This window comes from Cheilinus undulatus, linkage group 4 (assembly GCF_018320785.1).
Source record: "Cheilinus undulatus linkage group 4, ASM1832078v1, whole genome shotgun sequence".
NCBI lineage: Eukaryota > Metazoa > Chordata > Actinopteri > Labriformes > Labridae > Cheilinus > Cheilinus undulatus.
In genome coordinates, this window is record NC_054868.1 from 10,279,164 (window position 1) to 10,408,864 (window position 129,701).

Consider the following 129,701-nt stretch of genomic DNA (forward strand, 5'->3'; position numbering starts at 1 on the left):
CTGGATGGTCCTCTCTTCTTTAATCTGCAGGACATGGTGTCAGTGGTTTCCAAAAAGAATTTCAAATTTTGATTTATCTGACCACAGAACAGTTTTCTATGTTGTCTTAGTCCATTTCAAATGAGCTTTGGCATATCTGGATTGTGTTCAATAATGTCTTCTTCTTTGCATGATACAGCTTTAACTTGCATTTGTGGATGGTACGGTGAAATGTGCTGCCAGACTCTGCCTCTCTAAAATGCTCCTTTTATACCCAGTCATGTTACTGATTTGTTGCTCCTACAACCCTTTTTTTCATTGGTATAACTTTTGATGCCCTGTCCCTACTTTTTTGAGATGATCTGCTGCTATCAAATTCAAAATAAGGTGTTATTTTTGATGAAATGATAAATGTCTCCATTTCAACATGTGGTATGTTGTTTTTATTCTATTGTGACTAAAATATGGGTTTATGAGACTTAGACAATCATTGCATTCTGTTTGTATTTACATTTAACACAGTGGCCCGACTTTTTTGGAATTGGGGTTGTAAAAGCCAAAGTTAAGGACTTGGCGGCTTGTAGTAAGTAAAAATATCTGCCTGTGCAAACTAATTTTGCTTTACTGTCTTAAAATGATATGAATTAACTTACTTGATGTAAACATTTTATTTCAAGATACTCATCAAGTAGTATTTGCTTGCTCTGAGGCGGCTGTGGATCAGTGTAGAGTCTGTCATCTCATCTCCCCAGCTCCTGCAGTCACTCTCAGGTGTGCTTGGGTGCAACACTGAATCCCAAATGTCTTCTGCTGCTGCATCAATTAGATGTGGATGTGTATGAATAGGATTTGTTAATACTGATGGTTACTTTGCATAGCTGTTTCTGAAATCAGTGTGTGAATATGAAGTTAATGGGTGTAAATGGGTAAGTGTGACCTTTGGTGTTAAAAGCACTTTCATTATTCTGAAGTCCAGAAAAGTGCTAGGCAGGCTCAAGTCCATTTACCATTCCTAAGTCAGCAGATTTTTTTCACACAGCACAATTAACTTAGGGTTTATTTCTGACCTTAGATGTTTATCTGGACTTGTTAGGAGAATTTTTCTTTTTTTGACTAGAAATTAGACAACTACGCTTTCTAGGATTTGTGTTTTAACAGTGTACAATCAACATTGAACTGGGATCAAATAAGGCTCAGGCTTTTGCAACAGACTGGTCCTATTTTTCAAACATCAGTGGAACTGTTGACATGAAAAACTTAAGTTAAAACGCACCTAGATTGAAAAGTGGCTTGTGGCCTGCCACCAGGGGAGCAGCACCTGGTGGCAGAAAACTTTGTCATGGCTGATAGCATGCTACTACGGGGTCAACCATCTGTCAAACCAGCACCGCCCTACCCTCCACCACCATGAGGCTTATGCAAATTAATGCCAGTGATCCTACTTTACAGCTTGTACAATGACAAAAATGAAATGTGTACCTTTTTTTTCAACAAGAGTGAATCATGATGGTTGAAATAAAATAAGTATTATTTCACCTGTCTGGTAGGTGTTCTGAAAGTTTTTATTTTTATTTTTTTGGGCATATTTGTGGATAAAGTAATTATCATATGCATCCTGGCTGGTATTGATGGCATACTTGTAGCAATCCTCCCCACAGCTTGTACAGTTGGCCTTGTCATTTTGGCCAGTCACAGTAATCAGTGGCAGAAAAAGTGATCTCAAATAATATGGACCCCTCCGCCCTCAGGGAATACTTTAGGTCAGTGTTTCCCAACAATTTTTCTTTGTAGCCCCCCCACATGTACCTAAGAAAAGCAGAGCCCACCAGGACCTAAGAGAGAAGAAAAAGTGACACTTTGCCACCCAAAAACAACATAGGTTTTAATTGTTTCACTGGTAAGCCCTAAAAAAGTCCTATGCATGCTATTCTTATCACAAAACCTTTGTATAAACTACTTAATAACTGCTTTATCTTGGTTTTAGTCAATAATTGCACATCTAATTTTGGTAGCCTAAGAAAAGACAAAGCCTTGCTACCCCCCCAAGATCTTTGGCGCCCCCCTTGGGAGGTTGGAATCCAATGCTTTAAGTGATATGATATGTTTGGACAACTGATCTGTTACTTTTGCAGATTTCTCATGCTCAACCAACAGAGCTTTCTTCATTTTTTCCTCGGCCCTTCACTTTATAGCTCATAAACATAAACTTAAGCCCACCACAAATTAGGGCTAGGCAATTAAGCAAAAAATAATCAAAACCAACGTTTGGAGCTGCTAACCGAAAGAAACCTGCCCCTGTAAATTATTTCAATTTTTTCCTAGTAATTCTCTCTCTACTAAGGCACGGTCCCATTAAAAACACACTATGTGTAGTCAAGTGATAGGCGGCCAGGTGTCACGAGCCATGTATGTAGCCATGACACCCAAAAGGAGAAGTAGGAGTCACATGATGCCATGTGAGCAGCAAAGTTACTTTCTACTTTTTATACAGTAGTATAAAATAATTTTTTAGCAAGTCATACCAGTTGTTTATTTTTTACTTTTCAAGGAAATGTGACTACAGGGGATTCATGGGATAGTTGTACATAAATTTAAAAAGTTCAGTTAATTGTGATTTTGATTTTTGCCATAATCTCCCAGCCCTATCACAAATGCTTTTTTGCATTAGCAATATCCTTTAAAAAAAATCAAGGCCAAAATAAGTACTAACTTTTTTCAGTGAGATTATGAATAACTCTGAGTGGCCCAAATGGCCCATATTTTGGTGGCCCTTCTGGCATTTTCCCAATTTCCAGATGGCCAGTCCATCACCGTGTACAGTTAAGGTTTTGGTGAGCCGACACTTCTGTGAGAGTCTTTCATTCTTTGATTTTCTGCTGTACTCTTAGTATGCTGTTTCTGTTTGACCTCAGTCATTATGCCTCAGCTGCGCTAAACCCCAGACTTTTACACATCCTACTAACACTATTATTGCAAACACTGGATATTGTGTCTCACATGAACAACTTCATAGTAGTTTAGTTTGAGACCAGAGCATCAGAAGTCAATGAAATGTAGATATTTACTCACTTACCTCAGTGGCTTTTCCTCTTTTGCTGGTCAGACTTCAGAGTTGTGGTTGTGAACTCACAGGGCCACAGGATAAACGTGATGTGGAATTTGACCCTGTGTCCATGCTGGAATGTTTACAAGCTAGCATTTTCAGCTTAATATTGATTGTTTTAACTAAGGCTGATGCTGATGGGGGCAACGGGGAGAATCTAAGGTTTTCAGTTAATGCAAAAGTGCAGCTTGCTTTAAACTTCCAGCAACATGTAGAGGTTTACAAGACGAAACAGAAAAGCTAAGCAAGAATACAGCCATACATTTGATTTAACTCAGTTTTCCTATTATGACAAGTAGATTTCAATTGTTTTTAGCTTGTAATCTCAGAATAAAAACGCTGGTTTTCCCATGATGATTATTCAGTTTGTGGAGATCTAGAGGAGACATCCGGAATGCATAGATTATAATGTGTAAGGATGAATTTCTTCTAAGGCTTCTGCAAAATGTATTATTTCATTTATCAATTTTTTTCCACTTGTAAAACACGACTTTCCTGATCATTTCTTGCTCACTTTGTGCCCCACTTAAGGGTGTGGTGGCCAGCAGCACATACTCTCTATGCAGAGGGAAGTTGTTGCAACATAAACCACAGTGCAAAAGAGTAAAAACAACTTAACCCGATGCAGCAGATGAGATTATCACCAACAATGTGGGTTTTTTTGCTATCACAAACTTTTTCAACACCTGTGCTAACTTGATGAGCAGCAGTTTTCTCAGCCTGAGGCGAGCCGCCATTGTAAAGCAGCCAGCTCATCAGGATGAGCAGTGCTGGATGGAGACAGGCCCAGAGTGGTTAGACTTGCTCCGCACTTACTGCCTGGAGGCCAAAATAAGCAAATATTCTCTTCAAAGAAGGTGATGTAAAGTGCTTGTGACTTACTGTCCTCTCTGCCTGGCCCATACATGGGGGAGGAAGTTTGCAAATTAGCTGTAGACGATGCGTAGGCCTGTATGTTGTGTTTTGATGCCATTATGTAACTGTTTTCTCATTTGATCACAATCAGTGCTTGAGGCATAGTTTTAACCTCTATTTGAATGTTTTATTTTAACACATTTGTATTTTTTATGTCCTTTTCTGCTTCATATCACACTCTTACTGAGTATTCTCATGTTCCTAATGTTCTGTTTTAATTCTGCAAAACACTTTGATTGCTCTATGTATAAATGTTGAAAAAGTTTTTAACTGGTAGCTTGCTCAATTCTTTCTACTGAATTGTTGTGAAATTTTTCACTGCTTTAAAAATCAGTTGAAGGCCTTTAATGGCCTTCAGCAGAACAGTGATTTTTGTGAGTACATTCCAGAGTTGCCCTGCTTTGATAAGCAGGGGATGTTTTGTTTGTAAAATACCAAAATGATTAAGGATTAATCAATACAGAATTGCAATGCTATACTAAAATGTATGTTCACATTCATCATCTGCTTAAGTAAAGAATTTGGGACCACTGTGCCATTATTTAGACTCTTACAAATGTCCTTTGGTAGCACCAAGTAAAGCTCAAAAAACATGAGTGCTGCATGTAGCATACAGTTTGGGATTAAAGAAGACTACAATGGATGATTTGACCTCCAATCTCAACTACTTTGAAAAGCTGCAGAGTATCAATATTGCAACTGTGGAAGCCTAAGAGGAAATGCAGCAATACTTAAATGCATTTTACTCAGGCAGCAACCTCCAGTGTTGAAAAATGTATGTGCTGGATTTTTTAGGGTAACAAGTTGGTGCCTGTCATTTTCTCAGGATCTCAAGAAATTAACTTGTAATCAAGCAGTCTTTTCAGACCTCCAGTTAAAAAAAACTGTTCCAAATGGAAAGAGATTACATTCATGAAATAACCATACTGAAAACATTAAAGACTAAGCAACCATATATAAAGCAGAATCAAGATAAGAGGGCTAATCGCAGATTCAATTATAGACCCATTTTAGAAGTAGTTACACAAATAGTTTCTCGCTTTGTCAGCTTCAGCTAAAGCTAATATAGCTAGTACATTAATGTTACTACAAAGCAACATGAGCTTTAGCAAATGTAGCTAAAGCTAACATAGTTATAATGTAGCATTGTAGCTTTCATAGCTGCTTTGTAAGCTTAGCTTTAGCTACGTAGCTGGGTTATCTACATAGCTTATGCAGCTATCAGAGCTACCTAAACTACATTTCCTGCATCAGAATGTTTTCATGGAGGACGAGCTTTTTGTCCTGTAAGTAGACTGTTTACTCAGCTCCATTAAATGTTTTATAATTGTTTTTTGAAGGTCAGGATTTTTTCTTTTAACTTTTGGTATCTTAACTCTTACCTTAACCGTGAACAGAAATTTAATCCAGTTTAATTTCAAAAGTTGTTGTGTGTATTTCTGTTCTGACAGAGACAGCATCTCACAAGAACGGTCTGCGAGAAGGGCTGTCAGAGATGTATGGTCTGCAGCCAGACCCCTCTCAAAGACGTGGCCCAGGAAGAGTTGTAGAAAAGTCAGGATTTAAAAATCTCACAAAGACACTTCGGCGCCAATTTCTTTTGCTGAAAACTCCCTTCCAGAGTTGTACATGTCAGTAAGCAAAAAAGAGGCACACTTTTCCACAACTACGGGTCTATTGTCCAGTAGAACCTGTGATCCTTATGTTAGCCTAACAATACATTACATAAACAAATGGGAGTTAAAACTTTTGTGCCTCAAAACAAGCTTTTTCCCCATGGTCACACAGGAGGGCTTCTTGCACAAGGTCTGACAGATGCTCTCATGTCATGGAACTTGTATCAGCACAGATAACAGACTAATGTAATCAAAGCTGTGAGCCTGAATGGGAGACAAGACTGCAGTTTTATGGCCATAGGCTGCAACCTGCGGTTGGTGATTTTTTGTGTGTTTTAAACAATACTAAACATGACAGAGAAAACATTTTATCACCCAAATTCACAATAAAGATTGCATATAAGATATAGAGTGGTCTAAAATATTGTGTTATTAGTTTTAGGCCACATCGCCCAGCCCTAGTCACAGAAGTCCATATTGTGGGCTTGTGGTTGATTTTCAAGGCATCAAGACACCACAGTGGTATTTAGCCTAGTTTAGAAATTGTGACTATTCTTTCAAGGATCTGTTTTTAAGGGTTCTATATTTGTGTACTTAAAGTTTACCCAAGTCTCAAAGGAAGCAATAACAGGAAGTGTGCTGGTTACTGTCTCTGCACAATGCCCAGGCATGGCGCTGCTTTAGCATTTCCCCCTCTGGGCTCTCTGTGGCTGAACGTGGTGACGTCACACGAACAAGCCTGAGCAGCTTTGCGCGCGCTCCCGACGCCACCGAGCAGAAGCGGAGGAAACTTCCTCCACATCCAGAGCAACAGCAAGAACCAGGAAGTGAAAGTGTACACATGGAGGGTGTGTCTTTCCCTGCCAGCGAATGTTTTATTTTTAAATTCCCCGTCCTCCTTGGATAAATCATGGGGGACTCGGCGAGGAGCAAGCGGCGGGAGCAGCTGGAGCGCTGGGCCGAGTCCTGTACCAACAAAGCGTCGGCCGTGCCCAGGCGGAGGTGGAGGGGCGATGCCGAGAACGGAGCAGGGGATTCAGAGGACGCCGAGCTCAGTGACCCGCCCAGGGACCAGCCAGTGTCCGTGGACAGAGATGAATCCAGCCCCCTCCTCAAACGACGGTGAGGAAACGTCTCCTGTCACAGTTTTACACGGATGGTCGGCTTGCTGCTAGTTAGCCTAGCCTAGACATGTAAAGAAATGCTAAAGGAGGAATGTCTGTGCGTAGGTGGACGGATGATGGACAGAAGGACACAAACATACAGCAAAAAACAAACCCTCCATCTGTTAGACAGCGCTCACCGTTGAATAAAGCTCCTACACACTAGATTTTTTCAACTGTCACGGCAAAATAGTCAAGTATTTGGCTAATATTTGTAGTTTAATGCTGTTTTGTGTTAGCTGTCTAGCTAGCTTGAAAATGTCCTACAAGGGTTTGTTTTTCAACATTATCACCCATTCATATATCCTGCTTTTCAAGCCAAAGTCTTGAAACACACCACATACATACCAATAACAAATAGCTTCTTTTAAACATGTTACAGTAACTTAAGCTTTTGTATAGTGTTAATAATAATGTGTGGTTTTACAAATTCCCATGGCACACCAGGGCTCTGTTTTGCCACACTATTTGAGATGCATTAACATAGAGTTGACATCATACCAGAGTTTTCAACTCCGATGATACTAAACTTAGCAAAACAGTATGGGATTTGTATTTGGTAGAATGCTCCTGTGTTGTAAAGATGCTTCTTGGCAATGCATCTGTTGAAAAGCCTGTTTATTTACCTTTCAAATGGAGCCACATTTGTAAGGAACGTGCATTTGTGGGATGAGCAGCAGAGCTGAGTAAGTGGGTTGCGTCCATGAAAAATTTTCCAGGGTTTTCCCTGCTAATGCCAAACAGCTTATTTTGCTGTTGCTATTGCCTCTTGTTTCGAGCTTCTGGTGCCACCATGTGCTGACAATCAGGTGCTTGATTGGCACCTGTTATATCAAGCAAGGGGTCCAGATCCTGCCTATGGCAGTTTGATTGTAGGGTCAAAGTGTGGCGAAAACGTGACAAACACTATGGTGATTGCTGCACCAATAGAGTAACATCTTTGGATGTAGGCAGTGTGATGCTAGGAGGCGGCATTCTCTAACCAGGGGCAATCCCATAGCTCCACATTCTGGGACCGATTTCTGTCCTCCAAGATGGCAACACTTGCCCCCCACAGAGTGGGGTTTATCAGAGACTGCCTCCAGAATTTGGGAGTGGAGAAGATAAAATGTTAGATTGTTGCTGATTTCCGATATGCCGATATTTACAAATTCGGTTTAGCCTATAATGACACGTATATTTATGTTGTTCAGACCTAAAAACTTAAATCCCTAAAACAGACTTTGAAGTCTGAAGAATGGTAATGAGCAATGACAAATACTTAAGTTGATGTAGGTTTGTTGGTCATGCTTGAATTTCCTTCGGGATCAATAAAGTATCTATTTATCTATCTGAAACTTAAACTTATTAATACATACAGTCATTATTAACAATCAATATAGGCAAATATTTATAGTTGATATTAACAGCAGATATAGGCAGATATTTAAAGCAGTTGTAGGCCAATATTCACAGCAGAGGTAGGCAGATATTAACAGTAGATGTAGGCTGATGTGTAGAGTAGATTTAGGCCAATGTGGCTAATGCATAGGCCCATATTTTCAGCCAGTGAAGATAGATATGTACATCAAATTCAGGCTCATATTTACTGCGAATATAAGCTGATATTTACTGCAAATGTAGGTTAATATTTACAGCCAGAATAGGCTGATATGTACAGCTAATGTAGACAGATTTTTACCACCAATATAGGATGATATTTACAGCTGGTGTTAGCTGATTATGACAGCCAGTGTAGACTGATATTAAGAGCAGATTTAGGCCAATACTTACAGCCTGTATAGGCTGATATTTAAAGCAAATATAGACTGACATTTACTGCTGATACAAAGTGATATTTACGGCCAATATAGGATGATTTTTACAATTGCAAACCATCACAAACCAGTGGCAAACCATCCATAGCTAAAGCTATTTTTGATGAAAAGTCAGAAGCAGTGATGATTACATAACCTGTGCTTGACTACTGTGATCACAAATAGACCCTTACCAACACTGACTGAAAGATACTTCATGGGATATCTACTGTGTGAGACTACACTAAAATACAAATCACTCAAGGAGACCTTAAAAGACCAAATTAATCTATGAACTGTACCTATGAGGAGTGTTATGATACCACAAATTAAACTTTAAGTACCATATGAACAAAAATCAAACTACATTGAACCTGTGATGACTCCACAGCAGGAAAAAATAAAGTCCCAGGCACCTGCTGTTGGGTAATTTCTTGTTTTATTAACTAACGAAAGTGCCAGAACTGTCATGCACACAGTATTGCTCAAATACATTGGCTACATTTCGTATTTGTGCTCAGTTTTGCCCCCACAGTTGCTTTTGATCAGTAATATGACTGAAAATCTGTAGAACTTGTTTAGCTTCACTACTAAACATAACAGAACATAAACATAAGATATAAAGTGCTAAAGTATCAAAAATTTTGACAACTATAGTTCCTACTGCAAGAAATGCCTGTGAAAATAAATCATTGATTCATGCTCTGTTGCTGTGGAGGATGCGTTCCTCCAGCAACGTGAATACTGGTTTATTTTAAGCTGTTCCCACACACTCTGTCCTGCTGCCCTAAATAATCACTACTCCCTAAATCCTGTGCAACACTTAACCAAGCACATTTTCTTTATAGATTGGCAAACGGCTCACCACTGAGGTAATTTAGCTCTTTGTGTCATCTGTCTTTAGAAAAAGGGTGAGGTTCGACAGTGCTGCTGAGTTCCTGGCTGCTTGTGCCAGTGGGGACACTGAGGAGGCCCAGGTGATGCTGAAGGAGGCCAATGACACCAAAGTGAGGAACGGAGAAGATGTGGTAGCAGAAATTATCAACTGTTCTAATGCAGATGGAATCACTGCCCTCCACCAGGTGAGGGAACTTCTCCATCTGAGGTTTGATTAAATTTGTTTGTTACTGCTTCAGTGAATCATGTTAATGTCTGTTTTCCTTTCTTCTATGAAGGCCTGCATAGATGGCAGCTTGGAGATGGTGACCTTCCTGGTAGAGCATGGTGCCGATGTGAACCAGGTTGACAGTGAGGGATGGACGCCGCTGCACGTTGCTGCTTCCTGCGGCTACCCTGACATTGCAGAGTGAGTATTAAATCTCTCCACAATAAACAACAGAATTACAGCTGCATTATACAGAACTTGTTGCTGTTCTGAGGACGTCAGAATGCAGAGTGGATGCCAGAGTATTTCTGTATTTAACAATACGAATATTGTTTTTGTGTTTGGCAGGGCAATGCCACAGCTAAAGCATGAGAGGGCTTGCCAGTCACTCAAACAGTAGGAGGTCTCAGGATTTAAGAATTGATGTAACTCTTGCAGGAGTCTCTTGTTCCTTTTCTGTCATAAATATCTTTTACGTAATCTAATGTTAGATATTGAGTGTACTGTCACCAGTGTTATCAAAGTGATCTAAAACTAATAAATAATTGAAACTAAAAATTAAAAAAATTTTTAGTTAAGTAAATCTAAAATAAAGTTAGAATTTTCAGAAAAAGACATAATTGTAGTGTTTCTCACAAGTCTGAACTTTGACTCAAATCTGGCTTTACTTGCAAGGAAAAAAAGTTCACTTGTATTAAACAGTCTATCAATAATACTCGATATTTATCTCAACTATTTGATATATTTCAAAAATTTCATACATATATTTGAGGGATGCTTGATATTGGATTTTTGCCAATATCTACAGATTCATTTTAGCTGATACAGATATTTTAATATGCTTTTCAGACAAAATATATCGGACCTTTTAGACACACTTTAAGGTTTGAGGATTACTAAGTAAACAAACTTTAGTCCTTAAAAAATACTTCAAAGTTTAAAGAATGAGGATAAATAAAGAAAAAGACCTTAACTGACATAGGTCTGTTGGTTCAGCCTAAAACTCCACTAATTTATGAGTGTATATGGACAAAATTTACAGTCGATATATGCTAAAATACACAGGCAAAATATCAGATGTGAGTATCAAATAGTGTTTAAAATGCAGGCGCTGCAGCATTTTAAACAAACGTGCATCACTGACACCATGCACATTTCTGTTTTATATTCTCTTGTCTTTCTGCATGTGCAATATTTAGCACAGAAATTTTGATTTCTGTCCATACCCATATTTGCCTTTTTAAGCTATATGCCGATACTAGACCAATAATATCGTGCATCCCTAATATATTTCTCCAGTCCAAGGATTTACTCATATGGTGTGAGTGAAATAATGACAAAGCATTATGTTTACAGGGGTAATCAAATCTAACCACAAATGAAAGTTTCTGACTTACTTTAAGTTTGGTATAACCAGTCTGTTTGACCTCCACGTGTTTTTCTCTAGCATCATAAGCTGGGTTTGCAATACAGTTTTTAGAAAAATAAAAGTTATATTTCTTAAATTTCAACTAAGTACAATTGCATTTTGAATGTGTCTCCATTAAAGGGAGTTTTGATCATAAACCTGTCAATTGTCGTAAAATTTCATCTCACAAGATTCCACTGCAAGAAGGCTGGACATTCAAAACCTGTGGCGTGTTGGTACGGTTATGATTACATCTACAGTTGTTGCCTTGATAATTCTGAACAAAAGACAAGGCAAAGATGATAGTGCAGAGGCCAATGCCACGTATAAGGGTATAAGTGTGATTCTAAGAGAGGTCTTGTCTCCTCTCTCCTCTTCTGTCCACACGTACCGCACCATGTTGTCTCGGAGTAAACTGGTCATGTGATACCGTACGTCACGTCCTGTGACTTGTAAATGCAGAAAAAGTGATTCCATTGCACTTTTGTGATATATTTCTTTATCAAAACGCCTAAAAAACCTCCTCATGAGAGCGTTAAAACTTTTTTGCGATATTTGAGAGGTTTTTTCGAAATTCAGGTGTTTCCATTACCAGTATTTTATTGCACGATTTAGATTTTGCGCATTTCTAAGGGTAATGGACACACAGCTATAGATTAGACTGAAACAATCATCTCTGATAAGCCTGATACTGTGTTTCACTGCTTAGTTTCAGTGTTATGTCTGGTAGACATTGATTGGCATTATTATCAATAGTATGATTAGGAATTATATTGTGTCTTATTGTATTGCACATAAATAATAAGTTTAAAGTTGATATTTTTTTCTATATCAGCCTTTTCCAGAACAACCAACGTAACCATTCAACACATAAGGTAGTGTAGGAGCACTCATCTAAGAAATAAGCTTCATCCCCATATTTAAGAATAGATAAGATTATTTTACAGAATTACATCATAACATTATTTCTTCAGGAATTTCATTCTCTAATTTTTTATCAATTTTTCCTTATTCCTTAACATATTTAGGGGTTTGATCTCAACTGCTCACTATCAGGTCTATTATCCTCACACATTGAGTCATAGCATCTACTTTAGTTTATACCTCCTCCCCTTCTCTTTCTACACCTGTGTGTGTGATCTGAAACCATTCTCAGCAGCTTGTTTAATTTTTTTCTTTTAAAGATTTATTTTTGGGCATTTTTGTGCCTTTATTAGATAGAGGAGGTCAGTGGATAGAGTCGGAAACAGGGTCAAGAGTGGGGGAGAGACTGGGCCTCAGGCCGGATTTGAACCCAGGCCGTCCGCGTACATGGGGAGCGCCTTTAACCAATAGGCCACCTGCTCCCCAGCATGTTTAATTTTTAACAACTCATGAAATGTTTCTTGCTTGCTTGTAGTAATCCAGCCATCCAGACATTGCTGGACAACAAGTGCACTAGATGCTTTAACATGCACGCTAAGCATGCTGTGAAAAGGGAGATTACGCACGAGTTTATCCATCATAGAAGGTGTCTATGTTGGCACCTACACCTGGATGGGCCATGGCCCAGCTCACTTGCGCAGATATAATATTTTGTGTGATTCCCGTGCAGAAATTTAGGCCCTCGCTGGAAAAACAAACCTTATATGTGCTCCTAAAAACTAAACTAAAATGGAGCAATTTTGCAACATGAAAACTAAACTGTACTAACAAATCAGCTGTCAAAATTAATACAACTGTAGCTGAATTTGAGAACAAAAAGTTAAAAAAAGAAAAAACTAAGGAAAATGTCAAACAGTTATAACCTTGGCTGGCACCCCAAAAAACATGGTACAACATCAAAGAATATTCACAGGTTCTGGACACCTCTGTTTTGACTCTGTAAGCATTTCTGCAGCTATGTGGGTTTTCTGATTTCTTACGCTGTCTTTGCCAGATTTCTCCTGCAGCAAGGTGCGTCTCTTTCTGCTGTGAACTGTGATGGTGATGTGCCTCTGGACATTGCTCTGGATGAGACCACCGAGTCCCTCATTCAAGATTATACTTTGAGACAGGGTGAGTGCCGTCCTGTAAACACAATATTACTCCCAGTAAAGCTGTGTTAAGTGTCTGTTAATTAGGACTGGCAGCCATCTATCCCTTGTATCTATGTTTACATAGGAGCTGCTCAGTGTTAACTGTGAAGTGTCTTAAATGCTTTTAAAAATTCTTAAAGCTAAGGCCAGGCAGGGGTCAGCTAAGGCTTGGCTGGCTCCGACTCTTGAAGTGGACTGGCCAGGACTCTGCACAGTCCTTTTAAAAAGGATTTTCATCACTTGTTTTGGCTTAATCTAGGATGAAATGTGTTTGTTTCAAAGCAAATTCTGTTGAATTAACGCTACATGTTTTGCATATTTTAACTGAGCTGCATTGAAACAACCGGATGGAGCTATTAATGGTCCTTGATGGTTTTTATTTGTGGTTCAAAGAATAAAAGGCAGAATTGTTTAAAGTAATGTGTTTTTCCCAGGCTGTCACATTTATAGGCATTCCTTATAAACCCTAAGAAAAGACATTTATATGTTTAAATAATAATGCTGGGATAATGCTGCTGAATATTTCCATGTTTCCACAACCTTTCCATAAAGACATTTCTATCCTGGTACCAAATTGTAATACATTGTACAATAAGTGACAAAAAAAAACTTTGCCTTTATAGAAAAAACACCTTTTGCAGCAATTATAGCCATGCAGACCTTAGGAACTCTAGCTGTCAGTTTTTCATGGTAATCTGATGAGATTTCACCTCATGCTTCCTGGAGAATCTCCCACAAGAATGATTGGCTTGATGGAGTCTTCCTTTGTACCATACAGTTAAGCTGCTCCCACAACAGCTCAATAGGGTTCAGATCTGAAGACTGTGCTGGCCACTCCATTTCAGTCAGAATTCTGGCTGACTGCGTATTCTTTAAATATGTTGTAGACATTTTGGAGGTGTGTTTTGGGTCATTATCCTGTTGTAGGATGAAATTGGCCCCAAGCAAGTGCTGTCTACAGGAAATGGCATGGTATTGCAAAATCTTGTGATAGCTTTCCTTCCTCAAGGTCCCTTCCACTCTTGACAAATCTCCTATTCTACCACCTCAGAGAGGACTGACAGTTGCTGATAACTGTTTGTGAACTGCATGAAAATGTTTTTCTTTGAAAAACAAAGAAATTTGCAAGTGATCTCAAACTTTTGAGCAGAAGTGTATGTATACATCCCAACTGTTGCTATTATCATACAGGTCAGGCTCAGACCCATTTTAACTTTTACCCCTATTCTTTTCCAGTTTCCAGTGCCCCCCTTGCCGCTTGAACCAAAATTGTCAAGGGGTTATGGTGAAATGTTCCCCTACGAAATGGGGCACCCTACCTCTAGATGTGAACACGTAAAATGTAGGGGTAGAGCTAAGGGGTAGGGGGTCTAGTAGGGGTTTCTTGAGGACAAGAGGACAAAAAAAAAACATTAGCAATGATAGAAGACAGAATCATCATATCAGCATATGAGGCTGCCATTTCTAAGATGCTATTTCCATGTCAGATCACACTGGGACCACCTCTGCTATTTGAAAGTTTTTCCGTAGGAGGTGCATACTGTATGTAAGCAGCCTATCCTAGAGATTTAACAAATACTGTGCGACATACTGTTATACTTGCATATGATTTATGTTTCAGTGTTTGTTGTGATATTTTGGCCATTAAAGTAATTATCTTTTCTGTCCACCCTGCCTCATTCTGTATATTGCACTTCATTTCAGTTTTTCGTTTCTTCTTTTTTGACAGTATTCATCAGCAGTATGTTATATGACATCACTCACCTTTTGAAATGTTTCACTCATTATTCTGTAGTCATAGCAGGTTGAGTTGCATGCATGAAGGCTTATTGTTGGTGAGGTAGCATATCACAATCATCATCCTTGAATGCAGGAGTACAGGATAATATTAGTATTAATATTAGCTGCGGAAAAATGTTTGATTGACCGCCAGAGAAGCTTTATTTTTAACATAAGACATCACACCTCAGTCGGTCAATCGTGCATTCGCAGTTGGGATGTGTTAGTGGATGTCGTGTGCAGACTGTGATTAAATAATAATCTTTGTCTGTGTGTTGGGAACACTTGTCTATATTATCTTTCATTGCTTTCAGTGATAAGTCAGTGGATGAAATACATTTTAAAAAAGGTGACAAGTATTACAAATAATTTTCCGAAAGCCATCTCTACTTATATAAACCATCGATTTACCGTGTTGTTTATCTTTGGTTATTCCCTAACATGTTGAGTAGTTAATGCCAAACTTAATCTTCTCTTCTGCAAAGCATTTAATGGATACAAAAACCACTAGATTATAATTTCTCCAAGATAAATTGATGTTTTACTGATGCTGGCTTTAAGATCTGTGGCATAGTTGATCCTCTTGTCTATCCACCTACCCCCTACTGCTGCTGTTTGCGATGACACTTGAGAAGCTGGTGGCCTCAAACTTAAAAAAAAAAACTTATTTTGATTAAAGGCGCTCTCAGACAGAAAGGGGTTGACACAGAAAGCAACACAATACCTTTTAAAACGTTCTTGTTCCTTGACCAAACTGATTTAGCAATCAGTAAAATCTGCAATAATAATTTCAGTCAATACCCTTCATGTGTGCCTTACTCTGTGGACAAAGATCAAACAAGGGAAGATTAAATGAAATATTTTTTGGGGGGGCACAGGTGTGGACTTGGAGGCAGCCAAGCGGCTTGAGGAGGAACAGATCATGACGGATGCCCGTACCTGGCTCAATGACGGTCCACCCACTGACATAAAGCACCCAAGGACCGGGGCCACACCCCTGCACGTGGCTGCTGCCAAAGGGTACTTAGAGGCCCTCAAGTAAGCATCTCCTCATGTTTTTCACAATGGAGTTACTGTAGAATATCTGCAGCTTATATTCTCTTTGAGGATGCCAGCACGTGTTAGCTTGCCATTCTCACCTTGCTGTTGTGTTGTTTAGGATATTATGTCAGTGTGGGCTGGATGTGTCGGCTGAGGACTTTGATGGCTGGACACCTCTCCATGCAGCAGCACACTGGGGACAGGGGGAGGCCTGTCGGGTTTTGGCTGAACATCTGTGCAACATGGAGGCCCGCAGCAATGCAGTGAGTACAAATAAATTATAAATACACCCCTAACAATAGTTTAACTTCTGTGTTCTTGCTGTTTTTGTATTTACAGGAGAGCATTTTCCTTGACAGTTAGACTGAATTGTTTTTTTAATCAAGGTTCAATGACAAATATCTTTAATTTAATCCTTTGTAGCATAGTACATTAACAGAACAGTTGGAGAAACAAGAAAAAGTATTAACCTTATTTTGTCCTTAACCATGTAAATTCACCTTCTTTTGTTTAATTTTCCATGTTGTTTCTGCTCTTTGAATGAATTTTGCAGGGTCAGACGCCCTTTGATGTAGCCGATGAAAGTGTTGAAGAGCTCCTGGAGGAATTATCCCAGAAGCAGGCCAATGTGAGAGATATTTCTCTTGTTCCTTAGGAATTTTCTGCTTATGATTTTGAAGCAAACTGACAGCTGCCTTATCTGTCTCTCAGTGGCGGAATGAGCAGTCCATATCCGAGAGGCAAAACCCCCCAGGTTCAAACCCTGCAAATCCTCAAAAACGGCGGAGGTTAGTATCTATCTCTAACTTATTCTGAGTTTAATGCATTCATCTCACGTAAGAATGCTCTGGGGGCTCCGTCTTATGACATACAATGGCAATTTGCCTCAAAGCAAATTCAGTAAATGAAACTTGTTTAACAGAAATGTCTAATGGAACATGTCTTATTCCCAGTAACTCTTCCATGTGCTTCCTAAATGAACTACACTGTATGGATTAAAGTATTTGGCCGCACTTGTTAATTATTGAATTAAGGTGTTTTAATCCGACCTGTTGCCACAGGTGTGTAAAATCAAGCACACAGCCATGGTTCTGAAGAGCTCAGTGACTTTAAGCATGGTACTGTAATTGATGCTACCTTTGCAATAAGGCGGTTTGTGATATTTCATCCTAGCTGGTTATTCCACGATCAACTTTGAGTGATATTATAAGAAACTGGAAGCAACAACAGCAACTCAGCTAGGAAGTGGAAGACCACGTAAAATCACAGAGCAGAATCAATGACTGCTAAGGCGCATGGTGCGTAACAGTCGCCAATGCTTTACTGATTCCACAGCTGAAGAGTTCTGAACTTCCACTGGCATTAATATAAGCACAATGTCTCTGCGCTTTGTGTGCTCTGTGGACCCATGGAATGGGTTTCCATTGGCTTAGCAGCTGCATGTAAGTCTCATGTCACCAAGTTGTAGATAGAGTGGTCTAAAGCTCACTGGCACTAGACTGTGGGGCAGTGGTAACATGTTCTGTGGAGTGATGAATCACCCTTCTTTGTTTGGTAGTCAGGATGCTGGGAGGACATTACTCACCTGGCTGCACTGTGCCATCTGGGAGGTTTGGTGGAGGAAGGGTTGATGGTGTGGGGCTGTTTTCAGGGTTTGGCCTTGGCCCCTTGTCACCATTGAAAGCCAATCTTAATGCTTCAGCATAACAAGACATTTTAGACAATGCTACGCTTCAAACTTTGTGGCAACAGTTTGGGGAAGGCCCTTCTCTATTCCAACATGACTGTGACCCCGTGCACAAAGCAAGGCCTGCAGAGACATAATCTGATGAGATCAATGTGGAAGAACTTGACTGGCCTGCACAGAACCCTGACCTCAACCCTATGAAGCACATTTGGGATGAACTGGAACGCAGTTTGTGAGCCAGGTCTTCAATCAATCAATGCCTGACCTCACTCATAAATGCTCTATAGAATGAATGGGCACAAATTCCCACAGAAACACTCCAAAACCTTGTGGAAAGCCTTCCGAGAAGAGAGGGGCTGTTAAAGCTGCAGAAGGGGGGCCGACTTCATATAAAAGTACATATTTTTGAATAAACTGTCATCACAGTCTCTGTTGGTGTAATGGTCAGGCAGCCAAATACTTTTGTCCATATAGTTTATGTAATGGCATTTTTACCCTCAAAGCTTACAAAAACAAAACTCAAAATCAAACTGGCACAGGGAGCATGAATCATGCACAGGATCCAAATAAATCACCACTGTCCAGGCAAAAATTACGGGGTGTTTCCGTGTTTTTCATGTATTTTGGCTTACTATGGATGATCATTGGCTTCCTCATGTTTTTGTGGTGTATCTATAAAAGCTATGCACCCTTCCTGTTCCCATCACTCTTATTTTACCTTATTATTATACCTTATTTATATGCATACCGCCTTAGTGCGAAACTACCAATTCTGTCAAGTCAAACCACTGATAAACACTCAAATACATTAAATATTAGCACCAACAATATCACACTTAATCCTGTATCTTTCAAAAACAAAATACCAACCTGTAAGTTACAAAAAAAACGTGCATAAGACACTTTAAACCTACTTTTTCATCAGAAAATTACCAGTATAAAATTTTGAAAAAACACACCGTCTTTCAACAAGAGCAGCTGTCACCATTGCCCATTACAGGGACCTGATGTGACTGAAAATGCCCACTATTCATTGAGTACTGCAAGAGGCTGCTCCACTACTGAAAGCGTGCTGCCATACATAACAATGAGACTAGACTGGTGGTGGCACTCCTTAGTGGATTTTGTTCCTCGTTCATTTATAATTGTGCAGTGGCTGGCAGCGTAGCGAGTATACTTCTTAACTGTCACCGTAGGATGAGAGTGCAACCTGTAACTAACAGGACCTCAAACTTCACATGGGGAAACATTTGATACTACAGGAGCTACAAAGCTTTACAGAAACTTTACGTCATAGACTTAGCCAAATGCAGGAGGAAATTTTCACTCATGAAGACAGTTTAAATCTTTTAAGAAATACAAAACCTAAATCTTCTTTTTTTTGTTCTTTGAGACCCCCAACACAGACTGCATCTTACATGCTGATGTGATATATTACAATGTGGATTTTATGGTAAACAACAGAGCAAAATGATCAGACTATACAAAACGACGTTAATGTCTCCAACAAACAGATTGTAATAAACCAACTTGCACTGAGACGGAATAAAATCAAGGTGCTTAGAGACTGTCCTTAAGAGATGTCAGCCTATAAAATTGCTCATTTCCTTTATCTTTCTGTACTTTATGTCCTCCAGGAGCTCAGTCTGCAGGATGAGCAGTAAAGAAAAGATGAATGTGCAGGACCAGTCTAAAGAGAGGGGAGTTTCCGGAGGCCTTGAGCTGAATGAGGAGAAAGACAGCAGTCCAGGTAAACCAGTCTTAATGTTTTAAAGAAAGCAGTACTTACTCTTTACCTATTTCTAGTTTTACTGATTTCAAAAGATGCTGGTTTTGTTTCTACAGAAAGCTCCACTGTGTCCAGTCCAGACACTGAGAGTGTGACGACATCTACAGTCAGCCCTGCTGACAAGGTACAGATCACACAGAAGTTTTTTTCAGGGAAATTATGGCAGAATGCACATGATGAAGTGAAATGTTGACAAAGAATGAAATGAAACATACCCAAAGAGGCAGGAAGTTTCATGCTCACTGACAGTTTTTGCTCTTAAACATTTTTTCTCCATAAGATAGTTATGATGGTACAAAAAGCAACCTGCACGATTCATTAGCCCCTGTCTTCAACATTAACATGTTTTCTGTAAGGCTTAGAAAGCGGAAATGATTGACTGATTCTCAACATTCTAGTGCATCACTAGCTTTTACCTGGTTTTCAGTATAGCCTGGTGTGTTCGCTCAAGTATAGTTTATTTCATCTCATGTGATCATGATACCAGAACTTCTTTGTAAGGATAGTGGTAAAAATCTAAAGCTTGTTTTTTTTACACTGCAGCCTACACTGTAGTTCCATGTTGCCCTGAACCCTACATAAAGGCCAGTTTAATTGCTGACATTCACATCCTTAAAATGTAGCTTTGAATCAAAACAACACATCCCGCATACCCTGTGATTAGCCTGCTTGTTTGCACTGGGGACTGTCAGCCTCTCAGTATGTCTAAAAAATAAATGGCTGCAGACGCCAATAAAACTAGTGAAATCTAGTTGCCAACATCCAAAAATACCAGACATGCATTTCCATGCTTCTTGCAGCTGAATAATGTGAAATGTTCCCAGTCCTCTGCCTGAGCTGATTAGTTAGTTAGTTTCCATCTTCTCTGATGCTTCCTCCTCGTCTTCTAACTGCACTATTATAAACTGCTGCTCAATATCTGTCTGCTCCAACATTATATAATATGTGCACTTTCTATTGCCATATTTTCCTGTATACAAACAAGCAGGAAATGTGATGACAGGACCAGGAAATGGCATAATACCACACTGCTGATAGGTGTTTAGGCGGAGTATCGCAAAGCAATGTGGCCACACCAATGCACAAGCGTATGGTTCTCACAACAGGGCAGGCCACTGTGGCTTAGCTAAGAAGTTGACTCAACACACCAGGCCTCAAGATAGCAATATACCACTGAAACAGAAGTAGAGGTTTTTGGCACACAGTTTTGTGAAATTTTGGTTTTTGATTACCAAAAAATGTATGCTGACTCCTTGCACATTGGCTTAGTAGAAGTACACAAAATTTTGACATTGGATTTGTACAATTTAAAATGTTTTTCAGTAGGACTGAAGGATTTGGAAAAATAATGTAATTGCATTTTCCCCCCAATATTGCAATCGCAATTTAATATATCATTATTGTTATGTTCCTCATCTGATGTATTTTTCAGCAAACACAACTAAAACATCATTCTACACAGGGCTGAACGATTTAGAAATAATATCTCATTGCAGTTATTTTGGCTCATCTTAAAATGCAATATTAATTGTTGTGTTGGTGTCATTTTTATACATTTTCATTTTAAATAAAAAGACATGCAAAAATAAGGAAAGTAAGATTTTTTTTGCAAACTATTCTAGAAAAAATTAACACTTGAGTGTTTGCATGATGTGTATAGAAGCATCTATGCTGCAAAACAGTTGTGCTAAACTGGCGTTTTGAGGCATATTGCAGGATAAAGAAACATTTTACCATCTGTGGTCTGAAAATTGCAGAATGACATTTTGCTGTTTAATCTAAATTTCCATTAATTGCCTAGCACTAGTTTGCAGTAGCGTAATCTTACTACACTGCTAGGCTGTGCCATAATCTAATCCAATTAAAGGCTAAAATTATTTTTGTATTTAGTCGTACCTGAAAGGTTTACAAAAATGCCCACAGAAAGGCCTTGAAGTTGAGATTAGTGTCATCATTGCACTTTGTAGAAGTACTTTTATTGTCAAAAAACAGAAGAACTTGTGTTTTGGTAAATAATAAGTTATTTTAAAAGCAGTACTGTACATACTACAGGTTTTATATTTCTTATGCTGCTAGTAGTTGTACATCTTGAGTTGAGAAATACACACATCGGAACTATCGTTATTCTCTGCGTTTTCCATGATAACCAAGCAAGTAGACTCATGATACCATATATGTATTATATAGTAATCATAGTATTTTCAGCATAATCACAATTGCCCATTATAACCCAATCGTGCAGCACTAGTCTGAAGGAGGTTGCCTGCAGTTTTTGATAGATTCATTCAGTACCCTTGCATTACAGAGTAGTCAGCTCTGTTTAAAGCGGTGAAACTTTTCAGTACCATTGATCATAAAGAATAAAGCAGATTATTGCATTTTTAAACAAGTTGTGTCAAAAAAATATTGATGCACTTAATATATACACATATTTTTGAAGATATATTTTGGGGCTTTTTATGCCTTTGTTGAACGACGAAAGAAGGACAGTGGATAGAGTCAGAAACATGCAGGGAAAGGACCCACAGGGGTGCGACCTAACTACTAGGCCATCTGCGCCCCATGCAGTTAATATTTTAATTAGCCATAAAAAATATAAACCTTAGTTTGAATGGACTAAAATGTATTCTGTAATTTCTATTAACCCATGAAAACTTTAATTTTCTCACAAGTATGGTCTAAAGAAAATGTATTACTGAAAGCAACATTGTCACTGACAAGCCACATGAAAAGCTAGAATGTGGTCATTTGTAATGTATGTACAAGTTCAAAACAGCCGTTATGATTACTTTTCCTCCGAAGAAAAGGTGTTTTCTGTTTAACAGGTTTCTAATGAGCTCATTTCATCTGAGTTTTAGCCCACAGGACTGATTACAGATACAGTACATGGATATGTGTTGAGGTTCACATGTGATGGCTTTTTGCTGTGATTAAAACATGTCAACAAAAGAGAGAATAATTGAATTTATCTTTCATCAGTTATATTTCTTAATCGGCCACCATTGATCACTGTACAGTTTTGGGGTTTCTCTCTTGTGACTTCAGACACCAGAGGAGAAAGATGAGGTGGAGAAGGAGCAGGACAAAGCGAACCGTACAGCCAGAGTCCAACCCACTCCACAGACGAGGGATGGTGTGGCTGAGAGCCCAAATACCCCAAACACAGACAGGCGCAAGTAAGGAGACTTTACTTAACTCACTTTTACTTTGTAATGTACCAAATGTTCTCCTCAGTTTAATTTTTTTTTTCCTCCTGATGTTACATTATACAAATGCACAGCTGTATGTTTTACTTATGCAATCAAGAGATTAATGTGAGGATGTTTGTGTGTTCAGATTCCAGGCTCCAGTCAGAGATGAAGAGTCTGAGTCTCAGAGGAAAGCTCGCTCTCGCATGATGCGCCAGTCTCGACGCTCCACTCAGGTACTGTTTACCAGGAAGAGTAACGTTAAGTTAATGTGTCATGACAGTAGCTTCATTTTCATTACAGTTTTTTCACAAAATAAAAGCAATGTTTCTTCGACTAGGTACAATTGCACTTTGAATGTGTCTCCATTAAAGGGAGTTTTGGGCATGAGCCTCTAACCTGACACACCAGATGGATTTGTTTCACACATCATTTGGTAAACCTTCCATATACAGCGTTTGGGAAAGGGCAGAGCCTTTGGGAAAAAAAAAAAAAAAACTTGGAAGGTAATTGGATGAATGTTCTGTGTGTCACATCTTTACGGGCCAATCAGAGCAACAAAACACGTGATGTTGTAGCCCCAAACCGAGGTGCGCCGCTACAGAGCCATGGCGACTGTAGACATGTCAGTACATGACTTTTGTCGTTTTTGAAAAGAAAACAGCTCAATGCTGTTCTTTGTTATTCTTTTAGCGAAGAAATATCGTCAAGTTCTGATAAAAGTTACGCTTTAGCAGCATCCATGCTAATCTTTCCCGCCATAATTGCACCAGCCTCTTCTCACTACTTGCATACATCTTGACTCTGCCGTGCCCTAAAGCACTGCCCCTCGACGCTGATTGGTCCAGTCACTTTCTAACCGGGCCCAGATGGTTCAGATGGGAGCTTTGCAAGATGGATTTGCCAGTAAGAGACAGAAACGGGGGAATCCATCTGCTTTGCAAGGTTAATAAGCCTCATCATTCTCGTAAAATTTCATCTCACGAGACCCCGCTGCAAGGAAGCTGGATACTGAAAACCTGTTGCATGTTGATACAGTTATGATTACGTCTACAGCGGTTGTCTTAATAATTTTGAACAAAAGACAAATGCAAGGGATGATAGTTCAGAGGCAAATTCCGTATGTAAGGCAAAAGCCACATCTAAGGGTGTAAGTAGGATGTTAAGAAAAGTCTCTGTCTCCTCTTCTGTCCACACGTACCACGCCATGTTGTCTTAGAGTTACTGGTCATGTGACACCATATGTTACATCCTGTGACGTGTAAATGCGGAAAAAGTGTTTCCATTGCACTTGTGCGATATATTTCTATAATGAAATGTCTGAAAAACCTCCTAATGAGAGCGCTAAAACTTTTTAGTGATATTTGAGAGGTTTTTTCAAAATTCAGGTGTTTTCATTTTCAGTTTTTTGTTGCACTATTTAGATTTTGCACTTTTATAAGGGTAATGGAAATGCAGCTAGTGTTAGTACAACTCATGCTGTTGTTGCAATGCTGTAATTTCTGTGTAAAGAAAAACAGTGTTCCATAGAGTAGGGCTGTCATGATACCCAAATGCCAAACTTTGATAAAATACTAGTGAGAATCAGTTACTATGAATACCTGTTTCAATACAGCAATGGAAATAAACGTTGTCCTCTCTCTAATAAAGGCACGAAAAAGCCCAAAAATAAATCTTTAAAAAAACAAACAAACAAAAAAATGGTATCAAAGAGTATTAAAAACTCATTATCCAGACTGCAGATGTTTGTTGCTTGTTCATTGTTCTTATCAAAAAGACTGATCAGTATTTAGGCTAAAAAAAAAATCATATTTGCTCTACTCTTAATAAATCAATCAATTTTTTATTTTTATGGTGTAATTTAATAACCAACATTATTTCAAGACACAAAGAAGGTAGGTCTAGACCATACTCAAGAGAATTCTTTATTGAATGTACACGAGATGCAATAAAATCAACTCAACTCATCACTCCTTAGTGTCTTAAAATTTTGTTGAAAATCCTTTAGGCCCAACTGAATTCAAAGAGTACAGACTAAAGAAGAGGCTCCCTACCTTTTTTTTCTCAGGGTCCCCCTTGCTCGTACCAATTAAAATGTAAGCCCCAATGGAACCCTCTTAAAAATTTCTTTGAGAAAATCCCTATAAGTATCTATTATTTTGACGGTGTATCACGGCCACTCTAACAAATAAAGAGGATCTTTTGATTTTTGAGAAAGATAAAGTTTTAAAGGGCGCTAATAGAAAAAAAAAAACACAAAAAAACAATGCACCATAATTTTTTTACTGTAGAAGTTGTGAATTGTTTAGAACCAAAATGTAGATTTTTTTTTTTTAGATTAATTCAAAATCTCCTATTAGCTGGAAGAATATCCTACCTGATTAAGCTGATCTCCTTGTACAGGTACTTCAGCTGAGAGCCTTATTAAAGTGGTACTTCTTCCTGGGACTGATCAATAAGAAAGTATTTGTGATAATAGCCCAGAATCAACACATTATCATTGTCATCTGGACTTAGAGGAGATATTACTGTAAACTTTTAATGTGTCAAATTCACAACTTTCTAAACCTTTTTTCTCTTAAATTTACAGATTAATAAACCCAGTAATCATCAATTTTGTTTCTTGTAAATATACAACTTTACAATCTCAATTTTTTTTTTTTTCTCAAAAATTTCAACTTTTTTTCTCAGTGACGAACAGAACCTCTTAATTTTTTAATCTTTCAGGGTGGCCTTGAAATGCCATAATGCACATTTTCTTTCTAATGATAATGTTTTTTAAAAGAAATATATGAACATCTAACTTTATGAATGTCAGAGCACACCACCGCCCCCCCAGCACCAGACCTGGGGTCAGACCCCACATCAGGAACCACTGGTCTAAAGCCTGCTTCAGCTCACAAGTCTCCTTGTGAAGCTTTCATGTATCTGTATAAAGAAGTCTGAAACCAGAATTAGGAAATACTGTAGTTGTTCTGATGTTTATCTTTGTTCAAGGAGATTTTCTTGTGATACAGTCTGGTGAACTTTATATTTCTGTGATCAGCAGAAAAAAATGTAATGCAGCCTGCCTTACAACCCAAAATCTATATTGGCACAAAAGTCTCCTTATCTTACACATGCACATGTGGAAGAGAACTGTCTGAAGTGGAGTGACTGTTAGCTCATTATCATTCTGCACAATGCAAAATGGCAGATAATCTATCACGTCAACATCTTTTAATTCTCGAGGGAGTGCAGAAAGTGTGTAACAGGGTGTTTTTGTTTTTGTGTTGTGCTCACAGGGTGTGACTCTGACAGATCTGAAAGAAGCAGAAAAGACTGTGACTAAAGCTGCAGACCATCGCAACATCCAACCTGTCAGCCCCATTGTTACTGTGACTCCTGCTGAAAGGGGTAAGTGGGGTAAAACTTCATCAGACACTTCTGCTTCTCTGTATTAGCAAAGTTAGCTGTGACCATGTGAGTGACCATGTTCACAAAAAAATGCAAAAATGACATAAATGACAAAATTTGGAACAGTCAATTTACACAGGAATAAAACCTCAGATGTTCTCCATAGTCAGAAAGGGTTGGAAGAATCTAGACTACTGTCCTTATCCTTCCTCGTTTCAAAGCATAAAAGTGCTGAACTTCTACAATGGCATGCCAACCATTTTATCTTTTACTACAGAGCCATGCTGTGAACTATGTGCAGAATGGTTTGTCATTATCTTGATGAAAAAGAAAAGTCTTCACAGAGAAAGATGTCTATCTGGCAGCATGTGTTGCCACTAAAACAGTATCAGCATTAACATGATGGTTTGTTCAGGGTCTGTGTCCATTGTGTTGCGCGAAAAGGGATGGGATTTTACAGTAGTTTGAGAGCTCGAGCATCTGCACAGCCTTGTAAACCAGTGACTCGCTAATTCTAATTGGTGGCCGCAAAGTTTTCTGTGGTGTGCTGCTCATATGCAGAGCAGCAGCTGCTATGAAGTAGTCCAGTTGAAGGAGAAAGCGCCCTGTTAATGCTCCTGACACTTTAAAACCATTTGTATGGCGGCTAGTAAAGAAATGGTTGACAACCCCCACCACCAGTGATCATTTGAGCCACACATTACCTGCAGACTAAGGAAAATAAATCATTTGTGATATAAATCCTCTGCTGCTAAATACTAGTTCATTGTCACAGTAAGAAGAATAGTGTTTAATTAGTGCTTGCAAAGCAATGATGTGCGTCAACTTTCCCTCCTCTCCTTAACCTTGCAAAGCAGATGGATTGGCCCATTTCTGTGTTTCTCACTGGCGAATCCATCTTGCAAAGCTCCCATCTGAACAGATTGGGTACGGTTAGACAGTGACAGGACCAATCAGGAGTAAAAGGCAGTACTTTTGGGCATAGTGGATCGTAACGTAAGGAAGCAGTGGCAAGAGGCCGGTGCAATTATGGCGGAAGAGATTAGCGTGGATGTTGCTAAAGTGCCAGTGTCAGAACGTGCTGACATTTCTTTGTTAAAAGAAGAACAAAGTACAGTAGTGAGCTGTTTTCTTTTCAAAGACAACAAAAGTCGTGTACCCCTACAGTCGCCATTGTTCCCGTTATGCAGTTCTCTATGGCATTTACTCCTCCGTAGCGACGCACACATATGGTGTCATTTGTTTTGTTGCTCTGATTGGCCTCTAAAAATGTGACAGACAGAACAATCATCCAATCACCTTCCTTTTTTTCAAAGGCTCTGCCCTTTCCCAAACGCTGTCTATGGGAGGTTTACCAGATGGATGTGTGAAACAAATCCATCTGGCATGTCAGGTTATCCTCTCCTCTCCTCAATGCCTCTGTTTATCTCGCATTGTCGCTCGTCTATCAGATGTTGACTGCATGTCACATCAATCAGAAACTAACTGTGAGTAAGCTGTACACTGCTGTGATAAACTTAGTAGAATAAACTCAGCCACAGAATGCTTTAAATGTTCCAAACAGTGGAGATAAAGTTGCTAAAAGGCATCCCTTACATGCTCTAGGCTAAGTGAAAGAGATGTGTGTTATGTATCCAACACTGTCAGCCCACATAAAAAAAAACCATGACAAAATGATTTCACACAAAAATATCCTGCAGATTATAGCAAATATGTTATTGACAAGCAGACATGTATGTGTTTGAAATGGTGATTATCCCTAATAGATGATGAGAAATAGTTTATTTAAAGTGATGCAGCCTTTTAAATGTTAGTCTGTTTTACTCACATTTTAAAACTATTTTTCAAAAAAGATGGTTCAGGCTTATCGGATTACTTGATTTTTTTTTTTTCATTGGAATTATAGCAATAGGAGGTGAGGTAATGAGGATGTTACACACCATTAACATGAATGAATATTTGGTTTGAAGTGCTGTTAAATGCATGTTGAGTCTTGGCAGGACAAGACAAACTATATGTTTGCAGTGATATTCAGTGCAAGGGTATTAATAGTTAAAACTGCTCAAAAGGGACCTGCATTCTTTGCATTTTATGTCTTTCACTTGAATTCGCTTGAACATGGCCCATGTCCCCAGTGAAGCCAAAACTACAAGAAGTGGTTTGCTGACCATGGTGTTACTGTGTTTGATTGGCCCTGACCTGACCCCCACAGGGGTTTCTCTGGGTAAATGTCAAGAGGAAGATGAGAGACACCAGACTCTACAATACAGACGAGCAGAAGCAACCTGGGCTTCATAACATACCAGCAGTGCCACAGACTGGTTGCCTCCATGTCATGTTGCATTGGCGCAGTAATTTGTGCAGAAGAAGCTCCAACACATTGCACAGTGCATAAATAAGCGTGATTTTCCAGAAGGTCAACATTTCTGTATTATAAATCCTTTTTGGGACTGATGCTTTGTGATATTTGTGGTAGATCTTTTTGAGCATCAACATTAAAATTAAAAAGACTTCAACTTCTTCACTTCTTAATGACGAATCTAGAATATATGGAAATTTCACTTCTTGAATTCAATCACAGGAGAAATAAACTTTTACATGCACCTGTATATACATGTAATCCCATCTACTGAATTATTGTGGCTTAACACAGACTGCTAAAGGTCTCATATTTAAACCATTTTTTCCTATATATTTTGGGCTTACACAGTTTAGTCACCACATTTAAATGATTTTTTTATAAAGAAGTGATAAATTGGTTGTTGAACTCTTAAAGTGTGGTAAGCAGCAGTTTATCAGTCACATCCTGTGACCAGAAATCCCTCCTCTGTTTACTGAAATACAAGACTGCTAAATAAAAACAGATTGTAGTTTTTGGGTGGAGAAGGAAATGAGGGTTTCTCACTTTATCTCCGAGGGCTAATGTTGTTAAGCGTAGAGTATTAGGTGTGGTTCATCTGACAGGGCTACTTTATACTCATACTGCCGTTGTGTGTATCTTTAGAGCACACAGCTTCGCCTCTCCACTCCTGAGTATTTTTTCCCATGTGATGTATTTAAACGGCAACATGATAAATAAATCATCTGTCAAACTAAACAATAATGCAGTTAACAAATCAAACCTTCTTCATATTGTATGGATATTTATTCTTCTTTGGGTCTCAGCTGTGGGTTTATGCCATTATTAGTCAGATTTTTGTCTCAAACCTAAAGGAGTGTTTTTCTGTCGTCCTTTATTTATTTCAGATACAGACCCAGTGAAGCCTGCAGAGCCGGAGGGAGAAAAGCGCCTGGGAGTAAAGGACAGGAGGAGAGGGAGGAAGGAGAGACGCTCCACAGGCATCATTCAGCCAGGAGAGGTGAGAGCCTTACCTCATCACAAACAAGGCAGAAAGATAACCACAAATTAGATAGACGGTTTCTGCTAAACAGGCGAAAGCAGAAGCTTGCTGTACTGCTAAAAACAGTTCAGTTTTCTTTCAGTGTTACTGCTCTACATGGATACTTAAAGCAGAGTAAATGACAGCTGATCCAGTTCCTGCTAGTCATAATGTCACTGAATATTGAAACAAACTATCTTTTTGTTACTTTTACAGACAAACTTTTACTGACCATTATATTCCAGCCAGGGGCTATTTAATTACAAATTCAACTGGGCCAAATTTTAAAATCAAGAAATGTAGCTGGGCTAGACATGCTCGGCTCCCAGTAAGCAGCTGGTAATGTGAAATTTTGGACCAATGCATATCAATTTGATGAAAAATATGCACTTTTTATTCATATACTCCCTTTTAAATTTGGCAACATGACAAAAGCACATAAAAAGTGCTCAAAAAACACAACAACAGAGCTGTATTTGAACATAACCTGGGGTAGCAAAAATGTTTTTCTCCTCTTGAATAAAAATAAAATAAATAGAATGAAAAAAAATTTAAATGAAATTCTGTAAATAATAATTTTGGTCACATCTTACCCAGGCATTTCTTAAAGTGCATAAAAACTGAATTAGCACAGTTGTAGATAAGATTGAAAAGGAAATGTTTTATACTCTGTATCTTGGGGCTACTTCTGTCTGCCACGCTTCAGAGCAACGCAGTGCAACAGTAGGTAGACTGTTGTTAGGCTGTGCAGAGTGTTGCATTAATGGTCTTAAATACTGTGAGAATTTATGAAAACTCATGAAACAGGTTGCCCTCTACATCTCTGGCATGACCACAGGCTGGGCCACTTGGGGGTTGGTTCTGGGCCACATGTAGCCCCCAGGCTGCTAATTCAATAGGCCTGTTCTATCCTTTATAATTGATACAGGGGTAGAGCAACATGGCTGAGAGGCCATGCTTGAGAAATCCTGAAGCACTAAATGCTAACACTTTCCAAGTATCCAGCTGGAGTACCAGCTAATTAAATTTGGGAAATTGAGTCTTCATAAGCTTGACAAAATTACGGGATTTTGTGATGTAACAAAATGATGCCAAGGGATAATTCAGAACTTTTTTTTTTGAGAAAACAACCAAATACTTTAGGATGAACTCAAACAGAAACCAGGTGGCATAAATATGCAGACCCCTGGACTACCACCTTTTGATTGTATTACAGCATTCTGTCTTTTTAAATAGGAATCTTTGATAGGGATGAGTACCAATATCTGGTGCCAACACGTCCAATACGTACCAAGCCGGATCAAAACACAGGTTTCTGTGCTTCTTTTCTGTACCTTACCACCTCAAAGTGACCCCCTGCCATTTCAAATTAAAGGCACAGAACACCGTCTGGAATTAATGTAATTTATGTAGGCCCACACTTGTTTTATTTTGGATGTCTTTTATTGAATCATTTTAGCACAGCCACAGAGTATACATTCTGTCTTTATCTGAAGAAGTCACAACTGTTAATTTAATTATTGATTTTTTTTTAGGCCTATTGTACAAAGACAGCTATTATTCATGTGCCTTCTTTAATGTTTAAATTGATTTATCTAAGTGCCACTGTTATAGTGCAAAAATAGTATTGTTATTGCTGATCATTGAAATTCTGTTTCACAAAATTCCCTCTCTTTGATGATCTGGATGGATTATTATTGGGTTATACTGTTGGTGGAGGGGGGTGGAGAATATTGATGATCGATGGCCTTTAATATAGGAGAGTCAACTCAATAGGCAAGCTCATCTCTGCAGAAAATGATCAGACCAGGCAGGAACTTTAAGCATTAACCCTGTCCTTTCTATGTTGTTTCTTTGATTTGTCAGTCTCTGTATGAAACGTTTTTAAAGGCTGAAAGCAGACAGCGATGCTCTCTGTCCCATCAACAGATGTCTGTGTCCTGCAGCTGGCTGTTCCTCAGTCATGCATAATGTGTGTTCATTAGTGTCAGAGCAGGGGTGAATGTAGACTCTTTGGTTGCAAACTTAAGGCTCCTACTTATGAAGGGGAGAAAATTAAGTTTGTGTGCACAAAAACAATGGATCATTAATTATAATAATTATTATGGCTAGAAATTCCTAAGAAATGTTTGAAATGTGAGCTCCTTGTCCTCAAATTTAATATATTGCTAAATTTGTAGTTTAATTGTCTTTGCAATCATCAGTGTTTTTTAAAGTTGGCTGTTATCTTTTTTCCCTCCTGAAAGTATCATTTCAGGCACTGTTCTGGAACCGGTACCATTTCAAAAGTATCAATTTAGCACCAGTTTTGTAAAAAAAAAAAACAACCCAAGTCTTATCACAGTAGCCTACTTCAACTTGGTATAATTTTCCCGCTCTGCAAGGATGCTGAAAATCTGTCAGATAACGAGGGTGTTTCCTGTGCTCAGCACTCCTCAGGTCACCCTACAAATTTTCAGCCGGATTCAGGTCAAGACTTTGGCCAGGCCAACCCAAAACTTTTATCTTCTCCTTTTGAAACCTTTCGTTTGTCGATTTAGATATATGCTTTTGATTGTTGTCATGCTGAAAGATGCAGAGTGACACAAACACTAACACAACAACCACATAAACACAAGTGTACAGTGCTCACTCGCTCTGTCGCTTCTCATTCAGGTCACCATGCCAGACACAAACACGTCCCTGAAGCACTCGTTTAAAATCCATGTTTGTTTTTTAAATTAAGTTAATTTATTTTGACAAGGACAGTTTATATTATTCAATATTTCTATAAAGATGCCAGAGTTGGCCAAAAAGCTAGTTTCCATCTGCAGTCCCTGGCCAGACTTTACATTTGGCTCCATAACAATACAAAATATTACAAGGGAAGAAAAACAGAGTAAACAGAGTGTAAGCAATGCCCTTCAATGAAAACCAGGGCCACTTTTAGACCTCCGTAGTGTTGTATGTTGAATCTGGTTGGTTGAATAAGTTATAAGAGACTGGTAATTGCTATTATGGTCTCATATGAAGTGATTTTGTTTTCAGAATGAAGATGACGATGCTCAGTGGGAGGAAACAGACAGTCACAGTACTGCCAAGTGAGTCTCTTTCTTTAAGTTATTGTGATTTTTTTAAAATTTAGAATCTGCTGATATTGGATGTGTGTGTTCTAGCTCTCCTTTCAGTGGGGGAATCAGGATTTGTAGGCTGCTATCATGTCATGACTTGTGTTCACTCCAAACAGCCCTGCTAGGGCTGCAGGGGCAGACTTCTAATTAGTATGTAGACCTGCTGGTCCGCCATGAAGTAGTCTACCAGAATGTGTATCATTTTGAAATACATGAATGTTAACTCAAAGCTTCAAATGTTTTGTGTCTCTGCAGCGAGAGTGAACTGGAAGACCCTACAGCCGGCTACAGATCGGTACGTGTCTGACCCTCTATTGTAGCTAAAGAGTTGCACATTCCTAAAAAACACACCTGAGGGCTTAAAGCCAAGATCAGGGCAGGAACGATACACAACAGGCTTTGAGAAAAACGAACAGAAACCCCCTATAGGCTGAGCTGTAGCATCATCCGAGCTGTTTCTGTTTCTTCTGCTGCTAAAGTCCTGTGCTCTTTGTTTGCTTCCTTCCAGCTGTACTTGAAGGTGCTGCAGGAGAACCTCTCTCTGAAGGACAAGCTGCAGGAGATGGAGTTGTTGTTGAGTCAAAACAAAGTGGAACTGGAGCGACTACGACAGGTTGGGCAGGTTTGGTGCTCGCTTAACCTTTTAATAGTGTGTGTGTTTGTGACATAATCAACCAAGGCTTAAAATATAGATGCTGACGTGTACCTGAGTCAGCTTTATCAAGAAGAGTGTGGGAATATCTTGGAAAACAAAACAAGACATCCTTCAACAGTTGTTTACTCATGATTTCACCTGGTAGCCTTTGTTGTTGTTTAATCTTGATAATACCACCCACATTTTTAAATCAAAATTTAAAGTTTGGTGTCTGTTTCAGGTCTTCAGCAGCTGTAGCTCCCAAGTCACATGATTAAAGTTTGTAAATTAAAACTTTTCTGTTTCAGAGTCAAGAAGGCAGCACAGAGAGGCCGGCTCTTCTGGAACTGGAGCGATTTGTAAGTGTCCGTCTTTCCAGAACTATTACAATGCATATTAATGTTACACTTTTCTCAGTCCATGAGGAGAGGATTAGAATGCAGACCTTTTTTTTAGAAGACAAGTTAATTTAATTGGTATTTTAACAATTGTTTTATCGTGCTTGTTTTCATCCTGAAAAAAATTAGTTAACAAGGAATGTGCACATGGCCAATTCATGAGGTTTTGCAAAGTTATGATCCATTACACAGATAATAGATTTTGACTATTATTTTCTTTGTTATAAATTGTTATTAAAAAAGAAAACATGAGAGGACATGCAATTGCACAGAGGTAGAGGGAAAAGAAACAAGAACTTTATTTGATCATCCCTCCTACTGTAACTCAGTTTATTGTTGGGTGGTAAACCAGTATCAATTCCATCTCCGGTAAAATTTCTGCCACAGTATGTACTTTTGCAACACCTTCATCCCCGGTTTAAATGCTTGGGCTGTTACGGTGCACACGTGAGGTATAAACAATGTCACTGTACTGCATAACTAAGTGATATCAGAATCAGAATCTTTATTGTCATTGTACACAAGTACAACTAAATTGTGCGCAGTTCCATTCAGTGCAAAAGAAATGTATAAACAAAAACAAGGTATTCTAATAAATAATGTTATGTTGTGAGGTGGAATGAGTCACTGGTTAGTGTTCATTTATTATTGCAGCTGCTATGTATGTGTCAGTTATGTCAGATATGTGTCAGTCATCAGCATATTTTGCTCCGACTCAAGAAAAGCCAGGTAACAATCCAGACATCACCTGTTTGTTTTCCTGTTATTAATGTAAAGCACAATGACATTTCCAAGGCATGTTCCCTCCTCCTGAAGTTTGGTGCCGGTAATAACAGCAACATGAAGCAAGTGTTCACTTTAAGAAGCAGCTCTGTCATCTTGTCGTTACAATGTCCTCCAAAAGATGATCTCCTGGGGCCTCATTTATAAAACTGTGCAAGGGAAAGATCACTACAGCTGGCGTACGCCGGAAACACAGGAAATGCGTGCGCACAAAAACTTTCAGATTTATAACAGAGTGCGCACGCACGTCCTCCACCTGTTTCCATCTATAAATCACAATCAACTCTAAAGTTGTCGCACGTGAGGGAACGCGTTGCCCCGCCCATATGGTGCCTATAAAAGGTCAGGTGAACACCCTGGATGAATATTCAATGATATCAGTTTCACGATGGACCAAGACGGAAAACGAGCGAAAAAAAGAAATTCCACTCAATGTGAGGTTGCGATATTAATAGGAGAGGTGGACACACGCAGAGTCTTATTTTATGGGCACAGTTTGGGCATCACTAATGCCAGAAAGGCAAAAAAATGGAAACATGTGGCTGATGCTGTAAATAACATTGCCTCAGAGGGTCGGACTGTGGCTGAAGTAAAAAAGAAATGGTTCGACATGAAAGTGGAGGCGAAAAGGTGCATCGCTCTCCATAGAAAGAGTGTCTGTGTAACAGGTGAGGGAAAGGGCACACCGGAGCTCACCCCCACAGATGACAAGCTGGCAGGGATCATTGGGGAATCCCTCCTGAGCGATGTGGTGACAGAGGCAGAGGGGGACACGGATGCACCAAATGCGCCAGAAGCGATCATGTCATTGATCATGTCATTTTAATTACAATAATTACAAATGTAAAACTTTATTTGCATGGCACATTTTGGGAGCACGGTTACTGTCCGCCTTATTGTTTATGTGAATGGATATCATAATAACATGTAGGGTTTGTTTCACAATGACAGAACGTGATTGATTCAATAATAAAGGCTATGTGTGTGGGCACGAGCGCGTGCGTTTGCGCACTCCCTCAGGCATCAATGTAAAGTTTTCTTTTTTTTTTTTTTTTCGTTTTTGCAAATATATCCCTCATATATATGTGTTGTGAAATGTGTAATATTCGATTATTTCACAAAAATGTATCAATTTCACTTTAGTCTTCATTTCATCCTTCTACTGTTGAGGTCAGTTTCCCGTTTATCCAGATATTTTGCGTACGACAGGGTCAGAGCTGCCGTGGAGGTGCGTACATTTTCCCGTCAAGTTTGTTTTTTATAAATCCCAAACATTGCTTACAAGTGGCGTACGCTTTCTTTTGTGCGTACACAGCGATTATAAATGAGGCCCCTGGTGTTATTTTTCCTGCTTTTTTGTCTTTTGTTAATCTCATCCCTGGAAATCTTTTCCCTGACAACCTGAAAGGTCTGCATGCTTCATAACCCACAAGTAAATCAGACATGTATGCCTGCCCAAGACCGTTAAAAGCTTTACTAACAAGTTATGGAATTAAAAATTGTATCCAGGCTGCAGCATTCATAACCACCTTTCCTTGTCTGATTACTCTTTATACACAGACATGTGGCAGAAATATTGCACTGCTCTGATCTAAAAGAAACACATGCTGTATCTTGATACATATTTGAGGTGATGGTAGATCTGTTTTTTTTGAAGATGTAGCTGTTAAAATCTACAGTGTCAAAAACAACACCTAGATTTCTAGCTTGCTTTGTGGATTTTAGCGGCAGACATTTAAGATGAGACCTAACTTCAGCTTTAAGTCAAACTGGGTCTCCATTTCCTGTTCTGAGGTTCATTCTGAGCTGTATAGGTTGGTGTGCAAACATGTCTTTGTAAGGTGTGACCTGAGAATGACTGCAGGCTACCACCTTCACAGTTCAGCAGAGCATGCAAGAGATGTGTCAAATGTATCTGCAGAGTGTGCTCATTGTTCTGTAAAATGATGCAGGGGAAATGTTTGCTCTCACAGTCAGCGTGTAATGTTGATCTTGTGTTCACAGGAGAAGCTGAACCTCCAGAGGAAAGCTGTGGAGCTCGAGGATGAGCTGAAGGTATGTATGTTCAGCTTAACGCTGATAATGTACTTGACTATAAGGAATTTGTATTTTAGAAGCAAAAAGCTCTTTGATTTGATAAACACTGATTTTATAAGACAAAAATATCAAAAGTTCCCCACCAAACTTTTTAGATACAAGACAAAAACACTGAAAACCAAAAATATGATGTTGGAAGTAAATTCTATTCTTACTTCAATTCATCTGTTTCTAAAATCATGTTGTCCATCTTTGACCTGGATAAATGAATTTTTATAAGAGCACAGTGACCTCTTGTGGCTGTTGTAGAAGTTAAAAGCACCACTTTTCTGAGTAGCTGTTTCTCATTGCTGGTTTGAAAGGGGATGGTATTTCATGTATCAGAAATAATTGCTCAACAATAATTGTCCTGTATATATTTTATTAGTTCTTTATACTTCACAAGTATTGCATTAAATTATACTTTTAAACAACACTGTAAAATCCAAATTTATTAAGAAAAAATCCTCAGTTTTTTTCTGACAAGAATCTTAGATTGACCCTTTTGGTGCTGCTGTCAGCTCATGGTTTAAAGGGATATTTCAGTACTTTTGGAGGTGGGTTGTATAAGGTACTTGGGGACAGTAGTGCCATTAGCCTCCTGTGATTACAGAGAGCCAGAGATGCACAACAGTCCAAGTCAAGTCTCAAGTCTCCAGTGGTAGTAATGAGCTTTTTATGATCTGCTTCTGACTCAGCCTTGCCTTCAATACGAGTAGGGGCGCTCCAAGGAAAAATGGTTGGGAACCACTGCTCTAATATCTTTGGCTGATTTGGATCTTTACTGCGCCGACCTGCTGATATCAGGTTAAAAAAAAAAAAAAAAGCTGCAGTGGGTTTCATGAACATTTCTAATTTTCACTCAGACATATCTTCACCAGAGAATGTTGAGTCCTCTCCTCTATCCTCCTTTAAACTTCTTTTATCATTTATGGTGTAAGTGTCTTTATGTGTAAAATAAAGCTTCAAAATACATAAAATTATCTGTTAAATAACAGATAACTTAGATTTGCTGCATTAAGTTTAAACGAGATTCAATCATCTGTTTTTAACTCAGTGTTTTTTAATTTGTTCAGCTGAAATTTCCTGGACTCTTACGTTACTAAATGATCAGTTACAGCCTTTTATTCATCCGTTTCTCACTGCCTTGATGAACTGTATTCAAAGTTTCAGTGTTCCCATCGTCTTTCATAACTGTTAATTATCAATAAATAGCACATTTATTATATTCCCTGCTCATAAAGATGTGTCAAACGTTTGAGTAATGGTTTCTTAACAACACATATGCAAAAATTTTAACATTTTTTTTGTCCCACATAATAAAATATTAAGGGAAAATTAACCAAATCATAGTTTAACAGCACACATCCGCGGCCCCTGTGAGCGGCACAGACGCACACACAGCTGGAGCACACACATAGAAACAGTGCTGATGTGCTGATCCTCCGTTACCTGGGGGGGCTTTAAGGCAGGGGGAGAAAGTTTAGGTCTGTGTTTATCCTCCGGTTAATCTGAAGGATATCATGTGGCGGCAGGAAAATCATGATGGAAAAATAAAAAACGAAGATTGTGCAAGAGTCCCAAATCACGAGTCCAAGCTGAGTCTAGCCAGCATCTTTTGCACCTGAGTCCAAGTCGAGTCCCAAGTCACTGATGTGTATGACTTAAGTGAGACTAAGTCGAAGTCATGGACTCAAATCCCCATCTCTGCAGTGAACATCACCCCTTCAAACAGGGCAAGCTTCTAGAACAGGGGTCATCAAGTACATTTGTACAAGGGCCAGATTTAGTCCCAACAGAAACTCTGGGGGCCGGACATACAAGTACAAAAAAATTAAATATTTTGGTCTGGCTTACAAATTATTGTAGTAGTATTTGTCTTTTCTTTCAAAACACAGGACATTTTAATGGCTTACCAGTGAGATCTATCCCTGTTGTCTCTCATGCAGAAGGCCACAAGGAGACAGGCCTGACAACAAAAATTGGCTGGGCCCCTGAAAATCCCAGAGAATGGGCCCTCCCAAATTGTGATTTAATACCAGTATTAACTCATTTTAACTCCTTTTTGCATCTTTAACCCAATTTTAGCCATTCTTTAACCCCTTTAAACCACTTTTCCTGCATGTTTATCCCCTTGTGCCACTCCTATCCATTCTTGCCACTTTTAAACCCATTTTCATTACTTTTTTTTTAACTATTTTTGTGTTTTGTAACCAATTTGTCACACTTTTTTCCTCTCTTTCACCAATTTTTGCCACATTTGAACCTCTTTTCACCACTTTACCTGGTCATTTTTGCAGCACTTCTGCCAACCTTAACCCTATTTTAAATATCTACTAATTATGACAGTAAATTTCTGTAAAACAGATCAAATGTTAAGTCATTCTCAAATTATTTCAATATTCATTGTTTGTGGGATGGACTTAACATCTGCAGACATTTAAAGCCAAAGGATACTCTTAAAACCACAGCATTGTTTTTCCCTCATTTTCTGAATCTAATGATCTTTCAGGGGCCGGACAGGAAGCTTTGGGGGGCCTGATATGGCCCCTGGGCCACCAGTTTATGATTAGTGTTCTAGAAGCTGGGCTAAACAGCACTGCGGGTTCGGCACTATTTTGCAGTGCAAGCTTTGGTTATTTACTCTTCCACCTCAGTGATTCTGATCAGCTGTTCTGATCACTGTTACAAATTGGTTCTAGAAAAACTGCAAGAAAAGTCCAGAGAAAGGCACCATAAGTGTGGAAAAGCACTGTGTGACCAGGGACTTTTTTTTTTCTTTTCTCTTGGATCAACTCTGCTTTAAGGATTAGTTTTGAGTCTTTGCCAGAAGTTAAGAAACTTGAAGTTTGTGTTGATTTGGTGAACCCTGTAAAGAAAATAGTACATCTGTTCGACACATGGAAATAGAATTAATATATATGATAACAAAATAAAACTTAAGAATTGAACATGAACACAGTTGAAATACCTGCAGTTTGTTTTTACTTTCATAACTGAGGCTAAACCTCAAGTGTCTCATGTCTCTGCAGGTTCTGGGGGATCTCAAAGCAGACAACCAGAGGCTCAAGGATGAAAACGCCGCCCTCATTCGGGTCATCAGCAAACTTTCAAGATGAACCGCTGATTCAAAAAAAAGAAAACCCTACATGGAGATAAAAGTATTCTATTCTTGTTTTGCCCGACTCACACATCACAGAGAGCGGGAGCCTTGAACACAGCACATTCAGCAGTAACTGGAACAGTGTAAAGATTTCAGGGTTATTTGCCTGTTTGGGCCTTTATGTTTTGGCAGATCTACTGTAAAACAAGCTGAACTGCACCTCCTGTGGACTGACGGGGCATTCCTGTTCACATCCACTTTTTTATTCAGTTTTTATTGTTGTATTTTTTTAACTGGAATATTTTAATGTGCTTTGCTCCTCTGATGCTTTGTATATAGAGTCTGTATTGAGAGTCTTAAAGCCATGCACAGTGCCAGCTAACGGGAAATATCTTTGAATGACCTCTTAAGAGGTAGACTAATGATGCCAGTCAGGTTTAGCGGGTGGTTATGGGAAAAAAGTTAAATGTGCCAAAAACCAGCCCTAGTTTTGCATGTCATTCGGGGATAGCTCAGTGGTCAGTGTTGTTTCTCAGGATGAGTGATGGCTTGATGCTTTCTGCTCTGGCTGACTGCTGTAAAGGTGGACCAAATTTGCATGCTCACTCCTCCCTGCTCCTCTGAATGTATATTTATGATGTATATTTATGTACAGGGGTCGCCTGTCCCGACAGTGATGTAAAGGTGTAATCTTGGTTTCTGTTGTACAACACGACATTGAGCAATTTTTGGGTGCTAATCGTGGACGTCTAGACAGATTAAGAGGGATTTATACAGAACATGTTACATACACCAGATCTTTGTTGAGGTTAAGGAGAATGCATGCTCTATCTTTTAGTACTGTAAGTCAGTAGTTATTTCACTTTGCTTTGTTGACTGGACACTTGTGAAAGCAAAGACCCTTAAGCTAAGTATTCACCCTGTGACAGACGGACCAGAGGAGTCATCTCTTGAATGTTTACTCTAGTTTTAAAGAAAAAACCCTGCATGTCAAATTGTCTTTTGATGCTGTGCCTTTCAATATACATTTCTATGTCATATTTCTATTTTGCTTCAGTAAACACTGTAAAATATAAAATACATTAAGGGCATAAATTATTAAGCCTGTTTGTGACTCTGTTATTGTCTTCTAGATTTAAAAGGACAGAAATGATAAAACAACATCACAAAAGAAACTTGGTTAGACTGTATATGGAAACTTTGCATGGGTTTTCAAATGACAGGCTTTGAAGCTCACTGTGCCAAATCTTGTTTGTGAGCAAGAGGACATGTGTGGCTATTTTTAAAGTTTGAATTATTTCTGTGGACCAAATATTTTTTCAGGAGAGCAGTTTGTTCAGAAAGTTCTGCCTCTACTCAACACGGCTCTCCTGCTCTGGTGTGGCATCATCACTCTGTCTCTCCATCTACTTCATTGTAAATGTTTGAGAAAGACAAAATCTGCATAAAGTTTGATCAGTGGTTATCATAAATCTATAGAAGATAACAGTAATGTGAATCATTCCTAAATAGCTGAAGAGTTTGTCTACATTTTAAAGCAAAAATGAAGTCTGTACGTGGAAGTGAGCTGAAGTTACAAGCCTGAGAAGTTGAAGGAGTTTTAGAGGATTTGAAGAGCTGTCACATCTGAAATAATGTTATTTTAGTTTTAGAGAAAGCAAAATAGTTGAAAAGTATTATAAAAGTATAAAAAAGTATTTAAAAGGGCATAAGAAGCTGAAGAGTTTGATAGAATAGTGAAATTGGCACAAGAAACGCCAAAGTAATAGGAGTGGAAGAAAGTGCAAATCAGCATAAAAAATCCCATTATTTGAAAGGTTAAAAAATGTATAAAAAGTTAAATATTTTAAAAAAGTATAAAAAGGAATGATAAAAAGTCATTGCAGTTGAATGACAAAGAAGCCTAACAGAATCAAGTTTGAATGGTGTTGATATGACAAAGTATGAAGAAGTAGATAGTCGGCACTAAAGAAGAAGAAAGAAAAAAATGGCAGACGCGAGTAACAATAGTGTGGATGCTTACCCAGCGTTCCCACTATGTGCACAATTCTGAAGACTTGAGGCCGATGTATCAACAGTATCACTCCAAACTGCTAGACCAGAAGCTCAATCCCTCAGTCTCACTTTATAAATCATTCTAAATCACAGCAATGCAACTTTCTGATCAGAAAAGTCATCATTTTGACACTTCGGCCCTCAAAATTCCCTCGTAATTACAAATTAGTCTCACTCCTGTGCAAACTCGATGTGGAGGACACTTTAATCAAGTGGCAGGACATAAAAGAGCTAACAAGTGACTTTATGGGAATTAGGCAATTAGATAGTGCAGTGAGAACAGAGGAAGAGGGGGCCTGGCAGGTGTGGACTCCATCTCAGATGAAGAGAAAGGTGAGTCAGTATCTCCAATACAATTTTGACGATTCATTTAATCAGCCATGGTAATCATGACTGAAGATGGACAGCTGTTAGATATAAACATATGATAGCTGAATTTATAGGTTTAGAAGAATTAATCAGTTCAAAGTTGACAGAGCTCAGTTTGACTGCTGTGCTTCATTTTTCAAGACCTTAGTGGAGTTTTACATTTTTTTCATAAAAAATTAACAAACCTTTCACAGTTAACATTAGCTTCAATTGTTCAAAGGCTAACTTTTTTCCTGACATGCTGAAGAGGCCAGATTTTCATATAAACTACAATTCATATTTTATGTCTGATGAACATGTAACTGGTGAATTATTTTTAATTTTCTTCAGTATGCCATTCTTAGCTTTAAAAAGGAGAACTGTCCCTATCAAATATACTGCAGCGAACTATATTGAGACATTTTAGCGACTTACACTGTATGGAAAAAAGTTATTTTGCTGCCTGACCATTACACCAACAGGGACTGTAGTGACATTGTATTCAAATACATTTACTTTAATATAGAGGTGGTCCCCTTTTGCAGCTATAACAGCCTCCGCTCTTCTTGGATGGCTTTCCACAAATTTGGAGTGTGTCCAAGGGAATTTGTGCCCATTCATTCTGGAGAGCTTATATGAGGTCAGGCACTGATGTTAGACAGGAAGGCCTGGCTCACAATCTCCAGTTAATGTTCATCCCAAAGGTGCTCAGTTGGATTGAAGTCAGGGCTCTGTGTGGGCCGGTCAAGTTTTTCCACATATAACTCATCAGTCCATGTCTGTATAGTCCTTACTTTGTGCTCTAGAGCAGAGTCATGATGGGCCTTCACCAAACCGTTGCCACAAAGTTGGAAGCACAGCATTGCCCAAGATGTCTTGGTAAGACTGGCCTTCACTGGAGATAAAGGGCCTAGCCCCAACCCTGAAAACAGCCCCACACCACTATCCCTCCCCCCTCTATTGTTCACAGTTGTGAGGGGAAACAGGTGTTTAGTTTTGAGTCTTAAAGAGCCTGAAGAGGAAAATTGCTGAAACCTTGGCTTTCATTAAGAATGGACTGATGCTTACAATAACCCATGTCTCTTTACTGACCACCGAGTTTATTGGGTTAGAGTTTTTTTTTTTAAACTTTAAGAAAAAGTTTAACAGCAGCATGCGCCAAAATGATTACAGATAATAAAAGAATGTAAAACAAATCTGTTTGCCCTCATTGTTAGCTGTAGACAGGATGAAAAACAAACAATATTTCAGCCATAGGAGGTGAGTTTCAGATTCTCTCCTGCTTTTAATCTGTTAACAACCAGTGCAGCAAATAAAGCTTTTTGTAAGAAGTAGCCTACTCCTGTAGCCTTATGTAGCCCTTGTCTGTCAGTTGATAGCCACCGAATCCTAGCAAAATTAAAAATAAATCAAGAAAACAGAGGTACTTCTCTGCAAGACAGCGCATGATTGGAGGCCAAGTTGAGCAAAACCTTTATTGACTGAGAAGAGCAATCACAAATGATGATAGAATATACAACCCCACCAGCATGCCAGCGTTTTCATAGAAACTGTACAATGTGAAGGAATGTATGGAGCAGGAAGTACATCATTATCAGAAGAAACAAAAATAAGTTACATCCATATGTTCTGGTACAGTACGAGTCGATTTCAGTTGAGTATTACGATCAGTAAGTTGTGTTAAAACCCTCTGCCTCATTAAATACTGAGGAAGTATTTTACCTGTAGTGTCACCTTACATTTCCTTTCACTGCTTTCTTCCTGTGAGGGCTAAAAGGCTAAAGAGAGGTCTGGTCAGCTTCCTTTCTCCTTTTTCAGTCTGCATGGGGGAGAGACCAGACACCGCCGAGGTCTCCAGCAGCAGACGGTGCTTGGCTCAGCCTCCTCCTCACTGAAGCTCTCCTGACTACAGACTAAAAGTTCTGAACAAGCAACATTGAGGGAATTTAGTAGCGGGAATGCATTACAGTAAGGCAAACAGGGGCAACAAATAGTTCAAAAAAGGCAAAATTCAAAATGTGTGATTTCCTCATAGTTAGTGCTAAGGCCTCAAGGCTAAAAGGAGATTCAACAATACTGTCCTGCTTGGTTTGGCATCTTTTCTCCAATCAACAACATTCAGTCCCCTTTCATTACATGGTTAAGTTTATTTTTGGGGGCAGTGGGCGTGTGCAGAGCGGTATCTGAGAGTCCTGTATAAACTGTCTCTACTACAACAGGGCTACAGATGAGTTGGTAGCGAGAGTAAGCCCTTGATATACAGGCTACATGATAGCTAGTGCTGCTCATGCACACAAGGCATACTAAAAAACATTTCAGACATTATTCGATACATAAGGCAGCTTTTTTTCTAACCGTTGTTTTCTTTACTACAGAGCACGAGGGGGGACGTGATCAGGAAAAATAACAAGTTTCAGCTTCGCAGAGACAACTAGTTCATGCTCACAAAATCTGTTTGCGCATGAAACCTTCTCATGGACACACAAAACTTCCTCTAAAGAATAAAACAACCTTCTTGTGAGAAGGTAGAATTTTTCAGCAAGCACATGAAACTTTCCCAAAGGTTCACAAAACTTACTGTGAGGACAGGAGGCCTATAAAACTCTCCTTAGCACACAAAACTTTAAGTGTACAACAGAAACCTCAGTAGCACAAGAAAACCTTCTTGTGAGCTCAAGAAGTGCCCTTGTGTGTACAAAAAAACTTGATGTTTAGCATAAAACTACCTTCTTGTGAGCACGCAGAGCTTTCTTGTGTGCACTAAAAACCTCATGAACAACCTTCTTGTGAGCAAATCTTCTAGAGGAACAAGAAACCTGATGATGAAAAAAGAATTCATGCAAATGTGCAAAACTTTCCCTTAGTTTCTGCTGTGCACCAGGAACTTGTTTTTTTCTGTCCACATCAATTTAACAGCTCTGTACTTTACTCCCTCATTGACTTTGGCCCCAGTCCCAATTGAGGAGGGGTGTGTGTGAATGCATTTAGGGAAGAGAGGAAGGGAGGTGCTGTACAGCAGATCTGAATTACTGTTTTCCAAGGCAGGTATTGGTAATCATATCAAAAGACAGCAAGTGTGTAGGTAAGCAAAGTAATGCTGTAGAACAAGTGCGTGTTTGAGGGGTGCAGGTGGATGTGGTGGGGCCTGCGATAAACACAACAGCTGATTAACAATGATGTGAATACAGCTACATTACACAACCATTGATACAATTATATAAAAAAGGCAAACAAAAGTTGATTGTACAGTTGCTTTTCCACATGTACTTCATACTGAGAGAGGAAGACACCAGTCTGGAGAGGTGGAAGGCGGGGTTAATCTCTTCAAGCAGCAAAAAAACTGGGACAGAAGACAAATAGAGGGCTGGGTGTGAGGAAGTAAGGTGCTACAAGTAACAGCTCAGGTGGGTGAGTGAAGCTGGAAGGTGGTTCGTGTGCAAACCATGAGACATATGTGGGAAAGTGATGGACGGACGGGGGGAGGCTGCTGCTACTGCCGATGCTACTGCTGCTGACAGAGAGGTGAGGAGGACAACTAGGGGTTAAGACAGCGAGGCAGGAACTAAGGCATGAGAGCATGAAATGCATGACTAAGTCAAAATAGAGAAGGCAGAAATGGCGGTGAACACATGGCGGGGAAGGACAGAGGGGGAGACAGCGGCTGAGGAATGCACAGGGCTGGGGGGTAATCTTGATTCCCTCACCCCCCACAAAAACAAAGGCCTCTTTTAGTCTTTCCAGTCTTTCTTGATGTTGAGGTTCCACTCCCAGGACAGGTGGTCGTGCTTGTCGTCATCGGTAAACTTGGATTTGATAGAGTAGTTTCCGCGGGCCAGCATGCCTGTGGGAGCCTCCTCCATCGCTGTCAGAAATTCATATTCAGCTGGACGAGGTCCGTAGCTGCCAACCATGTATTCCGATTTATCAACTGTTCAAATATGAAAAAGGACATTAACATTAGAGAGATTAGGGACTGGATTTATGTACATTTATCCTTCAATGTTCCGTTCCTTCTGGAAAAATCAGTTCATTTATGCACATAGGACTTGGTTCAGGCTCCTTCTGCATGAATTACTACATTATGGGACATGGCATGGAGGCGATCAGCCTGTGGCACTGCTAGGGTGTTAAGAAGCCCAGGTTGCTCCGATAGCAGCCTTTAGCTCATCTGAGCCCGGTTTCTCTCATCTTCCTCTTGACATTTCCTCAGAGATTCTCCATGGGGTTCAGGTCAGACCAGTTGGCTGGCCAATCAAACACAATAATACCATGGTCATCAAACCAGTTTCTGGTAGTTTTGGCTTCAATGTCAGAAAGCAACTGCCCCTTCTGCAATTTGAAAATGACAGTAAGACACATTACTATTTGATCCGAGCTTTAATTAATTGCCAAGCCTTACTGTAAACCAGAGTTAACATGTGCCAAAGTGTAGCCTATTTGCTGATTTGTTCCTTTGTTTTTACATTATAAAAATCTGCATAAAGAGGTCTATGATCAATAAACTACTGAATGATCTCCCCTTATGATCTCATCATAATGATCTCATTTGATACTGCAAAAACATGTTTCACATGTGTGCTGATGCTGTTGTTATTCTGCACTCTCGTATTGTCGAGTTACGTACCACCAACAACACTCATCATGTCGATCAGCTGTTATGGCCTAATTGCTGAATACTGAGTGACACATTTCAGGTGTGTGTGTACATTTGAATAGTAGAGTTTAGAGGAAGTTAATAATAAGGCAAAATAAGCTAATTCAAGTCATTTCTGAACAGAAACTGAAAATAAAAAGGACTATAAAAGGTCTTTAAAAGTTACATTTTGTCCTACACACCCTTAATGTGTTTTTCAACTGTAAAATGATGTAGAAAAAGTTGCATGGACTGTGAAAAACAAAATCACAACCACTAATTACAAAGATGCCAATTTGCATGGGATTAGTATTGTCTTTGACCCTTGTTGTGTGCTGAAATATGGTTGGTAATCTGTCCTGGATTTTTTTAATTTTATGATAATTTTATGATGGTTGGTTGATATGCTTCATCTGACTGCTGGCTGCACCTGTGTGCATGTGAGAATAAAAGCACGAGGCTGGCTCAGGAGCAATGCAGCACTGAGCAATCTAGGCTGAGAAGCAAACAAAGGGATGTAGAACATGTTTTATTCTGACTGTTTTGCTGCGGTTACTGGGAAACAAGATATCTTAAACTCAACACTAAGAAGCAGGCTGTTTGTATTAAAGTGGTAGAGTGTTTCTACTCTGCCCTCAGTCAGAGCCTCAACTCCCGTGGTTTGTTTAATTCACCAGTCAGTAAATACATGGAATTAAATCTGTTTATCCTCTCGTTAAAATGTCACATCAGTGTTAGGGTCTTTTACAGACAGATGGAGAGCAGAAGAGAAAGAAGATGTCTCCTGGTCAGTAAGTCCATATCTGTTTTTCAGTTTTGTTTTTGTAAACCTTAACATCAATTGATTGGTCGGTGGGTGGGTGTAATTTCAGTTAATGAGGTTTTCTTTAGTTGTTGACTACAGCCCTAGAAATTATAGTTATGAAATTCCCATGGGATTAAAAACACAGAGGGCCTCTGATTTTTACTAATTATCAGATGTACATAAAAATACATCTATTCAGCAGCATGTGTGGCTCTAAAACCTGAATAAAATATTCAGCATTAATGAAGCCTTCTGCAATGTGTAGGTTACTAATGCCATGTGCACTAATGCACCTCCATACAATTACTGATGTCAGCTCTTGAACAGAGCGCTGCTAACAAACAGGATAGTCCCTCTCATTTTCAACCTGTTGCTACAATTGTGAAATGTTTCACCAGGTGTTTTCTTTTAGCATTTCATAACTTCCCCAGTCCTCTGTTGCAGCCGTCACCATTTATTATGTACTGCTGACACTGACAGACAGACCTCACAGGTGACAAAGGTTAGTACTGTTTGATCAAAATGTTTAGAGGCAGAGGTGCTTGGTGAACAATATTTCAAAGACATCAATACAAAGAGTTCACTTACTCCTCACTCCTTTCCTGTATGTCTGCTGCACATACTTCAGACCCGAAACAATCTCCCTGTTCACCTGAGGAGACACAATCATTGTCAAAGACAATATGACACGACAAAAAATAGATCAAAGTCATAGTATCAACTAACAAAGGTGTGTGCAATAAAATAGTGTTAATAAACCTACAAACCTGAAAATGATTGGTTTATTGTTTAAAAGTTGCAAGTAAATCACATTGTAGCTCAGTTTATCTCACTCTCCTGACAAATAAATTGATTGATGCCCTAACTGATTGGCTGCTTTAACAAAAACAAATACACTCACCAGCCACTTTATTAGGTACACCTTGCTAGTACTGGATTGGACCACCTCTTGTCTTCATCCATTTTCTACACCACTTATTCTGTTGGGGGTTTTGGGGGGATGGAGCATACCCCAGCCATCATTGGGCCAGAGACGGGGTACACCCTGGACTGGGCACCAGTTTATTGCAGTGCTAACATACAGAGACAGACAACCAGGCACGCTCAAACTCAAATGTACAGCCAATTTTAGAGTCCTCAATTAACCTAATGAGCATGTCTTTGGTGGTGGGAGAAAGCCGGAGAGCCCGAATAGAACCCACGCAAATGCAAACCAATGCAAACTCCACACAGACCTGACTGGGAAACGAACCAGGAACCTTCTTGCTGTGAGGCAACAGTACTAACCTCTGCACTACCATGCAGCCCCCTTTTGTCTTCAGAACTGCCTTAATTCTTTGTGGCATTGTTTCAGTAAGGTGTTGGAAACCTTCAGAGATTTTGGTCCACATTGACATGATAGCATCACACAGTTGCTGCAGATTTGTTGGCCGCACATCCATGATGCAAATCTCCCATTCCACCACATCCCAAATGTGTTCTATTGGATTGAGACTGTAGAGGCCGTCAGAGTACAGTGATCTCATTGTCATGTTCAAGAAACCAGTTGGAGATGATTTGAGCTGTGTGACATGGTGCATTACCCTGCCCAAGGTATCCATCAGTAGATGAGTACACTGTGGTCATAATAAGATGGACATGGTCAGCAACAATACTCAGGTAGGCTGTGGCATTTAAACAACACTCAGTTAGTAATAAGGGTCCGAAGTGTGCCAAGAAAATATCCCCCAGTATTACACCACCACCACCAGAACCAGCCTGAACCATTTATACAAGGCAGGATGGATCCATGCTTTCATGTTGTTTACACCAAATTCTGACCCTACAACCTGAATGTTGCTGCTGAAATCAAGACTCATCAGACCAGGCAACATTTTTCCAATCTTCTATTGTACAATTTAAGTACAAGTTAGTGCAAACTCTAGCCTCAGTGTCCTGTTCTTAGCTGACAGTGTGGTCTGCTGCTGCTATAGCCCGTCTGCTTCAAGGTTCGACGTGTTGTCAGTTCAGAGATGATAGTCTGCATACCTTGGTTTTTACAAGTGGTTATTTGAGTTACAGTCGCCTTTCCATCATCTCAGACCAGTCTGCCCATTCTCCTCTGACATCTGATATCAACAAGGCATTTTCGTCCACTTAACTGTCACTCATTGGATGTTTTCCCTTTTTCTGACCATTCTCTGCAAACCCTAGAGATGGTTGTGTGTGAAAATCCCAGTTGATCAGCAGTTTCTGAAATACTCCGACCAGCCCGTCTGGCATCAACCAGTCACTTAGATCCTCTTTTTTCCCCATTCTGATGCTTGGTTTGAACTTTAGCAAGTCGCCTTGACCACGTCTACATGCTTAAATGCATTGAGTTGCTGCCATGCGATTGGCTGATGAGTGATTTTATGTTAGCAAGCAACTGAACAGGAGTATCTAATAAAGTGGCCATAGGGTGAATTTGGTCAATACCAGCAGCAAGTTGGTTAATCTCCCTCAGGTCATCAGTATTGGTTTTGGCAGCTAAAAAAATGTATCAGCACATCCCTATTACCCTAATGAAGTGTGATAATGAGCCATGATGTGTTATTTGTTTTAATTGTTTTTAAACTGAGTATTTAATTAATTGTCTCTGACTTACTCCTGTCTGCTATTTAAAAATGTTAAACTGCAAAAACTGAGTTATGGGATAAATGAAGTTATCTGAATCTGATTCCTGCACCACAGCTGCAGCTCTCACCTTAAAGCCGATCTTTATTTTGTATTCAACTCCCTCCTTCAGGATGAATGCCTGCTTATTAAAGGCTTCCAGGTCTCCTGCAGCAAGAATGAAGGGAAAAGCAAAGGCATTAGCATTAGGTTCATCATATTATGTAGACCTTAATGGGAAAAAAATTAACAGTACACAGCCAATGTACAGTGTTTTTTGGAGATAACCCTCACCAAGACTGGAATTTTGTAACATTATAGCGAATATTTCATCCACGTCTGTAAAGAGAGGCTCACATTTTTGTACAGTGTTTTTTCCTCTTTGCTAAGTCATTATCCAATGATTTAGCTCACCAATAAATTTAAAGCCTATTCAACCTTTTATCATCAGCCTCCACCATCAAGAGGCCTCACTATTGCCAGGTATAAGCACTTTACAGAGAGGTTTTCACAATCAATAAATACTCTAATACTGATACATTTTTAATGCAATCAATCTGTGTGTACAAGAAACATCCAGTAACATTCATCAGCATCAAACTGATGCTCTACCATAGATAATTATGTGAAGTAGTGCAGAACGCCTGGATAACAAACCCTTTTACCATGTCTGCTGTTTTCAGGCAGGGCAGACTGCTGTCCTACTTAACACTGTCTCTGTGAAGTACAACAGTTGAGTAACTAAATCTGCAAATGGCACAAATGCTCTGGTCCCTTCTAAATAATCTGCACTGCACAGAAAAATGTATCCGACTAATCATCCTATCATCAAATTTAAGCAGCAACCTGCTGGCAAAACATCTCCCACGTTAGGTTGTCAAGATTTTTCACACTTTCACATTGTGATACCATGAGTTTTAAAAGATACCATCTGTTTTCCTTAAAACATTGCATATTTGAGTATTTCATTCCATCAGTAAGTCTGCATGCTTTCAAAAGTCTAGTTGATTTGCTAGTCTGAAAAAACTGGGCTTTTAAAATGCATTTTAACAGTTAGACTGAAACTAATCCTTTTTCAAAGTTGGACCAAGACATCTAGTTATTAGTAAACAGTATTAAAGGCCATACACAAAGATAAAGAGGTAATCATGACTCATGTTCGCCAGCAAGGGCCACAATATAGCTCATATAAACACAGGATGGGATGCTGTGACGGAATTTAAGCTATTCTATACTTCTGCATATCTGGGTACTGCCTTGACAATGTATTAGTACACTCATTTCCACAGCAGCCTTCTCTGCTTTAAAAAGCAGCACAGAGAAGTTGGTGAAAGGAGGAAGCCAGCAGATATTGTCACTTCTCTGCTACTGCACCCATAGCTAATTTTTCTTCTTGAGCCCTATTTGCATGGGATTAGTATTACCTAGGGCAGTGGTTCTCTACTGGTAAGTCAGAACCCAAAAGTGGGTTATGAAACTCTTTTCAGTTGGTCACGAATGTGTGGCAAGAAAAAAAAATTGGTCAAAAAGTCTATGTATGGAAGCCAGAGGGGATATAAAGAACATTAATACCTTTATTTTGTAGTTTTTCCAATGATGATGACTAAGGCCGGCCACACACTAGACGATTTTTTTATCTCAAACGATTTTAAAACCGTGTGAGACCACAGATGTGAGGACAATTTCAAAAGATTTTTCATCTTTAAACCTCTGAACAAATACACTAGACGACTCAGCCAGACTGTCAGATCACTTGAGAGCACACACCTGCTGACCTGCCAACGACCTCGTTGATCACATGATTTCAGAAAAAAAAACAAACAAACATGATCTGCTTTTAAAATGTCTTTTCTTTTCTCTTTATTCAGTTATGTTTTGTTTCATTTAGCGTCCAAACAACAACATTTCTCATTAAATAAATGTGAATGGTTGGAAATTTTTTTAAAAGATTTGGGTCGCGATTTCTCTTCAGGAGGTGGTGGAGGGTGCTGATGCCCTAATAGTTGAGAACCACTGACCATTCTCTTCGAGACCAAAGCATCTAAAAGTATCCTGAAGTCACCAAGGGACTGACTGACCACCAGGTTCTAAAGATTAAAGCCCATAAATGTGTTGGTCCATAAAAACAGGCTCTTTGGGTTGGGTCGTTCTCTCACATCAGAACTTAAAGGCTGCAACACTGCAACATCAGAGAAATCTGGCACAAAGAAGCCGCTCTAACTCCTTCCTGGTAGTGATCTTGCTCACTGACTGAGGCTGCATGACTCATCAGTGGGCTTTTACTGTAACTTCACTCATAAATCTTGCACTTTCTTACGATTAAAAAAAGTCTTTTAGACAAATGATCATACCTGCGTTTTCTTTAGCCTGGCCCAAAAAATTCTTAACAGCAGTAGAAACTTTAAGGGACCCCACATCATGACAAATAATGATAGATTAAACAGTTATTTTCATGTAATGTGTGTAAAGCGACAATACGACTAAAACAGCATACGACACACTAACAGATTCCACTCACCAACGTTCAGAATCCTGACATCAAAAATTAGACTTGCAAAAACTCTGATCAAAGGCTCTTTCTGAGTTAACAAACAAGGCAGATGACAAGATAATGGGGAGAGGATTGAGAAGGTGTAAATATGGGTGACAGAGTAACCCGGGACTTCCACTGGGTCCGTCTCCGGTCTGTCACAGCTGTGCTGCTGCATGTCTGCGTGCTCCGCAGTCCATCTAGACCCACAAGACATGGAGTTCACATAGTACGATTATGCCCAGTTGTGTGAGAAGATACTACTGAAGGGCTTCAAAAACCTTACAAACACATGTGAAGCTATTGACCCAAGCTGCAAGAGGGTAAACTCGCTTGGATTTGTCTCTTATTTTACCCTTTCATTTCATTTGGATTTTTGTGCTTCATGCATGGTTAAGTATTTATAAATAAATGTGCTTAATCGGTTTACTTAAGTTCTTTGAGAAGTATGATTCAGATAAACTTTACCTATTCTTTTTGTCCCTCCCAGGCTGCTGGAGCTGTGATGGACAAAGACTGGAGTCACTGGAAGCACTCTCATTGACTAAAACTGGAGCCTATTGACTCATCTGAAGTGACAGAGCAGAGACGGACCGAATATGTATCTGGTAGAATTCAGGGGTAAGCTTAAGGAGAGTTAACACTGGGTTACTGCAGTTGGCATGCTTACTTCCAAGACAGCTCACTTCTCAAATGGCTATGGTTTTGTTCCACAGAATGTGTGCTCAGCTGTCTAAGGGGTTCCCCTACACACACACACACACAAGATATCAAGGATGTTTGATAATGATGATTCGAGGTCAGGGAGGATCTGATGAATAATCATGTTGACACCTCAAACTTGAGGATGATTATGGACATATAATAATCGTTTGGGAAAACCCCTGACTCAGGACAACAGAGTGTCAGATGGGGAAATCTGGTCGAAAGTGGGGCTTAAAATTGTGTGTGGCCAATCCTAGGATAGCTCAATTATCAACCTATGTTTCTGATGTTTAGATGTCTGTTTTGGCCTGCAGCTAATTCCTGACTTCCTTGAAAACTTACACATAGAGAGAGTGGGTGTACAAAGGCAGAAAGAGAGCAAGGAGGTCACTGACACTCCTTTAAGAGAGACCTCTACCTTTGTAGTTCATTTCCACCTCTGCAGGCGTCTGCACAGCTTTTTTTCCTCTAAGTCAGTTCAAACGGCCAACCCTCAGGGTTAGGGTTATTTTTCACATCTTAAGTATCAAAGTAAAAAGAAATCACAGACAAAAGGTCTTTAAGGCTGTTGTGCTCTGAGGCCAGCAGGGGGACATTTATGAATGTAGCAGAGAAGGAAAATGATGCAAAGGCTCAAATTTGGAGACATAATCTTAGCATCCCACAGCAGTGTAAATGTTTTTAGGGTAATTTCTTCATCCAATGAATGTAGAGATCTTTAAGATAACTATTTGACTCTAAAATATTTAGAATCAAACTACATTTATTCAAGGTAATAGAAGAATCAAGAGTGAGGCAGGGAGAGACATGGGACAGAATGTTCTGGATGGATTCAAATCTAGGCCAGCTGGGAGCATGAACGGCTACAGAGACAGTCCAGAGAACATTTTTACAGTCATGAGCCAAGCAGGAATGAAAGAATCTGGTCTATGATATCCACTTTATCTCTTTACCAGTGAAGACAATCACTGATTCCATATTCATTTAGTGCTCCACCCAGTGAGTTCAAATCTTCAGTCTGTACAGTAAGCTTGAAAAACTGTAGGTTTAAGTTTAACCAGTAAACTTTGGATAAACCTGTGTAACTTTGACCTCCTTTAACATGACTTTAAAGGTGCAGTGTGTAAAATTGGGACTATCAACAACTAACAGTCAATTCTGGAGTGTGATGATCATTTCTCTGGTGATAACTGTGGGAACCAGTGAAGTTTAAAAATCAATACATGCTTAACTGTTATTTGGTTCCTTCTATGGTGCCATAGAAACAGGCAAAATGCAAAAATCCAAGATGGCAGCGTCCTTGGAGGGGACCCTCCCTATGTATGAATAAAAGGCTTATTCTGAGTTAATTTAAAACATAAATTTAAAAAATGTGTTATCAGATGTCAACACTAATTTAGATCAATCTACTTATAAATGTTATGTTTCATTTTAACCAAGCTTGTTTTGTTAAATGCTACTAGGCTAAATATTACACACTGTACCTTTAACTGACCTCGTTAGACGTCTGTATGGGAAACCATAATACATAACAATATACGTTCTTTCAAGTTCAAGGCAAAAAATATATCTGTATTATTTTAGTGTAGTTTGACCTCATAAACCTGCAGAACATGGACTCACCTGTCAGGTCCAGGACCAGGGGGTTTGGGGCTGATTCACAGACCAGACACATTTTGGTCACTTGAACATTTGGAACACAGGGATCTGAAACAGGACGCAAGGAAAAACATCATGTTTTATTTTGTTTGTTGCGACTGTGTGGGGGTGATGTTCTGTTTCAATGTTTAATTTTCATTTGACGTTGTCGGTATTGGACGTGTTGCACTGAATTTTCCATACTGATCTGTACTATTGCATGTTTACTAGAACAAAGACAGTGGTCCAATTAAAGGGGACATATTTTATCCTTTTAAGACAAGTTTATATTGGCCTCAGAAGTCTCCAAAACATACCTGACTTCAGACCTGAAGTCTGTTGCTGAAAAAAAAAAAACACTGTGTATGTCTGAAAACACCACTGTTTCAGCCCTGCTCAGAATGAGCGGTTTCTGTGTCTGTGGCTTTAAAGGTTACTGAGCTGTCTGACTCCGCCCCTGACAACGCCTCTCTCTGGAAAACGTGGACTTATCCTCCTCTCAGCAGGCAGCTGAGAGCAGGATCAGGAGAGGAGGGCGGAACTTTCTTCCAAGCAGGGAGGGCCAACCGAACCTTGGGGCGGTGCTAACTCCTCACATGACATCATGAGGGGAAAATCTGAGAACGGCTTGTTTCAACACATATTTTCTGAAAGGTGGAGAAAGAGAGGGGGGAGGGAATGGATTTTTCTAGTACTTGAGAGGATTGTGGACAGGCCAGGGGCACATATTTTTGTCAGAAAAGCCTGAAAAAGTGCAATCTCTGCATTTACTAAAGCATTGGTTCCCAACCTGGGGTCCTGGATCCCTAGGGGGGGTGGAACCACAGATCTTAGGGGGAGGTGAAAGGCTTTGTCTACTTTGAGGCTTCCAAAATTAGATTCGCAAATATTGACTAAACTGTGATAAAGCAGTTATTAAGAAGTTTATAAAGGTCTTTTGATAAGAAAAGCATTTAAAGGCCCTTTTTAGGGTTTTATCAGTGAAACAATTAAAATCTATGTTGACTTTTGGTGGCTTATTTTTACATTACCAGCCTCAGTTTGCCCAGAGCCAAGTAGGGCTGCCTTATATTTGCGTAGACTCTCATCATCTTTATCCAGGTCTTGGAGCTCTTGCAGTGTCTTCTTAGCAGGCGCCTTGTAGACCACCGTGTCTACTTCCTCATTTTCGGCGGCAATGGCTGCTAGCTGCTCCGTAGTCACGTCATCGTCAGCCATGTCTGAAAAGACAGTGAAGAGGATGATTAGAGGCTGTGTAGGTACAGAAGGAGGAAAGGAAGCAGTTATGAGAGGAAAAAGAAAAAGGACAGTGAAGAAGAAAAGTGGCTCTTTAAGGTTAAGAGAGGAAAAAAGAGAAAGAAACTAAGATTTAATGTACAGCGTGCAGAGAATTCTTCCTGTACTCCCATAGAACTCTTGCCTCTTAAAGCACAGGAGTGAAGGAGAGTCCAGCCTCCTGGATCTGAAGCGTCTATGAGGTTGTGCTGATAAGGTGGCAACTGCACCGTTCCTCTCAACACTGATGACCTAACTGTGGCTGCTGTGTGATATCATTTTAATGTATTTCTCTGAAATTACATCACCATGAGAGGAGATGTGAGTGAGCAATGCATCACATGATACAGAACCGATGCTGGAGGGACCCCTCACATGCTCAGACAGTATGTAGGCCACAGGAAAAAAGACTGTCTTCTTCTGGAATGACAAAAATGAGCCCACAGGCCTCTTTTCTTCCATCTGACAGCAAGGTCTCTCACTGCTGGTGCTCCGACCATCCAGTGTGGTCACAACCATGTCAGACACATGTCCTGCCCTATGGCCACAAAGAAACCAAGACACTGGTTCTGAACAGACTGACCACTTATTTAAATGCTGCATTTAACCTTTCCCCAATTTACTTGTTTACCTTTCAGTTTAGATTAAAAACAAAAAAAAAAAACACACTATTTTCCCTTGATAAAAACAGGGTTTCTCCTGCATATTAAACTATGAGGCAACCGCATCCAGCACATTTCATGCGGCCATCCAGTTCTCAATATTCAAATTGAATATCTTAAAAACTGTAAAAACTTTCATAACATAATATATCAAAGAGCACAGTATAGACCTGCCCTCTTTGCAAAGTTTCATTAGATAACTTTGGTTTTGAATTGGCACTACACAAACAAAGATTAACTGATTGATTGAACACTTTTGGGCAAGTAGCTATTTTTTTAACGTTTGGTGTAGATCATTTTCTTTTAAACTGTAGTACTTTTTAACACCCTAGAATGCAAAAACAATGTCATTTAGAGCAGTGGCTCTCAACTTGTTGAGTCACGGGACCCACCATCAACTCCCCAAGGAGAATTGTGACCCAAATTGTGGAGCTCTTTTTGGTCAATCAGATGTATTTAACTGGGCCTAAGACAGTACAAATGGTGTAACAAAACAATGAAACAGGACAAAACATGCATGTTTTAAAGCATCTCATAGACAATTTGGTGCATTTTTTTTCCCATACACACATCCGCGACCCACCAGTTAAAAACCACTGATTTAGAGTAAGAGTGAACAGATGACAGATTATTCAGGCTAGTATTCAGATGATAATTTTTATCTGCTTTTTTACCGAGAGCAAATAAAACTTGTTTATTACAAAGATCTCTACTTTGGCTTCCCCTTGGGATCTGTCTTCCTTTCTGACTTTTATTCAACTCATCACACTCTCAATCTAAATAAATCTAAATCAATATAAATCTTTGCCATCCTCATAATTTGCAACATTTAGGTGATGAACACATTAAAACATCCATAGCTAAAATACAGCAATGCAAGATAATAAATACTCTAAAATGCAAGATAATAAATACTCTAAAATGCAATTTTACTTTCATTACAATAGGTACTATTTGTGTATCATAATAACACATAAGATTTTGAATGCAAAGTTTACACTTAAAACTGTGGAGTTGCTGTTTTACATGAGGAAAAACATCTAACATCAGGTTTACTTTCTAATACACAGTATAAACGTGTTAAACTTACTGGCCCTCACAAAACTGTCAGGTTACCCCTTGTTTAAAGCATGTGGTATCAAAAGAGGCTTGAAGTTTCAAAAATGATGACAACTTTAGCTTGAGGCTTGTTTAACTGAAGGCAGGTGAGGTTAATATTACATGAAATGAAGGCAGCACTGACTACAGAGCTCCTCTCTGATTGGGCGATGAAAACAGGTACCAGGATATAAAAGGTGTGTGGGATCAGCACACTGGTTAGTGTGTGTCATTTGGTGAGGGCTGAAAGAGCATGTTTCTGCCATGTCTAGTCAGTTGTCCTTGTTTTTGTGGCAGAGGAAATTTGATACTGGCAAGAGTTGTCATCCTGGTCACCCATTCTTTACACTCACACTGCCAGACATTCAAAAATATGATGCCATCATTTTAATCTTTACAGCAAACTCAAAAGAAACAACACCCAATTGACTGTGCTAACCATCTATTCTGCTCTTGATGGGTATTGTTTGTTATTTTTTCTAGCAATGGAGACTTACTAGGAAGTCCATCATACCAAAAAACGCTTTAATAGTAAGGGCTTGTTGTGCGGCAACAGTCTTATTGATACAGGCCTCATCATGCTAAAGAAAGTTTTCTAAATAGGCTTAATTTTGATAAGAAATCTTTAATGTGTGTGTGTATTTCTTTACTTTTTATAAGAGGGATGCATTCGAATAAGGAAGGAATCCCTGTGCTAAAATCTAATGACTAACAAAAGCAGGAAGTGCTTTGTTTATACCAGAGGAGTTCACATTCATGTTGAGGTCATCCCCCAGAAGCACCACACAGTCAAAACAGGACACAAATCACTAGTAACAAAGTCAATCTAGGCAGTGTAGACATTTGTACTGTTAAGATTAATGCCAACACCTAACTGCCCTGTTCTCTAAGCCATTCTAAGTGTTGGTTGTTTATCAGTGCAAAATGTAATCTGTAAATAATAACAGTAACAGTGTGGTCTGCCTCCCCAGGAGAAACCAAACCAGTGCAAAATAAAAATAACAGTAATCTGGAAAAGTCACAGAGTAGGTGAGAATGTAAATTCTGGGTGTCTTTTCCCTCTCAGCATTTAAGCTGGCCTGAATATACAGCACTGTAGATCCTGGGTGAAACCTGCAGAGAGCTGATAGCGCTGTACTGCATGAATATATGTTCAGCCACAGCTGAACTACTCTGTAGATCAATAAATAAAAGGATACAACAGAAAATACAATTGGGCTATAATAGTATTGATTGTTTAACATAATCCAAAACATTTTTAAAAACTAGCAAATACCGTAAAAATAAAGCCGACATAGACACATAAATGAAAAAAAAACATGCTCAGATAACTACTATGACAACTGGATTTGGCATTTTGACTGTTGTCATCTTTTCTTTTTTCTTTTTAGTGATAATAACAATAAGTGGACATTTTTGGAAAAAAATCCAGTTTTGAGGTATTTTGGCAAAATTATGAACTATTACAGATATAAAGGTATTTTTAATTTCACAGTATCGCAGTTATAGAAGAGTTTCAGTGATATGTGACAATTTGGAACAGTAGGTCTCCAGGGGAGAAGCGTACTTTTTTTTTTTCAAATTTATTTTTGGGCTTTTTATGCCTTTATTGACAGAGGAGGACAGTGGACAGAATTGGAAACAGGGAGCAAGTGAGACACATGCCGGAAAGTGCCACAGGCCGGATTCGATACCAAACCAACTACGAACATAGGGCCCGCCTTCAACAACTAGGCCTCCTGCGCCCCAAAAAGTATAGTTATTTTTTAGCGGAGCAGAGCAAAGGGAAGTGGGAACTACAGTTACCATCTGCTCTTGTGTACCCATCATCCTTTAAGCTACATTCGCTGGCTTGATCTAACAGCACGAAAATGGTGGCTGCTAAAAGTGGCGAGGGAGAACCAGTCTGTGGAGAGACCCAAGTGTCTTAAACTTAAGCCAAAGTGTAAGTTTATATTTTTAAGCCTAACACACACCTACAACACTGTTTTGCCATATTGTAAGATTCAAAGTGCCAGTGCTGATGGCACATTTATTTTTGTGTAGTTTGAGGTTTTGTTCTGATGCCACAATGAAAACACTACCATGAACTTGTTACTGAGGTATTATCATACCCTGAGACTTGTATACATTTACATTCCTATTAACTTAAAAAAAAAAATTACAATAATTTAAAAAATAATAAAAAATAAAAATCAAGAGGCATGTGTCTGGTCTTTACTCGACCTGGAAATGCCCATTAAGGCCACAATGTTACAAGGGGAGGGGACTGTGGGGTTGTTCTGGGGAGGAGCCTTGGAGACTGTACTTGCAGACAATGGCAGAGATTAAGGCTGAAGGATTTTTAAAAATTGCAAATGCGGTATAACTTGTATCGAAGGCAGGAGTGAAATGAATCGTCGACACTGTCGACAAAATGAAACAATACATAGCATAATGGTGGGGGCAGATGCATGATCATCACCTCCCAAAAATGTATAAACTTATGAATATTTGCACTCAATGCTGCTAATAAAAGTGTTAAACTTTCTGCTGCTGATCCTGGCTAAATTCAAAAAAGCATGGAGAAGACTGATTTGTCATGGTACATGGAAATAAATAACCATAAGGCATTTTCATCTGCTTAAAAGCACATGGAACATTTCTCATATTCCCAGATCCTCTATGATAACAGTTGATGATCATCTCTCAAATTAAAACAAAATTAAAAGGAGGGGAGAGAAGAGAGAGGACAAGAGCACACGTATGTGCCATAGATGGAAAAGAAAAAGAGAGGAACTTTATCTTTAACTCTGTCCCGATGTAGCTCAGTTTACTTGTGTGTAAGAACAATTCTTCAACTAAAAAACTGTTTACAGTGCTCCTGTAAACCTTGCCTTATAAACATTATTTTTAGACCTGAAGCGTTTTGATAGATTTAATAAAATGTCTGTGGAAGCTCATGCTCTGCTCACTGTGCTTGCACGTGCATGCCAACAAGTACCTGTATAATAGGCCTGGGCAATATATCATTAGGCACACGTTGCCAATACACGTTGATAGAGATTTTACAGAATTGATGTGGCTATATACACTGTGACAGCAGTTTTAACACAAACAACCCCCACTGTGGAGTTAACAAAAAACGCCAGCAGGTGGCAGCAGTCAGAGAGCTGCACCATGCAGCCCCAGCGCATGTCTCACACTCCTCAGACCAAAACAAGCTGGTACTCAGACCTGGACCATGACTAGTGTTTACCTACAGCCAGCAGGCTAAAAGCAAGATACTGCATTGTTTTCAGGCTTCTTCAAATAGCAGAAAGCCAGGAGACATGAGTCATGCAAGCAGTAATATGGTAAAGTGCATCAGTAGCACCAGTCTTCATCAACTTACACCACCAGGCTAATTAGCAGTTAGCAACAACAGCTTGGCTCACTGAGCTAATCAGTGTCATCTCAACCAGTTATGAATGACACTGTAAACTCAGAGTTTCCCTCAGCTTCTGATGAGGAGACCATAAGCAGCACTTTATGCCTTATTTCTAAAGACATAAGCTGAAAAGTGGTACTGATAATGGCTTCAGGCAGCTGACACTGTTTAATCCTCACTCGTCCGTTGATTACAGAAACAGCAGTGCCATTTAATGCAGAATTAGAGCAAAAAGATATTCTTACAAATTAAAGTGAGCTTCTTGTAAAGTGAAGGCAGAATATTATAGGTAATGTTTAAAAAACAACAGCAAGAGAAACAACAGAGAGGGTCATTTTAAGTTTAAAAAGTTATACATGATACATACATACGTATGTACGAAATACCCAGCCCTACACCTGGAAGTAACACCTCACACCCCGATAAAATCTTGCGAGGGTATGACGGTATTAAAAAAATAAATACCGCCCAATCCTACACCTTATGAAACGTTTTTCAACAGCAGCAAACACTAAGTGATTAAAATGCCTTGCACTGCAATCCAAAGTCGAATGGTGTGTGGGAGTGATTGAGAAATCTGCAAAGAGAGACAGTAGGGCTGCAAAACTGACTGTATATTGCAATCTTGAATAGATAGAACTACAGCCTTGAGTCTTATAGGTTACATTAACAGTTACTCACAATAATCCTGTCATTATAAAAGTTGTTGTGATTACCTCTACAAAATCCACCCTCTGGTATGAAGTAAAAACTTGGAGCATACTTCTTCCTGGATGCCTCGTCTGACCTGCCCAAACTAGCAGCTGCCAGAGGAATGTATGCAGCAGTAAAGGAGTGAACACTTCAGACAGAGGAGATATGGACTGTAGTCATAAACATGCCTGAGCAAAGTCTAAAATGCTCCAAATTTTGATTTATCTTTATGACAATTCTTCCACTATTCACACAAATTCAAAGTGGCAAAATCCTATTTTAAAGGGAATCTGCATAATCTTCTAATGCTCAACTTGTTGCACTGAGATCAAACCCTTTTAAGTCAGAGATAATCATCCCATTTTTGTATTTCTTTGTCTAGCACAGGAAAGTTTCAGGTTACCTCTAGCTACTCAATCAACATATTCTTCAATCTTTGTGGAAAACACTGGGAAGACCCAGTAAGAGGATGGGTCAATAAACAAACCTCTGCGGTCAAGAAGTGCTGACCTGTTTTTATTGAACATTCCTCCGATCACAAACACACTCCACTGTTTTAAATTTCTAAACTGTTTTCTTTGGGACACCAAATTAGGAACAAGGGTGCTTTTTAAAACATGAGACGTTATGGTGGGGGAGGGGGCTTTATAGTGAATGTATTATGTAACTGCTGGCATTAAACTCTGTCAGTGTAGAGAGAAATAAAGAAGTTCCTCTTCCTGTCTGCTAAGGTGGAGAGGCTTCCTGTAGATAACAGCAGCAGTGACAAGTTCTTATTAGGAGACACTGATGATTTAATCTTAAGTTTAATAACTAAGTTTAATACTTAAATTCCTTTACTTTAATAAGTTAAATGGATTTGGAGTCACAATATTAAGATGGAGATAACAATGCCCTCATTAACTGTAAGGCAAAACATTGATAGATATGCAGATCGTCCTCAAAACAGATGTGGTGTTGGGGGATGAATAATAGCTTTGACAGCACACTGCTCCGTAAACATGACATGAAGCAAGAGAGTTAAAATTCTTGAAGATGTGCAAAATAAAGCTGTCAAAATTTTAGATACTTTTCAATACTACACTTCTTAAATTAACACAATGTCATTATTTTGTTCAATGACTATCAAACAGTACTGCAGCTTAAAACATCTAGCTATTTTGTAAGAAAGATGTGTGAGAGAGGATAAAATCAAATATTGCCAAAAAGCTCCAGCACACTATTGAAATTAACCAATGTCGCGAACACATTTGTATAAATCAGACAGTGTGTAAAAGCTTTCTACGTTTTTCGGGACTGTAAACAACAAATGATCCAATGTTAAGTCCTTTAGAGTTTGTTTTTATTTATTTATTTTTTTTTTACTTTTATTGTATCAGTGTTTGAAACGCTTTGTGCATATTTGTTTTCTATAAATATTTTTTTTGCTACTTTGAGTTTAAATTACATTATTGCCCCCCTATTTACTTTTTGTTTTAATCATATGTATTTGTGATTTTCATTTGAGACTTACTCCCTTACATGAAGACATCCTACAGAAAGTTGTACCTGCATTCAGAATATGTATAAAATGTTGACTTTAAATACTGGTACCCGAAAAAACTCCCAAATTCTGATTGTGGCATGTCTCACTAAGGTTTGCTTCCTCTGCGTTTCCTTTAATTAATACAATTTCTTTACTGAAAATAACATTAATGCAGCGCGGCAGATATTAATTGATTCTCTTACAGTAAACACTGGAAACAAAGATTTACTGTTAGGTAATACAATATGTAACAGAGGATGTGTACACATGTTCTCCAATCGCGACTAATGTGTAGATTAAGTTTTCAAAGCACATTTATCTGGACAATCTTAGCTTTTATTGGTGTTGTAAGCAACCAAAAAAATAGATACTCATAGCAGTTACCACCTGAGTCGACACGAAAAAATAAATGTGTTATATCCATCGTATAGGTATCAAGTCAATACTACTGTCGTGAGGCTAACCGTAGCTACAAAAGCGACACAGGTAATAACTGTTGTAGGTGGTGTTGCGTTTTGAAGAGTGACCGATTTAACTCGTGACATCTAGCCGAAAGCGTCCGTGGTTGTCGTAGTTACAATCGTTAAAAACGGAAATGCTCCTAAAGATTTACCACTTACTTAGATTTTTTTTCATTAGAACTTCAGAAACAACTATCAAATATCACTCTGATCAAAAATCAACCATGAATTAGTTACGACACCTTCCGTCTTCAGACGGATTCTGCTACAAGTCGTCACTTAACACGGTCGCTCTTTCAACCGTAACACTGGCTAACTATACCACTTTGGGCTGGCATCTTTTCAAACAGCCGGCTAACAAACCGGTTTGGAAAGCACACCAAGTTAGCGGCAGCACATTATTAAAAAGTAAACAGGCCTCACTGCAAATATTGACTCATAGTCAGAGGAAGGGGCTCAACTTTTCCTGGAGCCGAACCTCTAATAAAGGGTGGGACTGAGGAGCGAGACAAGTGGCTAGCAGGCAAAAATTCATCAGAGCTAACCTGCGGCTAACAGTAGCTCCCCAAGTATCATCAGTTAAGGGAAAACAGGACAAAAACTAAACTTTACGCTGGTTAGGTTCATGCTGGAAACAACGTAAAAAGTGCCTCTGAAGCCGGATATACTTACCTTTATATTAAATGCAGGAGTGATTTCAGGTGCCTTTGCAGTAAGTGCGTTCGTTGCTCTGCGCTCCAGTGCAAGTATGGCGAACAAGGGAACGGCGCCGCCCCGTGCGTCGCCCGCGCAGCACGGTTCCGGGAACAGGTCCGCGCACGCTGAACGTAAATTACGTGCTGCTCTTAAACACCGCTGACATCCAAAAAACATGTCTTAATGTAGGTCTCTTGTTTTGATTTTTACCTACTCATCCTCCAAAAAAAAAAAAAACAACAACAACAAAAAAAAACATTACTACATTATCAACCTGACTGTCTTACTGGCCAAATTATTTTTCTATACATCTTGATTTTCCAACTTAAAACCACCTCCCTTTTATATTTCAGAAATAAATTCTAACATTAAGAAGTAGGCCAGATAAGATTGGAGCATCATAAAAAAATGTTTGCCAATAACTGATCTTGCATTGTTGCTAAAGCCTGTTTAACTAATTGTTATGGGGTACTGACTGAGTGTAGCCTGTTTGTATCAAAAATTAATAAATGAAGGAGGGAAATGTTCCATGAATTGAGCAAATAAGAGGAAAAACGATGCATCCCTAACGCATTTATGATATTTACCAACGTAATACGTCTTTAAAACTATTTTGTATGCCTTTTTACAAAAAAGGTTAAAATCTGAAAATGAACTTTGATTGTTATGGAAAAAGATTTTTTTTTTTATACTGACACACTCCAGCTTAGCCAGTAAATTAAAATGGGCCATAATATTCAGCTAAAATAGGGCCACATAAATGATTATTTCTTTTACAATGGTGGGGGAAAAAAATAAAGCAGGCAAATGGACAGTTTGGATTTTTCAGCGTAGCATAGACGCACCCTTTGTTGTCTTCTTTACATGGGTCTTTAGCATCTTTATGGTTGTTGGTTTGGTCTTGTTATGGAAGTGGAATGTACTAATTGCCTTTCTCGTCCCGTATCAGAATAAAAGAGTCCCTTTGGTCAGGGTTGCAATTTAGCTTGTTTGTAAGCGTGAAAATGTTGATTTGAGTTGCCAGGTCCCTTTGAGGGAAAAAAACACTTAGTTTGCCCCTATAGTTGTTTAAACAAAACAGACGTTTTAAACTAATCTTAAGTCACCATCCTGCATGCAGATGTAGTGTTAAATTAAAATTTAATATCTACGTAATAATGTAAATTAGAAGATTAGTTTTCAATTATGTTTTGAGAAATCAAAATTTCAATTGCAGAAAACTTGACAGATATTTATGTAAAACTTGAATGAGGAAAAGCAATTTACTAAAATATTTAACAGCCTTCTGACAGCAAAGTCACTAGGGAAACACAATATTACTTGCATGAATGTGTTGGGAGACTGTCGGCATGAAACCTTCAAACCTGGCAACCAAGAGCTAACGTGAGCGCCTACTGGGGTGGGTTGGCTACAGATGCTCAGTTAGATGTCCAACACCAAGAAGGTGATATTCAGCTTATACACCTTATAAACCAAAGGGTTCCTGTGTGTTTTCTTGAGCGTGGTTGTATTTATTGTTTAGTCTAGTGAGCTAACAACGTTTGCTAGGACATACGTTGTGGTACGCTCCGTTAGGTGATAATGCAACTAGTTCTTTAAGTTCTTTCATATGTGAAGGTCACTAAACTTCTCTGTATGTCTAAACGTAGATTTTAAATTTCATGTGGTGGGTTACAACCTCAGCAGCAGTAAGTATTTGTATCATTTGATGATTACCTTATCGTTAGCTACATCTTCAACTCTTATGGCCCCGCTGACTTTCCGTAGCACGTAGTCTTCTTAGTTGTTTGGCAGCTGTTGCTATGACGACAGCAGAAAGAATTTACCGTTAGTCGAAAACTTTACTTTAAATCGCGGGCACATCTTCGAGCGACAACAATGGCATCATGCTTGGTCCCCGACTTCCCGGCCGTCCTGGTTGTTTTGGAGCACATAAAGGAGCTGGACAAGCAGCTGAAAGAAGAAGGAGTACCGTTTTCAGCTGAAGCCAGCCTCCATCTGTCTGAAATAGCTGCCGCTATCAGTGCGTTGGAGGGCGACCGGCGAGCAGCCCATGAGCATTTAGAGGTGGAAACCATAGAAAACAGCAAACTTAGGTACCAACTTAACAACACAAGTGAAAGAATTCGCCAGGAAATCATGGCTGACGTAGCAGCAGCCCGGGCCACCAATGAGGAGGAGATCGAGCAGCTGCACCAAGACCTCAGCACAGTTTCTCAGCTACAAGAGGACACTGCCAAGAGAAAGGAAGCACTCCTGAGTGAAAATGAAGCGCTGTACCTAGAGCGAGAGCAGGCAAAAACTGAACATGAAGCGGTAATAGCATCTCTGAATGATCAGATCACCTTGAAGTATGGCCTGCAGGATCAACTGGATCAGACACATGAGCTGAATGAGGAGCTGAAGTCTACCATAGTTGCATTGAAACAGGACAAAATAACAGTGCAGCAAAATATGGCGCTAGAGAGAGAGGCCTTCTCTGTAAAGAAAGACAGCCTTTTAAAAGAAGAAAAGGATGCAGAAGAGAAAATTAAACAGCAGAAGCAAGCAGTTAGTGTGCATATAAGGGAGTTAGACCGAGTTAATGGTAAGAAAATGGAAAACCATGCTCTTCATGGTGAACTCACAATTGAAATGGCCAAACTGGAGAGCAACATACGAAGGCTGACTGAGTCTCGGTGCCAGTATATGAAACAGCTGGAGGAGGAGACCCAAAGACATCAAGAATTAAAGCATGAGAGTGAAACACTCAAGAAAAAATTAGGCGAGTTAAAGGAAGCCTTTAGTGTTACAGCCCAGCGTAACAAAGAGAAACTCACTATAGTTGAAGGTAAACTAGATGAAGGTCGTTCATCAAGGTTGCTCCATCAAGACTCACTGGCGCAAATCAGGGAGCTATACAAGCATCAGGAGGAAGAAGAGAATGAGGTCAGGAAGGAGTATCTTCATGTCACACAGCAGCTGGAGCGATCCAAGCTGCAGCTGGAGGAGCGCAACGCCTCCATCATCAGACACAGCAAGGAGACCAATAAGATGGAGCAGCAGATCAGAGAGCTCCAGGAAGATTGTACTATTAACAAACGTGTGTTTGAGAGAAATCAAGAAGAGATTTGTGGTAATAAGGATACGAAGAAGAAGAACATCAGCCATTTTGAGGAGGAGAAGATGCGAATAACAGAGCTACTGAAGGAGGCAAAGAGGAAGCAGGAAGAGCATGTGCAAAAAATGTCAAATGACATCAGCAGCACCAGGAGGAGATACGAGGAGCTGTGTCAAGAAGAGGCAGCACTCCATCAGCGTCAGCCCAAAAGCGTGGATGCAGACTTGCTGATCAGTTATATGGACCACTGTGAGAAGGAGTTCAAACAGGAAGAAAGCAAAAGACTGAAGGAAATAGAGCAGTACATGGCAGAGACTGAAATGATCGTCAAGACAAATGAAGAGAAGCTAAGAGAGGTAGAGGAGAAAGAGGTGAAGCTCAAGGAGGTGGAAGAAAACTGCAGTCAAGAGAAATCAAGGAACCAGCAGCTTGAAGCATTGACACTTGAGCTCAGTAGGAAGAAGGATCATCTAGAACTTTCCATTGATGAGCTAAAGGAGAAAACCAGCTCTCTTCTTCAGTCCAAAGAGGAGATGAAGGCTGAGCTGAAGGTGCTGCGAGCTAATTACATGGATGTGCTCAACAAACAGGCCTCAGAGCTGAGAGCTGTAGAGATTAGCATCTATAACAGTAAAGTGTACCTGGAGGAGGTGAACATGGAGAACAGCAGGCTTCGTCTCGCAATCGGACAGAATACCGAGCGTCTTGGCAGAGCTAGTGAGGACACAGACCGGTACAGGCAGGAGACCCAGCAGTTCAAGAAGGATACATTGGCCCTGTATGAGAAATTACAGGAGGCTTTAAGGGAGGATTTATTATTAATTGAGGACAGTCAATGCAGAGATAGTGCTCTTTTAGAGCAAATGTCTGCCTTGCTGGACAAGCTGAAGAGCAGGGGACAGCAGTTAGGGACGGTCTCCACACTTCTACACCAACAAATGTTGAACTTCAGCAAACGACTGGGAGATAAAGCAACTGAAGAGCAGCAGAATTGAGATGCATCTTTTACTCTGGTTTACCACTCAGAGGTCTTCAGCCTGTAATGTTTATCGTAAATCTTATAATAAAGTATGAGGAAATATAACACAGCTTTGGGTTTATTTTTATTCAAGCCTAAGTACATAAGAAACACCAATACAAAGTATGAAATAAAAATATAAAACATAATAAAAACATTTTATTATGTTTCTTGAAAATAGGACTACATACAGATTGTACTCCACAGATTATGTTTATGTCTACAGTAAGGTAAAAAAAAAATTCAGCATTAAAAATCCTTTCTTTGATCATTAATAAGATCATTAGCTTTATATTTAGGTGGGAAGAAATTATGTTGTAATAGTACAGTATTGTCATATTTTTGTCACTGTATTTAAGAATACACCCAAACTTTTTAGCATGGTAGACTTTTTGTCACACATAAATGTCTTAACCTCTTTACATAGACGACTACTGGCTTTCTGTCCAGTAGCTGCACCGGGAGCATTAGACAAATAGAGTTGTTGCATCGTTGCTACTGGATTTGAGCTGTGAAAATTTAATTGACATGTCGCACATTTAGCCTCCTGAGACCTGAGCTTTTATTTGGAATGCATTTTTTAGTTTCTCTAACTTAGTTGGGATAAGTAGGACCTGGTAAGTTAAAACATTCGCCTTGTCTTTGAACAGGAATTTCTTGGGAATGTTCCTTCCCAAAATCCACACAAATTCCACTAAAATTCCAAAGAAATTACCTAAAATTTCTGTAGAAATTCTTAAATATATTTTTAAGATATCCAATCAAAAGTACCCCAACATTTTTTTAAAGTGCCCCCAAATTTTCAGTAAAACTTAATCAAAAAGCACTTAGCATTCCAATGAAAACTTCCCCCCAAACCACATGTAAATTTCTGAAAAATTTAAAGCAAAGTCCTTCACAAAAATTAAAAATACATTTCTAAAAGTTTCATAAAAATGAAAGAAACTAAATTTTCAGGAAAAAAACTTGAAAATTCCCAAGCATATTCCCACAAATTCCCTTAACACCAACATGTAGTGTTCTCATATGTGCATGCAGGGTCTTTGGAGGTTAATACATTTCGTCTGTTGTCATCTTACAGCACTAGCAAAAAGCAGCAAAAATCATTAAGTTGTGTCTATCAAAATGAAATTTGTCTTTATCATAGCAGTGCATTTGACAGCACATTTGAAACACCGAACAAAATATTTCTAGGCCTTCAATGCACCTTGATCTAGCATCAAGCTCTAATTTTCGAGTGCTTTAGTCTGATCTTTCTTAATTATTAGACCCTGCCTCTCATGTATGATAGTAATGGCTCATATTCAGAGTTTAGGGCATTGGTAGGGTCTCACAAAATGCTCTTAGCTGACCCTAACATTTTTTAGATTGCAGTAGGCTCCTTCACAGGATCTTTGGAGTGGTGGCCTGTAATCTATGCACCGATTTTTGATTGGTGGAGCAGCTAGTATTATTTTTTAGGTATTGGTTTATTTGGCAAGAACAGATGCAGCACACAAAGAGAGCTGAACAACTGTTTTCCATACACTGTATCATAACATCTGAAGCTTGTGGTAATTTCCAATGCCTGTCCCTGTGAGGGCCTTATACGAAATATACAGAGAGCATACTTACATGAGTTATTCTGTGTGTTACACTTGATAGACATTTATAGACTCTGGACTTACATGTGTACATACATGTTTAATGTGCAAGGGTCTATATGAACAATTGTACAAGCATATATTCATGCATTTGAAAATAAAAGATTAGAAGAATCAAAAAGAAAAGGTTCAAGAAGAGACAACTATTCAGTCTCTTCCCAAACAACAAAATGATTTTTTTTTATATCACTGTTATCACTGTATATAGCGCCACAAACATGTGAAGAAAGAATGCATGTAGTCTTATAGTAGTCTTATGAATCATATTTTTTTTAAATTTTACATTATGCATTGATTAATTGTGGATTTATTTGATATGTAAATTTATATTATGTGTAAATATTTAAGGCTTGTATACACTGCTTTGCCAGTAACTGATCTGTTCATGCCAGTGAAGCAAATTGAATTGAAATTGATTAAATAATAATTTTAAAAGACTTAAACTGCATAAAGAAAGTTTTCAGACCTTGTTCACTTTTTCAGTTTTTTTGCAGCCTCATGCTGCAGTGCAGAAAAAATAATTTTTGTTCTCATTAATCTACACTCAGTACTCCAACATGACAAAGTTAAAACCTAATTTTAGATTTCTTTCTTTTTTTTTTGCAAAGTTGTTAAAAAGGAAAAAAAAACTGAGATTTATAGAGATAGAGATTAGGGTGCAAAACAGGGTATGCATTTACTTGTATATTCATTACTGCAGTCAAAAGTCTAAACTTTTTAATCGCTTTTAATCTCAGGGTTTCTGTAGTTGATTGTGATTAACCATTTTGATTGCATTTAAAAATTCCACTCTTTTGCATTTAAAACTGTTCTTGTGTTGTTTGGGATTTTTTACTGCATAAACCAAGGGAAATTGACTTCTTGTTTGGACACAGACCTGCCTTAATGGGTAGATGGAAGATTATGACATGAACTCCAGCATGGAAAAGGGACAAGTTATCGACTGAAAAAAAGTGAACAGTAAAATGATAAATGTTTGATAGCTGAGTGACTTCTGACTTGTCCATTGAGCTGTCTGTGAGTTTTTTTTTATGTGGAATGAGATATATATGAGCTGTGGTGGACTTAATTCACATCAATGTGGCTGCAGGGAGACGCTGATGAGTCTTAACCAAACGTGTTAAAAGGTACAATAAAACATGAGATTAATCAGGATTTCAATAACTGAGTGCACTATTTGTGGATCTTAGTTAATCGTGGTTAATGCAGTTAATGTTGACAGCCCTAGCTAGCATTCATGTATAATCTTGATAAAAAATATTTTTTGCAAATTATTTACATCAGATATGGAACAATGATTTAAACCTCACAATGGATGAAACAATATGAGATGAAATTTGGAACTTTGCTAAAGATACCTCCATATGCAGTAGAACAAGAGAATCTCAGGTAAGACACTGCATCTCTTACTCATTACCTCCCTGCTGAGACAGGAGGAATTCAAGTCTGCCAAAAATGTGTTCAAAACGTAAAGCGGAGTGGAGCTGTAAGTACATTGTATGATCATGCATACATTTTTATCCTCAGATTTCTTACTTGCTTAAACCATTTTTACAATGTACTTTTATGCACTTTAATTGCTGCTTCACAGCCAATTCTCTTTATGTAGTGTTTTCTATACAAGAATGAACACTGACAATCTTAATGCAAGCCTTATGCAGTGCATACAGGAAGTATTCAGACACCCTTCACTTTTTTAAATCCTGTTATGTTGCAGCCTGATGCGACATTTAAAAACATACTTTTATTCTCATTTATCTATACTCAGTACCCCACCATGGCAAATTAAAATCAGAAGTTTAGAAATGTTTGCAAATTTATTAAAAAGAAAAAGATGAAATATCATATTGGCATAACTTTGCAAAAACATTTGAAATTTCACTCTAGTTCTTCCAATTTCCTGAATCATTGCTGAAATGTTTCCACACCTTGAGTCCACCAGTGGTAAATTAAGTTGACTGGACATGATTTGGAAAGACCCAAACCTCTCTATAGAAGGCCTCGCAGCTCACAATGCATATCAGAGTAAAAAACAAGCCACAAGTTCAAAGGAACTGCCTGCAGAGCTCACAGACAGGATTGCTGTAACGCACAGATCTGGGGAAGGGTACAGAAAAACATCCAAGAACCAAATGGTCAACTGGACTGAGCTATAGAGCTCATGTGTGGGCATGGGACAAAGTTCCAGAAGGACAAAAATCTGTGCATCCCTTCATCTTACCCGGCCCTTATGTGGCTAAATAGAAGCCTCTCTTCTGTGTATAACACAAGCTTGGTTTTCATTTGGAGTTATTCGCAAACTCAAAGTGGTCTTTCATGTTTTTGCACTGACCTGAGGATTCCGTTCAAGCCAATCAAGCACTGTCAGCAAACCACATATTTGAAGTTTTGACACTGTGGGTAGGTTCTGCAAGAAAAACAAATCAGCATCCTCATCAATTGCTCTGAATAGTCTAGTCGATGGCTGCTTTGCATTTAGACTTGATGAAACAGAATGGACCGACACCAGCAAGTGACACGGCATCTGGAAATGTCAGTGTCCTTGGAAACTCCCCACTGGACTTCAAACAACTAGGACTCATTTTTACTCTTCCTCCAGACTCTGGGACCTCAATTTTGTTTCATCCTAAACAGGACTCTGGACCAGTGATTAGGGGTACTACGCCATCTGGTGGTAACCATTCATTCTACCACAATGTGTCCCAGTGTTTGCCTAATTCTCCTCAAACTGTCAACCTAGCCAGCGTCTCAGTGAAGAACAATGAAAAGAAGAGTCAAAATGATCATTTATGTACAAAAATCTTTGTAATATGTTCATATGTCAAGTTTACAGTTCCAAATGGCAGATTTATATACAATATATCACATTTTCAACATTACAGTTAACAGTCCGTCACATCATTGAATCGTGTTGACTAGATGTTAAATTAATCCTTTTGCAGGTTTAAAGGAGCTGTCAATTTGAAAAAAGACAAAGGAGCTGGTGACCAAAGAGAAAAATGCTCAAATCATAAAAACATTCCTACAAAAACTTAAAAATATCAAAATAAAAAAATCAAACACTTTCCACAACAAAATGGCTTCAAACCAAAAATGTTGTCTAATCCCGCTTAATAAATCCTCCAAACTGAAAAATAAAAGTTGGAATGAGCTGCCTCTTCACTGAGCACTTCTAGCTGGTGTCCATCTGAAATGAAGTAAGACAAAGACATTGTTTTATTGTCAATGAAAGCTTAAGTTTTTTCCCAATAGATAAATGACAATCACTTTAGTGAATACGTACTTTGGCATTGTACGCATCCAACTGAGCATCAAGCTCCTCAGCAGTAAGTCGGGGTCTGTTTCCTCTTCCTCCTCCTCCCCTTCCTCTGAATCCTCCACTGCTGCCCCCTTGTCTCCTTTCGCTTCTGTCATTTCTGTCACGTCTGTCGCTCCTTTCACTCCTTTCAAACTTTGGCTGACCAAGCCTGCTCCGGTCAAAACCCCTGCTTGATAAGAAAAAGAACAAAAAACATTCTTTATTTGAAGGGAACAGCATATTTTTCCAGTGAACCTCACACCCAAACACTAACTCTTTCGTTGAACAAGCACACTTTAGGGCGGGTCACTGTTTTGTCCCTTAATCAAAGACTGAATAAAGCTTAAAACTTTAATGATGAAAACCAAGGAAGGTGGACATTTTAAACTGAATATTGTCTTCTGCTCTTGCTCATTTGCATACCCCTGAAAGTTAAATAAATACAGAGAGAACCTTTAGCCTACAGCTGCATCATAAAGAGAACCAAAAACAAACTAAAAGTCAATCAATCATTATTTAGAACAACTGTTATCTCAGCAAAACTTACTACTAACTAATTGAAAGGGCTATGTGGGGCAGCCAACAACACCACCCAAGTCTGTGAAACAACAGTGCATTCAAATTAAGCCAGACCCTGTTCGCTATTTTAAATTTTGTTATGCTACAGCCTGATCTTCTACCAATGGAGTATCTTGCACACAGATTCAAGTGCAAAGTCAAGGACTTTGTAAAGCCTGTACACCATTCTTTTTATATACTGATGAAATACTTGCTAATTTGGTGTTAAAGGGAACAGCTGATTGCAACCCTCAGGCTTATTGCAATTGTTATAGTGCATTCAGAAAGTATTTAGACCTCCCTTCACTTTGTTATTCAATGTTATGTTGCAGCCTGATAACCTGACATGCCAGATGGATGTGTTTCACACATCCATCTGGGAAAGCTTCAATAGGAAACGTTTGGGAAAAGGCAGAGGCTTTGAAAACAACTCGGAGTGTGATTAGATGAACGTTTTTATTGGCCAACACATGACATAGCCACTAATGAGCTGCATGTGCGCAGCTACCGAGGAATGACGCAAACCATGACAACTGTAGACATGTCAGACTTTTGTCATTTCTGAAAAGAAAACAACTCAATGCATTTCTTTGTTCTTCTTTTAACGAAGAAATGTCGTCAAGTTCTGGTAAAACTGGCACTTCAGCAACATTCACGCTAAGCTCTTCCACCATAATTGCACTTGCCTCTTGATGCTGCTTTTTTACTTCACGACTCTGCTGTGCCTGAAAGTACTGCGCCTTGTCGCTGATTAGTCCTGTCACTTTCTAACCGGGCCCAAACGGTTCAGATGGGGGCTTTGCAAGATGGATTCGCCAGTGAAAAACAAGGAAACAGGCGTATCCATCTGCTTCACAAGGTTAGCAGCCTGATGCTAAAGTATAAAAAAAATTATTCTCATTTATCTATACTCAGTGTCACATCATCAAAAAGTAAAAAAAGGTTGAAATTTTTGCAGATATGACAAATAAAAACCTGAAATATGACATTGCCATAAGTAGCTAGACCCTTTGCAAAAAACAATTGAAATTTAACTGAGGTTCCTCAAACTTCTCTTGATCGTTGCTGAGACATTTTTACGCCTTGATCAGAGTCCACCTGTGGTAAATTTAAGTGATTGGACATGATTTGGAAAGGCCCAAACCTCTTGATAGAAAGCCTCAAAGTGGACAGTGCATATGTGTTTTTGCAAAGGGCTTGAATACTCATGTCAATGTGATATTTCAGTTTTTATTTTCCACAAATTTACAAGAATTTCTAAAATTCTGTTTTTCTAAAATATTTTATCTACTTTTCAAAAGTTGGAAAAAGTGAAGGGGGGCTGCATACTGTCTTGGAATTTTCTGTATATCCAATAATAAAGAGCCAGAGAAGTGGTGAGATCTGTTTGACATGCAGGTCTAAGCAGAAGTCATGCCAAAACAAAGAAAAACAAAGTGTAAGTACCCTGCAGCACAGGGGCAGTCCCTGTTGCTGTGCACACAGATCATATTAGATAGATAAACTCATGTTGTATGAAGTTTATGCCCTAATTATACAAAATACATGTTAATTATATTTATTTAAGGACTAAAACATATGAATAACAAGGATAGTTATATGAGAGTGATTAAGACATTTGTAAATGATCATGAGAAGATTACAATTTTTCCACTACAGTACCTTCTGAAAGCACTGTATATGTTGCTATGTTGTTATTTTTGTCACTTTGTAAATAAATTCCATATAATGGAAATAATTGTAATGTGTAATGCCATTCCTTCTGCCATCTCAAGAGCTCTTTTGGCTAACTAAAAAGGCACAGCTGTGTTTACATTTTGCTGGCACACAGCTTCATGTCAGTAAGCATTACAAGAACAGATGTTTCAGAGATATTTTTAAAACACTTTCAGTGTTTTTTTAAACACTAACACATGGGACAGGGAATTAAGACAGTTTTCTTTCAATAACAGATTATCCATCCAGTGGCTGAGTCTCAGTCTCCTCCCTAAACCCTGAGACCTTATTGACTTAATTGCACCAGGAAAGTGATTGAGTGCCTGAGGCTGCAAGGGCTTGAAGTGGTAGAAACAGGAATGGGAAAGCCCTTTGTTTTTTGTAGGCAGTCGGCTGCCTCACCTATAGACCTATTTTCTTAGTGGATGAAGGCTGTTTAATGTGGTATACTTACAGGAAAAATACCTAGTTTTTGCAACGTCAACCCCTTTGCACCTTCCATGTTTTTTTGTTTACAATTTCACTCTTTTCACTTCACTTTTATAGGGTTTGCTAGTGGCATCCCCTGGGAATTCCTGTCATATGTCACAATGCTATGAACTTTGGGTAATTCCCTCATGCCAAGTCAACAGATATGCCCACTCACGGAAAAGGGTGCACAAGGGCTCAGAAAGTATGCGAGAGATCCCTCGTGCACTTTACGATTTGACAGTGGGACAGCCCTAAGCCCTCACAGACTTAGCTGGAGCGCACCTCAAAGTCAGTGAGTGTGGACGTTGAGACTGGGCTATAATCTACACGGGGTTGCAGGGGGTTGGAGCCCAGCAGTCACTGGTGGGATGCAGGATAACTTAAAAAACTGAATACGAATTAGATGAATTACAAAAAAGACATGTTACTTTGTGTGTTAAAACAATTGTACACTCCCACATTCAGTGTGCATGTAAGCTAGCAAAACAAATGGACTGACCAAATTCCATGTCTGTCATCAGGTGGGTCTATCTGGCAAAGCTTCAAGCGGATATGCTTGTACCCAGTCAGAGAATGACCAGACCAATCACAGTCATTTGAGAACATGGTGCTAGTTTTGGACATGGTTAATTGTACTGCAGGTCTGTGACAGCAGTGACAGGCAAAAATATTTCTGTGACTAGAGGTACAACAGCAGTTATAAGAACTAGTCCACATTTCTTTGTTAAAAGCAGAACAAAGAATTACAGCTTTACTTTGTTTAAAGGATTGTTCTTACTCTTCTCCTGACCAGCTTTCTCTGGATTAAATTTACCAACTGGCTCCACTGATAGTGAACATTGTAACAGTTAACTGTTGAGCTTCTGTCATGTAGTTTACTCATTGTCTGCAGCACACACTTATAATGTCATATTTTTTGTTGCTGTAAAGGACATGTAATGAATGTGACTGACAGGGACAGACAAGGTTGCAACCCTTCTTTTGCTCAGATGGATGTGAAATATATCCCATGCAATGGATATGTGAGCAGTTTTGCTGGCATGTCAGGTTTGTGTACTTGGCCACTTTTCAAAACTTACCTTTGCACTGACGGTCTACTCTCGTCATCAAACTCTGAAGTCACTTGCTGGACTTTCATAGGGCGGCCTGAAGGAAACATTACAATTATAAAAGTGTAAAGCGTTTTGCTTTCGGAGATGTAGCCAATTGCAAATTTAAGACTGTAAGCATTAAAACAGTTTCTGTACCATCAAGTGGGACTCCGTTATAGTGCTTCATGGCTTTGACTGCATCTGCCTTATTCTCGAAGTGGACATCCGCAGTTCCTTTACTGCGACCAGAGCGGTCGTAGTGTATAGATGCATTTTTTAATTCCCCAAACTCTGCAAATAACTCCTGAGGATGAAAGAGGAAACACATGCTCAGCTGACAACATGCCAACATAACAGCTTTATAATGGCTGGATAAAGACCACTAACATACCTTGATATCAGAGTCAGAAACACCAAAGTCTAGATTGGACACCAGGAGCTTGCCGCTGCTTTCTACACTCCGTTCTGTTACGACGGTCTGTCCTCTCCGTCCCCCAACGTGCTCCTCAAACATGTCATGTTGCCACTTGTCTGGCAACTCTCTGGGCTGTAGAGAGAAAAAAAAGACAGCAATACTATCATCAGGCTTAAAGAGTTCAACAGAATTCAACAAAAAATGGACAAGAGAACAAATAAATACTGCTTGAACATAAGCTCATCAATCATCCACATAGGAACGATGGACAGGAGAGTTTTTAAAATACATTTATAAGTCACGACTTTAAGTTGGAAGATAACAATGATAGCAGAGAAGGCCCAATAATTCATGGAAATGTGTTATAAAGATGACTTGAGTATCAGGCCAGCGGCAGCATCAGAAATAAAATTTGAACTACAACAAAGACCTACAAGAAGCAACAAAACCTAACCAAGTGTAAACTGCAGTGTTTTTTGTAATAACATCTAAAACGGTGTTAATCGTTTCTCTTCAAGACGGGAGAATGAGATGTTAGGACGCTGGTCGGCAGAAGCCAGCCTCCCTCACCTTACAAATCAAAAGGACATCTTCTGACACAAAGCAGCCATCTTGAGCAAAACTCCATCCCAGCAGGTCTCACATGGGGACCCATTATCGTGCGCTGCTTTCAATTAGATGCGTATTTTAGACAGAGCTGTGAATATCAGTGGGAACGTGGCACATAGCTGTGTAGACATGAAGTCATTCAGACGGGCATGACCATCTTTCGATGGACTGAAGAATGCTTCTTCCTTGTTGTTCTTTACCATATAAACGGTTAGGTAAGAGGAAGTCCATTATCAAGTAAAACACACACATCGACCGTTGAGCCATCAGGATTACATTTAATACATCGAACAACGTCAATCTGATTCGTCTTTCGCTCCATTTCAATTGCTTCTCTTTCATACCCTGGTGTACGGTGTGGATCTGTTGTTTCTCTCACGGTTGAAGTTATTCTGTCGACTCCGCGCAGGCGGCCTCGATGATCCGCCGGTCCGTCCTGAACTTCCCCTCGACCTGTTCGAGCCTCCTCCTCCGCTGCTCTTCTTATTCATCTTGATAATGTCGTCCAGGGACATACTCATCTTATCGGCCATGTTGGCGGTAAAGTGTAAGGCTAGATGCTAAAAGGAACAAAGAACTATCGGCGGTGAGATGGGATTGTTTATCCCCTGCTCTCTAGCTAGCGCGGTGTTGAAACTGGCGGAAATACGTAGTTGGCAGATGTGACGATTACGTTTTGGAAGTACCGCCCATTTTAAAAAGCTTTATTTAACAAACCTTCATTGACAATGACACGCAAACGTAGCACAAAAGTAGGGACATTTGTGTTTGGTAGATTATTTCTTTGTTATAACAATGCCTTTTGACACAGGCCCTCCTTTAAAAAAAATCACTCTCTCCCTCTTAAAGCCCTTTTAGGACATTGGGTATATTTAAAAGTATTAAAAATGAATGAAAAAACTTAAAAAAAAAATTTGGTCCTTAAACTCCAGGCCTCGTCATGTATAGCAGATGTGAATTATTTTTCATAATTTTAACCCTATAAATGCCAATTTATTTTCATAATGCCACATTTTCTGACACAAAAATGAATTATGTTCTATTTAAAAAAATCAATGTATTCTTTCAATATTTTTAAATATATCTAATTCCTAAAAGGGCGTTAAGAGGGAGAGTGTGTTTTTTCTTTCTTTCTTTTTGTTTTTCCTTTTTCTTTTCTTTTCTTTTTTTTTTTTTTTGTTATTACACAAAACTGAATAGTACGTCAAAATCAGTGTTGCTGCTAATCATTGACATAGCCAAGACTGATAAACCTTGCACAAAAAATCTGCTTTGCAAAAACTTTCTTTTGATTTTTGGATCTTAACTCTGGTCCTGATCATGTATTGCAAATGTGAATTAATTTTCATAATTTAAATTTTTCACCAGACTCTGACAGCCACAGAAAACACACAAAGTAGTTTTAGTTGAAATAATTAATTTCACTGTCCTGCAGTCAGTGATGTATCCTATCAGTTCAAATAAGGTCATTATCTCTCACAATACCTCTCTGCAAACATTGAAAATGGCAACATTTGGCAGCATTTTTTTGGTGTGCAAATATTTTTACCTCTGAATGACTGAATTACAGAGGAATTAACAGGATTTCTTATTTATGTATTGCAGTGGCAGTAGAATGAAAATAAGTGGTTTTAATGGTAGTCAATGTGGCTTAAAAGGGCTTTAGGAGGGAGAGTGTGAGTTTTTTGTCTACACAGTGGAAAATTCTTTCAACACAGTGTGGATGATGACTTGTAAAAAGTTCATTAAAAATGAAAATCTTTGTCAAATATCATCAACTCAGCACGATAACTGCAAAAAAAAGAGCAAAAATACAATCAAAAAGCCCTAAAAGGGCTCTAGGAGGGCCTGAGGGGTAAATAGTGCCACATTCGTAACAAACATGCATTTGTGGGATAAGCAGCAGTGCTGAGTTTGTGAGTGCCTGTGAAAAATGTGCCAAATCATCTCTGCCAATGCCAAACAGCTTATTTTGGTGTTGCTGTTGACTTTGGTAAAAGCTTCTGGCACCCCTAGGTGCTGACAATCAGGTCCCTGATTGGCACCTGGTTGTGAGGAGTCCAGATTTAGTAGTATGATAGTGTGGGGTACAGAAGCTGATAGACCTGATAAAAGCAGTCTGAAAATAGACCAAGTACAGTTGAGCATTCCAGTTTGAGAATTAGAAACCAAATTCTATGTGTGGAGCAAAATAAGGAGAGAATAGCAGATGCCTTGGAATAAGGATACAAAAGGAAGGCATTTATACAAGATCCAAGCAGGAGGGAAATACAGAAAAGAAGACTGCATCATAAATTGTGCAAGAATGGGACACATTATATTAAATTCATCCCATCTCATTAAAATGGGAGATGTCACTTCTGTTACCAAGAGGAAATAGTAGACCATCTTAAACTGCCTGAACTGCACAAATTAGAGAAAGACATTTTAAGAGAATCTAAGAAAGGAAGAAATGATGGACATGGATTTAAAATAAATTATTTCCAAGGACTCAGGAAAAAACATTTGTCAGACATTTGTGTGGGTTGGCATCTCCCTTACTGGAATAATGAAGCTTGTCTCCTTTGGAGGCAATCTCAATGCAAAGAGACATAAAGATGTGATTTTGCAACCAGTAACAATCTCATATCTCCACAGGCTCAGACCAAACTCTATCCTTCAAGATGACAACACTCACCCCCACAGAGCGGGGCCCACAGAGCGGGGTTTATCAGAGACTACCTCCAGAATTTGGGATTCATTCTATCTATTCTGGATAGAATGGCCTCAGCTCCACTGAACATCTGTGGGATCAGCCTGGGTGTTCTGTTTGTGCCAGAGTGACCAGCACAACCACATTGCATAATTTGTGACAAATGCTGGTTGAAGAGTGCAATGCCATCCTAGAGTGTGACCAACAAGAGGAGGAGCTGACAGGCTGTTGTGGCTGTGTATGGTTCTTCCATATGCTACCGAGGCTCCTGTTTGTTAATCTAATAAATTGTGAGGTTGCCAGTATGTCTTGTTTGTTCAGACTTCAATCATCCAGTCTGCCAAAACCACTAAACAAAAGTCATGCACAAAATAAGCTGTTTGGCACTGGCAGAGAAGATCTTACAAATTTTTAATGGGCGCAACCCACATACTCAGCTCTGCTGCTCATCCAACAAATTTATGTTCCTTACAAATGTGGCACCATTTAAAAGGCTAATAAACAGGCTTTCCAGTGGTATAAAAATTTATTGCCAAGAAGTCAAGAAGTGTTATTACAACAAAGAAATAATCCATCAAACCCTAATTACCTTACTTTTTGGGTTAATATTGAAATAACTGTTGTTCCTGATTTTTAGTTGTTTCATACAACACAATATAAATTAGTAGAATGATAGAATGATCTGCATTTTATTTCTAGCAACCCTACCCTTTCCAGTGTCTGTTATTATTTCACTTATGAGAAGCAAAATTCTATATGCACTAAACAAAATACTTCAATACTTCACCTTTATATATGATCTTTAAACAGTTTTGAAAATGTATTTGAAGACTCTCTCAAACTCAAATCCTCCAACAAAAATATGCAAAACAATGGATTTATGCAGTCACATAAACATTGCAGCCAGCCAAACCCTCTTGTGCTACTCTGTTCTTTTATTTAATTTTTTTGGTCATTTATCCTGATTTGATTTAATTCCGTCTAAAAAAACCCTACTGAATTACTTCTTCTCATTGTTTACATTTGACAACACTATTTTGTGAAATACTCAATAAAGTTTATATTAAAAAAAAATCTTCTTGGATGCCAACCAACAAAGAAGCGCCGACAGTAGAGGGCGGTGTAACTGGCTTCAAGCTTACAGGCTGCCCTAATTTAAACAGTAGTAGAAGAATGTGATTTTGCCGGGCATTAGCAGAAGAAAGTAATAGCTATGTGACCAACATCAAAATTGAAAAATGTCGACATTTGTTTTGCAAAGAAACTTGTGAACAACTTCTGAAAGAGACACTGTCCGGTAAGTTAGCCAATGTTAGCTCTTACTGTAAGCTATCCACAGAAGCTATCTGTCAACGTTAGCTCACGTGCTAACGGTAGCATGTCGGCCTGATATGTAGCTCTGCTTTCTTCAGACAGGGGGGATGAAGGTGAAGATCCGGCAGTGGAATGGAGTAGCATCCTGGCTCTGGGTGGCCAATGATGAAAACTGTGGGATCTGCAGGATGCCCTTTAATGGCTGCTGCCCTGACTGTGAGTAAACAGTCAGTGTGTGTTTGTTTCTGTTTCGTGTGTGTGCCTCGTTTGATGTAAAGCACTTTGTGATTTCTGTCTGTGAAAAGTGCTCTATAAATAAAATTTACTTACTTAAACAGATATTAAATGCAGGACTTAACCTGGCTACTGCAACACTTTAAAGACAGTTTAGTTTATTAACACGATTACAAAGAACCTCAGAAAGATGGCAGCACTGGGATGATATTGAATATATGTTTAATATTATTTTGATTCACATTGAAAAGGTTTTTTAGGTATTTGTTCTGTTAAAGACTCTCACGTTCTTTAATAAAGTATCTTATCTTGAGAAAACCGTGAGGGCATAACTCTTTTTTATTGGCAGTGAGTGTACAGATAAAACAAATATACAGAAGAAAAAAAGCAGAAAATACATTGTTAACTTCACAAAATAAACAAGCAGATTATAGTTAGAATCAGTTACATTCATGAGTGCAGTAGTTTATGTTTTAATAATTGACCTGTACTTATAATAGCATTGGGTTTGTATATGTTGCAAGGTGTTTCACTTGTGTGCTGCACAAAATGTGAAGGACACCGCACTCTGACCATCAGCCAGTCACTTTATTTTTCAAATAACCCTCCTGATTATTTGACCAGTTTAATAAAGAAGTCATGTGGAAAGGCAGATTTCCGGTGAGAAAGGTGATCTATAATCATTTATCTATTACAACACTGCCACTTAACTGATGTTAAACTGAATGCAGTTTTACTTTAATAGCACAGTTTTGGTACTTTACTCAGTTAGACTTTAGATCATTTTGTCCTAAACTGACTACATTGGCTTTGTATTTGCTCTACAGACACAGGCCTTTTGTAGAGAGTAATGTCTAAACCAAAATACTGTTGCTTATAGGACGTTTTCACTTCTTTGACTAATCGGTGAAAGGCAATGAAGACACAGTAATTTGATACTAGATAAACAGACTTGAGCTTATCTTTTGCATTTTGGTATTTTGATGATAAGGACTGAGCGTTAACTTATAGCTTGATAAGTTAAAGCTCAATAAGTGGCTTAACTTAATATGACCCACTTTTTCTAAAGTAAATGGACATATTTATTAGGTCACATGAAGTAGGTCATGGAGAAAATTAATTATTGTAAAGCTTTCTTTACCACAACTCCAGAAACATAGGCTGCAATGATATTTAAAGAGATTGTCCATATTTGTTCTAGAGAAAAAACAAAGAAGAAAAAAAAATCAAATAGGTATTTTTGTGGGTTATTATTTATGTCGCTTTTTAAGGCCATCAGCATTAATGCATTCATTGCAATTGAGGTGTTTAATTATGGCCTTAAGGTTTTTTAATCACATGTCATAATGTCCCTTTCAGCACACTATTGTTCAGCCGCTGCAGCATCTCCCTGCAGGCACAGTGATGTAGAATAAAGTCCACCACTGCTCCTTAATGTCTCATTTCAGTAAAAAAAAAAGTCACAGAAAGCTCAGTGGACACGTCAGAAGCCATCTGCACCTTGTGTTATAAAATATTTACCTTTTAACATGGTTAAGTTCATGTCATAATCTCTGATCTACCAAAGTTCCTTATTTTCTTTCAAAATAACAGCAGGCCAGGCCTGTATCCAAACAGGAAGTCATTTACCTATAGTTTAAAATGGTACAAAATTCCTTAATGAAATAAAAACAGTTTTAAATGCAAACTAATGGAATTTCAAATGTTACTAAAGGTGAGCTTGATCAGGATGAACTGTAGGAATTCAGAGATTAATCATGATTAAAAATTGTAATTATTTGACAGCCCCATGCTTTTTATAAGGAGAAAAATGCACTGATTTATAAGGAAAAGTATATCCACAGAATTAAAAGTATGTGTTATGAAAGAAAGAAAAATTGCATTTTGTAATTTTTCTGTCAGAGAGTTAAAATATTTTTTTTTTAACTGCCTATAGTGTCATTTTATTACAGTATCAAAAGCCATAGACAAGGATCTCTTAGTTTAAGTGTATTGTTACATTTGTGGTTATAATAGGCACAAACTTTGATGACAAACGAACCAGTATTTTCTCATCAATGGTATTCTTTTTGCTGGTAAGAATATTCTAATGATATACACTTGATGCCCTATAAAGGCATGTAAATAATTATCACTTAACCTATTTCCAGGTAAAGTGCCAGGAGATGACTGCCCGCTGGTCTGGGGTCAATGCTCCCATTGTTTCCACATGCACTGCATCTTGAAGTGGCTGAACTCGCAGCAGGTCCAGCAGCAGTGCCCCATGTGCAGACAGGAGTGGAAGTTCAAAGAATGATGGTGCACAGGCGGCGCTGCTGATCGCCTGCAGAGACTCCCCCACAGAGACCCTGGTCATGGAGGTCATTTTTATAGCAGCTGTAAATAAACATGTTTTTGTATTGTTGTTCTGATGTGACACCAGGGTCATTTGGACCCGAAGTGTTCTGTTGACAGATTTAGTATGCAGTAATAAATAAGTAAACATCACATGCACTGTGCGCCTCTTGCTTTAGAAGTGATTGATGTGTTGTTTCATCAGAATGGCTGATTGCTCCAGAGGCTTCTGGCAGCAGGTTGGATGAACATGACCTACATTTCTGAGTGCCGCTGAACGTTTCTGACTCTAATCCTTCTTAATGAGTTTTAACCACATTGTTGTGTATTTCTTCTGAAGATCCTCAATGCACCCTTAAAGGGAACCCTCCATACAGAGACACATTCTCCTTATTAGATTAACTTTAGTGTGTTTTATATGTGTGTTATACAAAGACACACAATACATTTCTACATTTAAAATATATACAGATGAGAACAAAACTACCCACTCCCACCCACCATTTTAAAAAAAGTATTTCCCAAATGCTGTAAGACAGAGCAAGGGATTTTTAACATGGCTTTTCTAAAAATCCTAGTTTTAATCTGGATGCCAGTATTATTTTGCTCTGCACACATAAACAATATTATTTCACAAAAACCCAAACGACCAGTCAAACTTATTAGGCCCCCCTAATGCTAATAGTCAGTTGTGTCTCACAGATCTCAATCTAGTAGAGCAACCTATGAGATGGGGTGGAAGGACATTCACGTTAAGTCTGATGCTTTCCTATCATTATGGACCTAAATCTCTGAGTTTTCAGCACCTTGTTGAATCTGTCGCACCAAGAATGAAGGCATTTCTAAAGGCAGTAAATGGTCTAATCTGGTGTAACAGCTTGCAGGGACATGAATGCACCTTGTTTAGTTAGTTATGTCAGTGAGGACATTGAGGACAGTTTCTATATAGACATTTTGATGTCAAATAAAATAACTATAAACTCAAATATCTGAGTGATTTATTGACATATCATGGAATAAATTAAGTAGTTAAAAAACTGTGCAAAATTAAAAAGTTAGAGCCTAGTATACTGCCAAAATGTGATGGAAAAAGTCTCCATTTCACTTTTAAACTCAAAACCTGATCAGTTCAAGTCAAAGTCATCTCTACTTTATGTTATCAAACATTAACTTCTTTACCATTCACTTTTTCCCTTTTCAATCCATAGCAAGTAATTTTTCCATGGTTTAGTTGTCATAATCTCCAGCCTAACCAAAATTCTTGATTTCTTTCAATAAAAACAGGCATGTACCTAAAACAGGAAGTCAATTACACGTACGACAGTGCAAAAATCAGTAATGCAACAGTTTTAAATGCAAAATAGAAGACATTTAAAATGTTAAAAAAAAGTGAAATACAGAAGGAATTTCTTCTCTGAGGACTAAAACTATTCTGAGATTAATAGCGGTTATATATTTTTGATTGACAGCTGTGATAAATATATATTTCCATGACCATATAAGGAGTTCTGTGACCTCTTGATATCACAAAAGAAATCATTTAAACTTACATTTACCTGCTGCTGTGAAACTTTGCACACGTTTAGTGTGGCTGTCCAACATCTTACCAATACATTTGCTGTTAATAGAATGAAATACCCTGTGTTTAAATGCAACATTTTGCCATGTTGAGAAAAAAAGGGTCAAGATAAGTGACAGCAGCACTTTTCCTACTTTTAATGGAACATTCACAATTTGAATGAATAACACAGGTCTTTTTCTGAGAATCTGTCCATATTGTTCATTTTCCCCCAAATTGACTGCAATGTTGTAGGTTCCATCAAAAGAAAAAAAAAAGTTTAATGAAAATGTTAATGTTTTTTGACAGTGATGTGTTGACTTCCTATATGAATTAAACTTAGCTCAAAAAGTAAGGCAATTTGTGTTCGGTAGATTATTTCTGTGTTGTAACAATGCAACTTTGCTAAAATCTTGTAATATTGGAAAGCTTGTTTATTACCCTTTTAGATGGTGCTACATTTGTAAGGATCATGCATTTGTGGGTTCAGCAGCAGAGCTGAGTTTGAGGGTTGCACCTGTGAAAAATTTGCCAAATCTTTACCTGCCAATGCTAAACATCTTATTCTGCTATAAATGTTTGTCTGTCGGCAAAATACACCCTCTTTAATGTGGCCCTAATAATCCCCTAAAGCTTTATATAATTTAGAAATAAATAATATAAGCAACAGGTATTATTTTTATGTGTGGAGGCAAGGCTACACTTTAGACCAGTGGCTCTCAGATGGTGCGGCAAGGCACAGAAGTGTGCAAAAAAACCAGAGAATGGGCCCTCCCCAGTTGTTGTTTTTTTTTTTTTTGAGCATAGCAGTGCATGTGTGTTGGACCAGTAGTATTGGTGCTAGCATCCTGGCTAACAGTTACTTCATTTTGGAGCTGAAAATTGTGGAAGGCTGTGATATTTTTGTGCTACTTTACACCAATTTAACCATTTTTTTTCCTACCCATTTTTGCCACTTCTTCTGACACCTTTAACCCATTTTTGCCAACTCTTTGCCACTTTGAACCCACTTTTGCCAACTTTTTGTTACTTTGAACCTGGGTTTTGTTCCACATTTTTGCCATTTTTAACCACAGTTTTTGTTCACAGCTTTTTTTTTTCCACTTAAACCCATTTTTACCACTTTTTTTTTACCGCTTTCCAACCCACTTTTGGCATCATTTTGACACATTTTGCCCAATTTTGACAATTATGACCAATGTTTTTTTTCCTATTTTTGTCTAATCATTTTGTTCAGTGTCCCCATCAACATTGTTAATATTACCAGTATAAGGGTAATTATGTTTTAAGGGGAGGACATTTTTTGGAGGGCTATATTTTTCCAAAGCGTAAAAAAATAAAACTATATTTTGTTGCTTAGATAATAATAATGCATATTACTCTGGTTAAACAGATTGGTTTTCACAGCTTATCCTAATAATGGACCATGATTTTGCTGACCTCCATGATTCCCCAGTTGGCTGGGCCCAAGAACCCCCCCATGGGCAGCCTTGGCTGTAACATTGTTTAAAGAGTTTATTTTGTATTGATATGAAAATGGTGTGCCTTAACCTTAGGTGTGCCTTGGGCAAAAAAAGTTTGAGAACTACTGCTTTAGACTATTAATTTTTAATCAGACATATAGCCTATAGGAAAAATGTGTTCTGACTTCAAGACTTTCACAGTGCTGAGTTTTGTTCTTTCTTTGTATGAAGAATAAACAATTGAATGACAAAGATAAAATAGTTTGATAAAGTTTATTTCAAAAAGTATAAAAAGACACCTACAAACTTATATACAGTCCAAAAAGCTTGAAAATGAAAAGGCTGGAGTGAAAAAAACTTTATAACTCCTAAAAAAGCACAAGCACATAAACTTTAAAAGCAGTTAACACAGAGTGTCTGGTTTAGCTAATTTTAGCTTACAGCGAAGCACTAATGAGCCAAGCGTCAACAACAGTTTCAGCTTTCACAAGGGCCAGCTCCTACCAGCCAAAGTCCACTCTGTTCAGGGGGCAGCCGACGGGCTCTGACAGCCCCCTCCTCTTCCACAGCACATCCTCAGTCCTTGACCTCCAGAGCTGAAGCAGCTCACAAAATCAGGATGCCGGATTGTCTTTTCTTCTGTCCATCCCTGCAGAACAGTCCGGAGACTGTGCGGTTGGACTCAGACAAGTTCTTGGTTCTCAAAGTGACAGGCTCAGTCATTGGCGACCAGCCCAAAGATCTCCAGCAGCTCCTTGTTGTCTGGCTCAATGAGGTCAGCTGGCTTCTCACCGCACTCGTTCTCCAGCTCAGGGTCAGCGCCAAGCGAAAGGAGGTAGCTGGAAAGAAACACAAAACAGGGATCAGATCTTGCTGGTTTGCAAACTACTGAGACGTCTATGTGAGCTTCTGCCATTCTTCAGTGTCAGGAGGGTCAGAGTGGTGCAGGAATGCAGCAGATCCTCCAGCTTCTCTTACCTCTATGACGTAGGAAGGCCATCTATGTGAGTGTGTGTGCTTGAAAATGTGCTAAGCACCTACAGTTTCACAAAAGTGCAGACTTTTAAAGAGAGACACTTGAGCTTTTAAAACTGCAATAACCCATTTCCTTTCTTGTCAGTAAAAAGTTAGAGTTGTCATCAATAAAATTTACCCTGCTCCAACTCAGTTCACTCGCGGATTTGACTCCTTCATCCTTATTTGGTCTGGTTCTAACACAATATCAGTTACTGTTCTGTAAGCAAGTTTTACTGCACACTACCATGACAGTTTGCCTTCTCTATGCGTTTAATGTGTAACATCTGATGTTGGTTTACATAATCATGACATTTAAAATGGCCATTTCTATTACGTTTACTTAAATTACTGTAATTGAGTAGTTTTTCATGTGTTTTTTGAGTACTTTGTAAAATCAGTAATTTAACTTTTACTTGAATAGATTTAGCTTTGACAACACATGACAGTCTGTAGCACATTATGAGAGTGTGATTCCACATTTCATCCCAGAACAGCGGTTTTATTTTACTTTAGGTTAAGGCACACATTAAAATAAACATCCTGGTAGGAGATTCATATTGGATTGTTATTATCATGAATGAACTTTCTGAACAGCTGACAGCCTGTAAGACTGTGCAGGTGCATGATGGGTAATAGACTTGTTAACATCTGATGTATAGTGATGACTTGGTCATCCTGTCACCTTAAAGTGCCAGCTTACAGCAACTCCTCTAAATTTGTTCCAATTATGGTGTACAGTATGACATTGAATATAATGGTTAAAAGAGTTTCATAATGATCGTAAGAGCCAGAGATGACTAAAAGCAGCATTGTCAATCCTTCTTTATCTCTGATCAAGCTCTTAGTGTGGTGGAAAAGCTCAGATATCTGGGGCACATTATCAGGAATGATTCTTGTGATGATGATGTTCAGCGCCAGTGCTGTAAATTGTATGCACAAGCTAATATGCTAGCACGCAAATTTCAAATGTGTACAGACAATGTTAAAATTGAGCTTTTTAGAGCTGCTCATTTACGGTGCAACTACAGTAAAGCAAAATGAAAAAGTTACAGGTGGCTTATAATGATGCATTTAGAATATTTCTTAAATTGCCTAGATGGACGAGTGCCAGTCACATGCTTGTGTCCACATTTCACGCTGTACTAAAAGAAGTTATGTACAAATTTATGGGTCGATTAATTGATTCAGAAAATGAAATAATAATATGGCCTACTCAGCTCACAATGAGCAACATGGTCACTGGAAACATTGGTGCAAATGTCTCTGTGTTTTAATTACTGATACTTTTTGGACTGTGATTTTATCCATTAGTTGTTGTTTTTGTATTGTATGTTTTTCTGTATACTGATATGGACAAATGGGTCTGGAATGAAGTATAAAGTATCACACAAGGAAAGGCAATAATTCACTGTACAAGCTACCTGGCTATCAAAAGTACTTAGTGCTTACTACTTTGGGCAAACTAAAAAAAAAATAATAATAATAATAATTATTGTCTAACATAAATGGAATTCGTTTCCATAGAGAGGTGACCTTATTTGTGCAGAAAGTCTGAGCTAAGGAGCCAGGAGTTACCAAATGTTCAGCCAATAACTACCTGAAGCTTTTTTTAGCAAGGTACAACCACATTATAAAGCATTTTCCCAAACTTTTCAGCCCACGACCCCAAAAATAATGGTGACAAAGACCGGGGACCCCCACTGTCCTGAAGATTGGTTGTGGCATAGTCGAACACAGCCATGCACATTCAAGAATTGTCATGTTCAGGACTTTTTAAACATTGCTTTGATTTCAGAATAAATCTCTATGTTTTTATTTTTAACTGAACCAATTATATGCATGTATTTCTACAGAAATGTGTAAAATATACAATTTAAAACCATCTCGCAACCCCCACTCAGTGTCTCGCGACCCCCCTGTGGGAACCACTGTTATAGAGTATCACTAATTTAACTAGGATGATGATTTTTAAGTTGGATAAAAATAGTATTTAAAGAAAATATAAAATGCCAACAGTTAGCCATATTTTACCTTGATCGATTACTCTTAATGGTACCATCACTTTAAATAAACAAACTAATGCTATTCATGATGGGAAATTTAGCTCATAAGGTTAATCAGTAGGGATCTTGAGGAAGCAATCAAAATGTGCTCATAAAATAAAGTGTATTGTTATTTGTCTACTTTGGGCCTCTTTAATAAATGGAGTAGAAAATCAGTTGGGTTCCTCCCTGCAAGACTTTAGAAAGCACTCTAGTTTAGGGCTTTTTAGGCCTGAGAGCTCCATCGTCTTCTCCAAAAACCACTGACATTGTTTTGCTTAAAACTGGAGTGGAGCTTTCATTGCCTTGTGAGCTTTTCTCTGTATAGCACTGCAGATAAAGAGTAGATGCTTACCGTGCAATGTCTGGAAAGCTGTCACTGCAGGCCATGTGCAGTGGAGTCCACTGCTCCTCGTCTCTTTGGTGGATATCTGCTCCGTGTTCGACCAGCAGCTTCACACACTCCAGGTTTCCGGACAGGACAGCCTCATGGATGGCAGCCATGCCTGCATAGAGAAGGCAAGGGGGAAATACATTAATTTAGAGCAGGAAACGTTGATAGAAAAAGGTTTAAGATTCTCCAGAACAGGGTGCTGCACCTGAGTGGTAGATGGTGCTCAGGCTGACTCTTCTTGCTCTGATGAAACGTCCAATCCTCTCCAGCTCTCCATGTCGCACGTAGTCCTGGAACACAATGTCATTTGGAAAGTGCACACTGCGGACTGGCTTCAGAGAAGCTGCAGCCTTGCAGCTGAGTGGGAGTCCACACTCTTGGTTGTAAGCCTTGATGCCAATGGTCTGGGACACGGGGCACTGATAGTACTTCATCTTTGCCTGAGTTGAATTTTCGGAGCTCCTGCTAGAAGCAAATAGTTACACCAGCTGAAAAAGGAGATAGGTGTTAAAATCTGTGTAGATTTCCTTGCAATCAGTCGTCCTGCAGCAGAAAGATCAAGCAGTGTTGCTCTCTTGATGTGCAGCGTCCTGTGTGGGTCTGTTCCTCTCAAGGCCTGCGCTGCCTGTGGGGATCTTTATACTCTCTGTCAGGCTATTTTAGGAGGCGACACCTCACACATCCAGGGGCAAGATTTGGAAGATCAGTATCCTCTTGGGTCACAGCCTATCACACGCTGCACATACAGCTCACGTCTTCAGACATGACAGCCAGTAACTCTGGTCTCTGTTGTCAACCTTACATGCCCAGATGCTGCACGCTTGGAGAAACTGGCAATAAACCAGAAGCTGAGAGGATGGGAGGGGGAGGTTAGAGGCTTCTAGTAAACACCAGGCAGGATAAAAGTGGTTTACTGTTGGAGCGTGTTTGGGGCATGGAGGGGTGAGGTGTCATGTGTAGGCTGTTGACCATCAACTGCGCTGACATAAACAGTCAAAAAGGCTGCTGATCGTAGTCAGACTCTATCTTAACCTCATGATGTGGGACACAGGATGAGTGTTGAAAATTTCCAAATGACTGATGGTGGGGATTTATAATAAAGTCTAAGAAGCATTAAAAGGTTTTAGTTTTGTGCTGAACATTTTCTGGTTCATCGTATGTAATTTTCTGTTTACTTTGAGAAATCTGGCCGTAGGACAGTTTATTTACGAAAATATAAATTGGAAAAAGAGGTACATAGTGTTACATTAGTGGTTACAAAAGTGTGAAATAAGTGGTATACAGGTAAGCAGTAAAAAATGTTGGCAAAAAGGTTGGAAACAAGGGGTAAATAAGTGGTACAAAATTGTTTAATATTTAAAAAGTGGTAAATTGGTGTTAAATATATGGTCAAATAAAAAGAAATACATACAGTGCTTATAAAAAGTGTTCACCCCCTTGGATGTTTTACCCTTTATTGATTTCATTAATCTGTCATGGTTGATAAAATGTGGCTTTTATAACCAAAATATTTACAAAAAAGCATCTTTAATATCAAAGTGAAACTGTTCAAGCTCTGTCATGTTGCACATGGATCAGGCCCTTCTCAAGTCCAGACATAAATTCTCTATTTGGTTTGGGCTTTGACTCAGCCACTCCAGAACATTTGTCTTGATGTCTTTCAACCATTTCTGTGTAGCTTTCACTGAATGCTTCGGGTCATTGTCTTGCTCGAAAGTTAATCTTCTCCCGAGCTGTAGTTCTCTTGCAGACTGAGTGAGATTGTCCTCCAGGATTTTCCTATATTTTTCTGCATTCATTTTACCCTCTACCTTAAAGGGATATTTCAGGATTTTTAAAGTTGGGTCGTATGAGGTACTTGGCTATAGTAGTGGCATTAGCCTACAGTGAAAGCAGCTCCTGTCGTTATTACGAGCTCAGAGGGGATCCGGGGCATAATGGCTGTGGATGGGATCATTTTATCCGCGTAGTTTAACAAGTTTTACAGGAAAAGAGGGCAGGAAAATATATTGGCTCGCCTGTATGCTGTGTCGAAAACATACAAAGTGATTCATTTCTCCCCATCTTGGGCATAACGGCAAGTACGTTTCCATTTGTTCTCTACACAGTGACATGACATTACATGGCATTTAATACAGTAGGGTATGACAAATGGCAAGACATGATACATAATATATTATGATATGACAGGCTTAGTCAGGTTATGGTGATACACTATATAGACAAAAGTATTCGGCTACTTGGGCATTGCATGAATAGGGACTGTAATGACATTATATTCAATTGCATGTACTTTAATATGGTGTTGCCCCCCTTTTGCAGCTTTAACAGCCTCCACTCTTCTTGGGAAACTTTCCACAAATTTTGAAGTGTTTTGTGGGAATGTGTGCCCATTCATTCTGTAGAGCATCTATGAGGTCAGGCACTGATGTTGGACAAGAATCAGTTCATCCCAACGGTGCTCAATGGGGTTAAGGCCAGGGTTCTGTGTGGGTCATTCAAAAATCTTCCACACCATGTCTTGATAGTTCTTGCTATGTGCACTGGACCACAGGCATGTTTGAAAAGGAAAGGGGCCTTCTCCAAACTTTTTACACATAGTTAGAAACAAAGCATTGTCCAAAATGTCTTGATATGCTGAAGCATTAAGCTTGGCCTTCATTGGAGATAAGGGGCCTAGCCCCAACTCTAAAAAACAGCCCCACACCATTATCCCTCCTCCACCAAACTTCACAGTTGGCACAGTGCAGTCAGGCAGATGTTTTGCCGGCATCTGCCAAAACCAGACTTACCCATCTGACTGCCAGAGATGCATGAAAAATTACTGCTTGCACTTTATAAAATGAACTTCATTGAGCGCAGCTAACATTAATCTTGTCAGCGCGTGTATTGTTGTTCTCTGTGTGACCTGCCATGTAAATTTTCAGAGTACACATTTCCACTGCTCCACAGTCCAGTGTCATTATGCTTTACGCCACTCCATCTGACGTTTGGCATCAGACTTGATGATGTGATGCTTGCATGCAGCTGCTCATCCATGGAAAGCCATTCTACGAAGCTCCCACCTCAGTATTTTTTTGCTTACATTAATGCCAAGGGACATTCAGAACTATTCAGCTATGGATTCAGCAGTGTTGGCGACTCTTTCACATGTGCCTTAGCAGTCATTGACCCTGCTGTGATTTTGCATGGCCTCCCACTTTGTTGCTGTTCTTAAACACTTCCAGTTTCTAACATCACTTCGAGTTGACTGTGGAATATCCAGCAGGGATGAGATTACACAAACTGTGTTATTGCAAAGGTGGCATCCATCACAGTACCACACTTGAAGTCACTGAGCTCTTCAGAACGACCAATTTTGTATCACAAATGTCTGCAAATGACACTGCATGGCTAGTTGCTTGATTTTATACACCTGTGGCAACAAGTCTGATTGAAACTACTGGGTTCAATAATCATCTGGTGTGACCAAATACTTTTGTCCATAAAGTGTATCATTCAATGTGTTGATGCATCACTGTGATGGTGTTTTACCCTCTAATTTGCATGTCTGTTGTCAATATAAAAGTGCAGGTCAATAAAAACAAAAAAAGACCATTTATTTTTGTAAAGATTTTGTTTATTGGCCACCATTTCACGTTTTTTCCACATAGAATTTGATATGATGGAATGCTTTGTCAATTCCCCCCCACTGCTGTACAACATCTCCTCGCTCTACTCAAGCCTCCCTGCCCTGCCAAACAGCACATTCAGTCTCCTGTTCATGGATACCCTGAACATATAAACAAGTCACTTACACCATTCACACAGCACACACACTCACACGCACTGCTGCGGCATCAAGGGTGTTGGGTAGAGCCTCAGGGGATGAAGGAAGTACAGTATGAGTGAGGGGTGGGGCTGTGCAACGGTTCCCTCCCTGCTTATATATTAGACACTTCACTCAGACCAACCTGACCAGTAAACTGTACCAATCTCTGTCTGCTTTAGTAACCCCAATAAATCTCTGATTAGGCATGAATGCAGTGCGACCTATCAGTACTGGCTCCAGAAACCATCCCAGGTCTGAGAGAGTGTCCAAGGGCCAACTCTGCCCCAGCAGCGCCAACTGGCTACAGCTGGGCGTAATAGTACATTGTTAAAAATGACAAGTCCTACGATAAAAAACAAAATAAACTCAAAGTGAAAGCAATTAAATAAAATAGGATTTCCCCCAGAAAAGCTGACTTTTGTTCCTTTTAGAAAATAGTCAGTAGCCGTGCTAAAGAAGGAGACTGCAATGAGAAACTACATGGGAATGAAAAATGAAAACAAAGCAGACTTTCCCCCACCAAAAGAAAGAAAATAATTGGTCTCAGCTACAGATGGGGGCTCTTTGTGCTACACAGGACAAGCTCTGTGGGGTTAATTCAGTGAAGACTTTGCAAAATAAACACATCTATAGGATGGCCCCTTGTCCCCTGAGAGATCAATCCTTACAAAACCACCGCAGAAAACTCTGGTCCTCTGAAATTCTATCAGAGGGAAAGAACATTGGCAGCCCCCCCTTACCTACATATACAGGTTACAGTTAACTTTACCCACATTGGATATTTGCAAGGATTTTTCAAATGAACATAAACATTTTGAAAACTGGATCTCAATACCATTTTTACATTTGGTTTCGAATATACAAGGCAAACAGCTGATGTGGAGCTTTGTAGAAGGCATTGAGGTCTCCCATAGAGGTGCCGCGCTGTTCCACAGAGTCGCCCCAGGTGGGACAAGACCAGTCTGGCCAAAAGTTGTGAGGTTGGACATGTGGCAGCAAAAAGACCTCCGCCACTGATAGAATGACTGACTAACTGTTGGGCTGGCTAGCAGGCCGGCTGACTGACCGACTGAAAGGCAGTTTAAGGGGAAGTATTAATGTTCACAGGACAGGGAAGGTCCACAAAAAAGTGAGTGTGGTGATGGTGACTGGTTGGAAAGGTTGGGGCAGGACTCGTCTCCTTTCTCTCTCCTTCCTCTGCAAGCTCTTACAACTCGTCATGTCCATCGTAATCCTCGCCATCAGAGTCCTCGTCCTGTCCATCCTCCAAATCCTAGACACAAAAGAAAGAAAGGGCAGTTAAAAGTACTACTCACATGGGACTAGAATTACCTGTGGACCTCGGGTAGTTTGTGGATTATCCCCTGATGCCAGTGTTAATGAGTGAAGTCTGTAATGTACTCTGTTTAACTGACATTTCTGAAGGAAAACAGAGATGCTGCAAGACAACAGCAAAAAAAAAAAAATCTTATGGCCAAGTCTTATTTTTTCCAAGTTCATACCAAAATGCAATGAGGTGCACATCACATTCTGCAAGTGATATTGTCTTCATGTGTCCTATACGTACTGTTAATCATAGTTTACTATAGACAGCATGAACCAAGTAAGCTGTCCATGGACAGAAAACCTGAGAACAAGCTCCCCTAGTTGTCCCATTGCACATGCAGGCTATGTAACTCCCAGTCACCTGTGCGTATTTGCAGCTGACCAGACAGAAGAGGAAGATGAGTCAAGCAACCCTCACATTAAAGTATGAGAGGGGGAGAAGTCTCATGTTGGATATGAACCTTTCCTGGGATATTATTCTGCACTCTATACATTTGAATAATCCCTGAATGTTGAGCAACACATTTCAAATCATAGATTGTGTTATGCCTGAAATGAATGGCTACATAATACTGAAAGACACTGCACACATTGGAGCAGTAGTGCGCGCGTGTAAATTTGGACAGTAGAGTTTAGATAAATTAAAAACATTTTTTAAGACAAGCTGTAAGTAAAAGCACTGGTTATAACCTATATGCATCAAAACTTTGTAAACAATGTCCTACGCAGCCTCTATTATTTTTTCAATCAGAAAAGAAGCAGAAAAAGGCAGACGCTAGTGTAGAAACGATGTTTTTCGCTCTTCTCTAAATCTGCTCTGGCATGAGTTTGCCAAAGTTCCGGGCAGGGCTCAGCAGTTTTACTTTAAGCCGGTATATGAGCAAAGAGCAACACTGAAAGCTTTTTTGGCAGCGAAGGCATTTCCACTCCTCTCTTGACCGGCCTCAGCATGAGTTTTATCCACATCAAGATCCACTGTTCATAAACTATGGCAGGGTTTTCCTGTTGGGCTCAGGTTAGTATTGGAGCTACACATGCTTGCTACCTCATTCTGTGTAGTAGCTCTGATTGGCCTGTAATGCATGTGACAGAGAACTTTGTCAAATCACCTTCGGAGAATTTTGTGAAAAGACCTGCCCTTCCCGAACACTTTCTATGGAATGTTTCCCAGATGAAAGGCCAATGACACAAGCCAGGTTGAACCTAACTAGTTTCAGCGTAGAGTTTAGTGTGGACCTCATACTGTTACTAGCTGGTGCAGCAAGCAACAGAGAACCACATATTTTGTTGGATTCACACATACTTTTATCATCAATCCACTACCCTGTTTTATATCAAGATCAAGTTGTTTAAATTTGACTGTTACTTAAATAAAACATATTTATCCTGTTTACGTCAGAACAACAATACACGCACTGACAATTCCATGTTACACTTCACACTAAATACACTTTATGTTTGGTGTTTTTGTACTTCTCTGTTATTGATGCCCTTTTTTGTTGCCCTTTCTTGGGCTGTTATGTTGGAGCAATGTGACACAAGAATTTCCTCTAGCATTAATAAAGTTGTACCCTGAAGTAGAGACTGACACGGAGTGTAAACTAGTGCCAGGTAAAATCCTGGAGGTCTCAGAATCCCAGAAAGAGCTTACCCCGAAGAAACAAGGCAAGCTAGACTTGAAAGCCTTTTTGACATCTGGAGAGCACCAAATGGGTCAATTTTACTAAAAGATGCTTTACATGGTAGTATTTCATTGTTATAACTTTCTGCACCAAAGAAAAAAGTCTTAAGCAGTAGTGCCTGAAACTATATTTCAAAACTACATTTTAAATTTTAAGCTTATGAAGCTTTAGGTTTGTTCAAGATTCAATAATGTATGAAAAGAATGTATGTTTAGATTGGCAGCAGCATCATTAACTTGTATACAAAGTTCAATACTGATTAAAAATGGGATTTCACTCTATCACCAAGCCTTGTGGGAGCGGTTGAATCTCTGGTCATTGGGAGGGTACAACCACTGTCTGAACAAACAAATCATTCATCACTCTGCAGGCTACGTAATCCATACCATCTATAGAATAACCTCACTGTGTATATGGATGACATCTTCTCTCTGCACAGCCATTCCTTCATGTCTAGTCTAAGGATAGGCAAGTTAAGGAGCTGCACCAGACACAGGAAGGCCCTAATGTTGACTGCAAAGCTGCACGTGCAGATTTTATCAGAGGCTCAGGTCTCCGCCAGTAAATAGCTTCAACAGCTGCAGACGGCATTAGCACACAGCATTCAGCTTGGCTGCAATTAGAATTCTGAGAAGGGGGCGTGGTGACAATAGTAGAGTGGGATACTGCAAGTGAGCCGGACCACATCACCCCCCATGTGTGCATGCATGTAGCTGTGGCATACATGGAGTTATGAGAGATTGGGTCAAAGCTTAACTTACATCTTTACAAATTACTGTTTAGTCCAAAGTTATTTGCATAAATTAACCCACACTAGCTTTTACTGAATGTCCTTTATATCCATTGGCATCTGTAGCGTGTAAAAAACAGTTTTACTTCCTTACATACTTTCTAGAAAGCAGCATGGACACTCCAGTCCTCAAATCTTATGCCTCACTTTGGTCTAGTCATGCAGCCCCCATGTTAGAAAAAAGTGGGTCACTTCTAAGGTTGCACTCTTCAATCCTCATGAGTTCATTGCTTCAATCTATTCTGGGAAGCTTCAGATGTGATGCAAAATATGCCTCCAAAAGGAAGTTTCATTTTAGGACACGTGCATTCACCTGTACCTGAGATTGCGGCTAGCCATGAGCAGAGTTTTTATAAAGACTCAATTCAAACAACATACCAGAACAGGATGAAACAATCATTATAGCCTAACCTTCAATTCATTACTTTCATTTACATGACTAGCATGGAGGGCAAAACACAACTTGGAGCAGAAGCAGTTACCACTGACTACTGAGAGAAGCTCAGCAGCTGATTGAGGAGACAGGAGTCTGATAGGCTGCAGTTTCCGTTTTTAAACTTTTAAAAGACAGATGTAAGGCCTAATCTTGTCCAAGAGGCAGATAAATGTGAAAAAGGAAAATATAGTGGTAATGTAGGCTCTCCTTTTTCCAGCTGCGTTTGTAAGCAGGACATGCAGCGCTTTATGATGTAATGCATGAGAAATTCAAGGTTGTAGGAGCTACATTTGTCCATGGAAAATTAAATATTCTGAGCAGATTTCTCTGTTATAATAACATGGATCTAGTAAAGCATTTTTGTTTTAATATGTGCCGTGAAATTTCACTGCCACGCTGCGATGGTGATTACCAGTGATTAACATGAGGATTGATGAGAAAAGAGATGAAGGGTGATTATTTTCAGAATTAATAGTATGACCTTCTCTAATGCAGTGGTTCCCAACCTTGGGGTTGGGACCCCCTAAAAGGGGGTCTCCATATTCCCTAAAAAAAGACGAAGTACCTTTTTTAAATTCCACTGTTGCCACTTTACACCAATTTTGCCAAATTTTAACCTGTTTTCATCACTTTTTCCCCACATTTTTAACACGTTTTTGCAATTTAACACTTATTTTTGCGATTTTAAACCCTTTGCACCAGTTTTTTTTTACCTGCTTATGCCACTTTTAAACCAATTCTTGCCACATAAGCCTAATGTTGCCTCTGTTGACCCATTATTGCTACTGTTAACCCCATTTTACCATTTTTTATGTCCAGTTCTCCCCATTTTAACCACATTTCACTATCTGATATGTCCATTGTTGCCAGTTTGACCAGTTTCTGCCAATATCTGCCTATTTTTTCTTTCTCAGTTAGCACTATTTTGCCAGTTTAGATCGATTTTTCTTCCCAATTCACCGAATTTCCACCCATTTTTGCCAATTTAAAGCCTTTTCAGCCACTTTTTAATTCTCTTTTACCACTATTTATGCCCATTTTTGCCACTGTAACCCATTTCTGCTACTTTTAAGATCCAATTTCACCACCTTTTCCACCATTTTTTTGCCATCATTAACCCATCTTTTCAATCTTTAACCCATTTCAATTGTTTTTTTATTTATTTTTTTAACAGAATAGATTTATATTTCTAAGAGGGCTTTCTACTACATAAATTATTTAAAAAGAGACTTGTTTATTTATAAGAGTAGTTATTTTTTCAGGTTAAATATAAAATATGGATATCACAGCTTAACTTTACAATAGACCATGATTTTGTTGACCTCCATGGGCCCCAGTAAGCTATCCCCTTTATACCCCCTTATGGACAGCCTTGTCTGCACATGACTATTCTTCAATGTGCATGGCTGTGTTCAACCACCTTCAGGTACAGCGGTGGTCCCCGGTCTCCGGCACCTTTATTTTGGGAGTCACGGGCTGAAAAGGTTGAGAACCACTGATCTAATGAAATTGGCATTTATTGCCTTATAAACTAAGATTCATATTTACCTTTCTCATATTTATGTGCTTGCAATGTGCTAAAACCAGCGGTCTGCAACTTCAAAAGCTGAATTGCTGGTTACTACATCAAACGGCTTGATTCAATCTACAACAGTTTAGTAGAGACTGCTGCAACTGTCAACAGTAATGTTCTAAAAGCTGCTCGTCATGAATCTTTGGTCTGAACTGGGCTTAGAGAACAGAGGAGTATCTTCCAGCATTAATCTGATATTTGCTATGGATTTCTCTTCTCTGATGGCATTATGTAGAAGTGGAACCAGCTTAAACACACAGATGGACACTGAGACCGTCATCTTGATAGTGTACAGCAGTAGGGAGCCTTTCTTTCCAGTCCCATGAGTGCTGGACGTCATGTGAATGCTATTACTAGCTTGGATGGACCATTTATTTAAGAAGTATTTGTTGATATGCTCTTAACATACCTGGTGTGGTTTAAAAATGTTACTTCCCATGGTGAAAAAAGCAAATCTAGTGACTTACGGTTATGGCAGTTAAGAGCTCATCCAACCATTCATTTCACACATTAAGCAATCATATTGCTAACACCCCTATTTCCCAGCATGCACTCAGTGCATAAGTCAAGTCTTTCTCAAAAATAAGGCAATGAACTTTAACATAAGAAAGGCCCAGTACAATGGATTTAAACATTTTCTCCTATAACAACATCATTTTTGTTTTAATGACAGCTTCTTCCTCGAGGCTACACATGTGCTCTAGTTGTTCTGTTTTATAGTGCGACTGTGCACACTCTCATTTTGGGGGATCTTACCTCTGCATCCAGATCGTCATCATCATCTCCTGCAGGGGCACCACCATCTTTACCACCACTCTCCAGGAACTTAGTAAAGCCCTCCAATGTTCTCTCACCATTGTAATCAATGACCTGTTGATCAGACATACATTTTCATCAACACAGTGGTTTTTGACTTATCAATACCTTAAAAGAAAGTCTATGAAGGTGATTAATAAATGCATGTATTTGTTTACAAAAGCAAAAGGTATCACAGAGTCTCTAACACTTGATGATGCCATTTAAAAGCTGCCAATAAACTTTATGCACTCTGTTTAAATGGTGCCAGAGGGGAGACTGCTAAAATAAGGTAGTGCATGAAAAGGACAATCAAAGGACATCTGAAAAGCAACCAAACTGATTTGATCCAGCTCTAACAGCGCTTCATAGCTGCCACCGCAGTCTCATCCTGTGTTAGCCTTCTCCGGCGTCTTCTGCATACTTCATGCAAGTGGGGTCACAGGCTAATCCCTGGACTTACTATGGGGTAGCCCCTGTATGTACCACTCATTTAAGATGGTGAGACTGAGGACTGGCATGTGAAGGTCTTGGCAGTAAAGAAGCACTATGGAGAGAGGCAGGTGCAAGCTGCGGTCTCACTGGGAGCAAAGTCATCTAACAAAAATCTGCCAGAGCCAAACACCAACATTATTGTGCAGGAACCAATGAGGCCAGCAAGCTCAGGTTTCTGCACGTGCTAAAAGTGCTAAATCAAGAGTCACTAATGATGCTGGGGGGCCAAATTGGCAGCAATTTTGGATCCAAATAACCAGGGGGATCACTATAACTCACAACTGCAAAGGCAGGAAAGGAATAAGAAGGTCAACTCAAGGATTATAGATCACAGAAAGAGATGTTTACAGATGATCCTGAAAATAAGAGAGATCAAACATGTCTAATATACTTCTATTTTTACTGTGATGCATTTGGTCCATAAGAGAGTTTAGAAAATATTCTCTAGAAAGTTCTAAGCTCTCACCTTGCGCTCATCGCTAGCAGGGAAAAACTTAAGAGTAGGGAAGCTGTGAACTTTGACTGCCTCAATCTCATTGGCTGTGGAGTCCATCTTTGCCACGATGACGTCAGGGCTGTCCTTGTATTTCTCTCCCAGCTTGTCCCAGATTGGAGCAAGCTGTTTGCAGTGTCCACACCAAGGTGCATCTGAAGTACCACAAAAATAATCGAGGTTAGTTAAGTGTTTAGTCATTATGGACAAATGTCAAGTGCACTTGGAGGACTCATTTAGTTATCAAATTAAGAATACACTTAAATGCAATTTCTTTCAGTTTGGAGCATCTGAATGTTTGGTCTGTACATTACACTGAGATTGGGTGGAATTATGGTAGCCCAGGGTATCCAAAAATAGTAATGGCATTGCTTCAATCACTGTGATGAAAAAATCTGTCACAAAAGGATGCTATAGGTGCATCTAAAAATATTAGAATATAATGAAGAAAGTTTTTTTCCCCTGCAATTCAATTCAAGAAATGAAACGTCCAAATATTCTAAACTCACCACTGAAAAGTGAAATATTTCAAGACTTTTGTTTGTTTTATGTCGATTACAATTTATAGCTCACAAAAATCAAAAATTTAATATCTCAAAAGTAAGTATATTCCAAAACACCAGCACAAATTAATGATTTATCATACAGAATTTTGTGCTAATTTATGCACTCAGTACTTGGTTGGAGCTCCTTTTACACAGATTACTGCATCTATGCAATGTAGCATGAGGCCAATAAGTCTGTGGCACTGCTGGGGTGTTAAGATGCCCAGGTTGCTCTGATAGCAGTCTTCAGCTCATCTATATTGTCAAGTCTGACGTCCCTCATCTTCCTCTTGACAGAGAATCTCTGTAGAATAATTTGCAGTGAGTGTGCTGAGGGCATGAGAGTGCCGAGAATCAACTCTAAGGCCGGCCAACCACTGCAGGATTTTAAGCCCGATTTGAGGCAAGATTTCCCTCCTCCAAAGATTGAATGGGCGTATCCCAAGTGGCGCCCCAGCAAACAATAATTTGTCCAAAGTAGTCTGCATGTGTGTGGTGTCAACACAATTATTTTACTGCTCCAAATCGTCGCCAGGATTTCATCCTGAGTCTTTCCCTTGCTTTATAATTTTTGCTGCACCTGTAACGCGAGCCAGGACAGCCTGTTGTGGAGAGACAGCAAGAGGACATTTCGACAGACATCAGTGTTTGTTTTTGTTCTGAAGTCATGTGATCACGCGAAGACATTGGCAGGTCAGCAGGTGTGTAGTGTCCAGTGATCTGACAGTCTGGCTGAGTCATCTAGTGTGTGCGTTCAGAGGATTAATGATGAAAAATCGTTTCAAATTGTCCTTATGTCTTTGGTCTCCCATGTTTTTAAAAGTGTTTCAGATTTTTAAAATCATCTAGTGTGTGGCTGGCCTTAGGCGTTTAAAAAAAGGGCTTAGCTCAGACAAAATAAGGAAGGGCAAGATTTAAGTTTCAGTCGCTGAAGCTAGAGGTTTTGCCAAATCTGTGGAAACCAAAGAAACTGGAATTTGAGCATCTTGGATTCTGTGCCTCCCTGATCTTCCGTCAGACTCTCGAATCTTGATGTCCAAATGAGATTCAAAATCTACTTTCATTTGTAAACAGGACTTTGGACCACTGAGCAAAGGTCCAGTTCTTGTTCTCCTTAGTCCAGGTGTGAAGCTTGTAGCATCTATGGTTCAGGGATGGCTCGACACTAAGAACACTTTGTCTCGATACAAAATGAGGCTCAAAAATGCTTTGATGTCAGCAAAGTTTCATAATGAATAGTCAATACAGTGTGGACTTTGTTATGCCTACTATTATTATTCTTACCGTTATTTTCAGGTACAGTTATCACTGTTTTACCCGCTTTTTTTAAAATGTGCATTTTATTTTAATTAGCACATTGTAGTCGATATTGTACTTTGTTTGTTGAAGTGTTACATTGTTGGCCTTATTAGGTGAGTTTCTGAGAGAAGCCCAAAGTCTACCTCACCTGTTCATGTGATTTACTTTTATTCACTTTTCTCTGTCTGAGTCGGCTCTTAGTGAAGCTCCCATAAGTTCTTGAATCTGCTTTGTGTGACAACACTATGCTTCAATACAGTTTCTGAGAACAGCCTGCCCTTTCAGCAGTGATCATCTGTGGCTTACCCTCATTGTGAAGGGTGCCTTTGATCTCCAATCTTCTGGAGTCAAGTCAGCATTTTTCCACATGATTGTTGTTGTGTGTGCTGAACCAGAGTGAGAGAATTAAGGCTCAGGAAACCTCTGTGTCACTTTGTAGGAGCTAAATCTTGAATATATGGAAATTTAATTTTCTGGAGTAAATCACATGAAAAAAAATGAACTGTTACTTGAAATTCTAATGTTTTGAGATAACCGGTGTTGAGACATCCTGCACATGGCAACATCATGCTGTGATCTCTCCAAACAAAATGTAATGAGATTTAAGGCACTACACTGTTTGATTCTTCTTTCTGAAATCTGAAAAAAAAAAAGAAATCTGTTCTAATGAAACTCTGTTTTCCAGTGATGTTTGTTAACTATAATCACTCACGATTACAAGCTAAGGGTACTAATGGCATTTTTAGGAGCTGGCAAAAAAAGCATTTTCTCAAAGACTTTTATAAACATGTGTAGAGGCACACGCCTCATGCCTTACCATGCTATCTTGCTAGCTGCTATCATTCACAATTTCTGTGTTTTGTCGTGCCTACCTCTTATTCGTTTGAGCACACAGAATTTAAATTTGTCCTAACTGTATTCATTTGAAGGCAAAACTTCACAGGAGGGTTAAAATCCTGCCATGAAATGGAAGCGATACGCCTAATGACCCACAAAAAACGTTGGCCAATATGAAATCCAGAGGCTTAAGAAGCATTTACCCAAAAAAAAGTGTGTGACGTCACCTTGAGTACTTCAACCCTTTATTTATAAACTCTCTATGACTAGCTGGAGGCAAGCGATCACACGATAAGCGTGTCACATGCAGCCTCTCGCTCCCCTTTGACTGGCAAAGAGACTGTCCTCCTCACCTGTCAGGGAATACTGGCCTTCCCCACCAAGCATGACTGGCCATAAACTGCATTTAAACCTTGAGCGATGGAAAATTCCTCCAAAAATAGTCCAAATTTGAATGGAGGTAGTAATAAAAGTAATCCAGTAGCTATATTTAAATGGATATGTTTAACACCAGGGTCTGGTGATAAATTAATTTGCAGTGAGTGTGCTAAGAGGGCATGAAAGCCCCTAGAGTCAACACTTAGGCATCTGAAAAGGATTTAGCACAGACAAACTAAGGAAGGGCAAGATTTAAGTTTCAGACACTGAAGCTAAAGGCTTTGCCAAATCTCTTGGCTATGAGAAACCGACAGGAAGAAAATACACCTTTGAAAACAGGTGTTCCCTGTTTGTTTATGTGCTGTTAAAATAAAAATGTCTGCAGAGAAGAAGAGGCTCTTACAGAATTCAATAAAGACGTTCTTTGATGGGTCGAAGGCGACCTCCTCAAAGTTCTTCCCAACCAAAACCTTGACGGGGTTTTTGTCCCAGTCTTCGGGGATGTCCTGACTCATGAGGTGGGGCTGCAAGAGAAAAAGGAAAAATGTCAAACCAAATGTGTTTTGTTAGCAGTGTCAACTCATTATTATGAGTAGCTCAACAGACAAGTCTTGAGATTAACATGATTTCTTGTTGGAAGTCTACAAACTATAAAAACCAAGCATGAATGTGAAAGTAATTCTGGTTCTTCTCACCTTGAGTTTGCCCTCAGTAAACAATGTGCAGAACTTGGTGATGCTCTCTGCTGTGATGTCGTCGCTCTCTGGCTTATATTTGGTCATTTCATCCTCCAGGGTGATGAGGCGGATGGCGGGGCACTCCTCCTTCTTCAGGCCGAAGAACTCCAGGATGCGCTGGTTGTCGTCAACGTCACTATCAATGAAGATAAACAGGATCTAGACAAAGAGAAGACATGGTACCATGTTACTGAAAATACTTTGGCTGAGCAAAGTCTGATTTAACCTGAAAGAAATGCCTAAAAACACAGTCATGTTATAGGCTTTGGTTTGGTTATGCTTTACAGACCCAGAATCTGAATAGTCTTAGGTGTTGGTTATTTAAATTACTAGATAAATGACTAGTGTGAAAACATTTAGAACCAAAATGAAAAATATATATGTCGAAGCATTTCCTGATGTCCTTAAAGTTATTTTAACTGCCATTATTAAATAATTGCTAGAAAAAAACAACAACAACAAAAAAACATGATTTCTTTCGTTTAATATTCCGATTTTAGTCTATGTTTGTATTTTGCTTGATAGTTTGCCTTTTCATGGAGTTTTATCAAACGTATCATATCCTAAAAAATTGGTGCAGACTTACTTTCATCCAGTTTTAGGACATGTGAAAATATTTTGTATTCTTATTTCTCAGCTTTGGTAAACATCATAGTTTTTTCTAATCTTGCAGATCAGATGGATTTGCCAGTCTGTCATCAGGCAAATCCATCTTGAAAAGTTTCAATCTGCACCGTTCAGACCAAACAGCGTCATTTGAGTAGAACGAGGCAGTAGCTATGGGCGGGGTTTATTTGTACTGGAAGTCAATGGAAATGGCTGCCACCAGTATGCAACAATTATCTTGGATGTCGCAGCAGTTTCATCAGAAAACAAGAGCATAGAGCTACACCAAAAGCTTCACAAAATGGAAAAGATGATTTCATGTTTCTCCCAACCTGCTTCAGCATGGGTTTGCAATCTTTAGGGGGAAAGCCCAATTCTACTGTAAGCCGGTATATATAATATGTACGTATGGTATAAGCTTCTCTTGGTGAAGAAGTTTTATCCATATCATGTTTCTCTGTTTATGCACTATGGCAGATAGATTAGAAGCATATTTGTGACAAAATGTGTATTTTTAAATATTTTAAAAGGGGCTCAGCTAGCCTCTTAGGTCAGTACAAGACCCCTCTAGACTCTCGTCTCCCCTCATCTGGCTAGAAGACTCCATTCCCATTCATTCCTAATGACTGTCTCCCGCTTCCTGGCCCCCAACAGCCAATCAGAATCATATGCTAGCAAACAACCCATTATGGTTTTTAACACTGGTTACAATTAAGCAGGATTAAGCAAGTGGCCATTTCTATACCTGGTTTACAGCCAACTCTTGCTGCCTGAATTTTGTTGCCTTATATTTTATTATTAAAATTGTAATTCACACACCTGACCCTTGAAACCCTCTGAAGCCTTCTTAAACTCGTCCATTTTGTCCTGGAAGTCTTTGGCAGTTTTGGGCAGGAACATGAGGATGTGGGACTTGATGTCTCCACCAAAGATTTTGGGAGCAGTCTGCAGGAAAAAGGGATAAACATGCAAGTTAACATAGTAACATAACACAGTTGATCATACCAAGACTTGACAAAGAAACATAATGTTGATAGTGAATGACATGAGTGGATAAGCTCAGTCTTTACCTGCTCTGTGAACTCAATGACCAGAGGCAGCTGGTTGGACTTGACAAACTTCAGGAGGTTCTCTTTGGTCAGCTCTCCATCAAAAGTGTTACGGCCTTCATCAAACTGTAGAGGAAATATTAAGCAACAATCATTATCCAACAATCTAATCTGCCTATGAACACCAAATATAGATTTACTGGACAAAGCACTTTGAAATACCCTTGTAACCCCTGTTGAGGAAGGAGCGAGAAGCCCAAGTGGACTTTTATTGAGTGTTAAGAATAGCTGTGGTTTATTCTTGCAGCTCTTACTGGCACACAATAGGAAAAAGCATATTTGGTTGGTGGCTTGTGGACACTCACCAAGGCTCTGAAATCTAAACCTCTAACCCCACATTGCAATAAACAAGTGCAAGACCCCTGCTGCTGATTAACACATTAGAGGGAGGGAGGGAGAGAGGGAGAGAGGGAGGGAGGGAGGGAGAGAGGGAGGGAGGGAGGGAGGAGGGGGGATCCCACCAGACAGCAGTGTTTGTATCAGGGTAAAGTTACAGACATACATCTGAGACCAGACAATGAGAGTGGGAGGGCTTAGCTTTGGTCTGTGTGCCAAAATGAAAGAAGATCATTGATAGCTCAAAGCCTGAGATATTTTTAAGTTTGTTGTTTGTGCTGAGGAAGCCAAGGCTGCATAATCGTTTGATTAAAATACAGATCAAAGGATTGAGTAAAACTATTATGCAAATCAATCAGGTCCATTAAAAAAAGTTAGCTGTGTAATAACTAATATTGACAAATAAACGTTGAATACTTCCCAGTCACCTGAGCTAAATTTACAGTGTTGTGGCAGTACTTGACAATGACAATGTGAAATTTAAGTTCTTTTATTTTTAATAACTTTGCAAAAAATGTAAAATTATTTTTCATCTTTTTATGACGGGGTACTGAGTATAGATTAAAGAGAATTAAAATTAGTTTTTTTGACAGTAGCATCAGGCTGCAACATTACACTGAAAAAAGAAAGGGGTCTGAATACACTTTATATATCATAACTTATTAGATATTCATTTTTCAACACTTCAAATCAATTTTTAAGTAGAAATACAAAACTTCTTCAACAACTAGGGCTGGACACAAGCATCATTTGTCTATATCAACTCCTTAATCAGCCTCTCAGTTATCTTAAAAATATTAAACTGTTTTAATTTGAAAACAAAAGTGCTGCCAAAGGTTGTTATTGTCATCACTATGTAGTCAGACATTTGATCTTGTTTTTAGCCACAAATGATTTTCTCTCAGAGTACACAACATCTTAAAAGGTGTCACAAAACTTCGAGGAGGAGGAAGCAGAAAATGGAAAAATGAAATTTTTATTTTAGCACATCAAAGTATTGCAGGATGAGTGAATAAACATCATTGTGAACAAAAGAAGGAAGGGCTTCAACTTAAGCGATAACCCTCATACAACCAGGAAGATTCGTTGTTTTAGTGACGGACAAACCGGACTTTGACCCGATGTGCCAAATCCACAGATGGTTGAGATATGGTTGTGCTGATAAGAAAGCTGCATGATCTCTGACCTATTTTAAAAGCAATGGCTGCAGTCAATAACATGGACAAGCTCAAGCTCTGTTAGGGATCTCATTTTAATAATAATTTAATCTTTCTTGGTTTATTTAAAATTGAACAAATATTGTACGTTTGTTTTTAAATTTCAGAAACAAAATCATCTGTGTATTATTTCTGAATATGTGGGAATACTCGTTTTCAATTTTTACTACATATTTTATATCTATTTTATTTATTAATGTATTTATTTTTCTCAGTGAATGTTTTTTTTATGAGAAGGGATTTTTTTCTATTATTATTCTAAATTTTCAAACAGATTGTGATGTTTGTTAAAAATGTAAAAACAAAATTAATACATAAATAAACGAATAAAATCTAAAACACACCTGGAAAAACAAGGAACTTATTAGAGATGCAACAATACTCACATTTCTTTATATTTAAAATATAATTTTTAGCAGTATCAAAAAGGGAATAAATAATTTTCTGCAAAAAAATTCTCATCATTTTACTGAGCTAAACATGTCGTGAACACATCATAATACACTTTAACTTCCTGTTAGCTTGTTAAGTGAGTTTATTAACTTTTATTTTGCTGAAATCAACATTGGGGGGGTGCATGCTACTTCCATAGTCAAGTGTTGTTTTCAAGCTGACTGTGGAAGGTTCTGCATTTTGGCTCATTTTGATTCATGATGCTGATGAGCATTGAGCTTATGAATTGATTAGCCTGCTGCTAAAGTGCTACTTGCTTGTCTGAATAGTGCAAATCCTGAACGAAGGAGAGGAACAGCAACATCTCTATGTCCCCAGTCAACCTGTGAATGTTTTTTTCCAGTTCACCTCAGAAAACAAACCTAGAGTATATGCTGTGTGTTAGTCAGTCAGTTATCATACATGGTTTTAATAAGAATTAAAATCTGAACAGTGTGATAGCCGTAGTGAGTTTTCCATCACAGTTAGCCTTAATACTGGTAACCGTTTCGTCCCCTGAGCTGATACACTCAAGTGTGCTGCTTGATAAATGTAAAGCTACACCTCATAACACTCTGCCACTTCTCAGCTTTGGCTCCACGTGCCTTGGCCATTTGCTGGGCGGGTCAGAAACTGGCCTAAAGGTGGGCTCACGACTGGAACACTGGAACGCCTCAGACGTGCCGAGATTAGCAGCAGAGAGGGGATACTATAAAGTGAACACTATCAGATTACTGAGGTGTATATCAAAACACTTGGGTGTCTTCAGCAGCTTGGCTGTTAATGCCTCTGTGTGTCAAGAGAGTTTATTACAGGCTTATCCAGATCCACTAAAAACCTATTATGGTACATTATTTATACTTTTTGTGCACCTGTGACGGCCACAGTCAACTGTGTCCAACCTTGGTATCAAAACCCTGTGTGCAGAGTCTACAGTCTACATCACACAGGGCACTGAATCTACCAGTCCTGGCAAGTGTTGGGTGTGGGACATCCCCTAAACTCTTTCCACATATTTCCTGTTCTCCTTTCGAAAAGCAGTGGTTAAACAAACATGAATAGCTTATGACAGGTGGGGCTGACCTCATTATGAACGCTGCTGTTTGGCTAAATTTTGAAGTAAATTATGCTCCTACTGTTTACATGAAAAAAGAAAAGTATTGTGGTGATTCCTGTGCACTGCAGCATCATACCTGTAATACTCCTGTGTGCCTGTCCCACGGGCATGTCCAATGAACTTAAACTATTTTTGATGAGTTTCAGTGCATGCCAATAAAGATTGAGATCAGTTCTTAAACAACTAATGAAAAAATGAACTGACATGTTATTTTACATTTTAAATAACTTGGCAATGCTACTAAAATATTAAAACAAACCCAAGTGTGGATAATCACCTTCTTGAAGAGAACAACACCGTCCTTTGACACCTCAAACTTGGAATAAACAGCATCCTCAGAGGTCATGGCAAAGGGAATGTCATCAGTGGCTTCAGCTGCTTTCTCAAAGGCCTTGGCACCATCAGATTCAGCATCCTGCAGACACAAGAACTTTACTTAAGATAAATGTACAAGGGATCGCGGATAGACATCGTCCATTTCTAAATGCCTGAGTTAAACAATCGCCCCCCACATCAGCAGCCGCCAGAAGCACCTAGATGAAACCTACCGCTGTCATTTATGCCACTACTCTAGAATAAGTGGGAGGCCTCACCACCAGTGAAATACCACTAATCTTATCGTCTTTTCTTTTGCTCACACGGTGAGGTGGGCCCTGAGTGGGGTCTAGCTTGAAGCACCTGGCCCAGCCCTGGCTGGTGGGGACTTTGACTGTTGACATGCTGCCAGTGTGCGCTAAGGATGGCAATTTAGGCGCGTCACATAAAGTGATGCAGTGTGTTTTGGGCTTATATGTTAACTAACTAAACTATTCATTGCACTTGTATTTATCTCAGGTTGATGAATGAAAGCTCCACATACTTTATCTATCCAAAGACTGTATGAAATTCCAATAGGGGAGAGTTTTCTTTGCAAATCGCACATTTCGGTCAGCTTGTAAATGTCCCCATGTAAACACAGACCAACTTTACATAATTAAGCAACAATTTTACAAACTGGTCCATGATCCTGACCAGGCCAACTGAATTAGAGGTGTGACAACAACCTCAGTTTTCCTTAAAAACACCATAGATAGCAGGACAGTGCTGGGGGCCATGCAGCTAACATTTTTTAATCAGAGTCATACCTTAAAGAACCCGATGACTGCCACCTCATTGTCAGCGATCAGAGACTCTGCCTCTGTGACTCCAGCCAGACTGGCGACGGCGGGTCCTGTGCGCTTCTTAAGCCAGTTGACAATGTCATCTGCTTGCCTACCAGCTGCAAAACAACAAAAGATACAAAGTGACTCAGCAAAAGCCCAGAATCATACCCTGAAAACTTTAGACAGTTTAAAAAAACAGCAGACATGTTCAGGTTTAATACTCTTTCAGGCAAAGTGGGACACATCTTCCTCTGTGGACACAGACATCATCACACAGACCGAGGTGTGCCTGACCTCAGCTTAAATACTGCACTGCCTCAGAGGAGCACAAGTGTAAATGAATTTGCTCTTTTTCTACTGCTGCAAACTAAAGCTGTGAATTAACAAAGGAACTGTTTTTTCTCCCTTTTCTGAAAATTCTGGCTAACAACTAACAGTTTCACATGATAATACAAGGATGCCTCTTTTATTTTTCTTCTCAAATCAGAGACGCCTTGTTATACAAGAGTTAAATCCACAAATAAAAATCCTGCACACTTTGTAAAGCTGAAAAACTAATTTAACCTCTTTCAAGTGTCTACTGCAACTAGCATGGACTTAAGATTAGGATGTGGCTGTGAGACTGAACCAGTGACGCAATATAGCAGCAATTTCTCTGAGAAACACACATTGATTAAGTGATACAGCATGTAATTTTGGTTCAGTACTTTGAGGACTCAGGCAATGCGTGAGAGACGAGAGTTTCTAGAGTTGGACTGAAGTCAGGGTAGTCATTTAAAAACACCCACATAAAACCTTCCCGGCTTACTCTCCTCTCCACCAAGAGCCTGGCCAAGGAAGAAGAGGCGACGTGAGGAAATGCACATACCTCTGGCCTGCTCAGTCAGCATGAGAGAAACGTGCAGGGAAAGCCCAGCCCTCATACAGTCTCAGTCATGTTACTTAAAGCCGATTGGCTGACTTACTTTTTATGCTGCTGTGCAGATCATATTTCCAGAATGATGAAAGTGAAAAGAGGCTTGCCTAAGATTGCCAGATCTAATTCTTTTAATGACATAAAAAGTATTTTTTGGTGTCATTTCAAAGCCACTGCATTCTGTAAATATGCACCAAATACTTTGAATGTGCTCCATTAAATTTTTAACATGATTACATCATTACTGCTAAAACCAAAACAAGTCTTTTTTGGTGATCTTGCTGAATTTTTAAGCACTTTATTTCATATCGTTTCATTGATTTCTTTGGCCATTTTACCCATTCATATTGTTTTTCATCCCGTTTTACGCTTCCTAGCCATCTCTGATGATTTTAAAAATTCCTGCCTTATTTTCTGCATCTTTTCTGTTTTCTGCACCTCAGCTCGATTAAAAATGAGACTTCTCCCTAAATTTGTTTTCTGATGTCTTTAATGAATAAATAATGACGTATTATCCAGCTAATTTACAATGACTGGGGCTACACTGCCTGAAATTAAGCTTCAAATCAAGAAAAATGAGGCAGTAAAATCTGCTCCAGGATGGTGTGGGCGTGTCTGTTGAATGAGCTTAAGCCACGCCCACTCAGGAGAAATATGATCCTCTCAAATAAAGAAGTCAAGTCAATCAATTCATGTTTTTTTTGGGGGGGGGGATGTATTTTGGAAAATTGAAGGTTTTCTATCACAGTGACAATACCAAAAGTAAAAGCCACCGTCAGAAACTTTAGTTTTATGTCAGTTCTGGCAACACAGTCAACATGCTGATCATGTGTAATTGCTAATAACACACTAAGAAATATATAAAATCAATCACATCACTCACTCTAAATCCTTTTTATAGATAATACAATCCAATGTATTTCTCTTCCGTGTGATAAAATTTTCATCTGATTCTGTGGCAGAGAGGACACGCACTAAAATACAAATAAAGAAATAATATTTTTATGATCGTCTTGTTTTCCTGCATAGCAACACATCAGCATTACTTTCAGCCTGTTTCTTCATCAGATAAAACCATTAAGAGGCTGAGCGTATATGTAAATATCCCCCATAGAGCTAACCTGACACGCCAGATGGATTGGTCTCACACATCCATCTGGAAAACCTTCAATACTAAGCGTTTGGGAAAGGGCAGAGGATTTAAAAAAAAAAATTTGGAGTGTGATTGGATGAACGTTTTGTTTGTCACATCTTTATCGGCCAATCAGCCGCTATCGAGGAGCGCGTGCGCAGCTACTGAGGAATAACGCAAACCATGGCGGCTATAGACATGTAAGTACATGACTTTGGTCATTTTTGAAAAGAAAACAATTCACTGCTGTTCTTTCTTCTTCTTTTACCAAAGAAATGTCGTCAAGTTCTGATAAAACTGGCACTTTGGCAGCATCCACGCTAAGCTCGTTATGGCTCCGCCGCGCCTGAGAGTAATGCCCATTGATGCCGATTGGTCCTGTCACTTTCTAGCCTGGAGGGACCAAAAGGTTCAGACAGGAGCTTTGCAAGATGGATTTGCCAGTGAAAAATAAGGAAACAGGCATATCCACCTGCTTTGCAAGGTTTCCATAGAGCAATTTTAGACAAGTTTACAGCCTACACTTTAACCTGTAGAAGAACTCTGTTTACTTTTTTAAACACGATTTTAATAAAATAAAATAAAAAACTGACTGAGTAGTTTATGTTTCAATTAAAAAAAGGAAATGCTTAAAAATCAGAAATTGAGTTTGAATAAAACAGAGATTCAACTTTTTGACTTGATCTCCCAGCCCTACTAGTAACATATCAGAGTTTTAATTTGGTAGGCATGCAGTGTATTATTCCATGATATCAGTACAGATACTATTTTGAAAAGTTAATCTGCGTATCGGCAGATAGGAAGATTTCTGCCAGTATTAACAGCTGTAAATATCAGCTATATATACAAAGAAGGAGTTTCAGACAGGACCAACAGACCTACATTCATCTGAAAAAACACTTCAGAGTTAGAGAGCAGAGTTTTAGGCCTGAAGTACATTTATACATTGGGATTGATTTTGTATCAGCTAAAATTAATTTGGAAATATCAGTATATTAGTTATCTGCAAAATCCAATGTCATGCATCTCTAAAATCCAAGTATCACGACGGTCCTTCAACATTTAGGATTTTTGTCTGCCATTGCTCCAGACTCCCCACTGAAGAGCAAAAGAATGAGTGTTTCTACTGCTTTTAATTATCTAGCACACTTGTAAACACTGGAGTAATCCTAACCTAAAAAAAGCTGACAGCAGAACGGATTATGGGTATTCCTGATTCCAGTTTCTGTCAAAGACGATCTTAGAAAAGCCCCTTTTTAAATGAGACACTGCTTTTTCTGTGTTACAGGTTTTTAATAACCGGGCTCATCTGTTTCAAAGTGAAGGCCTTTGTGGATAATTCATGTGTGGGTTAAAAATGTTTGAAATATCATTTGAGACTTGTTTTGTGAAATACTGCATTGCTCTCTTTACGATGAACAGATCAAGGTTCAGGGATTTGAGAGACAACATGCAAATTAAGCGGGGCCTCTCTCTGTAGCGGGGGCTCATGTCCCGCTACAATCAAGTTTGTCTGCACAAATTAAAATGACAGTAATACTCACCAGAGTACTCTTTGGGTGACTCCTTCTCTCCACCCTTAAAGAACTTGATGGTGGGGTACCCTCGGACACCATACTCTTGGGCCAGTTCGGTTTCCTCTGTGGCGTCCACCTTTCCCAGGCGGACCTCTGAGCTCTCGGCCTTCAGCATGCCGGCGGCCTTAGCATATTCTGGAGCCAGGGCCTTGCAGTGGCCACACCAGGGGGCATCTGTAGAAGTTTAGAAGAGAAAAATAAGCAGAGAGCATAGCCAAGATTCACATTATTGTTGAGTAGCAACTACAGATGAGAGGCTGGGACAAAAATCCAGATGGAATTTTCTTCAAATACTTTAGAGAACCAAAGCAAGTTAAAGATGCAGATTTAACAAGCAACTGACACTGGCAATCTATATTTCTTCATTTGCCCAGGAACCAGAAAAATCTATGAGCTCATGTTTGATTTGCTCTGGCAGAAGTATCCACTCCACCTCCCATTTAAACACTTAACACTTTAATAGACCCCTAAGAAGATAAATTTTAGCTCCTTGTAGCATCAATGCTTTTGACAGTTTCTGGACTTTAAGAGCTTTGGCCTTCTTCTATCAATACACAGTATATTGATATTTACCATAATGCATTTTTGGTGCTGAGCTGATTTCAAACAGTTTATTAAAAAAGCAGAATAATACTTTTTGTCAGGGAAGACCTGTTAAAATAAGGGTGTGCTGCAGGAGCTTTAAGTGGACAACCAGTGTTCAACCAGATGTTAGAGAACTGGACTAGTGTTTCACAACGGTACAGAGTTTTTTAAAACACAGTAAGTCAGCCAAATTCACAGAGGGGTCTAGGGTCCTCCTACAGGACATTTAGAACATCCAACACTGAATTTCCAAAATTATGGAAAATATTTATGCAACAATTTGTGGGGGAAGAGGATTAACATTGTATAAGGTTGGCTAGAAGACAAAAAAGGAATAAGGACATGTCAAGCTGAGGACAAGTCAAAGAGCCTGGTCATATTTAAGACCTGCCACTAGTAACTTTATTTTTAAATCAAAGTATAAGACTACATATCTTGAAGTCAAATTTCCTTGAACTTGCATTTACCCAGCTTCTTTACCTTCTCTTGTATTCACACATGCCTGGGTCCAAGTGCCATCTACAATTTCAGACCTCTTACAAGTTTAAAACATGTTCAGGAATTTTATAATCATAAAGTTAGAAAATAGAATCAAAACTTTTTTGAGGAGATGAAGGAACACTGAATGCAATCTCTGTCACAATAATGATCAACAGAATAAATAATACTGTCACTTTAAAAACAAAATACCTGTGTTTTGTACATAATGTGCACTGGAGACAGTGTTAATTTAGTCAACTAAAACTGACTAAAAATGGTTATTGACAGCCTTCCTTTAATGACAAAACCTAGACTAAGACTAACAAAATAGATCTGTGATAACTAAAACTGACAACAAGTAAGTTTAGTTTTCATCAAGATGACTGAAACTATACTAGAATGTACTGAAATTTTCATTGGACATTCAAAATCAATGATATTTCTCCACTGTGGGTAAATCTGTCAAAAAACATTGCATCTGTAGCTCTTCTGCCTCTCAGCTGTAGAAAGCAGGGACCCCAGGTTTTGCAGGGTGCAGAGAACACACTAGCGTGATTTGGAACCAGATTTAGGCAAGAGAATAAATGCTTGGGACTAAAAGTTAAGACTAAAATGTAAGGACTATTCATGGCCTAAACCAATGTTTTTGAGTTTTCATTGACTTCAACTAAAAGGTTAGAAATGACTAAAATGTGACTAAAGTTAAGACTTTTCATATAAAGACTAAGACTAAGACTAAAATTAAAAATAGTTGCCAAAATTAACACTGAATGGAGAGGAACTCCAAAATTAAAATTGCAAGCAAACTCCTGCAAACTGTAAAAACTGCAAAAACACACATTGGTGGCATCTAATGATCAAAAACAGTAAGAATGAGTCAATATTGGAGGTCTACTTCACACCTTGATATGGTTCAAGTAAAATTTTGGAAAAGTAATTCATGTTTTCTGTTAAAGAGAAAAGTTTAACTTAAAGAAAACATATTTTAGACTTACAAACACAAATCCTCATTGTCTTGGAAGTCTACAACAAACGTGGTAGAATAATTGCATTTCTGTGGTGTTATATGTGGATTTAGAAGTCATAATGTCCTATTGTGCCTAGACATTAATATGAAGCACATAACCCTATCAGAAGTGACACGTCGAGGTATTAGACCTGCATTTCATCACTTTAATTTCTCGACAAGGAACAAAACTTTCCTGTTCCACGACACTCGGTGTAAACGCACAGCTGAACTTTTGTTAAGTACACGTCAACCTAGCTCCACATCCCAGTTCAGATCCCGCCCTGCTGAGTTATACGTGGGCAAACAAAGCCTTCAGCCCTCCCATTCTGAGCTCATTGGAGAGTCTCCCCACAGGGCCATCCCTGACTGGTCCACGGATTTGTCAAACAATGTGTGAACAGGTCAACAATATGACAAAAGTGAAGCGGGATGGGCCTGCAGGCTACGAAGAAGTGTCCCATTAAAACCTACTGCACGACACCAAATCCTGCCTTATCATTATGGCAAATAAAAAGCTGGAAAATTAAAAGTTTATTTAAATGCAGTGCATTAGATCATGGACTGCATGAAAACTCAGTTTTGCTGAATGAAACCACAACAGGCAATCGAAACTACACAAGAGCAAACCTCACTGATTCGCCTACTTCTTTCACTTAAGTCTACTTCAACCTCAATAAATAAACTATTACAATAGTAATCAAGTGATAAAAGTGATGATAGACTCTCTCAGACTTTACTCAGAATGCAATAAGATGCACTGCTGCAAGTTATCTGACCTAAACTGGAGCTTTAGATAAGTAACAAAACAACAAAATGCTTACACAGAGGTTTGTAATACTATAATATCTGGCCATAATGTAAGTTTAGTTACTATTTTGAGCCAACCTTCGTATAAAGGTAATGATCCCTTCACAGACGCAGAGCTAGCTTGTAAACTTTGTGGGCAAACTCCAACAAAGAAACACCAAACGGTATAAACACCACTCAAGTGTATTTTGTAACATTATGGTATAGCTTGTTGGCATCAAGGTGGAACTTATTCTGGCATGGATACAAAATTTAACACAACACCAATGAGTTAGCCACCAACAGCAACTTGTCAGAAGTGTCAAAGTTTAATGCTAACCCATCCGCAGGCTTAATTTAGCTAGCTAGCCAAGCCGTCATTGAGTCTGCTAAAGATAGCTGGTGCAAGCCGGGGGTATTTCCAAGCTCTTGATACTCACAGAATTCAACCAGAATGTTTGGGTGAGCTTGAAGAGCCTCGTCGAAGTTACTTTTCTTCAGCACCAGGACATCTTCTTCCTCGGCGATCTCAGCCCGGCTGGCTACAGCCAGTGTGCAGATGAGCAAAAACTTGAACATAGTTGCCGTCGAGTGTTCTTCCTGAAAGGGAGACAAATGCTGCAGACACGGACGAGTACGATTCAACGGGGAAATTGGTCGTCGTTTTGTCTTTTAATCTTGTTTCAGGTTGGGAGAGTAGCTGGTATTTTGTGTCTACCGCTACTAACGTGGCACCGCACGCAGAAACCGGAGGGGTCAGCCGTAATGCGCATGCGTATTTATGAGGCTGAAAGCAGTTCGTGTTGAAATGTGACTGGACCGCAGCGAGCTGCACCTGGAAGTGAAAGAGAGGCGCTCCCTGCTCACTGCTGTATGCCTACACATCAGTATGACTAATAGATACACATACAGAGTGGATAACGACAATTAAAACACAAGTATAAACCACCAAATAAAGCACTTTATAAATAGCTAGAGCAGCGCCGCTGGATAGTGCCGCGTTACTTTTCTGTATCATTAAAAAACTGTAGCTAAACTATGCTGATACTACGATAATTATTGCTTTAACTGTTGAATAAAGTGTAATGTTTTTGTAAATGATGCAACTCTGGGTGTCCGGATAGCCCCCCCCCCCCACAAAGGCAGTAGAATTGCCATAAGTAGTCTATTGTGACGCAAAAAAAAGCACCACAGTGGAAATAATTTTCTACGACGTTAATTATACATTGCTATGGGAAAATATCCAGCGCAGCAGGCTATAAAACAACTTAAAATGCTTCTTAGAGATAAATTAATACATACTAAGCTCACACACAGCCTACACAGGCCTGTTAATCTCGTACATATGTACATGCTGGGTTCTTTTGTATGCACGTGTACGTACAATGCATAATTCTGTGTATGTGCATAGATTCAGTATATACACTATATGGACAAAAGTATTTCGTCACACCATTTAATTCTTGAATGGTGTTTCAACCAGTCAATTCAGTTTCAATCATTGCTACAGGTGTATAAAATCAAGCACCTAGCCATGCAGCTATCCCATAAGAGCTCAGTGACTTCAAGCGTGGTGGTGTTATGGATGCCACCTTTGAAAAAAGACGGTAAGGAACTACAGTCGTCTGTAGAACACACTGACACAGGCTGAAGAGCAGTGGAAACGTGATCTGTGGAGTGATGAATCATGCTTTTTCTGTTTAGCAGTCAGATTACCTGTCTGACTGCATTGTGCCATGTGAAGTTTTGTGGAGGAGCAGATGGTACAGGCTGTTTTTCAGGGTTTGGGCCAGGCCTCTTCTCTCTAGTAAAGGCCAATCTTAGTGCTTCAGCATACAAAGACATTTTGGATAATGCTATGCTTCCAACTTTGTGGCAACAGTCTGGGGAAGGCCTTTTTCTAGCACCTTTGGGATGAACTGGAACAGAGTTTATGAGCCAGGCCTTCTCTTCCACAGCAGTGCCTGACCTTATAAATGTGCTACTTAATGAATGGGCACTCATTCCCACAGAAACGCTCCAAAATCTTGTGGAAAGCCTTCCTAGAAGAGCGGAGCCTCTTAAAGCTGCAAAAGACGGGGCAACCCAATATTGAAGTACATGTAGTTGAATACTATGTCACTAAAGTCCCTGTTGGTGTGATGGTCAGGTGCTAAATGTTGCCTAAATGGCTCCTTAGAACCACACACTGTGGATCCAGTTTAGTCCTTGTAAAAGTATCATAATGTAAACAAACACCCATCTACCAAATTAAGGACTGCCTTATCAAATATGCACTGCATGTTGTCTTTACATAACAATGTCCTACAGTTTGCCCAAAGTCTTATAGTTCACAAAACGTGAAAGCAAGAGGCCACTGTGTTCAATCGTTGCACCTGCCCTTGATAAGTATGGAAACCAAATTAAACTAAACCTTACTGGTTAAATGTACATGACGGCAACACCTTCAATCCTTGGCTTTGGGACAATTTTTGCACTCTGACTGACACTGTTTAGGCAAAAAATAGCAAAAAAATCTTCAATATGACAAAAAAAAAAACAATAGGGTGAAAAAAACACTACTAAATTACTTAAGAAAATCAACGTTTTCTCAAGAAATGACGAGGTTTTCAGTGGAAGTGTTTAGAGGGGTGTTAGTAGATCTTTGGCAAAAATTAGGAGCATGTGTTTTTGTATTGGATTTTCTTAAACTGTCTTGTGCTGTGTTAATTTTGACAGCTATTTTTAATTTTAGTATTAGTCTTTTGATTACATGTCTTTTAGTTTGAATCACATTTTAGTCATTTCTACCCTTTTTGTCTAGTTTTAGTCCATAAAAAGTCCTCACATTGTAGTCTTTATTTTTAGTCCAAGCCTAAATCTGGTACCAAATCATGCTAGTGTTTTCTCTGCACGCTGCTAAACCTGGGCTCCCTGCTTTCTACAGCTGTGAGGCTGAATAGATACAGATGCATTGTTTTTTGACAGATTTGCCCACATTGAAGAAATATTATTGATTTCGAATGTCCGATGAAAACTAAATTACATTTTAGTCTAGTTTTAGTCATCTTGATGAAAACTAAACTTAGTCTTTGTCAGTTTTAGTCATCACAGATCTATTTTTGTTAGTCTTAGTCTAGGTTTTATCATGGAAAAAAAGGCTGTTTTGTCACAGAAGAATTGTATCTTTATATGTAGATGTACAAAACCAGAGGGCACCAACAGTGTAGCCCCAAAACCATTTGTTTAACTTGATTGTTGGCTGCTTGACTCACATTTTCCTGATACAGTAACTTCAAAATAATGTTTTATATACAGTGATTTTGATTTGTGAAGGTCACACAAGACCAGTGAGGGGAAGGTTGCTTCATTCAGTGCATTTGTGAATAGGTCTAGGTTATCAGTCAGTCGGCTAATGAATATGAAGAGTGGGTCAAAGTCCAACACAGTCACCAACAAAGTACTTCAGGGGAAAAAATCAAGACAACAGTTTGACTAATAATCTTGAACCTATAAATCAATATCTTGGATGACAGAATTAAAAGTCATGTTGATTAATATGGTAACAGAACAAGGTTAGCATATTCAGATTCTAGTCTACAAATGGTTAATCATGTTTTCATACAGAGTTGCATGTATTTTAGTGCTGATAAAGTAGTGCCAGGGGAAAGTATTATAGCCTGACCCCAATGGCAGCACAATGTTTAAATATTCATTAAGTGAGGATACTTCATGAATTAGATAAAAATGCCAAAATAGCTAGTGGGCATCAAGTCCGAGGGGAAGTGCTTTAAATAAAGACCATGCAGCAGAGTGGTCATTTGTTCAAAGTTTGCAGGAGATCCCTCAACGCTATCTTGAGACATCACCTGTAAAAGCATGAGGCCCAAGGAAGTTGACCTCTGATGTTTGACCCCCAAAATCTACTCATGTATTTGTGAAGAGTTTCAAGTAAACTCTTTGTAGCATTCTGGAGATTGGACTGAATGAAGTCATGAACATAAGGCCTGCTATCTTTTATCTTAAGTCCATCCTAGAGCCAGAGTGGAAATTTCTGCAAAGTTTGAAGGAGATTCCTCAAAGCTTTCTTGAGTTATGGTCTTCACAATCAAGGGATGAACATTAGGCCCAGTGATGTTGACCTTTGACCCCTAAAGCTCAGTCAATTAGTCTTAGAGTCATAGTAGACATTTATCAGTTTGAAAAACTATCCCTCAAAACATTCTTGTGATGTCACCTTCACAGGCAAGGAATGACCATGAGGCCCAGAGACCTTGACCCTTGACCCACAACCACAAAACTCTAATCACTTTCTCCCTTTCGCCAGGGTGGACATGTCTGCACTGTTGTAAGGAAACCCCTTGAAGTGTTCTTGAGATATAACAATAATGCAGGTGCAGAGGCAAGACCAACAATGATCAAATGTTGTCTAATTTAACAGGTTCCTTTGACTTAAGCAACAATGCTCAGGTCAGTCACTCACCTGCAGCTCCTCTCTTTTACATCTCTGAATCTGCAGCAGTCTAGTACAGTAGGCTGAATTATTTTTGTAATGGAATCACAAAAATTAGCAGTAATGGTTGCTAATGTCATGCATAACCTCAGTCTTTGTAGACAAAGTGTTCAGCAAATGCCGGCAGCACTCCATGGACTTGTGTTTGCTGTAATAACCATGCAAATATTTCTCATCATAAAATAGTTTTCTATGTGCTTGTGCAATTATGGTTCTTGCTGAGCAAATATAAAACTTGTTGGATATAAAGCATACGTGTCAGGCTTCTGGCAGTCTTCAGTTTGACAATACAGCAAGGTCTGCAATGTGATTGGCTGAAGCAACCTGACAGTTTGTCACTGTGTTTCTCCACATCCTTCATACTTCACAGAGAAGTCAAAATGTGTTCCTGCCGAAACAACTTCCTCTATATATAGACATCATCTTGAATTAATACAAATGAAAAGTTTAGAGAAGAAAAAATACATTAAGGTTAAATTTGATTCCAGAGTCTCACTCTCTCACTGCCGTTTGGTTTTAAACTGAACACACAGTTGTGAAGTCTTTACTATGTTTGATCTTCACACAACCTTTAACAGCTGCATCTTTTATGTTAACTCTTACAGGCTGTGCCAGGAATGGAACAATAAAAATGCATATGACTTTGGTTTTTGTCTATTTAATCATTAATAAAACATTTACTTAGAGTTTTCTCAGGGCCTGAGGGAGGAACCTACTGTAACCCTTAGAGTTATAGGGTTTCACTAAACATCAAAACTCGTGAAATTTTGCATGTGCATGAGACTTGGTGAAAATTGTGATATTTCATTGGTCCAAGAAATGAGTGTGGCAAACAGGCTTAATAGCGCCCCCTAGCAGCCTTTGAATAAACAGCCCCGGAGCAAGTTCAATCCTGAAAGATGACATTTGTGGGCTTCTCCCGCATCTGAATATGCACAAAAGTATCATATTATGCATGCTCATGTTGAATTCCCAACAAGGATATCTACAATTTTTAGCACAAGTGTTTAAAATCTGTGGATTTTTGGTCATTTCTAGGGCTCTTTCCAAGATAAACTCCTCAGACAGCGTTCATCCAATCAAGCTAGATTTTGGTATACAGCTGGAGGAGAACTTAATGATGAAATATTCTTAAGATCTTATACAAAGCTCAAGGGGCTTTGCCATGGTGCACAATCAAATGTTGTTACCCTTTTTTCTATTCTAGGAAGTAGTTGTTTTCCTGTTTAACCAGTGCCTGGACCTTCCAGACACAGGTGTCTTTATTTTACAATCACTTGAGACACATTCATTGCACTCACGTGATTCCCATTTCACTAATTGTGACACTACATGCCCCAGTTGGCTGGACCTCTGTCACTCTGTCACTTTAAAGGTCACGTATTTGACCCCTATTAGACAAGCTTATAGACAAGAAAAAGTTATTTTCTCTCAGAGGTTTGTTGCTGAGGAAACACTCCAGTATTGGATTTTTGCATGCCTAAAAACCCATCTGTTGCAGCCCTACTCAGAACGAGCTGTTTCTGTGGCTTTAAATGTTAATGAGCTGTCTGACTCCACCCCTCTTAGGTTGCCAGCTGAGAGGAGTGTTGCTACCCGAGCCGTCCTGGAAGCCCGATTTGTACTGCGCATGTGCAAACGCGCGTCTACATCTGCTCGGCAGAGAAGGGTCTAGCTGCAGCTGCTACAAACCATGTTCTGTACAAAACACGCCCCCTACAAAACACGCCCCATCGATCCATACAATAAATTAATTGTAACCCTAACCAATGGAATTTAAATGCTAAAACTAACCCCAGGAAGCAAATTAATTAAAATACTGGTATACACCTACCCAAATGAGCTACCCCTAAATCTAACCAGTGGAAATGAAAATGCTAAACCTAATCTAAAGCTTATTAAGGCCTATCTAAACTAATGTAAGATAACCTTAAACTAAGCCAAGAGCACAAGTGGGCATGTTCTGTAGGGAATTGATGTAGATGCGTGTTTGCACATGCCTAGTACAAATTGGGTTTCCGGGACAGATCGGGTAGCGATAAGGAGGATCAGGAGAGGAGGGCAGAACTTTCTTCTATGTGGGTAAGGCCAACCGAACCTGGGGGCAGTGCTAACTCCCCACATGACACCATGAGGGTAATGGCTCTCAGTACATACTTTTACCTCCGCCAAGGAGGTTACGTGATTGGCAGGGTTTGTTTGTTAGTTAGTTAACAACATAACTCAAAAAGTTATGGACAGAATTTGATGAAATTTCAGAAAATGTCAGGAATGGCATAAGGAAGAACTGATTCGGTTTTGGGAGTGATCCAGATCACTATCTGGATCCAGGAATTTTTTAAAGGATTCTTCACTGTTGGGAGATAGGGCTAATGATTCGTCTGATTCTTGGAGGGATTGTGGACAGGCAAGGGGCATATATTTTGTTAGAAAAGCCTGAAAAATCTATTTTTCATAATATTGACCTTTAAACTGGTTTAATACTTATGCAGTCACTTATTTTGTTTTTATATTATTTAAATTTTGTAGAAACCTGTTTTCAATTCACGTCAAAGAGGTTTTTTATTTTTGTCAAAAAAGCCAAATTATAGTAATTGATTTTTAAACAAATAAAATGATAAAACATCCAAGGGGGTGAAAACTTTTTTTTAGGCACTGTATGACAAGATATTGATTCAGATATAGCTGCTCCATAGTGACAAAATGAAACGTCTTGCTGTTTTCTCTAACCTTACACTATTTGCCTCGTCACACTGACAGTGTGTTCTCACTTAGTGTTATGTGTAAAACACACAAGTTCATAGCCGTTGCACAATTCAGTTTCTGATAGACATCACATTTTTTTCCACAACCCCAACATGCACGTAGGCGCAATGGCCCATTCGGTGCTGCTTGTAGCCCTTGTTATTACAATACTTTCTATAGTCCAGAACAAGTGATACAAGTACTGCATGTCTAATTTAAGTATAGCCTACTTTGCTCTCTTCCAACAGTGTGTTTCATACTGATGCTAATTTTGAAATAAGAAGTCACTTTCTGTGACTGAATAAGTGAAAAGCCAATTACTTTAGCTGAATCAGTTGTGTTTTTCTTCCTCATCTGGGATTAAAAAAACAGGATTTAAGAGGAGATTTAAATGCTAACAAGCAGGAAGTTCAGTAATGAGTGGGATGAATTCAGTGCAGGATAGAGAATGAAAGATGAGGAGTGGCATATACAGCATCGAAGCTTATGTTGTGACCTTTTGGATGAATTCAATTGAGGTCATTAGAGCTTAATGGGATTTTACTCTGGAAACTGGCAGGGAGAGAGAGAGAGAATTGATAATTCATTCGTTGACTGTTTTTCTTTTAAATGCTCCTAGTTTGGTTGCCATGCCAGCGTACGTCCCTGGAGTCCTCGAGGTGAATGATGGCAGGACATTCAATTACAGCGACCTTCGAATGTGACGTGAGTTCATAATCATTGAAGTTGATAATATTGACATCAGCCTTCCTGTGCGTGTTCTGTTTATGATATTTCAATGTAATTTTAAAAGAACATCAAAAAGAGAAACCATGCGTCTTTCCAGTTCAATAGAGCATAACTGATGTTTATCTGTCTTCCTCTTCTCTTTTTTATTTTAGTATGAATAACCGAAAAGTCAACATTTCTTCTCCTGATGCCACGTCACCTTTCAGCATAACCATTTTTCATCTTTAATAGCTCAAATTCATAGTAATTGTTACCTAAAAACTGCATTTTAAACAGGCCCAGACTGCACTCTTTGTTTAATATTTATAAAGACTAGAGATTTATCCACCAGGAACATATCCCTCGGCAACATTTTGCAATGGAAAAATTTCCTGGAACAGATAAAACAAAAACAACAATACAATAACCATAAAACACGACTCATCTTCTTTCTTTGAAATGGCAAACATGTGACTTTATGTCAGATTGTTGTGTCTTATGCAGAGAACCATGTTCAGTGCATTTAAAAAGTGCTATTTTGAATTGCAAAATGTGTGTAAAGCAGAAAATGTGTTTCGAGGTTGGGAGACTTGAGAAGAGGTTTTGCTCTCCGTGTGTCAGTTTAAATAATTGTGCTATGCATGCCATTTCAGTGTGTTAGCAATTGGAAAAAACTGTAATGTGTGTGAATAAAAAATTTAAAATTTCCTTGGCAGTATGAGTGCAATGTGTGATGTCAAACCTTGGAGGCTACTCTTATCGTGAAATCCTTTTTTTCCCAGTTTTATACACAATTGTGTTCTGTTAGCTAGACAAAAAAACTAGCACAGTAACCATTGTCAGTGAAAGACTGAGCTAAGACTGAGAGGTGGACATGAGGGATATTTCAGTGGTCATCTGCCATAGTGACAAAACATCAAAACATTTTGACTTGCGGTGCTTACACAATGCCAAAGGGACGATGCATTTTGGGGGCACTGACTATTTATATGAGAATAGAATTTAGTTTTGACAAATGAGTGAACTGTTTTGGGAGAGATATGAGCGTTTGCAGTTGTCAACCATGGTGTGCTGAACCATCCAGGTTATTTTGGCAAAAGCACCAAGAGTGTTGAGAACATCCTGTCTGTTTTAAGAAATGAGCCAAAGCAATTGAGAGGGATCTCTGCAGTTTTGGTGGCACTGACTATTTATATGGGTAAAGAATTAAGTTTTGAAGCATGAGTGAACAGTTTTGGGAGAGATATGAGCTTTTGCAAGTGAGCTATGGTGTTGTGCTGGACTGTAAGCATGTTTTGCCAAATGATCTTAGAGTTTTGAGAATGTAATTTCTGTTTCAAGAAATGAGCCAAACCAATGGAGAAAAAATGTAATATACACAAGATGAGGTCTCTGACATTGGTAACAGTTTTTCTCAGTTGCTTTGGTACATTTCTCAAATCATCCTTGACATTTGCAAAACAGTAAGTGCATTTCTCAAACAATTCATACAAATAGCAAAACACCATGGATTACCTGCAAAAGCCAGTCTCTTGCTCAAAATCCTTAGTTCATCTCTCAAAAGCCAATTTCTGTGTCAATGAACATGTCAGTGCCATCAGAATGATAAGTCCTTGTGTCATTGTGTATGGATAAGACAGTCAGATTGCTTAGTCATGTTGTCAGTATAACAGTGTACTCTGGAGGGATGTCCTGATGTAAACTATGGCTAAAGTTTTGATGACAATTATTGTAAATTGTAAATTACACCATAGTGTATGTGGGAGATTGCAAGAGACTGGACACGATTCACATTTACGCTTTTACTGTTTGTACTGTAATTTATTGACAGACCATGTCATTGCGATACAGAAAGAAAAAGACAGCACTGCATATCACAAAGGAAAAAAAAAACAAAGAAAAAACAAAAGTAGAAATGTGAACACAGAACAATCTTCTTAGGGAAAACTGTACATGCAGTGCTGTAGGAATTACAGTGCAGTCTTCCTACACCTCCTGACGTTCCTGTATGTTGGGCCACAAATTCTCATCCACATCACAACGTATATCTTCTCTTGTGACGCAGCATGGAAAGAGTCTTTTAGAGTGTCTTATCCAGCCTCTGCAGGTATCTGCTGTGATGTCATCACATGCTGCATCCATGGCAGCCAGAAGGGTCATCTGTGTGTGTGACTGGCGATCATATACTTTCCATCTCCATGCTGAGAAAATTCCTCAATCATCAAATTCTCCTCAATCAAATTCCTTGATCATTGCTTGATCTAATGCTTCCCACATTTCCCTTCAATAGAGAAAGTCAAGATTCACCAGGGAACAATTTACCAATTCAGGACAGATTTAGGAAAAAAAAAGTCTAATGCTTGACATAGCAATTATGACAACATGTTCAACCATTTTGCATGTGAAGACTTATGCAATGAACTAATGCCTTAATGTTGTGACGGGTGAGACTATTCAGCAGAGACCCATGATAAT

The 129,701-nt window shown here is 39.0% G+C and overlaps 8 protein-coding genes across 12 annotated transcripts in view; 3 read left to right on the forward strand and 5 right to left on the reverse strand.

The window, feature by feature from the left end:
- Positions 1-3,117, reverse strand: part of LOC121508713 (nicotinate-nucleotide pyrophosphorylase [carboxylating]-like) — a 15,176-nt gene extending 12,059 nt beyond the window's left edge. For 2 of the 3 annotated variants that reach the window (XM_041785741.1, XM_041785739.1), the window contains exon 1: positions 3,053-3,117. The gene's annotated coding sequence lies outside the window, so the exon portion shown is untranslated. Of the gene's footprint in view, positions 1-3,048 lie in introns of all 3 variants that reach the window. The other variant, XM_041785740.1, reaches the window with a different exon arrangement.
- Positions 3,118-6,363: 3,246 nt separating this feature from the next.
- Positions 6,364-40,613, forward strand: ppp1r12c (protein phosphatase 1, regulatory subunit 12C). Of its 2 annotated transcripts, none has more exons than XM_041785879.1 (20): positions 6,364-6,735; positions 9,477-9,654; positions 9,748-9,878; positions 13,004-13,122; positions 15,800-15,959; positions 16,081-16,225; positions 16,516-16,590; positions 16,674-16,750; positions 19,287-19,399; positions 19,495-19,562; positions 22,484-22,614; positions 22,775-22,862; positions 25,911-26,022; positions 29,269-29,381; positions 32,430-32,482; positions 32,768-32,807; positions 33,021-33,134; positions 33,455-33,505; positions 36,332-36,382; positions 39,436-40,613. In XM_041785879.1, exons 1-20 carry the CDS (start codon positions 6,524-6,526, stop codon positions 39,520-39,522), a joined length of 2,118 nt encoding a protein of 705 aa, XP_041641813.1. In that variant the 5' UTR covers positions 6,364-6,523; the 3' UTR covers positions 39,523-40,613. The 2 variants fall into 2 exon arrangements, with proteins under 2 accessions (XP_041641813.1, XP_041641814.1); XM_041785880.1 differs by having other exon boundaries at positions 33,021-33,125.
- A 2,757-nt stretch (positions 40,614-43,370) lies between these two features.
- On the reverse strand, positions 43,371-64,785 carry LOC121508341 (rho GDP-dissociation inhibitor 1-like). The gene is made up of 6 exons (XM_041785132.1): positions 64,650-64,785; positions 55,886-56,074; positions 54,840-54,923; positions 50,073-50,149; positions 47,936-47,999; positions 43,371-45,837 (listed from the first exon to the last, which is right to left on the reverse strand). Exons 2-6 carry the CDS (start codon positions 56,070-56,072, stop codon positions 45,638-45,640), a joined length of 612 nt encoding a protein of 203 aa, XP_041641066.1. The 5' UTR covers positions 56,073-56,074; positions 64,650-64,785; the 3' UTR covers positions 43,371-45,637.
- A 1,696-nt stretch (positions 64,786-66,481) lies between these two features.
- LOC121508841 (coiled-coil domain-containing protein 175-like) lies at positions 66,482-68,841 on the forward strand. The gene has a single exon (XM_041785949.1). The coding sequence runs from the start codon at positions 66,552-66,554 to the stop codon at positions 68,766-68,768; it is 2,217 nt and encodes a 738-aa protein (XP_041641883.1). The 5' UTR covers positions 66,482-66,551; the 3' UTR covers positions 68,769-68,841.
- Positions 68,842-73,217: 4,376 nt separating this feature from the next.
- LOC121509164 (THO complex subunit 4-like) lies at positions 73,218-79,246 on the reverse strand. Of its 2 annotated transcripts, none has more exons than XM_041786409.1 (6): positions 78,937-79,246; positions 77,960-78,115; positions 77,725-77,872; positions 77,557-77,623; positions 73,718-73,919; positions 73,218-73,621 (listed from the first exon to the last, which is right to left on the reverse strand). In XM_041786409.1, exons 1-6 carry the CDS (start codon positions 79,123-79,125, stop codon positions 73,607-73,609), a joined length of 777 nt encoding a protein of 258 aa, XP_041642343.1. In that variant the 5' UTR covers positions 79,126-79,246; the 3' UTR covers positions 73,218-73,606. The 2 variants fall into 2 exon arrangements, with proteins under 2 accessions (XP_041642343.1, XP_041642342.1); XM_041786408.1 differs by having other exon boundaries at positions 73,718-73,922.
- Positions 79,247-82,416: 3,170 nt separating this feature from the next.
- anapc11 (APC11 anaphase promoting complex subunit 11 homolog (yeast)) lies at positions 82,417-85,319 on the forward strand. The gene is made up of 3 exons (XM_041785841.1): positions 82,417-82,581; positions 82,697-82,814; positions 84,983-85,319. The coding sequence occupies exons 2-3, from the start codon at positions 82,706-82,708 to the stop codon at positions 85,126-85,128; spliced, it is 255 nt and encodes an 84-aa protein (XP_041641775.1). The 5' UTR covers positions 82,417-82,581; positions 82,697-82,705; the 3' UTR covers positions 85,129-85,319.
- A 3,127-nt stretch (positions 85,320-88,446) lies between these two features.
- On the reverse strand, positions 88,447-92,240 carry ppp1r27b (protein phosphatase 1, regulatory subunit 27b). Its single transcript, XM_041785804.1, has 3 exons — positions 91,846-92,240; positions 91,602-91,752; positions 88,447-89,026 (listed from the first exon to the last, which is right to left on the reverse strand). Exons 1-3 carry the CDS (start codon positions 92,072-92,074, stop codon positions 88,903-88,905), a joined length of 504 nt encoding a protein of 167 aa, XP_041641738.1. The 5' UTR covers positions 92,075-92,240; the 3' UTR covers positions 88,447-88,902.
- Positions 92,241-95,241: 3,001 nt separating this feature from the next.
- Positions 95,242-120,059, reverse strand: p4hb (prolyl 4-hydroxylase, beta polypeptide). The gene is made up of 11 exons (XM_041785137.1): positions 119,722-120,059; positions 116,389-116,595; positions 112,779-112,912; positions 111,932-112,069; positions 108,514-108,618; positions 108,263-108,388; positions 106,796-106,996; positions 106,504-106,624; positions 103,015-103,196; positions 102,015-102,128; positions 95,242-96,724 (listed from the first exon to the last, which is right to left on the reverse strand). The coding sequence occupies exons 1-11, from the start codon at positions 119,858-119,860 to the stop codon at positions 96,659-96,661; spliced, it is 1,533 nt and encodes a 510-aa protein (XP_041641071.1). The 5' UTR covers positions 119,861-120,059; the 3' UTR covers positions 95,242-96,658.
- Between the last annotated feature and the right edge of the window lie 9,642 nt (positions 120,060-129,701).

Coding starts and splice junctions, on each gene's coding strand:
- LOC121508841 (XM_041785949.1), top strand. CDS start 66,552: ATGGCATCATGCTTGGTCCCCGACTTCCCGGCCGTCCTGGTTGTTTTG.
- LOC121509164 (XM_041786408.1), bottom strand. CDS start 79,125: ATGGCCGATAAGATGAGTATGTCCCTGGACGACATTATCAAGATGAAT. Junction 77,873..77,959: donor TTTCTGACTCTGATATCAAG/GTATGTTAGTGG, acceptor TTTCATCCTCAG/GAGTTATTTGCAGAGTTTGG. Junction 73,923..77,556: donor AGTAGACCGTCAGTGCAAAG/GTAAGTTTTGAA, acceptor TTTCTTATCAAG/CAGGGGTTTTGACCGGAGCA.
- ppp1r27b (XM_041785804.1), bottom strand. CDS start 92,074: ATGAAGTACTATCAGTGCCCCGTGTCCCAGACCATTGGCATCAAGGCT. Junction 91,753..91,845: donor GAGCACCATCTACCACTCAG/GTGCAGCACCCT, acceptor TTCTCTATGCAG/GCATGGCTGCCATCCATGAG. Junction 89,027..91,601: donor AGCTTTCCAGACATTGCACG/GTAAGCATCTAC, acceptor GTTTCTTTCCAG/CTACCTCCTTTCGCTTGGCG.
- p4hb (XM_041785137.1), bottom strand. CDS start 119,860: ATGTTCAAGTTTTTGCTCATCTGCACACTGGCTGTAGCCAGCCGGGCT. Junction 112,070..112,778: donor CAGTCATCGGGTTCTTTAAG/GTATGACTCTGA, acceptor TTGTGTCTGCAG/GATGCTGAATCTGATGGTGC. Junction 106,997..108,262: donor CAGAGGGTTTCAAGGGTCAG/GTGTGTGAATTA, acceptor CTCTTTGTCTAG/ATCCTGTTTATCTTCATTGA.
- ppp1r12c (XM_041785879.1), top strand. CDS start 6,524: ATGGGGGACTCGGCGAGGAGCAAGCGGCGGGAGCAGCTGGAGCGCTGG. Junction 16,591..16,673: donor TATCCCAGAAGCAGGCCAAT/GTGAGAGATATT, acceptor TCTGTCTCTCAG/TGGCGGAATGAGCAGTCCAT. Junction 26,023..29,268: donor TGTGACTCCTGCTGAAAGGG/GTAAGTGGGGTA, acceptor TATTTATTTCAG/ATACAGACCCAGTGAAGCCT.
- anapc11 (XM_041785841.1), top strand. CDS start 82,706: ATGAAGGTGAAGATCCGGCAGTGGAATGGAGTAGCATCCTGGCTCTGG. Junction 82,815..84,982: donor TAATGGCTGCTGCCCTGACT/GTGAGTAAACAG, acceptor ACCTATTTCCAG/GTAAAGTGCCAGGAGATGAC.
- LOC121508341 (XM_041785132.1), bottom strand. CDS start 56,072: ATGGCTGACGATGACGTGACTACGGAGCAGCTAGCAGCCATTGCCGCC. Junction 48,000..50,072: donor AAATAAAGATCGGCTTTAAG/GTGAGAGCTGCA, acceptor GTGTCTCCTCAG/GTGAACAGGGAGATTGTTTC. Junction 45,838..47,935: donor ATACAGGAAAGGAGTGAGGA/GTAAGTGAACTC, acceptor ATATTTGAACAG/TTGATAAATCGGAATACATG.